The 144,179-nt window shown below is 45.3% G+C and overlaps 1 protein-coding gene across 1 annotated transcript; it reads right to left on the bottom strand.

Moving 5' to 3' along the window:
• Positions 1–62,554: 62,554 nt before the first annotated feature.
• smim14 (small integral membrane protein 14) lies at positions 62,555–121,664 on the bottom strand. Its single transcript, XM_070870395.1, has 5 exons — positions 121,514–121,664; positions 114,633–114,735; positions 85,085–85,133; positions 73,329–73,477; positions 62,555–66,776 (listed from the first exon to the last, which is right to left on the bottom strand). The coding sequence occupies exons 2-5, from the start codon at positions 114,705–114,707 to the stop codon at positions 66,738–66,740; spliced, it is 312 nt and encodes a 103-aa protein (XP_070726496.1). The 5' UTR covers positions 114,708–114,735; positions 121,514–121,664; the 3' UTR covers positions 62,555–66,737.
• Positions 121,665–144,179: the final 22,515 nt, after the last annotated feature.

The following is a 144,179-nucleotide window of genomic DNA, read 5'->3' as shown; positions in this document are numbered from 1 at the left end:
TCGGTCACAAAACTGGACTTGACGTCGGCCGAAATGACGCACAAGTTGGTCGAGACGTCGAAGAGACTTACGTGCATTAACACGCACAAAGGACTGTTTATTTACCAGGGGTGGCCTTTCAGAATTTGCTCGGCTGCAGCAATATTCCAGAGAAATATGGAGAGTCTACTGAAGTCCGTTTCCAGAACCGTCTGTTCCAAGATGATATCCTGATCACCGGTCGTGACTCCAAGGAACATCTGAACAACCTGGAAGAGGTTCTACTGCGTTTGGACAGAGTGGGACTCACTGAAATGCTCGAATTGCGTCTTCATGGCACCGGAGGTCGAATTCCTCGGGAGGAAAATCGCCGCTGATGGCATCAGACCTACTGACGTGAAAACCAAGGCCATCAAGAATGCACCCAAGCCGCAGAATGTGACGGAGCAGCTTTCGTTCCTGGGTCTACTCAACTACTTTGGTAACTTGCTATTGAGAAAAGGCAACAACTGGGCGTGGGACGCAGAGGGATGGAGTACAAAAACAGGGAGGTCCTGCTGCAACTGTATAGGGTATTGGTGAGGCCGCACCTGGAGTACTGCGTGCAGTTTTGGTCACCTTTGTTAAGGAAGGATATATTAGCTTTGGAGGGGGTACAGAGACGATTCACTAGGCTGATTCCAGAGATGAGGGGGTTACCTTATGATGACAGATTGAGTAGACTGGGTCTTTACTCGTTGGAGTTCAGAAGGATGAGGGGTGATCTTATAGAAACATTTAAAATAATGAAAGGGGTAGACAAGATAGAGGCAGAGAGGTTGTTTCCACTGGTCGGGGAGACTAGAACTAGGGGGCACAGCTTCAAAATACGGGGGAGCTAATTTAGAACCGAGTTGAGAAGGAATTTCTTCTCCCAGAGGGTTGTGAATCTGTGGAATTCTCTGCCCACGGAAGCAGTTGAGGCTAGCTTATTGAATGTATTCAAATCACAGATAGATAGATTTTTAACCAATAAGGGAATTAAGGGTTACGGGGAGCGGGCGGGTAAGTGGAGCTGAGTCCACGGCCAGATCAGCCATGATCTTGTTGAATGGCGGAGCAGGCTCGAGGAGCTAGATGGCCTACTCCAGTTCCTAATTCTTATGTTCTTATGTTATTGCAAGACAGAGCTTTCGAGAAAGCTACCAATCTGCTTTTCTCGAACAAGCTGCTGGTACATTATGACCCATGTAAACGTTTAGTTTTGGCCTGTCATATGGAATTGGTTGCATACTCCAACAAGCCAATGAGTCAGGGAAACTTCAACCTGTCGTGTATGCATCCAAAGGTTTGTCGAAAGCAGAAAGAGCCTACAGCATGATAGAAAAAGAAGCTTTAGTGTGTGTGGACGGTGTTAAAAAGATGCTTCAATACCTGTCGGTCTGAGGTTCGAATTAGAGACTGGTCACAAGCCGTTCATTTCATTGTTTTCCAAGAGCAAAGATATCAATACCAATGCTTCATCACACATCCAAAGGTGGGCAGTAACATTATCTGCCTATGATTACATCATTCGCCATAGACCTGGCACAGAGAATTGTGCTGATGCTTTGAGTCAGTTGCCATTGCCCACACTGGAGGTGGAAACGCCACAACCGGCGGAGCTAATGTTAATCATGGATGCTTTTGAGAGTGAAGGAACCCCTGTCATGGCTCAACAAGTTAAGACCTGGACCAGCCAGGACTCGATTTTATCGGTGGTAAAGGGTTGCATCCTCAAAGGGAATTGGTCTGCCATACCTAAACAAATGTGCAAAGAGGCCAAACCATACATTCGTCACAAGGACGAACTGTCCATTCAAGCAGATTGCATATTGTGGGGCAATCGCGTTGTAATGCCCAAGCAAGGGAGAGAGAAGTTCGGATGTGAGTTACACAGCACACATCCTGGTATAGTGATGATGAAGGCCATCGCCAGATCCCATGTATGGTGGCCAGGAATTGATTCTGAGCTGGAAGCATGCATGCATCAGTGCAACACTTGCATGCAGCTCAGCAAAGCACCAGCGGAATCGCCACTGAGTCTGTGGTTGTGACCATCCAAACCTTGGTCCAGGATCCATGTTGATTTTGCAGGTCCCTTCCTGGGCAAGATGTTTTTAGTGGTGGTGGATGCTTAGTCGAAGTGGATAGAATGCATAATTATGTCATCCAGCACGTCCACGGCAACCATAGAGAATCTCAATGTCATGTTCGCGACACATGGTCTGCCTGACATAGTGGTGAGCGACAATGGATCGTGCTTCACCAGTCAGGAGTTTGTAAAACTCAATGGCATAAAACATGTAAAGTCAGCACCGTTCAAGCCTGCATCCAACTGGCAAGCTGAATATGCATACAAATTACCAAGCAAAGCATGAAGAGAGTAACCCAAGGGTCACTGCATACTACTGAGTTACAGGACAAGATCCCACACACTCACAGGGGTATCGCCTGCTGAACTCATGATGAAAAGAGGTCTTAAGACCAAGCTATCTCTGGTACACCTGGATTGAAATAATCATGTTGAATACAGAAGACAAAGTCAACAAGGGTACCATAATTGCACAACTATGTCACACGAGATTTCTGTTAATGATCCTGTATATGTGTTGAATTATGATCTGTGTCCCAAATGGATCGGTGGTACAGACATTAGCCAAGGAGGGCAACAGAGTATTCGTTATTAAGCTCAAGGATGGGCAAACTTGCAGGAAACACATGGATCAGAAAAAGCTGAGGCGCACAGACGAGCCAGAACAGTCAGACGAAGAAACCATCGACTACCAATCAACCTACCAGCAGTCTTCAGAGGACTCAAGGGTCATCAGTGAACCCGGAATTTCCATCACGGACCTGTTCAATAAAAATGGACTTGCAATTCCTGACATGGCCACTGCCACTCCCAACAAGTCAGTCATCCAGCCATCAGCCACAACAGACTCCGCACAATCACCCATGGCTGGAATCGAACTGAGACGGTCAACCCGGGAGCACAAAGCACCGGAACATCGCATACACACATAGAAACATAGAAAATAGGTGCAGGAGTAGGCCATTCGGCCCTTCGAGCCTGCACCGCCATTCAATGAGTTCATGGCTGAACATGCAACTTCAGTACCCCATTCCTGCTTTCTCTCCATACCACTTGATCCTCCTAGTAGTAAGGACTACATCTAACTCCTTTTTGAATATATTTAGTGAATTGGCCTCAACAACTTTCTGTGGTAGAGAATTCCACAGGTTTACCACTCTCTGGGTGAAGAAGTTTCTCCTCATCTCAGTCCTAAATGGCTTACCCCTTTATCCTTAGACTGTGACCCCTGGTTCTGGACTTCCCCAACATTGGGAACATTCTTCCTGTATCTAACCTGTCTAAACCTGTCAGAATTTTAAATGTTTCTATGAGATCCCCTCTCATTCTTCTGAACTCCAGTGAATACAAGCCCAGTTGATCCAATCTTTCTTGATATGTCAGTCCCGCCATCCCGGGAATCAGTCTGGTGAACCTTTGCTGCACTCTCTCAATAGCAAGAATGTCCTTCCTCAAGTTAGGAGACCAAAACTGTACATAATACTCCAGGTGTGGCCTCACCAAGGCCCTGTACAACAGTAGTAACACCTCCCTGCCCTTGTACTCAAATCCCCTCGCTATGAAGGCCAACATGCCATTTGCTTTCTTAATCGCCTCCTGTATCTGCATGCCAACCTTCAATGACTGATGTACCATGACACCCAGGTCTCATTGCACCTCCCCTTTTCCTAATCTATCACCATTCAGATAATAGTCTGTCTCTCTGTTTTTACCACCAAAGTGGATAACCTCACATTTATCCACATTATACTTCATCTGCCATGCATTTGTCCACTCACCTAAGCTATCCAAGTCATTCTGCAGCCTCATAGCATCCTCCTCGCAGCTCACACTACAACCCAACTTAGTGTCATCCGCAAATTTGGAGATACTACATTTAATCCCCTCGTCTAAATCATTAATGTACAATGTAAACAGCTGGGGCCCCAGCACAGAACCTTGCGGTTCCCCACTAGTCACTGCCTGCCATTCTGAAAAGTACCCATTTACTCCTACTCTTTGCTTCCTGTCTGCCAACCAGTTCTCAATCCATGTCAGCACACTACCCCCAATCCCATGTGCTTTAACTTTGCACATTAATCTCTTGTGTGGGACCTTGTCGAAAGCCTTCTGAAAGTCCAAATACACCACACCAACTAGTTCCCCTTGTCCACTCTACTGGAAACATCCTCAAAAAATTCCAGAAGATTTGTCAAGCATGATTTCCCTTTCACAAATCCATGCTGACTTGGATCTATTATGTCACCTCTTTCCAAATGCGCTGCTATGACATCCTTAATAATTGATTCCATCATTTTACCCACTACCGATGTCAGGTAATTCCCTGTTTTCTCTCTCCCTCCTTTTTTAAAAAGTGGGGTTACATTGGCTACCCTCCACTCCATAGGAACTGATCCAGAGTCTATGGAATGTTGGAAAATGACTGTCAATGCATCCGCTATTTCCAAGGCCACCTCCTTAATTACTCTGGGATGCAGACCATCAGGCCCTGGGGATTTATCGGCCTTCAATCCCATCAATTTCCCCAACACAATTTCCCAACTAATAAGGATTTCCCTCAGTTCCTCCTTCTTACTAGACCCTCTGACCCCTTTTATAAGTGGGAAAGCGGGTTGTGTCGAGGACACAGAGAGGCTGCAAAGAGATTTGGATAGGTTAAGCGAATGGGTGAAGGTTTGGCAGATGGAATACAATGTCGGAAAGTGTGAGGTCATCCACCTTGGGAAAAAAAACAATAAAAGGGAATATTATTTGAATGGGGAGAAATTACAACATGCTGAGATGCAGAGGGACCTGGGGGTCCTTGTGCATGAATCCCAAAAAGTTAGTTTGCAGGTGCAGCAGGTAATCAGGAAGGCGAATGGAATGTTGGCCTTCATTGCGAGAGGGATGGAGTACAAAAGCAGGGAGGTCCTGCTGCAACTGTATAGGGTATTGGTAAGGCCGCACCTGGAGTACTGCGTGCAATTTTGGTCACCTTACTTAAGGAAGGATATACTGGCTTTGGAGGGGGTACAGAGACAATTCACTAGGCTGATTCCGGAGATGAGGGGGTTACCTTATGATGATAGATTGAGTAGACTGGGTCTTTACTCGTTGGAGTTCAGAAGGATGAGGGGTGATCTTATAGAAACATTTAAAATAATGAAAGGGATAGACAAGATAGAGGCAGAGAGGTTGTTTCCACTGGTAGGGGAGACTAGAACTAGGGGGCACAGCCTCAAAATACGGGGGAGCCAATTTAAAACCGAGTTGAGAAGGAATTTCTTCTCCCAGAGGGTTATGAATCTGTGGAATTCTCTGCCCAAGGAAGCAGTTGAGGCTAGCTCATTGAATGTATTCAAGTCACAGGTAGATAGATTTTTAACCAATAAGGGAATTAAGGGTTACGGGTAGAGGGCGGGTAAGTGGAGCTGAGTCCACGGCCAGATCAGCCATGATCTTATTGAATGGCGGAGCAAGCTCGAGGGGCTAGATGGCCTACTCCTGTTCCTAATTCTTATGTTCTTATGTTCTTATATCCGGAAGGTTGTTTGTGTCCTCCTTAGTGAATACCGAACCAAAGTACTTGTTCAATTGGTCTGCCATTTCTTTGTTCCCCGTTATGACTTCCCCTGATTCTGACTGCAGGGGACCTACGTTTGTCTTTAATAACCTTTTTCTCTTTACATATCTATAGAAGCTTTTGCAATCCATTTTAATGTTCCCTGCAAGCTTCCTCTCGTACTCTATTTTTCCTGCCCTAATCAAACCCTTTGTCCTCCTCTGCTGAGTTCTAAATTTCTCCCAGTCCCCGGGTTCGCTGCTATTTCTGGCCAATTAGTATGCCACTTCCTTGGCTTTAATACTATCCCTGACTTCCCTTGATAGACACGGTTGAGCCATCTTCCCTTTTTTATTTTTATGCCAGACAGGGATGTACAATTGTTGTAGTTCATCCATGCGGCCTCTAAATGTCTGCCATTGCCTATCCACTGTCAACCCCTTAAGTATCATTCGCCAATCTATCCAAACCCATTCATGCCTCATATCTTCAAAGTTACCCTTCTTTAAGTTGTGGACCATGGTCTCTGAATTAGCTGTTTCATTCTCCATCCTAATGTAGAATTCCACCATATTATGGTCACTCTTCCCCAAGGGGCCTCGCACATCGCGATTGCTAATTAATCCTCTCTCATTACACAACACCCAGTCTAAGATGGCCTCCCCCCTAGTTGGTTCCTCGACATATTGGTCCAGAAAACCATCCCTTATGCATTCCAGGAAATCCTCCTCCACTGTATTGTTTCCAGTTTGGTTAGCCCAATCTATATGCATATTAAAGTCACCCATGATAACTGCTGCACCTTTATTGCATGCACCCCTAATTTCCTGTTTGATGCCCTCCCCAACATCACTACTTCTGTTTGGTGGTTTGTACACAACTCCCACGAGCGTTTTCTGCCCTTTGGTATTCCGTAGCTCCACCCATACGGATTAAACATCATCCAAGCTAATGTCTTTCCTTACAATTGCATTAGTTTCCTCTTTAACCAGCAACGCCACCCCGCCTCCTTTTCCTTTCTGTCTATCCTTCCTAAATGTTGAATAACCTTGGATGGTGAGTCAACCTGTGAAAGACTGTGATAAGATCTCAGAGGAGGGTATTGTCATGTATGTACATTCTGTTTGTAGCCACCAGATGGCATCATTGTTGGTACTGCTCAGGTATAAAAGGCTAGCCATTTTGAGAGTCAGGCACTTTGGGCCTAAATAAAGCAGAGCCAAGGTTGTACCTTGCTTAGTTAAACAGTACTCAGTTTGAACTTTTATTGCATACATAACAGCAAAGAGCCAGATGCTTGCCAGCTTCAGCCTGCAGAGGCTGAGGAGCATTCAGAGGATGAGGGAGAAGGCAATCAGCCAGCTGCCAATGGAGGGGCCCAGCACAGACCTGGGGGAAGAGTGTACTGACATCAGTTTTCCTTCATGGAGCTAACCAATGAGCAATGTCTGAGAAGGCTCCGATTCAGAAAGGACGTCCTGAGGGAGCTGTGCAATCTCCTGTGGCCAGATCTGCAGCCTCAGACAAGGCTGAGGACAGCTCTGAGCATTGAAACAAAAGTCACCAGTGCACTAAACGTTTACGCAACCGGCTCTTTCCAGTCTGCAACTGCAGACATTTCTAATATCTCGCAGTTCTCTGTCCATCGCTCTATCTATCAAGTCACTGAAGCTCTGTACAGGAGAAGAGTGCAATACATTTTGTTCCCGATGACCAGGAAGAAGCAGGTGGAGCGGCAGGCCGGATTTGTCCGGATTGCGAAGTTTCCCAGGGTGCAGGGGGGCAGCGACTGCACACACATCGGACTGAGGGCACCACGAACCCATGCTGACATGTTTATGATCAGAAAGGCATTCCTGAATGTCCAGCTGGGTTGTGACCACCAGCGCAGGATCATGGCAGTCGATGCCCGGTATCCAGGCAACCCCAGGACTGCTGGCAAACATGCGTACAACGACTCTCGTTCTGCCACCAGGTGCATAATTGAGCACTGCATCGGAATCCTCAAACCGAGGTTCTGTTGCCTGTGTTATATATGCAAACCTTGCCACTGGGGGGCACACCTGTGGGGACCTATGGATTACCTGTGCACTCTGGAGCAAGCAGGTATAAAAGGCGACCACACTGTTGCCTCACTTTGGAGTTATATTAAAGAGACCAAGGTCACAATGGTTTGAGCTTACAACAAAGTCTCGTGGAGTTATTCTGAACTTAACAGCCTGGACCGCTCTGATGGAATACTGCAGTACTCACCTGAATGGGTCTCCACCTTCGTGGTCGTCTGCTGCTTGCTGCACAACCTGGCTGTCATGAGGGGCCAGCCATTGGAGGTCGATCCAGCAGTAGCACATCAGGAGGAGCCGCAGCAGCAGGAGGAGGAGGAGGACGAAGACCAGGACGCGCGTCGCCAGCCGCCCAGGAGGCGTCGTCGCCATGCTAACCCTGCAAGGGAAATGCAGACCCGTCTCCTTACTGCTCGTTTCAGATGATCTAATGTCCACATGACCCTTCAGCTTCATCTTCCCATGGCCATCCCAATACGTCCCTTCATACATCATTGCCCACCATCAAATTATACACCTGCCCAGATATAGGAAAACAAAATAAAGATTTATTGCATAATAAACAACGGTGCAAAAAACAAACACAAGATTATTTTTTACCCTTGTGCATTTCCTTATAACCCCTCTTACGCATCATCTTCATAGGTAATCCCTCAAAATCAAGGAAGACTTGCTTCCACTCTAAAAGTGAGTTCTAAGGTGACGGTACAGTCCAATACAGGAATTACAGACTCTGTCACAGTTGGGACAGACAGTCATTGAGAGAAAGGGTGGATGGGACAGGTTTGCCGCACACTCCTTCTGCTGCCTGAGCTTGGTTTCTGCATGCTCTCTCTCGGCAATGAGACTCGAGGTACTCAGCGCCCTCCTGGATGCTCTTCCTCCATTTAGGGTGGTCTTGGGCCAGGGATTCCCAGGTGCCTGTGGAGATGTTGCACTTTATCAAGGAGGTTTTGAAGGTGTCCTTGAAATGTTTCCTCTGCCCACCTGGGGCTCGTTTGCCATGTAGGAGTTCTGAGTAGAGCGTTTGCTTTGGGAGTCAGTGTCGGTCAGGTGGACGATGTGGCCCGCCCAACGGAGCTTACCTATCTTACGCGTACCTATCCTACTACTACGCTGCAGTGTCTCCCCTGTGGCTGCCTCATGAGTCTGGGAAGGCTGCTGTGTTTCCTGTGCGGAAACTACAGATATCTTTCTAGGACACCCTCAACCAGGTCTGGCCCTGGAAGGGCCGGCTGGAGACTGGTCAGCACCCTCCTTGGAGGTTTCAGTCAGCCTTGGCTCGGGCAACTCCATCGTTGGAGACAATGGTGGAGGGACATAACTAAAGAAATAAAGGATGGTATCCAATTAAAAACAAAGGCATACAAAGCGGCCAAAACTAATGGGAGGACAGAAGATTGGGAAGCTTTTAAAAGCCAGCAAAGAATGACTAAAAAAATGATTACAAAAGGGAACATAGACTATGAAAGTAAACTAACATGAAATATAAAAACAGATAGCAAGAGTTTCTATAAGTATATAAAAAGAAAAAGAGTGGCTAAAGTAAATGTTGGTCCCTTAGAGGACAAGACCGGGGAATTAGTAATGGGAAACATGGAGATGGCAGAAACTCTGAACAAATATTTTGTAACAGTCTTTACGGTAGAGGGCACTAACAATAATCCAACAGTGGATAGTAAAGGGGCTATAGGAGGTGAGGAACTTAGCACAATCATAATCAGTAAGGAGGTGGTACTCAGTAAGTTAATGGGACTAAAGGCACATAAATCTCCTAGACTTAATGGCTTGCATCCTAGGGTCTTGAGAAGTAGCGGCAGGGATAGTGGATGCATTGATTGTAATTTACCCAAATTCCCTGGATTCTGGGGAGGTCCCAGCAGATTGAAAAACTGCAAATGTAACACCCCTATTTAAACAAGGAGACAGACAAAAAGCAGGAAACTATAGACCAGTTAGCCTAACATCTGTGGTTGGGAAAATGTTGGAGTCCATTACTAAAGAAGCAGTAGCAGGACATTTGGAACAGCAAAATTCAGTCGGGCAGAGTCAGCATGGATTTATGAAGGGGAAGTCATGTTTGACAAATTTGCTGGAATTCTTTGAGGATGTAATGAACAGGGTGCATAAAGGGGAAGTGGTATATTTGGACTTCCAGAAGGCATTTGACAAGGTGCCACATAAAAGGTTACTGCACAAGATAAAAGTTCACGGGGTTGGGGGTAATATATTAGCATGAATAGAGGATTGGCTAACTAACAGAAAACAAAGAGTCAGGATAAATGGTTCATTCTCTGGTTGGCAATCAGTAACTAGTGGGGTGCCGCAGGTATCAGTGCTGGGATCCTAACTATTTACAATCTATATTAACGACTTGGAAGAAAGGACCGAGTGTAACGTAGCCAAGTTTGCTGACAATACAAAGATGGGAGGAAAAACAATGTGAGGAGGACACGAAAAATCTGCAAAAGGACATAGACAGGCGAAGTGAATGGGCAAAAATTTGGCAGATGGAGTATAATATTGGAAAGTGTGAGGTAATGCACTTTGGCAGAAAAAAAATCAAAGAGCAAGTTATTATTTAAATGGAGAAAGATTGTAAAGGACCTGGGGGTACTTGTGCATGAAACACAAAAGAATTGTATGCAGGTACAGCAAGTGATCAGGAAGGCCAATGGTTTCTTGGCCTTTATTGCAAAGGGGATTGAGTATAAAAGCTGGGAAGTCTTGCTACAGTTGTACAGGGTATTGGTGAGGCCACACCTGGAATACTGCATGCAGTTTTGGTTTCCATATTTACGAAAGGATATATTTGCTTTGGAGGCAGTTCAAAAAAGGTTCACTAGGTTGATTCCGGAGATGAAGGGGTTGACTTATGAGGAAAGGTTGAGTAGGTTGGGCTTCTACTCATTGGAATTCAGAAGAATGAGAGGTGATCTTATCGAAATGTATAAGATTATAAGGGGGCTTGACAAGGTGGATGCAGAGACGATGTTTCCACTGATAGGGGAGACTATAACTAGAGGGCATGATCTTAGAATAAGGGGCCGCCCATTTAAAACCGAGATGAGGAGAAATTTCTTCTCTCAGAGGATTGTTCATCTTCGCTGCCTCAGAGAGCTGTGGAAGCTGGGACATTGAATAAATTTAATACAGAAATAGACAGTTTCTTGAACAATAAAGGGATAAGGGGTTATGGGGAGTGGGCGGGGAAGTGGACCTGAGTCCATGATCGGATCAGCCATGGTCGTATTAAATGGCGGAGCAGGCTCAAGGGGCTGTATGGCCTACTCCTGCTCCTATTTCTTATGTCCTTATGTTCTTATGACATGTCTGGGGTCAGGAATGCTGTGATCCTGAGAGATTCTGGTACGAGGAGCCTGTGTCACTCCCCGGGGGCAGCACATTACCACCACCACCAATCTGAGGGATCTCAGGTCGGTGCTGTGGTGCCACATCAGAAGGTCCCCCGTGGCCCGTGGTGGACCTGGCTGCAAAGGCAACACTAAGGTGTTGGGTGGCATCGAGCTGAGACTGCTTGAGGGCAGCCAGCGTCTCAAAGCCACCAGAGATGACAGCAGTTTGACGCACCGCGGCCTGTTGCCCAGAGTGCATAAGAGCATTCTGAGCTTCCAGGGCCGCAGCCATCCTCTCCAAACCAGCACTGATAAGCTTGTTCCCTTGTACCTGTGCTGTAATGGCAGCTGCCACATCACCAAAGAGCTGCAGCATCACAGCTGGATCCACACACGGTCTCTCTGGGAGTCCACCATCGCCTGAACACTGGCAATGATGAGCTCCATGGAATGCGCAGAGCTGTCGACAATGCGGGAGGCGGACTCCTCCACACTCCTCAACACTTCCGACAGCCTGTCCGGCGCCCTTGCCTCTACCCCCAACATCTGGGAATGCATGGCCTCCACCATTCTTTCATAAGCCCCAACATCGATGGTGTTATGTCCTTGGATGCTCTGATAATGACTCCACGAGGCAATGTGTTGTACTTGAACTGTAGTGACCTTAGTCCTTTATTGATAACTCCAGAGTGAGGCTCACACCTGGTGGCCTGCCTTTTATACTAGGCCAGGCACACCTGTACAGCTAACCTACAAGTCTCCCACTGCTGTGCCCTCTGGTGGCACACCTTGTGATAGTACCAACAGTAGCCATGTAGGATACATGACATCACTCTCCCCCCAGCCTTTAATGCAAATCGCCTCTGCATTGACTGTGCTCTGGGCTTAGCTCTACCTGGTTGGCAGGTCGTTTCAATCTAGGGTGAATGGTTGGTGCTTCATTGGCAGTAGAGTGCTGGTGGTTGCTGTTTGTGTGTGTCCCTAACCACTCCATTCTCCGCCGCACCCCATCCCCCCACATATAGATTATGCCGGAGGCTCATTGCATTCATGTACATTCAAGTTCAGAAAAACAAGGTTGCATTACATTTGTGGTTCAGTTGTGAGACAAGTACGTTGGACTGGTGAGATACATTATCGATACGTACTGGCGATCGGTAACCAGTGCGTAAGGACAAGCTAGTTCCAGAACGGCTGGGTGGTGTCCCTGCAGTCTGGTGGCGGCGCGGTGCCCAGTGCTGGCAGTGGGAACCCAGTTGCCTCAAGTTGCCTGCTCTTGGGGCTGTTTGCGTTGCTCCTACCATCGGGCAGATTCAGAGATGCCTGTGACCTACCTGTCCTTTCTTTGCGCTCTGGGTCACTGCTGCTCCCTGAGGAGCTGTCGTCTATCAGTGCACAGGGAACTGCTGACTCACTAGCCTGGACATTGTTTGGTTTGGGATCCTGGCTGGTCCCGGTCCCCTTTGGGAGGACTGTTGCGGGTGACCCTTCGTTTCTGGATATGGCCTTGGTGGCGATGGGGTCTGGGGGCTGCGCCTTAGCACAGTTTGCTCTTTCAGGCTCATGGCGGTTGGTGCCATCGGGTACCTGAGAGGTGGAGCCAATTAGGGACAGGGTATCGATACTGGTGTCGTCGCCCTCCTGAGATTGCTTGCTCTGCAGCTCGTGTGTGTTGGCTGCTTGTGGCCACACTCCATGGTGCATAACTCTGGTCCCAGGGACGCAGGCTACAGCGTTGGGTAGCTTGCTGGACCTGTGTGCTCCCGATGGGTGTTTACCCACTGCATTGGCTGTGTGCAGTTGAAATCCTACATCGCACAACGTTTCATTACTTATTGTGAATACCCTGTAGCTCCGACTGCAATCGCACGACTTTTCCTTGCTTGTTGCATGTACACAATTCTGATCGTCAGTTACACATTTTACATGATCACGCGACTTGTCCTTGCTTATTGCATGTACACAACTCCGATCATCACTTACACATTTTATCTCCAACTCACAGTTGCTATTACATTGCTTGAGTGTGTGAAACTGTCCCTTTAAGTGTGGTGGGTTGCAAGCCTCCTTTAAGAGAGCTTTGCTTTCTTTACCCCAATCCTCTTCTCCGTTTGGTGCCACGTGTTGCTCCATCAGCGCTGCACCTCGTGGTCTGGCCGCGGCCATCTTTTTCTTCCGCGCATCACCTCGTGGTTCAGGCGCCATCTTTCCTCCATTCACGATGTCGACTGCGGTGATCCTCTTCTCCCCAGGTTTTGCCTCCGAAGTTGGGAAGTTGCCTCTGGATCCAAGTTTCTTTCTCCGGAGTCCTGCCACTGGAGCCTGGAAGGTGCGCTCGGGTCGTCCCAGTTGGATCATCTCTACACAGTCGTGCCTCAGGTGCTGTGCTGGTCAGCTCTCTGGTGCCGGGTCCACCCTCAAGTGAGGGCTTGCTTTGCCTCTGAGCGCTGAGGATGTCGATCGCTGGAGGGGGGAAGTCTTTCCCACTTCTAATGGATCTTCTCCATCCACCTTCTTCCGAGTAGCGTTGGTCCATCACCTGCAACAATCCACAGAGGTAACTTGTGCACCGCGCCATCATGGAGTACTTTAACATCCGCACTACCAATGCCTGAACCGGGATCAACTAGGGTTGTTCAGCTTGATTGTCCAATAGCCTCTCAAAGGCTTCTTGATTCATTACTGATTGGCTCACCCCCATGTCCACTTCCATGAAGACTGGAACGCCATTTATCTCTGTCATGTATCTTACATTATTATATATAACTGTATCCCAACATGCTATACATGACTGTAATAAGATATGACCTGTAACCACCAGCATACCTTACCACCGGGGGTGCACTTGCAAGAGACAGGTATATAAGCACAGGTCTCAGGCAAGTGCAGCATTCCAGAGCTGTGAAATAAAAGGTGCAGGTCCAGAGTGACCTTGACTTCACTACATGCCTCGTGTGAATCTGTACTGAGGGGACAGGACTTTACAGTGGCGACGGGTTACGGGATTACAGAATCCACAGAATGGCGAACAACGGATCAGATGAAAAGTACAATGCGGGAGACAATTGGGAGGACTTTATAGAAAGGCTCCAGCAAAGCTTTGTAACCAAAGACTGGTTAGGCGACGATACGGCAGACAAGAGAAGAGCCCATCTCTTGACCAGCTGTGGCTCGAAAACATATGCTTTAATGAAGGATCTGTTGGCACCTGAGAAACCAGCAAGCAAGTCGTTTGAAGCATTGAGCACACTGGTAAGAGACCACCTGAAGCCAGTAAGCAGCCTACACATGGCCAGACACAGGTTCTACAACTACAGACGCTGTGTGGGCCAGAGCATACCCGACTTCGTGGCGGAACTTCGGAGGTTGGCTAGTTTATGTGAGTTCTCCGATGAACTGAGGAGAGAAATGCTGAGAGACTTTTTCATTGAAGGAATAGGCCACACAGGCATATTCCGAAAGCTCATAGAGACCAAGAACCTGACCTTAGAGGCAGCAGCACTTGGTAGGGGAAGAAGAAACGAGGTTGATTTACAATGCAGGTACGACAACTAACGAAATAATGGAACAAGGAGTTCACAACATTGGAAAAGCTGCTACCCCACACACAGACAAAACCGGCAGAACAGGCTTTCGACAGCAAGCAGTGGCAACAGAAGCCATCAAGGGCCACAGGAACGGCCGTTCACACCTCATCAACCCAAAATGAGAGCAATCAACTACAAACTGAGAGAAGCTCAAGAGAGATCAGCCAGACGCAGCTCATTCTTTGTAAGCAGTTTGTGCTGGAGGTGTGAGGGTGGGCACTCGTCAAGCGAATGTCGATTTCAGCAGGCTGTTTGCAGGAACTGTGAATATACAGGGCATTTGGCCCGCATGTGCAAAAAAATGGCAGCTTGGCTGGTATACGAATCGGATGGCTCAGAAAGCGGACCAGAAGATGGTGGGGACAGTTGTATTTCAAGACAACATACTTATCACGGGCAGGGACACTGACTCCCATCTCCGTAATTTGGAGGAAGTACTAAAGCGGTTGGATCGGGGAGGCCTACGAGTCAAGAAATCCAAGTGCCTGTTTCTCGCACCCGAGGTTGAATTTTTGGGCAGAAGGATTGCCGCTGATGGAATCCGCCCAACAGAGTCCAAAACAGAAGCAATTCGTCTGGCACCCAGGCCCCAGAATGTCTCAGAACTGCGCGCCTTTCTCGGGCTACTCAATTACTTTGGGAACTTTATGCAGAACTTAAGCATGCTGCTGGAGCCTCTCCACGTGCTACTCAGGAAGGGGTGCGATTGGTTTTGGGGGGACGCCCAGGAACGCGCCTTCAATAAGGCACGCAACCTTCTATGTTCCAACAGTGTTTTGACTTTCTTTGACCCAGGTAAAAAGCTAGTTCTCACATGCGATGCGTCAGCGTATGGGGTCGGGTGCGTTTTGCAACATGTCAATAGTTCGGGCAAATTACAACCCATAGCTTATGCCTCCAGGTCACTTTCGCGGGCGGAGCTCGGGTATGGAATGGTAGAGAAGGAGGCGCTCGCGTGCGTGTACGGTGTCAAAAAGATGCACCAATACCTTTTCGGGGCCTAGTTCACGTTAGAAACCGACCACAAGCCCCTCACATCCCTCCTATCCGAGAGCAAGGCAATAAACACCAACGCCTCGGCGCGAATTCAACGGTGGGCACTCATGCTGGTGCCCTACGACTATACCATAAGGCACAGACCAGGCACAGACAACTGTGCCGACACGCTCAGCAGGCTACCCCTGGCAACCCACAGAAGGGTCTGACGAACAGGACTGTGAGATAGTCATGGCAATCAATGCCTTTGAGTCCACAGGTTCGCCCATGACGGCTCGCCAAATCAGAGCCTGGACGGCCAGCAACCCCACGTTATCCTTAGTAAAAAGATGTGTCCTAACCGGTGACTGGGCAGAGGCTCGCGATGCCTCACCGAGGAATTAAAACCCTTTCACAGGCGCATGCATGAGCTATCACTACAAGCAGACTGCCTGATGAGGGGCAGCCGAGTAGTCATGCCTCTGCGAGGCAGAGAGACATTTGTCCAGGAGCTCCACCGCGAGCACCCGGGGATCGTTCTCATGAAGGCCATAGCCAGATCCCACGTCTGGTGGCCTGGTATTGACGCGGACTTGGCGCTCTGCGTCCGAAGGTGCACCATTTGTGCCCAACTCAGCAATGCCCCCAGGGAGGCTCCACTGAGCCCCTGGCCCTGGCCTACCAAACCGTGGTCGCGGGTGCACGTAGACTATGCGGGCCCATTCATGGGCAAAATGTTCCTCATAGTTGCAGATGCATTTTCAAAGTGGATCGAATGCACCATTTTAAACTCGAGCACAACCTCCACCACTGTGGAGAGCCTCGCAACCATGTTTGCAACGCACGGAATCCATGACATATTAGTCAGTGACAATGGTCCGTGCTTCACCAGCGCAGAATTCCAAGACTTTATAATTGACCATGGCATAAATCAAGTCAAGACGGCACCGTTCAAGCCGGCCTCCAAGAGAGAGCAGTGCAAATCATTAAACAAGGAATGCTTAAAATCCAAGGTCCCACGCTGCAGGGTCGCCTGTTGCGACTGCTGCTGGCATACAGATCTCGTCCGCACTCACTGACTGGGATCCCCCCCGCGCAACTGTTGATGAAAAGGACTTTAAAAACAAGGCTCTCATTAATCCTCCCAGACATGCACGAAATCGTTGAGGCAAAGCGCCGTAAGCTGACTGAGTACCATGACAGAAATTCGAGGGGGAGATGGAATGAGATAGGGGACAAAGTGTTTGTACTAAACTATGGCAGGGGTCCCAAATGGCTTGCAGGGACAGTAACGGGCAAGGAAGGAAACAGGCTACTGGTAGTACAAATGGACAATGGCAAAACCTGCCGGAGGCATGTAGACCAAGTCAAAAGCAGATTTACCAACAACACTGCGGAACCAGAGGCAGACTACAATGTGGAACTCGCACCACACCTGGTGGACAGACAGAGGGAACAACCTGAGGAAAGGGCAATGTCAACAGACAGCCCAGGCGAGTCAACAACAATCACACCAATCGAAACAGACAGCCCAGGCGAGATACCAGCAACCACACCCAAAGAAAAACAGACACCAAGGCAAACAACTGAACCACAACTCAGACGCTCCACGCGAGAGCGAAGACCACCTGAGAGACTGAACTTATAAAGACAATAAGACATTGGGGGAGGGTGATGTCATGTATCTTACATTATTATATATAACTGTATCCTAACATGTTGTACATGACTGTAATAAGATATGACCTGTAACCACCAGCATACCTTACCACCGGGGGTGCACTTGCAAGAGACAGGTATATAAGGACAGGTCTCAGGCAAGTGCAGCATTCCAGAGCTGTGAAATAAAAGGTGCAAGTCCAGAGTGACCTTGACTTCATTACATGCCTCGTGTGAATCTGTACTGAGGGGACAGCAATCTTGACTTCCATCCTCAACGGGGAACACTCAGTGCTGCAGGTAAACATGCTATATACTTCGTCGTGGGGCTGATCTGCCTCTCTGTCTATCGTTTCATAATCCGCGCTGGATTCATGGCCATCTGCAGACTCTTCATCGACACAGTGAGTCATATTTCTCTTACACATTCGATGGAGGTGGTCCTTTATGCTGCAGCCTTTGCATACATAGTCTTTAAAGCGACACTGGTGAGCCCTGTGATTCCCTCCACAACGCCAGCATGGAGCTACTCGATTAGCCCCCCTCGGTGGACTCTGAGTTAATGGGCTCGGGGGCCTGATCACTCTTCCCTGAGAAGGTTTGCTTTCTACAGTCCAGCCTCTGAAAGGCGCCACTCTGTGCACAGTATTTGCCGGGTTGGAGTTGAGGGTGAGTCATCTGCCTAGAGCCACAGGCCGAGGTTATGAATGCCTGGCTCACAGAGATGGCCTTCTGCAGTGTGACTGCAGTGGTATCCGCCGACAGTAGCTTATGAAGAAAGCCCTCAACGCCAATTCCAATAACAAAGGTATTCCGCAGTGCTTCGGTGAGGTGGTCGCCGAAATCGCACGGTGCCGCCAGTCTCCTGAGGTCTGCAGCGTATTTCGTGATTTCCTGGCCTTCGGGCCGTCGGTGCATGTAGAACCGGTGTCCGACTGTGAGGATGCTCTCCTTGGGCTTAAGTTGCTCATGGATCAGTGTTACGAGCTCCTCGTACGTCTTGGTTATTGTCTTCGCTGGTGCCAGCAAGTCCCTGACGTGGCCATAGACGGTTGTCCAACAACTGGTTAGCAGGATAGAACATATATAAGAACATAAGAATTAGGAACAGGAGTAGGCCATCTAGCTCCTCAAGCCTGCTCCGCCATTCAAAAAGATCATGGCTGATCTGGCCGTGGACTCAGCTCCACTTACCCGCCCGCTCCCCATAACCCTGAATTCCCTTATTGGTTAAAAATCTATCTATCTGTGATTTGAATACATTCAATGAGCTAGTTTAACTCCTCCCCAACAGCACTAGCAAACATTGGTTCCGGTCCTGCCCAGGTGCAGACCGTCCGGTTTGTACTGGTCCCACCTACCCCAGAACCGGTTCCAATGCCCCAGGAATTTGAATCCCTCCCTGCTGCACCACTGCTCAAGCCACATATTCATTTACGCTATCCTGCGATTCCTACTCTAAGTAGCACGTGGCACTGGTAGCAATCCCGAGATTACTACTTTTGAGGTCCTACTTTTTAATTTAGCTCCTGCGCTTTCCAGCCAGTGTGGCCAGGTTGTCTCCCACCAGGTTGTTTGCTGTGAAGAAGTGGTTAAGCCTCTCCACAAAGGCATCCCAATCATCACCATCGGCGAACTGCTGCAATGTACCAAGGGTAGCCATTTTCGCGTGAAAAACTGTAATCTCGTCGCCAATTGGTATGTCCTTGGATGCTCTAATAATGACTCCACGAGGCAATGTGTCGTACTTGAACTGTAGTGACCTTAGTGCTTTATTGATAACTCCAGAGTGAGGATCACACCTGGTGGCCTGCCTTTTATACTGGGCCAGGCACACCTGTACAGGTAACCTACAAGTCTCCCACTGCTGTGCCCTCTGGTGGCACACCTTGTGATAGTACAAACAGTAGGATACATAGAAACATAAAAATAGGTGCACGAGTGGGCCATTCAGCCCTTCGAGCCTGCACCACCATTCAATATGACCATGGCTAATCATGCAACTTTAGTACCCCATTACTGCTTTCTCTCCATACCCCTTGATCCCTTTAGCCGTAAGGGCCACATCTAACTCCCTTTTGAATATATCTAGCGAACTGGCATGAACAACATTCTGTGGTATATAATTCCACAAGTTCACAATTCTCTGAGTGAAGAAGTTTCTCCTCATCTGGGTTTTAAATGGCTTACACCTTATCCTGAGACTGTGACCCCTGGTTCTGGACTTCCCCAACATCAAAAACATTCTTCCTGCATCTAACCTGTCCAATCCCCTCAGAATTTTATATGTTTCTATGAGATCCCCTCTCATTCTTCTAAATTCCAGTGAATATAAGCCTAGTCGATCCAGTCTTTCTTCATATGTCAGTCCTGCCATCCCGGGAATCAGTCTGGTGAACCTTTGCTGCATTCCCTCAATAGCAAGAATATCCTTCCTCAGATTAGGAGACCAAAAATGTACACAATATTCAAGGTGTGGCCTCACCAAGGCACTGTACAACTGCAGTAAGATCTCCCTGCTCCTATACTCAAATCCTCTCGCTATGAAGGCTAACATGCCATTTGCCTTCTTCACCGTCTGCTGTACCTGCATGCCAACTTTCAATGACTGATGTATCATGACACCCAGGTCTCGTTGCACCTCCCCTTTTAATAATCTGTCACCATTCAGATAATATTCTGCCTTCCAGTTTTTGCCACCAAAGTGGATAATCTCACATTTATCTACATTATACTGCATCTGCCATGCATTTGCCCACTCACCTAACCTGTCCAAGTCACTCTGCAGCCTCTTAGCATCCTCCTCACAGCTCACACTGCCACCCAGCTTAGTGTCATCTGCAAATTTGGAGATATTACATTCAATTCCTTCATCTAAATCATTAATGTATATTGTAAATAGCTGGGGTCCCATCACTGAACCTTGCGGTACCCCACTAGTCACTGCCTGCCATTCTGAAAAGGACCCGTTTATTCCTACTTTTTGCTTCCTGTCTGCCAACCAGTTCTCTATCCACGTCAATACATTACCCCCAATACCATGTGCTTTACTTTTGCACACTAATCTCTTGTATGGGACCTTGTCAAAAGCCTTTTGAAAGTCCAAATACACCACATCCACTGGTTCTCCCTTGTCCATTCTACTAGTTACGTCCTCAAAAAATTCTAGAAGATTTGTCAAGCATGATTTCCCTTTCATAAATCCATGATGACTTGGACCGATCTTGTCACTGCTTTCCAAATGCGCTGCTATTACATCTTTAATAATTGATTCCAACATTTTCCCCACTACTGATATCAGGCTAACCGGTCTATAATTCCCTGTTTTCTGTCTCCCTCCTTTGTTAAAAAGTGGGGTTACATTAACTACCTTCCAATCTATAGGAACTGATCCAGGGTCTATAGAATGTTGGAAAATGACCACCAATGCATCCACTATTTCCAGGGTCACTTCCTTAAGTACTCTGGGATGCAGACTATCAGGCCCTGGGGATTTATCGGCCTCAATCCCATCAATTTCCCTAACACAATTTCCTGACTAATAAGGATTTCCTTCAGCTCCTCCTTCTTGCTAGACCCTCGGTCCCCTAGTATTTCCAGAAGGTTATTTGTGAAGACAAAACCAAAGTATTTGTTCAGTTGGTCTGCTATTTCTTTGTTCCCCATTATAAATTCACCTGAATCTGACTGCAAGGGACCTACGTTCGTCTTCACTAATCTTTTTCTCTTCACATATCTATAGAAGCTTTTGCAGTCAGTTTTTATGCTCCCTGCAAGCTTCCTCTCATACTCTATTTCCCCCCTCCTAATTAAACCCTTTGTCCTCCTCTGCTGAATTCTAAATTTCTCCCAGTCCTCAGGTTTCCTGCTTTTTCTGGCCAATTTATATGCTTCTTCCTTGGATTTAACACTATCCCTAATTTCCCTTGTTAGCCACGGTTTAGCCACCTTCCCCTTTTTATTTTTACGCTAGACAGGGATGTACAATTGTTGAAGTTCATCCAAGTGATCTTCAAATGTCTGCCATTGCCTATCCACCATCAACCCTTTAAGTATCATTCACTAATCTATCCTAGCCAATTCACGTCTCATACCATCGAAGTTACCTTTGTTTAAGTTCAGGACCCTAGTCTCTGAATTAATTGTGTCACTCTCCATCTTAATAAAGAATTGTACCATATTATGGTCACTCTTCCCCAAGGGACCTCGCACAACATGATTGCTAATTAATCCTCTCTCATTACACAACACCCAGTCTAGGATGGCCTGCTCTCTAGTTGGTTCCTCGACATATTGGTCTAGAAAAGCATCCCTTATACACTCCAGGAAATCCTCCTCCACTGTATTGCTTCCAGTTTGGTTAGCCCAATCTATATGTAGATTAAAGTCACCCATGATAACAGCGGTACCTTTATTGCACGCATCCCTAATTTCCTGTTTGATGCCATCCCCAACCTCACTACTACTGTTTGGTGATCTGTACACAACTCCCACTAGCGTTTTCTGCCCTTTGGTGTTCCACAGCTCTACCCATACAGAATCCACATCATCCAAGTTAATGTCCTTCCTTCCTATTGAGTTAATCTCCTCTTTAACCAGCAACGCTACACCACCTCCTTTGGGCTCGTCTGAGTCCTCCTCAGCAGAACTCCCGTGGGGACTCAGCCTCCAGAGAAATGGCACCTGAGGTTGCTTTGCTCTGTAACCATGCTGCAGCCCGCCCCGCTAGGGCCCAGTGCAACAGTCAGTGCAGGTCCCTCTGCTATCTCTACTAGATCCGACCGCGCAATCCCAGTATCTGAGCTGATGCGTGTGAGTGGAAGCAGTGACGCGGTGCTGCCAGCAGTGTCCCCCTCCTCCTCTGCCTCATCTGAGTTGGCGCCAATGGATGGAGGGCCTCCAGGGTCTCATCTAGGCTCGAGGACCCAATGTCCTCTGGGGTGTCAGGATCCCCATGGCTTTCAGTGTCCTCAAAGCTGTCGTCCAGGCCTTGACTCCCACTCTCAATGTCATCTTCTCCCTGGCCTCAGCTGCCACTGCTTTCAAGGCTGTCCTCCTGCATTGCCCTCCCACTCGCAGCACCGCTAGGACCCTATCTTTGGCTGTCACTCGACCTCTCAACTGCAAGCATAAATGACACAAGGGCTGCTGTGAGCGGGAGGTAGGGTGTTTACGCATGAAGACTGCAACTAGCACACTTTTAGAAGGAAAGGCACAGTAGGTGCTGGTGCTTTCAGGGAGAGACAGCATTAAAGGAGGGCCTCACTTACCCACGCTGCCTGCAAGGGGATCAGCATCGCCAGTACCGTTAGCCACAGGGAAGGCAGCATGTCTGCCCATAGTGCCTCTATCCTTTCCTCCAAAGGTGTGAGGAGTTGAAGCTGGGGCTCGCCACCACCAGTCCTCCTTTGCTCCCTTTGGTTGTGCACAACCTTGGCCTGCAAAACAAAGCATGCTTGCTGAGTAGCAGTGTCATGAGGCCTCAGAAATGAGTGAACAAGTGTGTGTCCCTGACATGCAGCTGTAACTGTGACATGAAAGGTGGCCTCCATTGTGAGAACACACACACACAAACATATATATATATATATATATATACATACATACAGGCCTCAACAGTGAAATGCTGCTTCAGTGACTATATAGTGAAGGTGGAAATAAGAGAAGGATGAAGGACAGGCTCGCTGATGGAAAGTCAGCAGTTGGTGCAACAGGTACTCACTTTCATCAGATGGATGACGTCGTTCATCCTTTTTCGGCATTGAGTGGTAGTCCGGTCATGAATGGAGGTACCTGACACCTCCCCAGGCTATCTGTCTCCAGGCATTGGTGAAGACCTTGCAAGTTGGTCTGTCTCTGTCGAGGTACAGCACTCGCCTCCTTCCCTCCACAGCCTGCATCAGTGTCTCCAGTTGTGTATCCGTCACCATGCTGCAGACGAACCCTATTTTTATTTTTTGAGTGCCCTGTTACCATGTCCTTAATAATAGATTCTAGCATTTTCCCTACTACTGATGTCAGGCTAACTGGTCTGTAGATCCCTGTTTTTTTTCTCCCTTCTTTCTTAAATAGCGGGGTTACATTAGCTACCTTCCAATCCATGGGAACCGTTCTCGAATCTATGGAATTTTGGAAGATGACAACCAACGCATCCACTATCTCTATTGCCACCTCTTTTGAAACCCTCGGATGTAGGCCATCAGATCCAGGGGATTTATCGGCTTTCAATCGTCTCATTAATTTCTCCAGTACTATTTTTTTACTATTACTAATTTCTTTCACTTCCTCACTCTTGCTAGGCCCTTGATTCGCCACTATTTCCGGGAGGTTTTTTGTGTCTTCTTCTGTGAAGGCAGCACAAAGTATGTGTTTAATTTCTCTGTCATTTCCTCATTTCCTCATTATAATTTCTTCTGTCTCAGTCTGTAAAGGAACCACATTTACTTTTGCTAATTTTTTCCTTTTTACATATCTATAGACGCTCTCTAGAGTCTGTTTTTATGTCTCTCGCTAGTTTATTCTCATATTCTATTTTCCCTTTCTTTATCAAATTCTTGGTCCTCCTTTGCTGAATTCTAAAATCTTCCCAATGCTAAGGCTTACTAATCTTTTTGGCAACATTATAAGCCTCTTTCTTTGATCTAATATAACTCCATCAACATATCTTTCTATTCTTTTCTCCCTCATGTGTTTATCTAGTTACCTCAAATGTATCTATGTTAGTCACCTGAACTACTCCCTGTGGTAGCGAGTTCCACATTCTAACCACTCTCTGGGTAAAGAAGTTTGTGGTCAGCTTCCAGACATACACGAATTACATCTTTCCACTACCTTGCTTGATTTCCCCCCCACAGGCATCGATACTGTCGGACAACTTCTCTGAAATTCAGTCTTGAACCAGTCTCAATGTATTCCAGCTTAACAAGAGGGAGGCCGAAGCCATCATCTTTGGACCTGCAACAGACTTGGCATCCTGAGTTGAGCTTTAGACATTATATCCTCTCCATCCTTAAGACTGTTGTTGCCTCAATAGTCACTGGTGCCAAACATTCCATGTCGTATAACCCTCTGTGTGGGGACAAAAAATCTTCCCCATTCTAATGATTTTTTTCCAGAGTGGAATGTTTAACACAAGTGGCTATTGAGGCAACAACAACTTCCATTTAAATAGTGTCTTTCATTTAAAAAAAAATTGCAAGGCACTTCACAGATAGGTGTTAGAAAACAGATGCTGAGCTGGGAAAGTGGAAGTTACGAAGGATGACCAAAAGCTTGATGAAAGAGAGGTTTTCAGGAGAAGAGGGGTTGAGAAATAATCCATTGTTTCATGAACTGAATCACTGGCATGTCTCTGGAATAAAACATTCTATGATGCTAAAGATGGTGCCTCTTCACCCATTGATTAGCAGATTATTGAATCTTTATTATTTGCTTTAATTCAGCTTTAAGTAACAATTGTATATATCTCTCCATCCCCAACACATTCATTCTGGGTCTGTATGCTGTGGAGGATTATGTATTCTCTAGGTTATGTTCTTTGATGTGTGGACTCCTTGGAGTATTGTCAGAAGGTGTCTTCTGCAATGGATTTGGTACTTGGGGAATAGCTGTGTAGTAGGAAGAGGAAATGATCTTGGTTCTCTTTCATTCCATTTCCTTGTAGGCAAGAAGACTATATAATTACATCCCAGTTTTGGAGCCGTGCTATATGTGTATAACCCCCTGATGGCAGATGGCATATCTAACTCAATGCCCATGTTGTTGTATTTAAAATGGCCTTGTTTAACGAAAGATAAAAATGTGTAATTGCATTTGTGTCCATCAGAGGGAGATAGTCACAGATGGAATACTACCCTTTGATAAATTCTCGCTTGCATTTTCTTTGAGCACTAAAGATTAAGATTTCCCACATGATTTGCTGTTGCTGTCAGGGAAGATACCAAGCAGAGCTCAGTGCTATCTTCTGAGTCTCAGCCGTTGCTCAGTGGGTAGCACTCTTGCTGCTGAGTCAGAAGATTGTGGATTCAAGGCCCACTCCAGAGACTTGAGCACATAATCTAGGCTGACAGTCCAGTGCAGTGCTCGGGGTGTGCTGTATTGTTGCTGTTATGTTTAGAATAACTCCACAAGACTGAGTACTGTAAGTTTAAACTGATAGGTCCTTGGTCTCTTTAATAAAACTCCAGAGTGCCAAAGCAGCATGGCAGACAACCTATTATGCTCGCTTGCATGAGGTGTGCAGATGACCCTTGGGCCTCCAACAGGTGCGCCCTCTGGTGGCAAGTCTTACATAGTTATAATGTTTACATACATAACATCACTCCTCCCCCCCTGACCCAAAGTCTTTGATACAAGTTATGTACAAGTTGAGGTGGTCCGGGGCCCTTTGCTCCCTGGTTGAATGCCTGAATTTGAACCCTGGCATGGGTGAGTTGGTCGGGCCATTGCTGCACTGCAGCACGGCTGGTCTGACTGGACTGTTTATGCAAGGAGTATCCGCAATAAGGTGGATGAATTAACTGTGCAAATAGATGTTAACAAATATGATGTGATTGGGATTACGGAGACGTGGCTCCAGGATGATCAGGGCTGGGAACTCAACATCCAGGGGTATTCAACATTCAGGAAGGATAGAATAAAAGGAAAAGGAGGTGGGGTAGCATTGCTGGTTAAAGAGGAGATTAATGCAATAGTTAGAATGGACATTAGCTTGGATGATGTGGAATCTATATGGGTAGAGCTGCAGAACACAAAAGGGCAAAAAACGTTAGTGGGAGTTGTGTACAGACCTCCAAATAGTAGTAGTGATGTTGGGGAGGGCATCAAACAGGAAATTAGGGGTGCATGCAATAAGGGTGCAGCAGTTATAATGGGTGACTTTAATATGCACACAGATTGGGCTAACCAAACTGGAAGCAATACGGTGGAGGAGGATTTCCTGGAATGCATAAGGGATGGTTTTCTAGACCAATATGTCGAGGAACCAACCAGGGGGGAGGCCATCTTAGGCTGGGTGCTGTGAAATGAGAGAGGATTAATTAGCAATCCCGTTGTGCGAGGCCCCTTGGGGAAGAGTGACCATAATATGGTGGAATTCTGCATTAGGATGGAGAATGAAACAGTTAATTCAGAGACCATGGTCCAGAACTTAAAGAAGGGTAACTTTGAAGGTATGAGGCGTGAATTGGCTAGGATTGATTGGCGAATGATACTTAAGGGGTTGACTGTGGATGGGCAATGGCAGACATTTAGAGACCGCATGGATGAACTAGAACAATTGTACATTCCTGTCTGTCGTAAAAATAAAAAAGGGAAGGTGGCTCAACCGTGGCTATCAAGGGAAATCAGGGATAGTATTAAAGCCAAGGAAGTGGCATACAAATTGGCCAGAAATAGCAGTGAACCCGGAGACTGGGACAAATTTAGAACTCAGCAGAGGAGGACAAAGGGTTTGATTAGGGCAGGGAAAATGGAGTATGAGAAGAAGCTTGCAGAGAACATTAAGACGGATTGCAAAAGTTTCTATAGATATGTAAAGAGAAAAAGTTATTAAAGACAAACGTAGGTCCCCTGCAGTCAGAATCAGGGGAAGTCATAATGGGGAACAAAGAAATGGTGGACCAATTGAACAAGTACTTTGGTTCGGTATTCACGAAGGAGGACACTAACAACCTTCCGGATATAAGAGGGGTCAGAGGGTCTAGTAAGGAGGAGGAGCTGAGGGAAATCCTTATTAGTCGGGAAATTAATGGGATTGAAGGCTGATAAATCCCCAGGGCCTGATGGACTGCATCCCAGAGTACTTAAGGAGGTGGCCTTGGAAATAGCGGATGCATTGACAGTCATTTTCCAACATTCCATTGACTCTGGATCAGTTCCTATCGAGTGGAGGGTAGCCAATGTAACCCCACTTTTTAAAAAAGGAGGGAGAGAGAAAACAGGGAATTATAGACCGGTCAGCCTGATATCGGTAGTGGGTAAAATGATGGAATCAATTATTAAGGATGTCCTAGCAGCGCATTTGGAAAGAGGTGACATGATAGGTCCAAGTCAGCATGGATTTGTGAAAGGGAAGTCATGCTTGACAAATCTTCTAGAATTTTTTGAGGATGTTTCCAGTAGAGTGGACAAGGGAGAACCAGTTGATGTGGTATATTTGGACTTTCAGAAGGCTTTCGACAAGGTCCCACACAAGAGATTAATGTGCAAAGTTAAAGCACATGGGATTGGGGGTAGTGTGCTGATGTGGATTGAGAACTGGTTGGCAGACAGGAAGCAAAGAGTAGGAGTAAATGGGTACTTTTCAGAATGGCAGGCGGTGACTAGTGGGGTACCGCAAGGTTCTGTGCTGAGGCCCCAGCTGTTTACACTGTACATTAATGATTTAGACGAGGGGATTAAATGTAATATCTCCAAATTTGCGGATGACACTAAGTTAGGTGACAGTGTGAGCTGCGAGGAGGATGCTATGAGGCTGCAGAGCGACTTGGATAGCTTAGGTGAGTGGGCAAATGCATGGCAGATGAAGTATAATGTGGATAAATGTGAGGTTATCCACTTTGGTGGTAAAAACAGAGAGACAGACTATTATCTGAATGGTGACAGATTCGGAAAAGGGGAGGTGCAACGAGACCTGGGTGTCATGGTACATCAGTCATTGAAGGTTGGCATGCAAGTACAGCAGGCGGTTAAGAAAGCAAATGGCATGTTGGCCTTCATAGCGAGGGGATTTGAGTACAGGGGCAGGGAGGTGTTGCTACAGTTGTACAGGGCATTGGTGAGGCCACACCTGGAGTATTGTGTACAGTTTTGGTCTCCTAACCTAAGGAAGGACATTCTTGCTATTGAGGGAGTGCAGCGAAGGTTCACCAGACTGATTCCCGGGATGGCGGGACTGACCTATCAAGAAAGACTGGATCAACTGGGCTTGTATTCACTGGAATTCAGAAGAATGAGAGGGGACCTCATAGAAACGTTTAAAATTCTGATGGGTTTAGACAGGTTAGATGCAGGAAGAATGTTCCCAATGTTGGGGAAGTCCAGAACCAGGGGACACAGTCTAAGGATAAGGGGTAAGCCATTTAAGACCGAGATGAGGAGGAACTTCTTCACCCAGAGAGTGGTGAACCTGTGGAATTCTCTACCACAGAAAGTTGTTGAGGCCAATTCACTAAATCTATTCAAAAAGGAGTTAGATGTAGTCCTTACTACTAAGGGGATCAAGAGGTATGGTGAGAAAGCAGGAATGGGGTACTGAAGTTGCATGTTCAGCCATGAACTCATTGAATGGCGGTGCAGGCTAGAAGGGCCAAATGGCCTACTCCTGCACCTATTTTCTATGTTTCTATGTTGGGCATGGTGGGTTCATCCTCTTGATTGACGGCAAGATCGATTGCTGCTTGGGTGTATGTTGGTGAATCGATGATGGTGATCTCCTTTTCAAGTTGTTCCTGGATGTCAGTGAATCGCAGTTTGGTCTGATCCAAATGCTTTCTGCACGTTTGTCCATTACATAGTTTGACAATAAACACTCTATTCCTCTCCTTGGCCAAGACAGTGCCAGCAACCCATTTGGGACCATGACCGTAATTAAGGACAAACGCAGGGTCGTTAACATCAATGTTACGCGATACAGCCGCGCGATCGTGGTTCATGTTTTGCCGGGTTTCCACATGATCATTAAGATCTGGATGGACTAAGAAGAGCCTGGTTTTGAGTGCTCTCTTCATTAACAATTCCGCTGGGGGAACCCCGGTAAGCGAGTGGGGTCTGCAGGGAGCCGTCCGTCACGCATTTCAAGCACTGCTTGATAGTTTGGACTGCCCGTTCCATTTGACCGTTGGATGCGGTCTTAAACGGGGCAGACCTGACATGCTTAAAGCTATTGTGGGCCATAAACTCGTTAAAATCCGAGCTGGTGAAACACGGGTTCATTGTCACTGACAAGGACGTCGGACAAGCCATGGGTGGCGAACATGGCCCGGAGGCTTTCAATGGTGGCAGTGGACGTGCAGGATGACATAATTACACATTCAATCTATTTAGAATAAGCGTCCACTACTACTAAGAACATCATTCCTAGAATGGGGCCAGCGAAATCTATGTGGATGCTGGACCACGGTTTGGACCATGGTTTGGAGGGCCATGACCACAGGCTCAATGGAGCCTCCCCTGGTGCATTGCTCAACTGTGTGCAAGTGTTACATTGGTGTACGCATGATTCCAAATCCGAGTCAATGCCGGGCCACCAAACGTGCGACCTGGCAATAGCTTTTATCATGACAATACCTGGGTGGGTAGCTCGCGTATAAATGTTTCCCTGCCTTTTTTTTGAAAAACCACGTGATTACCCCATAAGAGACAATCCGACTGGATGGACATTTCATCTTTACGTCGGTGAAACGGCTTAATTTCATCTTGCATTTCCCCGGGAACAGCCGACCAGCTCCCATTGAGGACGCAACTTTTTACTAGTGATAGCACAGGGTCCAAGCTAGTCCAGATCCTGATCTGGCGAGCCGTGACGGATGACCCCTCGCTCTTAAAAACATCCATGACCAGAAGCAAGTCTGTGGGTTGCGCCATTTCCACCCCGGTGGTGGGCAATGGTAGCCGACTGAGGGCATCAGCACAATTCCCCGTGCCTGGTCTGTGGCGGATAACATTGAAACATAGAAGCACAGAAATTAGGTGCAGGAGCAGGCCATTCGGCCCTTCGAGCCTGCACCGCCATTCAATAAGGTCATCGCTGATCATTCAACCTCAGTATCCATTTCCTGCTTTCTCTCCATACCCCTTGATCCCTTGATCATAAGCGGACAATGTTAGTGCCCATCTTTGGCTGCGGGACGAAGCATTGGTGTCTATATGTTTGCTTTCTGAAAACAGCGAAATGAACGGTTTGTGGTCGGTTTCAAGCTCGAACCAGAGTCCAAATAGATATTGGTGCATTTTCTTAACCCCGTATACGCATGCTAATGCTTCTTTCTCAACCATACTGTAGGCTCTTTCAGCCTTAGATAGACTTCTAGACGCATATGCAATTGGTTGCAGTTTGCCCAATACATTGGTTTGCTGTAACACACACCCGACCCTGTATGAAGATGCATCACAAGCTAGCACCAAACGTTTATATTGTGTTCCTAACACAGATGAGGCTGCATACAGGGAGGTTAAAGTAACAGTGACCTCATTCTTTAATAAGACACTCCAGAATGAGGAACAGGCCTTAGGGGATGCTGGGATCCCTTTGGACTTCAGGGGATGAGCTCCCTGGGAGCGGAACATGGGTGTGCATGCTTTGAAGATACACAACATCACTCCCCCGCCAAAGTCAAAGTGAAAACTATTTACAAAGTGAGGCGGTCAGGAGCCTTTCTTTCCCTGGTGGACCGCCTCGGTACAAATGTCTGTTCTGGTGTGTTGGCTGTGTCCTCGCTGGGCTGACGTGTTGTTGGTCCTGCAGGACTGCTAGGTGAGCCTGGCCTTGCTGGGCTGTTGGGCGCGATGGGTTCAATTTCCTGGACCGGCACGGTGTCGTTGATCCTTTGGGTGTGTGTTGTGGGCTCGAAAAAGGTGGTGTCTGCTGTGGGTTGTTCAGGGCAGTCTGTGAACCGCAGCCTCGTTTGGTCCAGGTGCTTTCTGCAAATTTGTCCATTGTCTAGTTTGACTACAAACACCCTACTCCCTTCTTTAGCTATCACCGTGCCCACGATCCACTTGGGACCATGTCCATAGTTTAGCACATACACAGGGTCATTCAGATCAATTTCCCGTGACACAGTGGCGCGACCATCGTTTACATTTTGTTGCTGCCGCCTGCTCTCTACCTGATCATGCAGGTTGGTGTGAACCAGCGAGAATCTGGTTTTAAGTGTCCTTTTCATGAGTAGCTCAGCCGGGGGCACCCCTGTGAGCGAGTGCGGCAGCTGAGCAGTACTCGGGACAAGCGGGTTTGGAGTGAGCCTTCTGTGACTCATTTAAGGCTCTGTTTGATGGTTTGTACTGCCCGCTCTGCCTGCCCATTGGAGGCTGGTTTAAAAGGGGCCGAGGCGACATGTTTGATCCCATTGCGGGTCATGAATTCTTTAAATTTGGCACTGGTGAAACATCGCCTGTTGTCACTGATCAGTATGTCAGGCAGGCCGTGGGTGGCAAACATGGCCCTCAGGCTTTTAATGCTGGCGGTGGCGGTGCTTCCCGACATTATTTCACATTCAATCCATTTTGAAAAAGCATCCACCACCACCAGGAACATTTTACCGAGAAACAGGCCCGCACAGTCGACATGGTCTGGAGGGCCAGGACTACAAACTTAGTGGTGCCTCTCTGGGCGCGTTGCTCAACTGAGCACATACGCTGCATTGCCATACACAGGACTCTAAGTCAGAGTCGATACCGGGACACCACACGTGGGATCTGGCTATCGCTTTCATCATTACTATACCTGGGTGTGTGCTGTGGAGATCCAAGATGAACGTCTCCCTGCCCTTTTTGGGTAGCACTACGCAGTTCCCCCACAATAGTCAGTCTGCCTGAATGGACAGCTTGTCCTTTCGCCGCTGGAACGGCTTGATTGGCTCTTACATTTCAACGGGGATGCTGGCCCAGCTCCCATGCAGTACACAGTTTTTTACTAGAGACAGCAGAGGATCTTGGCTGGTCCAAGTCCTAATCTGGCGGACCGTGACAGGTGATTTATCATTTTCAAACACTTGCTGCACAATTTCCACCCCCGTGGTGGGCAATGGTAGCCGACTGAGAGCATCCGCACAGTTCTCGGTGCCTGGCCTGTGGCGGATGATATAGTTATACGCTGATAGCGCGAGTGCCCACCTTTGTATGCGGGCTGAGGCATTAGTATTTATCCCCTTGTTTTCAGTGAATAGGGATGTGAGGGGCTTGTGATCGGTTTCCAGCTCAAATTTGAGGCCAGACAGGTACTGATGCATTTTCTTTACCCCGAACACACACGCTAATACCTCTTTCTCAATCATGCTGTAGGCCCTCTCGACCTTAGACAAGCTCCTGGAAGCATAGGCGACAGGTTGCAACTTCCCCGCAACGTTAGCTTGTTGTAATACACACCCAACTCCATACGACGATGCATCACATGCTAGCACAAGTCTTTTACACGGGTTATACAATACAAGCAGCTTGTTGGAGCATAAAATGTTTCTGGCTTTCTCAAAAGCAATTACTTGATTTTTTTTTTCCCATACCCAGTTCCCACCTTTGCCCACAACACATGTAGGGGCTCTAAGAGGGTGCTTAACCCCGGTAGGAAGTTACCAAAATAGTTGAAGAGTCCGAGGAACGACCGCAGTTCTGTGACGTTCTGTGGCCTGGGCGCGTTTCTGGTAGCCTCTGTCTTGGCGTCTATGGGCCGAATGCCGTCTGCCGCGATCTTTCTCCCCAAAACCTCCATTTCTGTTGCCATGAAGACACATTTCGACCTCTTCGGCCGCAGCCCTACGCGATCCAGTCGCTGGAGGACCTCCTCCAGGTTTTGTCGGTGCTCGGCAGTGTCCCAACCCATGACCAATATGTCGTCCTGAAAGACCACCGTGTGTGGTACCGATTTGAGTAGGCTCTCCATGTTTCTCTGGAAGATCGCTGCAGCTGACCGAATTCCAAACGGGCATCTGTTGTAGATGAACAACATCTACAACAGATCCCTTGTGCGTGTTGATGCAAGTGAGGCCCTTCTAAAACTCCTCCAGCTCCTGCATCATGTAGGCCGAGGTCAGGTTGAGCTTGGTGAACGTCTTGTCTCCTGCCAGCGTCGCAAATAGGTCGTCTGCCTTAGGTAGCGGGCATTGGTCCTGTAGCGAGAAACGATTAATAGTTACTTTATAATCACCGCAAATCCTGACCGTGCCATCACTTTTGAGTACTGGAACAGTCGGGCTGGCCCACTCGCTGAATTCCACTGGGGAGATGATGCCCTCGCGTTGCAGCCTGTCCAGCTCGATTTCCACTCTCTCCCTCGTCATGTGAGGTACCGCTCGCGCCTTGTGGTGAATGGGTCGTGCCTCTGGGACCAAGCGGATTCGCACCTTCGCCCCGGAAAAATTTCCAATGCCTGGCTCAAAAAGGGAAGGAAATTTGTTAAGAACCTGTGTACATGAGGCCTCATCGACATGTGATAGCGCTCGGATGTCATCCCAGTTCCAGCGGATTTTGCCCAGGTAGCTCCTTCCAAGCAGTGAGGGGCCATCGCCCGGGATAATCCAGAGTGGCAGTTCATGCACCGTGCCCTCGTAGGTGACCTTGACCATGGTGCTGCCTCGGACAGTGATAAGCTCTTTGGTGTACTTTCTCAGTTTCATGTGGATGGGGCTCAGGGCTGGTCTGAGTGCCTTGTTGCATCACAGTCTCTCAAACATCTTTTTACTCATGATGGATTGGCTAGCGCCAGTGTCCAGTTCCATGGCTACGGGTAAGCCATTCAATTTTACGTTTAGCATTATAGGTGGCCATTTTGTCGAAAATGTGTGCACCCCGTGTACTTCAGCATCTGAGGCTCGAAATTGCTTTGATCCACCATGGACTGAACTTCCCCTGCCACGTGGTGGTTAGCAGGTTTTGCAGAGCTTGCAGCTCGTTTGCAAGCTCGTTGGAGGTGCCCCATTGTTCCACAGCTCTTGCAAACATACCCTTTAAAGTGGCATGAATAGGCTGAATGGAAGCCTCCACAATGCCAACAAGGTGTGAATTGCCTTGCATTCATCCTTTGTTGGGGACTCTGAGTCATCTGGGTCACCTGAGGCCTGCTGGCAGTTGCAGACTCGTGGTTTCTGCCCTGTACATTTCTGCTCGCAAACACAGGTCGAGTTAATTTTTGAACATTGCTAGCACTTGTGTGCTGAGAGATTTGTTTGGTGCTATCATTGGTGGACATAAATGCCTGTGCTATCGCAATGGCCTTACTGAGGGTCAGTGTCTCTACAGTCAAAAGTTTTCATCGGATGGTCTCGTGGCCAATGCCCAGTAAAAAAAAGTCTCTGAGCATTTGCTCCAGGTAGCCATCAAACTCACATTGCCCTGCAAGTCGCCTTAGCTCGATGACGTAGCTCGCCACTTCCTGGCCTTCAGAGCGCTGGCACGTGTAGAACCGATACCTCGCCATCAGCACACTCTCCCTCGGGTTAAGATGCTCCCGAACCAGTGTACACAGCTCCTCATACGACTTATCTGTGGGTTTCACCAGAGCCAGAAGATTCTTCATGAGGCTGTAGGTCGGTGCCCCGCAGACCGTGAGGAGGACCGCTCTCCTTTTTGCAGCGCTTCCTTCTCCGTCCAGCTCGTTGGCTACAAAGTACTGGTCTAGCCGTTCGACATAGGCTTCCCAGTCCTCACCCTCCGAGAACATCTCCAGGATGCCCACAGTTTGCTGCACCTTTGCATTAGATTTGTGTACTCATCGCCAGTTATTGTGTTCCTAACACAGATGAGGCTACACACAGGGAGGTTAAAGTAACAGTGACCTCAGTCTTTAATAAGACACTCCAGAGTGAGGAACAGGTCTTAGGGGCCGGCTTATATACAGTGCTCCCAAGGGATGCTGGGATCCCTTGGGACTTCAGGGGATAAGCTCCCTGGTGGCAGAACATGGGCGTGCATGCTTTACAGATACACAACAGTTTACACAGGTCATACAGCACAAGTAACTTATTAGAACAAAGTAGGTTCCTGGCCTTCTCAAAGGCTGTTTCTTGAGATTTACCCCAAACCCAGTCATCACCGTTACGTATCCACATGTGCAACGGTTCCAGCAAAGTGCTTAACCTGGGTAGAAAGTTACCTAAATAGTTGAGGAGTCCCAAGAACGAACGCAGCTCCATCACATTTTATGGTCTGGGTGCATTCTTGATGGCCTCTGTCTTTGAGTCCGTGGGTCTGATGCCATCTGCCGCAATCTTTCTCCTCAAAAATTCGACTTCTGGCACCAGGAAAACACACTTGCAGCATTTCAGCCTGAGTTTCACTCTGTATAGTCGACTTAGAAACTCTTCCAGGTAGTGCAGGTGTTCGATGGTATCACGACCAGTGATCCGGATGTTGTCTTGAAACACAACTGTGCGCGGATCCGATTTCATCAAACTCTCCATGTTCCTCTGGAAAATGGCAGCAGCCAAGCGAATCCCAAAAGGGCATCTGTGGTATATAAACAATCCTTTGTACATGTTGATGCACATCAATCTTTTCGAAGATTCAGCCAGCTCCTGTGTCATGTAAGTGGAGGTTAGATCCAATTTGGTGAACGACTTCCCCCCTGCTAACGTTGCGAACAGGTCATCCGCCTTGGGTAGTGGATACTGGTCTTGTAACGAGACTCGGTTGATTGTTACCTTGTAGTCTCCGCAGATTCTGACCGTGCCATCGCTTTTCAACACTGGAACAATTGGGCTGGCCCACTCGTTGAATTCAACTGGCGATGAAATCTGTCCAGTTCGATCTCGAGTTTCTCCCTCATCATATATGGAACCACTCGAGCTTTGTGATGAACAGGCCGTGCATCAGGGACTAGATGGATCTGCATCTTGGCACCTGTGTAATTGCCGATGGCTAGTTCAAATAGCGATGGAAATTTGCTCAGCACTTGAGTGCACGAGGCTACCGAAGATAGTGCTTTGATGTCATCCCAGTTCCATCGAATCTTTCCTAGCCAGCTTCTGCCGAACAGCGCCTGGTACAATCCACAGTAATAAGTCATGCACAGTTCCAGTGTGTGATACCTTCACTGCCGCACTGCCAATGACTGGTATGAGCTCTTTGGTGTAAGTGCGCAGCTTTGTATAAATCGGGCTCAGTTTGGGCCTTTGTGCTTTGTTGCCCCAGTTTCTCAAAAGCCTTCTGGCTCATAATTGACTGACCTGTCCCCGTGTCCAATGCGAAGGAAACTGGAATGCCATTTAATTTGACTTTCAGCATTACAGCAGGGCTCTTGGTGGTGAAGGTGTGTACCCCGTACACTTCTTGCTTGGTCTCGGGTTGAGTTGCCTCTCTTACTCGTTCTGCATGATCCACTTCAGATCGACCATCTTCTGCTGATTCTGCCACGTGGTGAGTCGCAGCACGTTTGCACATTCGCTGGAGGTGCCCCATTGTTTTGCAGCCTTTGCACACGTAGTGCTTGAATCGACATTGACGGGCTCTATGATTACCCCCACAGCATCAACATGATGTTAATGGATTCGCATTCACGCCCCACGGCGGACTCTGAGTCATCCTAGGTCTTGTAGCTGCAGACATGCAGGCCCTGCCATGTACAGTTTTGCCTGTTAAGGGCGTTATTTTATGCACAGAACTTGCCAGTGAACTTCAATGCTAAGAAAATATTAGTTTAGTATTATTGTTTGTGGACATGAAAGCCTGGGCTATTGTGATGGCCTTGTTCAGGTCTGGGGATTCAGCAGTCAGCAGCTTGCAAAGAATTACCTCGTGGACGATTCCAAGCATGAAAAAGTCCCGCAGCATTTCCCCCAAATATCCAGCAAAATCACAAGGTCCCGCAAGGCGTCTTAGGTCGGCGACGTAACTCGCCACGTCCTGGCCCTCGGAGCGGTGGTGCGTATAGAAGCGATACCTGGCCATTCAGATGCTCTCCTTCGGCTTGAGGTGTTCCCGAACCAGCGTACACAACTCTGCATATGTCTTTTCCATTGGTTTCGTCGGTGCTAGCAGGTGCTTGATGAGGCCGTATGTTGTAGACCCACAAATGGTGTGGCGAATCGCCCTGCGCTTGACCGCTTTATTATCCGCATCCAGCTCATTGGCCACGAAGTACTGGTTGAGACATTCAACAAAGGCTTCCCAATCATCACCCTCTACAAATCACTCAAGAATACTAATGGCAGCCATAACCACGTGAAAGTTCATGATCTGTTACTCGTCGCCAATTGTTATGTTTAGAATAACTCCACAAGACTGAGTACTGTAAGTTTAAACTGATGTGACCTTAGTCTCTTTAATAAAACTCCAGAGTGTCAAAACAGCATGGCAGACAACCTTTTATACTTGCTTGCATGAGGTGCGCAGGTGACCCTTGGGCCTCCAACAGATGCGCCCTCTGGTGGCAAGTCTTACACAGTTATAATGTTTACATACATAACAGTTGCACTGACCGGAGATGCCGGCTTTTGGATGAGCCATTAAACCGAGACTCATTTTGCGTCTTTAAGGTGGACGTAAAAGATCCCATGCCACTATTTCGAAGTAAAGCAGGAGAGTTCTCCCTGGTGTCTTGGCCAATAATTATCCCTCAATCAAAATCATTAAAGCAGATTATCTGGTCTTTATTGCAATGCTGTTTTTGGGAGCTTGCTGTGCATTTCCTACATTACTTCAGTGGGTATACTTCAAAAAGTACTTAATAGGCTGTAAAACACTTTGGGACATCCAGAGGTTGTGAAAGACGCGATATAAATGCAGGTCTTTCTTTTCTTTCCCAATGGTGAGGACTAAGGAAATCAGAAAAATCCAACCTTCCTGAAATATGCATGCTTGGGGAGGAGGTTGAAAGCAGACAATTGGTAAGTGGATAGGGTAAAATTATTGTTTTATTTAGTGTACATGTGGACGGCTAAAAGATCAGCAACCTTGGTTTTCTCACCCACCTCCAAACTATACTGTTTCTAACTGGCCAACAGAAGAATGAGAGGTGATCTTATCGAAACATATAAGATAATGAGGGGGTTCGACAAGGTGGATGCAGAGAGGATATTTCCACTCATAGGGGAAATTATAACTAGGGGACTTAGTCTTAGAATAAGGAGCTGCCCATTTAAAACTGAGATGAGGAGGAATTTCTTCTCTCGGAGGGTTGTAAATCTGTGGAATTCTCTACCCCAGAGAGCTGTGGCGGCTGGGTCATTGAATCTATTCAAGGTGGAGATAGAAACATAGAAACATAGAAAATAGGTGCAGGAGTAAGACATTCGGCCCTTCGAGCCTGCACCGCCATTCAATGAGTTCATGGCTGAACATGCAACTTCAGTACCCCATTCCTGCTTTCTCGCCAACACCTTGATCTCCCGAGTAGTAAGGACTACATCTAACTCCTTTTTGAGTATATTTAGTGAATTGGCTTCAACAACTTTCTGTGGTACAGAATTCCACACGTTCACCACTCTCTGGGTGAAGAAGTTTCTCCTCATCTCGGTCCTAAATGGCTTACCCCTTATCCTTAGACTGTGACCCCTGGTTCTGGACTTCCCCAACATTGGGAACATTCTTCCTGAATCTAACCTGTCTAAACCTGTCAGTATTTTAAACGTTTCTATGAGATCCCCTCTCATTCTTCTGAACTCCAGTGAATACAAGCCCAGTTGATCCAGTCTTTCTTGATATGTCAGTCCCACCATCCCGGGAATCAGTCTGGTGAACCTCAATAGCAAGAATGTCCTTCCTCAAGTTAGGAGACCAAAACTGTACACAATACTCCAGGTGTGGCCTCACCAAGGCCCTGTACAACTGTAATAACACCTCCCTGCCACTGTACTTAAATCCCCTCGCTATGAAGGCCAACATGCCATTTGCTTTCTTAACCGCCTGCTGGACCTGCATGCCAACTTTCAATGACTGATGTACCATGACACCCAGGTCTCATTGCATCTCCCCTTTTCCTAATCTGTCACCATTCAGATAATAGTCTGTCTCTCTGTTTTTACAACCAAAGTGGATAACCTCACATTTATCCACATTATACTTCAGCTGCCATGCATTTGCCCACTCACCTAACCTATCCAAGTCACTCTGCAGCTTCATAGCATCCTCCTCGCAGCTCACACTGCCACCCAACTTAGTGTCATCCGCAAATTTGGAGATACTACATTTAATCCCCTCGTCTAAATCATTAATGTACAATGTAAACAGCTGGGGCCCCAGCACAGAACCTTGCGGTACCCCACTAGTCACTGCCTGCCATTCTGAAAAGTACCCATTTACTCCTACTCTTTGCTTCCTGTCTGCCAACCAGTTCTCAATCCACATCAGCACACTACCCCCAATCCCATGTGCTTTAACTTTGCACATTAATCTCTTGTGTGGGACCTTGTCGAAAGCCTTCTAAAAGTCCAAATACACCACATCAACTGGTTCCCCCTTGTCCACTCTACTGGAAACATCCTCAAAAAATTCCAGAAGATTTGTCAAGCATGATTTCCCTTTCACAAATCCATGCTGACTTGGACCTATCATGTCACCTCTTTCCAAATGCGTTACTATGACATCCTTAATAATTGATTCCATCATTTTACCCACTAACGATGTCAGGCTGACCGGTCTATAATTCCCTGTTTTCTCTCTCCCTCCTTTTTTAAAAAGTGGGGTTACATTGGCTACCCTCCACTCCATAGGAACTGATCCAGAGTCTATGGAATGTTGGAAAATGACTGTCAATGCATCCGCTATTTCCAAGGCCACCTCCTTAAGTACTCTGGAATGCAGTCCATCAGGCCCTGGGGATTTATCGATCTTCAATCCCATCAATTTCCCCAACACAATTTCCTGACTAATAAGGATTTCCCTCAGTTCCTCCTCCTTACTAGACCCTCTGACCCCTTTTATATCCAGAAGGTTGTTTGTGTCCTCCTTAGTGAATACCAAACCAAAGTATTTGTTCAATTGGTCTGCCATTTCTTTGTTCCCCGTTATGACTTCCCCTGATTCTGACTGCAGGAGACCTACGTTTGTCTTTACTAACCTTTTTCTCTTTACATATCTATAGAAGCTTTTGCAATCCGCCTTAATGTTCCCTGCAAGCTTCTTCTCGTACTCCATTTTCCCTGCCCTAATCAAACCCTTTGTCCTCCTCTGCTGAGTTCTAAATTTCTCCCAGTCCCCGGGTTCGCTGCTATTTCTGACCAATTTGTATGCCACTTCCTTGGCTTTAATATTATCCCTGATTTCCCTTGATAGCCACGGTTGAGCCACCTTCCCTTTTTTATTGTTACGCCAGACAAGGATGTACAATTGTTGTAGTTCATCCATGCGGTCTCTAAATGTCTGCCATTGCCCATCCACTGTCAACCCCTTAAGTATCATTCGCCAATCTATCCTAGCCCATTCATGCCTCATACCTTCAAAGTTACCCTTCTTTAAGTTCTGGACCATGGTCTCTGAATTAACTGTTTTATGCTCCATCCATGTAGAATTCCACCATATTATGGTCACTCTTCCCCAAGGAGCCTCGCACAACGAGATTGCTAATTAATCCTCTCTCATTACACAACACCCAGTCTAAGATGGCCTCCCCCCTAGTTGGTTCCTCGACATATTACTCTAGAAAACCATCCCTTATGCACTCCAGGAAATCCTCCTCCACTGTATTGCTTCCAGTTTGGTTAGCCCAATCTATATGCATATTAAAGTCACCCATGATAACTGCTGCACCTTTATTGCATGCACCCCTAATTTCATGTTTGATGCCCTCCCCAACATCACTACTACTGTTTGGAGGTCTGTACACAACTCCCACTAGCGTTTTCTGCCCTTTGGTATTCCATAGCTCCACCCATACCGATTCCACATCATCCAAGCTAATGTCTTTCCTTACAATTGCATTAATTTCCTCTTTAACCAGCAACGCCATTCCGCCTCCTTTTCCTTTCTGTCTATCTTTCCTAAATGTTGAATACCCTTGGATGTTGAGTTCCCAGCCTTGGTCATCCTGGAGCCATGTCTCCGTGATGCCAACCACATCGTATCTGTTAACTGCTATCTGCACAGTTAATTCATCCAACTTATTCCGAATACTCCTCGCATTGAGGCACAAAGCCTTCAGGCTTGCCTTTTTAACACACTTTGACCCTTTAGAATTTTGCTGCAAAGTGGCCCTTTTTGTTTTATGCTTTGGGTTTCTCTGCCCTCCACTTTTACTCATCTCCTTTCTGTCTTTTGCTTCTGTCTCCATTTTGTTTCCCTCTGTCTCCCTGCATTGGTTCCCATTCCCCTGCCACATTAGTTTAACTCCTCCCCAACAGCACTAGCAAACACTCCCCCTCGGACATTGGTTCCGGTCCTGCCTAGGTGCAGACCTTCCGGCTTGTACTGGTCCCACCTCCCCCAGAACCGGTTCCAATGCCCCAGGAATTTGAATCCCTCCCTTCTGCACCACTGCTCAAGCCACGTATTCATCTGAGCTATCCTGCGATTCCTATTCTGACTAGCATGCGGCACTGGTAGCAATCCCAAGATTACTACTTTTGAGGTCCTACTTTTTAATTTAGCTCCTAGCTCCTTAAATTCATCTCATAGGACCTCATCCCGTTTTTTACCGATATCATTGGTACCAATGTGCACCACGACAACTGGCTGTTCACCCTCCCTTTTCAGAATGTCCTGCACCCGCTCCGAGTCATCCTTGACCCTTGCACCAGGGAGGCAACATACCATCCTGGAGTTTCGGTTGCGGCCGCAGAAATGCCTATCTATTCCCCTTACAATTGAATCCCCTATCACTATCGCTCTCCCACTCTTTTTCCTGCCTTCCTGTGCCGCAGAGCCAGCCACGGTGCCATGAACTTGGCTGCTGCTGCCCTCCCCTGATGAGTCATCCCCCTCAACAGTACTCAAAGTGGTGCATCTGTTTTGCAGGGGGATGCCCGCAGGGGACCCCTGCACTACCTTCCTTGCACTGCTCTTCCTGCTGGTCTTCCATTCCCTATCTGGCTGTGGACCCTTTACCTGCGGTAAGACCAACTTGCTACACGTGCTAATCATGTCATTCTCAGCATCGTGGATGCTCCAGAGTGAATCCACCCTCAGCTCCAATTCTGCAACGCGGTCCGTCAGGAGCTGGAGGCGGATACACTTCCCGCAGATGTAGTTGTCAAGGACACCGGAAGTGTCCCTGAGTTCCCACATGGTACAGGAGGAGCATATCACGTGACCAAGCTCTCCTGCCATGACTTAACCCTTAGATACACTTAATTTGGCGACAACAATGTTAACAGGTTACTTACTGATATAAAAAGAAAAAGAAAAGCTACTCACCTATCACCAGCCAATCACTTACCCCTTTGGCTGTGACGTCACCTTTTGATTTCTTTCTACTTCTTTTTTCCTTTCTCTCCCCGCTGAAGCTGCACAAGCTGGGCCTTTATAGGCCTCACCAACACTGCTCCCGCCTCTCACCGACTGCCGCCGCCTCAGGAACACCCGCTGGGCCTTTATAGGCCTCACCAACACTGCTCCTGGCTCTCACCGACTGCCGCCGCCTCAGGAACACCCGCTGGGCCTTTATAGGCCTCACCAACACTGCTCCTGGCTCTCACCGACTGCCGCCGTCTCTCGATCTCCCACTGGGCCTTTATAGGCCTCACCAACACTGCTCCCGGCTCTCGCTGACAGATGTTTGAGTGATAAGGGAGTAAAGGGGCGGTGTCTGGGGTGCTACGCCTGCAGGATCGGCAGTGTTAGCGCTGACACGTTTCAACGACCCTCCCCTTCTGTTAAAGGGGAGGGATACTGCGAACTCTGCCGGCCCTTTGATGGCCTCCACTGGGTTATCAAGGCTGCGTAGTGCCGTGGCCGCAGCTCGGTACCTAAATGGAGTGCCGGGCTGCATGATTGTGGCCCAAACCATGCAACATCGATGTAGCACCGGTGAGTCGGCTAAAGAAACAAAATGTCAGAACGCGCATCGCACCTCCCCTTTAACCTCCGCCCCCGGTGCGAAGGTCGGCCCGGTTCGCAACCCGCGAGGCTGGCGCGGGCATCGCCTGTGGCAGCCTCGCAGTGCACTGGCCAATTTCCGGGGCATCGTGCTACCGTGTTCGCGTCTTCGTTAACTCGCGTGGCCCCCGGAGGCTCAGAAGAGGGGAATTCCGGCCCCCAAAAGTTTGAAAAGGTTGCAATAACAACATCTTGTATGTATATAGTGCCTTGTATGTCCTAAGGCACTTCGCGAGAGTATTTTAAGACAAAACTTTAACACCATCAAATGGTAACATCGCCTGGCTCCACCCCTGCCTCAGCTCATCTGCTGCTGAAACCCTCATCAAAGCCTTTGTGACCTTTAGGCTTGACTATTCCAATGCACTCATGACCAGCCTCCTACATTGCACCCTCTGTAAACTTGAACTCATCCAAAACTCTGCTGCCTGGATCCTAACTAGCACTAAGTCCCATTCACCCATCACCCCTATGCTCGCTGACCTACATCGGTTCCTACTCCAGCAATGCCTTCCTTTTTAAAATTCTCATCCTTGTTTTCAAGGCCCCTCTGTAACCTCCTCTAGCAATACAACCCTCCAAGATCTCTGCGCTCCTCCAATTCTGGCCTCTTGTGCATCCCAGATTTTCATCGCACCACCATTGGTGGTTGTGCCTTCAGCTGCCTAGATCCTAAGCTCTGGAACTTCCTTCCTAAACCTCTCCAATTCTCGACCTCTCTCTCTTCCTTTAAGAAGCTCCTTGAAACCTACATCTCCTGTCCTGAAATCTTCTTCTGCAGCTCAGTGTCAAATTTTGTTTGATAAAGCTCTTGTGAAGCACCTTGGGACATTTTACTACATTAAAGGTGCTATATAAATGCAAGTTGTTGCAACTTTTTTTTAAATGGCCTGTCACTTTTATATGTTTGGGGTGTGAGGAGGGAGGGGCATGGGGAAAAAACTTTGCAACAAAGACATTTCCTTTAACCACTCAGCTAGACTCCTTGCCATCCTTAAGAAAATGTTTTTTACACTATCAACACAGCTTGACTGAACAATTGAATATTGTTTAATTGTCAGTTACTGCCATTACTGCAAATGCACCCACAGCAGAATTTGCTTCTAATAACCTGGTATTCTTCATTGACTGAAGCTAGGAAATTCTCTGCTTTATAATATGTTTTAAAAATAATCAGTTTCTTTTTTCCTTCACTAATTTTCTCTTTACCCTACTCTCCTGAAAAGATTGACTCCTTTCTGGGGATCAAACATGTCCCCTTCTTTAAGGTTAATTTACTCATTCCCTTAACTATGTTTTCAGGAAAACCAAAAATAACATCTTGTGGTGGGGCCACCATAGTCAAGCCCAATCTTGACATCAACCAATGTTCACACGCATGCACCTCCATGGGGTCACTGGAACCTTGGGTGATCTTCCTCTCCTTACCGCAGCAGCACTGAGACCAATTGTGGTGTTTCCACCACTACCCAGGCTGAGAGCAGCTAACTCAACACAGACTGGGGTTCGAAGCCAAAATTAACTTACTGTGGCTCTCTTGTACATGGAAATCTCTAGTGTATCTGAACATATTTGCATGTGCAGATGGTAGAAGTGTCAAATAGTGACCAATATTTATTCCATAGTATACTATTGAATATTATCTTTGAAACCAATAAGGTTTTTCAATTTCAGGCTTGTGCTGAAATAACTTGTCTCATACGCTATGATGTTCGGGGCAGCACTATTGGCCTTCATGTCTCTGGATTAAGGAAGGAAAAATCAGCCAGAAATCCTACTCCTGATTGCAACTGCTACTGAAAGCATGTGTGTAGATGCCAGGTGAGGAGATGACATGATCATGCTGACATTCACTGTTCAAACACAAAGTGGATAGTCTAGGGGCTATAGGGGGGGAGGAACTTAACACAATCACTAAGGAGGTGGTACTCAGTAAGATAATAGGACTAAAGGCAGATAAATCCCCTGGACCTGATGGCTTGCATCCTAGGGTCTTAAGAGAAGTAGTGTCAGGGATAGATGCATTGGTTGTAATTTACTAAAATTCCCTGGATTCTGGGGAGGTCCCAGCAGATTGGAAAACTGCAAAAGTAACGCCCTTATTTAAAAAAGGAGGCAGACAAAAAGCAGGAAACTATAGACCAGGTAGCCTAACATCTGTGGTTGGGAAAATGTTGGATTCCATTATTAAAGAAGCAGTAGCAGGACATATGGAAAAGCAAAATTCGGTCAGGCAGAGTCAGCATAGATTTATGAAGCGGAAGTCATGTTTGACAAATCTGCTGGAGTTCTTTGAGGATGTAACGAACAGGGTGGATGAAGGGGAACCAATGGATGTGGTGTATTTGGACTTCCAGAAGGCATTTGATAAGGTGCCACATAAAAGGTTACTGCACAAGATAAAAGTTCACGGGGTTGGCGGTAATATATTAGCATGGATAGAGGATTGGCTAACTAACAGAAAACAGAGAGTCGGGATAAATGGTTCATGCTCTGGTTGGCAACCAATAATTCGCGGGGTGCCGCAGGGATCGGTGCTGGGACCCCAACTATTTACAATCTATATAAATGACTGGAAGAAGGGACTGAGTGTAACATAACCAAGTTTGCTGATGATACAAAGATGGGAGGAAAAGCAATGTGTGAGGAGGACACAAAAAATCTGCAAAAGGACATAGACACGCTAATTGAGTGGGTAAAAATTTGGCAGATGGAGTATAATATTGGAAAGTGTAAGGTCATGCACTTTGGCAGAAAAAAATCAAAGAGCAAGTTATTATTTAAATGGAGAAAGATTGCAAAGTGCCGCAGTACAGCAGGACCTGGGGATACTTGTGCATGAAACACAAAAGGGTTGTATGCAGGTACAGCAAGTGTTCAGGAAGGCCAATGGGATCTTGCTACAGCTGCGTAAGGTATTGTAGATGCTTACAAAAGGATATACTTGCTTTGGAGGCAGTTTAGAGAAGGTTCACTAGGTTGATTCTGGGGATGAGGGGGTTGACTTATGAGGAAAGGTTGAGTAGGTTGGGCCACTACTCATTGGAATTCAGAAGAATGAGAGGTGACCTTATCGAAATGTATAAGATTATGAGGGGGCTTGACAAGGTGGATGCAGAGAGGATATTTCCACTGATGGGGGAGACTAGAATTAGAGGACATGATCTTAGAATAAGGGGCTGCCCAATTGAAACTGAGATGAGGCGAAATTTCTTCTCTCAGAGGGTTGTAAATCTGTGGAATTCCCTGCCTCAGAGAACTGTGGAAGCTGGGACATTGAATAAATTTAAGACAGAAATAGACAGTTTCTTAAACAATAAGGGCATAAGGTGTTATGGGGAGCGGGCGGGGAAGTGGAGCTGAGTCCGTGATCGGATGAGCCATGATCTTATTAAGTGGCGGAGCAGGCTCGAGGGGCCGTATGGCCTACTCCTGCTCCTATTTCTTATGTTCTTAAACAGTGGTCAATTGTATAAGGAAACTAGGGGGAGCGTGTGGAACCAAATCTCAGCAAAGAATCAGCTGTGGCTCAGTGGGAACACACTTGTCTCTGAGTCAGAAGGTTGTGGGTTCGTCCCACTCCAAGGACTTGAGCACATAAAGCTAGGCTGACACTCCAGTGCAGTGCTGAGGGAGTGCTGAACTGTCGGAAGTACCATCTTTTTGGATGAGATGTTAAGCTAAGGCTCCGTCTGCTCTCTCACGTGGATGTAAAAGATGCCACGGTTAATTTCCTATTTCGAAGAATAGCTGGGGAGTTATCCCTGGTGTGCTAGCCAATATTTATCTTTCAATCAACATAACAAAACAGATTATCTGGTCATTGTCACATTGCTGTTTGTGGAAGCTTGCTGTGTGCAAATTGGCTGCCCCGTTTCCCTCAGTGACTACACTCCAAAAGTACTTCAGTGGCTGTAAAACGCTTTGAGATGTCTGGTGATTGCGATCAGCTTGGGGCTGGGAGATAGTCATTTTTAACAAAACCAAGCTTTAGATTTCTAAACAAATATTCACATTTCCACCATTTTCTAAACAGAAATGTTATGTTCTACAAATGTTTTATGGTTTCTTGAGGACAGAATGCAGCTAACAACATATTTTATTCATTCCCAGGATTTGGGTGTCACTGGCAAGGGTGGTATTTATTGTCAGTTGTGAGTTGCCTTGAGAAGATGGTGTTGGGCCACCTTCTTGAACTGCTGCAATCCATGTAGTGTAATGGTTTTAGAGAAATGAGTGGCTTGTTAAATCACATCAGAGGGCAGTTGAGAATCAACAGCACATAGTAATGTAGCAAACAATGGCTCATAGAGGTAGCCAAGTCATAGCAGATCCTGTATGAGATACTACATCAAGATTAAACAAGTTTAGGAATAATGTATCACCCAATGTTACATCGTAACTCACAGTCAAAATCAATCAACTTATTGTAAATCACATATGTGAGTCACTCCATTTGAGGCAAAATGCCAGACCGACAATGTGAAGAAAATTAGTTTGTAGGAATTGTATTTTGTAAAGGATGCGTCTATTTGAACTAACTGAAATGCAGCCGTTTCTCTGATTGATTCTCCAGACCTATGTTGATTGGTCCCTTGGAGGATAAACTACACCCTGATGTTCCTCTGGAATATGTAACTGAAACCGCCCAGCCCAAGTTCTGAGTGAATTTTCAATTTGTAAGCCACAGAGGATAGATCTCCTCAAAAGCCACCAAGTTTCAGCTGAAGTCCATTACCCCAATGTAAGTGCATCCCTCTGCCAGCTGAAGACTCTTACCCCAGGACATGTGCTGCCTCCCACAGCCGAAGTCCATTACCCCAACATAAGTGCATCTCTCCGCCAGCTGAAGACCCTTACCCAAGCGCAAGACCTTATATCGCCCCCACTCCCCCCACCCATAGATGGGACATTGTGTGTGGATTGTTAACACATTTATTGGGTATGAAGTGAATAGTGACTTCTAGATTTCATCCACCCCAACGATGTCACTTGTAACACACACACCGAGCTTGCACGCACCAGGAGGTAGGAAGAATGTGATCCATCTTCTCAGAGTTCCCTCTCTCCCCTCCCCCACCTATGATTCTTTCCCCCCAAGCTCTCTCTTCCCGTCCCCCGCAAGCTCGCTCTCTCCACTTCTCACTCTCCCCGGCGCTGCGGGAGGCTCGGGGCCCGGGGAGGCTCAGCGGATGCGTTCGGCTGCTCATGCCTACTGCTGGATGGATCGGAGGCAACATGGTGTTGGATGCTTGCACAGAAAAGGGTTAGTAGGAATTGCGCTGGGGTGGGGGCGGAGTCGGTGATATTTGTCCTAACTCTCTCGTCTGCACAGAAGGGAGATGTAAAGTCCTGACCCTGCAGTACAGACTTACACGAGGCACATGCTGAAGTCAAGGTCACTCTGGACCTGCACCTTTATTTCACAGCTCTTGAGTGCCACACATGCCTGAGACCTGCCTTTATATACCTGTGTGGAACAGGTATGCAGTGTCTCCTGCAAGTGCACCCTTGGTGGTAAAGTATGCTTGTGGTTACAGGTCATATCTAGTTACAGTCATGTATAGTATGGTAAGATACAGTTATATACAGTAGTGTGAGATACATGACATCACCCTCCCCCAAGGTCTTATTGTCTTTATAGATTCAGTCTCTCAGGTGGTCTACGCATGGAGCGTCTTAGTTGTGGTTCAGTTGTTTGCCTTGGTGCCTGTTTTTCTTTTGGTGTGATTGCTGGTATCTCGCTTGGGCTGTCTGTTGAGACTGCCCTTTCCTCAGGTTGTTCCCTCTGTCTGTCCACCAGGTGTGGTGTGAGTTCCACATTGTAGTCTGCCTCTGGTTCAGCAGTGTTGTTGGTGAATCTACTTTTTACTTGGTCTACATGCCTCCGGCAGGTTTGGCCATTGTCCATTTGTACAACCAGTAGCCTGTTTCCTTCCTTGCCTGTTACTGTCCCTGCAAGCCATTTGGGACTCCTGCCATAGTTTAGCACAAACACTTAGTCCCCTATGTCATTCCACCTCCCCCTCGAATTTCAGTCATGGTACTAGTTTAGCTTCCGGCGCTTTGCCTCAACAATTTCATGCATGTCTGGGAGGATTAACGAGAGCCTAGTCTTTAAGGTCCGTTTCATCAATAGTTGTGCAGGGGGAACCCCAGTCAACGAATGCGGACGAGATCTGTATGCCAGCAGCAGTCGCGACAGGCAGCTCTGCAGCGTGGGACCTTGGATTTTTACCTTGCCTTGATTAATGATTTGCACTGCTTGCTCCACCTGGGCATTGGAGGCCGGCTTGAACGGTGCAGTCTTAACGTGATTTATGCCGTGGTCAACTATAAAATCTTGAAATTCTGCGCTGGTGAAGCACGGACCACTATCACTGACAATATGTCAGGAATTCCATGCGTTGCAAACATGGTTCTAAGGCTCTCTACTGTGGTGGAGGTGGTGCTCGAGTTTAAAATGGTGCACTCGATCCACTTTGAAAATGCATCGACGACTACAAGGAACATTCTGCCCACGACCACGGTTTGGTGGGCCAGGGACTTAGGGGGGCCTCCCTGGGGGCATTACTGAGTTGGGCACCAAAAGTGCACCGCCGGACGCAGAGCTCCAAGTCTGCGTCAATGCCAGGCCACCAGACGTGGGATCTGGCTATGGCCTTCATAAGGACGATCCCCGGGTGCTCACGGTGGAGCTCCCGGACAAACGCCTCTCTGCCTCGCAAGGGCATAACTACTCGGCTGCCCCACATCAGGCAGTCTGCCTGTAGTGATAGTTCATGCATGCGCCTATGGAAAGGTTTGATCTCTTTAGGGCAGGCATCGTGAGCCTCCGGCCAGTCACTAGTTAAAACACATCTTTTGACGAAGGATAACGTGGGGTCGCTGGTTGTCCAGGCTCTGATTTGGCGAGCGGTCATGGGCGAACCTCTGGATTCAAAGGCATTGATTGCCATGACCATTTCACAGTCCTGTTCGTCGGACCCTTCCGTGGTTGCCAGGGGTAGTCTGCTAAGCGCGTCGGCACAGTTGTCTGTGCCTGGTCTGTGCCTTATTGTGTAGTTGTAAGACGCCAGCATGAGTGTCCACCACTGAATGTGCGCCGAGGCGTTGGCGTTTATTGTCTTGCACTCGGATAGCAGGGACGTGAGGGGTTTGTGGTCGGTTTCTAATGCGAACTTGGCCCTGAAAAGGTATTGGTGCATCTTTTTGGCATCATAAACGCACGCGAGCGCCTCCTTCTCAACCATACCATACCCGCGCTCCGCCCGCGAAAGTGACCTGGAGGCATAAGCAATGGGTTGTAATTTACCCGCATCATTGACATGCTGTAAAACGCACCCGACCCCGTACGCGGATGCATCACATGTGAGAACTAGCTTTTTACCTGGGTCAAAAAAGGCTAAAACACTGTTGGAACATAGAAGGTTGCGTGCCTTATTGAAGGCGCGTTCTTGGGCGTCCCCCCAAAACCAATCGCACCCCTTTCTGAGTAGCACGTGGAGAGGCTCCAGCAGCGTGCTCAAGTTCTGCATATATTCCCAAAGCAATTGAGTAGCCCGAGAAAGGCGCGCAGTTCTGAGACATTCCGGGGCCTGGGTGCCAGACGAATTGCTTCGGTTTTGGATTCTGTTGGACGGATTCCATCAGCGGCAATCCTTCTGCCCAAAAATTCAACCTCGGGCGTGAGAAACAGACACTTGGATTTCTTAACTCTTAGGCCTACCCGATCTAATCGACTTAGTACTTCCTCTAAATTGCGGAGATGGGAGTCGGTGTCCCTGCCCGTGATGAGTATGTCATCTTGAAACACAACCGTCCCCGGGATGGACTTGAGCAGACTCTCCATGTTGCACTGGAATATAGCAGCTGCTGACCTGATGCCGAATGAGCATCGATTGTACATAAAAAGGCCTCGATGTGTGTTGATGGTGGTGAGTAGCTTAGAATCTTCAGTCAGTTCTTGCGTCATATACGCAGATGTGAGATCTAGTTTCGAGAAAAGTTTTCCTCCAGCCAATGTGGCAAATAGGTCCTCCGCTCTGGGCAGTGGGTATTGGTCCTGTAGGGAGACTCTGTTTATGGTAGACTTGTAATCCCCACAGATTCGTACGGATCCATCAGGCTTCATGACAGGGACGATGGGACTTGCCCAGTCGCTAAATTCCACGGGTTCCTTCCCGCAGAAGCCGGTCCAGTTCGTGTTCAATCTTTTCTCTCATCATATAAGGCACAGCTCTAGCCTTGTGATGGACCGGTCTGGCATCCTGTGTGATGTAGATTTTAACTTTAGCCCCTTTGAAGGTGCCCACACCTGGCTGAAAGAGATGTTCAAAACGACTTAGAACTGTTGAGCAGGAGGTCTGTTCCTCTGACGACATGGCGTGAACATCATCCCATTTCCAGTTTAGTTTTGCCAGCTAGCTTCTCCCCAACGGTGCTGGGAGATCTCCAGGGACAATCCACAGGGGAAGTCGGTTCACCGTCCCTTTGTGTGTGACTGAGAGCATGGCGCTGCCAAGGACTGGGACGATTTTTTTGGTATAAGTCCTTAGTTTGGTTTCGATCCTTGTGAGTTTTGGTCTGTTGCTTTTGTGCGGCCACAACTGTTCAAATTGTTGGATGCTCATGAGAGATTGACTAGCTCCCGTGTCCAGTTCCATGTTGACGGGTATCCCGTTGAGTAGGACCCTCATCATAATTGGAGGCGTCTTGTTGTAAGAACAGTGGACATTGATCGTGTTGACCCATTGTACCTCGGTGTCCCGAGCACTGTCCCCACCGTCTTCTGGTCCGCTTTCCGACCCTTCCGATTCGTATACCAGCTGAGCTGCTGTTTTACTGCACATGCGAGCCAGATGCCCTGTATAGTTGCAGTTTCTGCAAACAGCATGCTGAAATCGACAACCTCTTGTTGAGTGCCTTCCCCCACATCTCCAGCACAGACCACTTCCATTGTTTCCGAAGGATGAGCTGCGTCTGGCTGATCTCTCTTGAGCTTCTGTCAGTCTGTAGTTGATTGCTCGCATTGTGGGTTGATGAGGTGCGAACGGCCGTTCATGTGGCCCTTGATGGCTTCTGGCGCCACTGCCTGCTATTGAAGGCCTGCTCTCCTGCCTTTGTCTGCGTGTGTGGGTAGCGGCTTGTTTCACGCTGTGAACCCCTTGTTCCGATGTTTCGTTAGTTGTCATACCCGCAGTATCGATCAACCTCGTTTCTTCTTCTCCTGCCAAGAATGACTGTGCGACCAGTGCTGCTGCCTCTAGGGTCAAGTTCTTGGTCTCTATAAGCTTTCGGAATAGGCCTGCGTGGCCTATTCCTTCAATAAAAAAGTCTCTCAGTACTTCTCTCCTTAGTTCATTGGAAAACTCACATAAACTAGCAAGCCTCCGAAGTTCCGCCACAAAGTCGGGTATGCTCTGGCCCACACAGCGTCTGTAGTTGTAGAACCTGTGTCTGGTCACATGTAGGCTGCTCGCTGGCTTCAGGTGGTCTCTCACCAGTGTGCTCAACTCCTCAAACGACTTGCTTGCTGGTTTCTCGGGTGCCAGCAGGTCCTTCATTAAGGCATATGTTTTCGAGCCACAGCTGGTCAAGAGATGGGCTCTTCTCTTGTCTGCCTTATCGTCGCCCAACCAGTCTTTGGTTACAAAGCTTTGCTGGAGCCTTTCTATAAAGTCCTCCCAATTATCTCCAGCATTGTATTTCTCATTTGAGCCGTTGATAGCCATTCTGTGGATTCTGTGATCCTGTAACTCGTCGCCACTGTAAAGTCCTGACCCTGCAGTACAGACTTACACGAGGCACATGCTGAAGTCAAGGTCACTCTGGACCTACACCTTTATTTCACAGCTCTCAAGTGCCACACTTGCCTAAGACCTGCCTTTATATACCTGTGTGGAACAGGTATGCAGTGTCTCCTGCAAGTGCACCCCTGGTGGTAAAGTATGCTTGTGGTTACAGGTTATATCTAGTTACAGTCATGTATAGTATGATAAGATCGCAGTTTTTACAGTAGTGTGAGATACATGACAGGAGATTTAGTACAAATAGTTACTGCATTTTGTAAAATAGGTCCATATAAAGTTTAAGATAAAAGGTAATCTTTTCTAATTCAGTAGTGTCCCTCAAAAAATTAAATTAAAATTATACCGATGGTTGATATAAGGAGAGGTGGGAATTTATTTGAGACTTTCAGGCTAACAACAGTAGAGTTTCATCTAATATTGGACTCCTGTCTATCCTGATAGGATCCACAGGAAAAACCAATAGACTGGCTTAGCTACAGTGGACAATAGCATTCAGCTGGGATTCACTTTTCCCAGCTCAGGCTGCATCAGAGTGGTCTCCAGGCCATCCCAAAGTGCAGGCACACATTGAAATCAGTGGGTGGGTACAGATCATCTCCATAACCAATCCATCAGAGGGACCCAAAATGATCATTTCCATTGACCATCAAGTTCTGCTTCCAATCCCCAATCCAATTTTTGAATACATTTAGTTATTAATTCTGTGACCCTTATTTTTTTTTTAAACTTTCACATGTAACTTTATCAAATATCCAGTAGTATTGGACCCTGGAGTGCTTATGGCATAGTGTGGACAAGTTGCAATTTGTGAAGAGTGGAGTTTGGGAGACCAGGAAGGAGAAGTAATAAAGTCTGAAGGTGAAAAAGGAATGGATAAAGGTCGCAACATCATTTGGGGTGGGATAGAGAACCAGGTGAAAAGGTACATGTTTTATAAAACTGAAAGTATGAAGGCTTTACCTCAAGAATGTCATTGAGGAACAGCACAGATTAGGACAAGGATCCCAGCTCTTTTAATTATAAGTCTAAAAGTGAACTTTGCTTACATTGTCTGTTAATTTTTTGTTGTAATGTTGTGGAATTTTCCATTATATAAATAATCCAAGATGATTTTAGTGGAGCCAAGTTTCCACTGCACTGTTCTTTTTGTTACCTTTTCCTTGTAGGTTCCTGTTGCTTTTAGACATAGCCACATTCCTCCTTGTTTTGAACGATGACACTGCCATCAATCACTCTGTAATCAGTCAATAGGATTTTTGTTTTTATAGGGTGCAAGTAATCCATTGTCGAGTGCAGCCTGAGAACTGATATAAATTAGCCAATCAGTTTTGCTGTTTTTAAATTCAGTCGAGAGTGAAATTCAAACCCAGGCCTTCTGGTTAGAATTCAAAAAGATGCTTTTGCACTTACCCTGGTTTTGGGAGACAGATGCCAAACCTACTTCTGTGCCTCATTCTCCAGCATTTATAGTGACCAATGCCTTTATTGTCCTGCAGGTCTGTTGGAGGCCAAATTAGAAAATGGATAACAAATCTCCTATATGTGTCGACAAGACTGACTCTCCATTTATCAAATCAGCCACCTGTAATGTGCCCACAGCATAGAGTCGTCACTGGACAGTGTACTCATCCTCTTGTATTGAGGCTTCCTCCATGTAAAAGAAAATTGCATGTTGGTCAATACCTCCTGAGAAATGCCATAATTCCATATCACTATGTAAGCACACTGATGCATTGAAGGCCAAGGATCAAGGTTGGAGCACCAGCAGCAGATCTGGAGACCAGAAAAAATTAGGGCTCTGCTGTTATTCATTGAAGGTAAGCCAACAAGTTTATATTCTCAGTGCTTTGACTATACAAGACCGGCTCCTCAGAGACTTGCCGTAGTACAATAGCATCACAACGTTCCACCACTATACATGTACTAGCTTTAGCCCTGCTCATGTTTTTGTGCATAATAATGCAAATAACTATATTTGAATAAATTCAGCAGGGATCAACAAGGGGAACATATCATTCTCTCTGACCGACCATACACTATAAATTCTGGGGAGAGAGGGTGAACAGCCAGAGGTCGTGGTCCATATCGGGACCAAAGCCATAAGTAGAAAGAGGGATGAGGTCCTGCAGGCAGAGTTTAGGGAGCTAGGAGAGAGATTAAAAAGCAGGACCTCAAAAGGTAGTAACCTCCAGATTACTCCTGGTGCCACGAGCTAGTAAGTACAGAAATAGGAGGATAGAGCAGATGAATACATGGCTGGAGAGATGGTGCAGGTGGGAGGGCTTTCGTTTCCTGAGGCCAGGACCAATATCCTCGCGGGGAAGAGGGGTTGCTAGTGCTGTTGGGGAGAGTTTAAACTAGCTTGGCAGGGGGATGGGAACCTGAAAATAGATTCAGTAGGAAGGAGAGCAAAGCTGGAATTAGAAAGCAAAAATAAAGTAAGTGAGTTTGAAGGAGGAAACAAGCAGGAAAAATGGTTAAAAAAACAAATTTAAAGGCACTTTGTCTAAATGCACGTAGCATTTAGAAACATAGAAACATAGAAAATAGGTGCAGGAGTAGGCCATTCAGCCCTTCTAGCCTGCACCGCCATTCAATGAGTTCATGGCTGAACATGCAACTTCAGTACCCCCTTCCTGCTTTCTCGCCATACCCCTTGATCTGCCTAGTAGTAAGGATTTCATCTAACTCCCTTTTGAATAGATTTAGTGAATTGGCCTCAACTACTTTTTGTGGTAGAGAATTCCACAGCTTCACCACTCTCTGGGTGAAGAAGTTTCTCCTCATCTCGGTCCTAAATGGCTTACCCCTTATCCTTAGACTGTGACCCCTGGTTCTGGACTTCCCCAACATTGGGAACATTCGTCCTGCATCTAACCTGTCTAAACCCATCAGAATTTTAAACGTTTCTATGAGGTCCCCTCTCATTCTTCTGAACTCCAGTGAATACAAGCCCAGTTGATCCAGTCTTTCTTGATAGGTCAGTCCCACCATCCCGGGAATCAGTCTGGTGAATCTTCGCTGCACTCCCTCAATAGCAAGAATGTCCTTCCTCAAGTTAGGAGACCAAAACTGTACACAATACTCCAGGTGTGGCCTCACCAAGGCCCTGTACAACTGTAGCAACACCTCCCTGCCCCTGTACTCAAATCCCCTCGCTATGAAGGCCAACATGCCATTTGCTTTCTTAACCGCCTGCTGTACCTGCATGCCAACCTTCAATGACTGATGTACCATGACACCCAGGTCTCTTTGCACCTCCCCTTTTCCTAATCTGTCACCATTCAGATAATAGTCTGTCTCTCTGTTTTTACCACCAAAGTGGATAACCTCACATTTATCCACATTATACTTCATCTGCCATGCATTTGCCCACTCACCTAACCTATCCAAGTCACTCTGCAGCCTCATAGCATCCTCCTCGCAGCTCACACTGCCACCCAACTTAGTGTCATCTGCAAATTTGGAGATACTACATTTAATCCCCTCGTCTAAATCATTAATGTACAATGTAAACAGCTGGGGCCCCAGCACAGAACCTTGTGGTACCCCACTAGTCACTGCCTGCCATTCTGAAAAGTACCCATTTACTCCTACTCTTTGCTTCCTGTCTGACAACCAGTTCTCAGTCCACGTCAGCACACTACCCCCAATCCCATGTGCTTTAACTTTGCACATTAATCTCTTGTGTGGGACCTTGTTGAAAGCCTTCTGAAAGTCCAAATATACCACATCAACTGGTTCTCCCTTGTCCACTCTACTGGAAACATCCTCAAAAAATTCCAGAAGATTTGTCAAGCATGATTTCCCTTTCACAAATCCATGCTGACTTGGACCTATCATGTCACCTCTTTCCAAATGCACTGCTATGACATCCTTAATAATTGATTCCATCATTTTACCCACTACTGAGGTCAGGCTGACCGGTCTATAATTTCCTGTTTTCTCTCTCCCTCCTTTTTTAAAAAGTGGGGTTACATTGGCTACCCGCCACTCGATAGGAACTGATCCAGAGTCAATAGAATGTTGGAAAATGACTGTCAATGCATCCACTATTTCCAAGGCCACCTCCTTAAGTACTCTGGGATGCAGTCCATCAGGCCCTGGGGATTTATCGGCCTTCAATTCCATCAATTTCCCCAACACAATTTCCCGACTAATAAGGATTTCCCTCAGTTCCTCCTTCTTACTAGAACCTCTGACCCCTTTTATATCCGGAAGGTTGTTTGTGTCCTCCTTAGTGAATACCAAACCAAAGTACTTGTTCAATTGGTCTGCCATTTCTTTGTTCCCCGTTATGACTTCCCCTGATTCTGACTGCAGGGGACCTACGTTTGTCTTTACTAACCTTTTTCTCTTTACATACCTATAGAAACTTTTGCAATCCGCCTTAATGTTCCCTGCAAGCTTCTTCTCGTACTCCATTTTCCCTGCCCTAATCAAACCCTTTGTCCTCCTGCTGAGTTCTAAATTTCTCCCAGTCCCCAGGTTCACTGCTATTTCTGGCCAATTTGTATGCCACTTCCTTGGCTTTAATACTATCCCTGATTTCCCTTGATAGCCATGGTTGAGCCACCTTCCCTTTTTTATTTTTACGCCAGACAGGAATGTACAATTGTTGTAGTTCATCCATGCGGTCTCTAAATGTCTGCCATTGCCCATCCACTGTCAACCCCTTAAGTATCATTCGCCAATCTATCCTAGCCAATTCACGCCTCATACCTTCAAAGTTACCCTTCTTTAAGTTCTGGACCATGGTCTCTGAATTAACTGTTTCATTCTCCATCCTAATGCAGAATTCCACCATATTATGGTCACTCTTCCCCAAGGGGCCTCGCACATCGCGAAATCCTCCTCCACCATATTGCTTCCAGTTTGGCTAGCCCAATCTATGTGCATATTAAAGTCACCCATGATAACTGCTGCACCTTTATTGCATGCACCCCTAATTTCCTGTTTGATGCCCTCCCCAACATCACTACTACTGTTTGGAGGTCTGTACACAACTCCCACTAACGTTTTTTGCCCTTTGGTGTTCTGCAGCTCTACCCATATAGATTCCACATCATCCAAGCTAATGTCTTTCCTAACTATTGCATTAATCTCCTCTTTAACCAGCAATGCTACCCCACCTCCTTTTCCTTTTATTCTATCCTTCCTGAATGTTGAATACCCCTGGATGTTGAGTTCTCAGTCCTGATCATCCTGGAGCCACGTCTCCGTAATCCCAATCACATCATATTTGTTAACATCTATTTGCAGAGTTAATTCGTCCACCTTATTGATGATACTCCTTGCATTAAGACACAAAGCCTTCAGGCTTGTTTTTTTAACAGCCTTTGTCCTTTTAGAATTTTGCTGTACAGTGGCCCTTTTTGTTCTTTGCCTTGGGTTTCTCTGCCCTCCGCTTTTACTCATCTCCTTTCGGTCTTTTGCTTTTGCCTCCTTTTTGTTTCCCTCTGTCTCCCTGCATTGGTTCCCATCCCCCTGCCATATTAGTTTAACGCCTCCCCAACAGCACTAACAAACACTCCCCCTAGGACATTGGTTCCGGTCCTGCCCAGGTGCAGACCGTCCGGTTTGTACTGGTCCCACCTCCCCCAGAACCGGTTCCAATGCCCCAGGAATTTGAATCACTCCCTGCTGCACCACTGCTCAAGCCACGTATTCATCTGCGCTATCCTGCGATTCCTACTCTGACTAGCACGTGGCACTGGTAGCAATCCCGAGATTACTACTTTTGAGGTCCTACTTTTTAAATTTAGCTCCTAGCTCCTTAAATTCGTCTCGTAGGACCTCATCCCTTTTTTTAACCTATGTCGTTGGTACCAATGTGCACCACGACAACTGGCTGTTGTAACAAAATAGATGAGTTGACGGCACAAATAGATACAAATGGGTATGATCTGATAGCCATTACAGAGACGTGGTTCAAAGGTGACCAGGACTGGGAATTAAATATTCTGGGGTATTTGACAGACAGAAAGGAAAAGGAGGTTGGGTAACTCTATTGGGAGCAGCATTGAAGCACTGACCACCCTTGATCAGCTCCGTTGGACAGGTCACATTGTTCGCATGCCAGACACGAGATTCACAAAGCAAGCGCTCTACTCGGAACTCCTTCACGGCAAGCGAGCCAAAGGTGGGCAGAGGAAATGTTACAAGGACACCCTCAAAGCCTCCCTGATAAAGCTCAGCATCCCCACTAACACCTGGGAGTCCCTGGCCAAAGACCGCCCTAAGTGAAGGAAGTGCATCCGGGAGGGCGCTGAGCACCTCGAGTCTCATCGCCGAGAGCATGCAGAAATCAAGCGCAGGCAGCGGAATGAACGTGTGGCAAACCAGTCCCACCCACCCCTTCCTTCAACAACTATCTGCCCCACCTGTGACAGAGACCATGGTTCTCCTATTGGACTGTTCAGCCACCTAAGAACTCATTTTAAAAGTGGAATCAAGTCTTCCTCGATTCCGAGGGACTGCCTATGATGATTGATAAAGGATGGAATCACTGCAATAGTGAGAAACGATATTGGCTCAAAAGACCAGGATGTTGAAACAGTTTGGATGGAGATAAGGAATAATAAGGGGAACAAGTCACTGGTGGTACCTCCCCAGAATCTAGGGAATTTTGGCAAATTACAACCAATGCATCCACTATCCCTGCCGCTACTTCTCTTAAGATCCTAGGACTGAGATGAGGAGAAACTTCTTCACTCAGAGAGTTGTTAACCTGTGGAATTCCCTGTCGCAGAGAGTTGTTGATGCCAGTTCATTGGATATATTCAAGAGGGAGTTAGATATGGCCCTTACGGCTAAGGGGATCAAGGGGTATGGAGAGAAAGCAGGAAAGGAGTACTGAGGGAATGATCAGCCATGATCTTATTGAATGGTGGTGCAGGCTCCAAGGGCCAAATGGCCTACTCCTGCACCTATTTTCTATGTTTCTTTTCTGTGATGCAAGCCATCAGATCCAGGGTATTTATCTGCCTTTAGTCCCATTATCTTACTGAGTACCACCTCCTTACTGATTGTGATTGTGTTAAGTTCCTCCCCCCTATAGCCCCTTGACAATCCACTGTTGGGATATTGTTTGTGTCCTCTACTGTAAAGACTGATACAAAATATTTGTTCAAAGTTTCTACCATCTCCATGTTCCCCATTACTAATTCGCTGGTCTCGTCCTCCAACGGACCAACATTTACATTAGCCACTCTTTTCCTTTTTATATCCCTATAGAAACTCTTGCTATCTGTTATATTTCGTGCTAGTTTGCTTTCATAGTCTATCTTCCCTTTCTTAAATCATTTCTTTTAGTCATTCTTTGCTGGCTTTTAAAAGCTTCCCAATCTTCTGTCCTCCCACTTTTTTTTGGCCACTTTGTATGCCCTTGTTTTTAATTGGATACAGTCCTTTACTTCTTTAGTTAGCCACGGATGGCTATCTTTTCTTTTACACCCTTTTCTCCTCACTGGAATATATTTTTCTTGAGAGTTGTGAAATATCTCCTTAAATGTGTGCCACTGTTCATCAACCGTCCTACACTTTAATCTATTTTCCCAGTTGACTTTAGCCAACTCTGCCCTCATAGTCTCCTTTTATTTAAGCTTTGTATGCTGGTTTGAGATCCAACTTTCTCAACCTCCATCTGAATTTGAAATTCAACCGTGCTATGATCACTCATTCCAAGGGGATCCTTTACTCGGAGATTGTTTATTAATCCGGTCTCATTACACAGGACCAGATCTAAGATAGCCTGCCCCGTGGTCGTGAAAGGCACTATATAAATGCAAGTTTTTCTTTCTGATTTTATGACAAAGCAGCTGAAGATGGTTGGACCAAGGATTGTACCCTGAGGAACTCCTGCAGAATTGTGCTAAGGCTGCAATGATTGGCTTCCAACATCCACAACCATCTTCCTTTGCATCAAGTATTACTTCAGTCATTGGAGGATTTTCACTGCAACCTCAGTTTTCCTTGCCTGTCCCATTTACCATGGTGGTAATAACACACTACATCACGTAGAGTATCTGCGCTGTGAAAACAAGACTTTGTCTTTACAGGATTGTGCGGGTCACTTCTACCAATACTATCATGGACTGATGTGTCTATGATAAGTAGGTTGGTGAGGCAAAGGTCAAATAAGCTACTTCATCATGTCAGTTCTCTCAAAATCTGATGCAGGCCTAGTCTAGCAGCAACATCTTTCAAGACTTGGCCAGTGATGGTACTACACATTTAGAATACATTCTATGTCCTTGTTTCCCTCTGAGCTTCCTCCAAGTGATGTTCAACATGGAGTACTGATTTGTCAGTTGGGGGGGGGGGGGGGAAGGGGGAGGTGGAGGGGAATAGGTGATTTTCTTGGCATTGTTTGACCTGAAGCCATGAAACTCCATGGGTTCTGGAGTCAATGTTGAGGACTCACATCTGACAGTACAAATGCTACCTCTGGTGGGTCTGCAAAGCAATGGAACAAGGGTGATGATGGAGGCTAGGATATTGGCCGATAGATACAATTCTGTGAGTACGACTAGGTCAGCTCTCCCACCAGTGTCCAGATGTTAACAAGTGGGATTTTGCTAGCCCACTTCAGAGGACAGTAAGCACATAATGTGGAACTGGATTCAAGTGTAGTGCAGACCAGGCACAGGTGACAAGTTCCAAGTTTCCTTTCCTGAAGGACATTAGTAAATCAGTCGGGTTTTTATGACAACTGTCATGATTATTTTTTCTTAACCAGATTTAATTCAATTTCACATGGTAGGATTTGAATTCAATCTCTGGGTTGCTAGTCTAGTACCATAACTACTAAACTACTAGACCCTGTCTTTTATCTGGGCTGCAAGTTGGCATGAGAGATTCTGCAACAGGAAATTGCAACGGTGAAGGTGGGGTGGAGGGACAAGGAGATAGGAACAGGATTACACCATTCAGCCCCTTGAGTTTGTTCTGCCATTCAATTAGATCATGGCTGATCTGTATCTTAATTAAAAAGAAAAATTGCTGGGCTCCAGGGAGGATCCAGTATTCATAGTAAAGTAGTAGGCACACCTTAATTGTGCTCTAGGTGTTTTCTTTCAATTGACTGGCATCTAAAGCTGCTTTTATCATTGCAAGAAAGCTCAGGAAGCACTGCACTCACTTGAAATTACACAATTTAATTTAAAGAATAACTAGTTATACAAAAGGTATTAAGTATGGATCCTCTTTTTAAAATGAGTGAATCTTTGAGTAAAATGGGTAGCTTTATTTGAAAATTTTAAACACTGGTAATAGTAAGAATATTTTTATGCATCTTTCACATGATTTTAGTTGCAATGGGAGACTGAATAAACCTCATGAAAATTTTCAAACAAAACATACTACAGAATGCCGGAACCACAAATATAATCATGGTTGGCCAAAAGAAAAACAAGTGTGGTCCAATGCCAATTTATACTGAATTCTATAATTGCCTAAAGCTAGATGTCACAATGAGCCATAACATGTTACCAAGCTGTTGTAATGCTCTTTTGAATTTAAAAATGTGCAAATGAAAATTATGTAGTCTGTTAAAATGTTTAACTTTCACTGTTCCTGAAGTCAGAATTGTCTAGATTCTATTTATATCGATAAAATAGCTGAAATTTCATTGGAAAGAATGAAAGGGCTCCTATGTAGTGGGAAAGATTAGCTTAATGGTCATTGACTGTATTGTGATTGTGCCATACAACTGTGAAATACATGTAATGGTTGAGTTCCTCCGGCTTTCATTCACTGTGTAAAAAAAAAACATTTCATTCCATGTTTCTAACCATATAACCATTTAATATTGAACAAAAAGTGCATAGTAGAAGCCATCTTCCCAGTAACAATTCTTTAAAGTTTTTAAAAGCCTTGAATGGCACAAATTACAGTACATAAGCAGAAGTCTAGGGTCAACCATTTCATGTAAACATTAACATGACTACAAATTTCTTTTGGCATGTTTAGAAATCTAATATATATCATTTCAACAAGTTGTTGTTATTGTAAATCATTTCAGCAATAAAAGAGCAGTGCCTCCTGTAATGTGTAATGTGATAGCAGTAAGATGCAATATTAGTTATATTGTTAATAGCCTACAACCTTTATTTTACAGCAAGTTTCCCCAAAGGTAGGATTGCCCCTTTTCCCTTTCTTGGCCCTCTACATCTTACATGGCTGAGAAAGTGGGCAGTCAGCTCCCCCTGCTCCTGTTCTGAAACTAGGTATTATGAAATGAACAAGAATAGCCTGCCTTTCCAATTTTTACCTTCTTCCTTGTATAACACCTGGCCTGTGCTTGGTTCCTGGCTCTTCACAGCTATGCAGGAGAGATCAAAAAATATTCTGAAAACTAAATACACTTTTTTTTTTTGCTTTTTAAAAACATTGCAACTACTACTCAATTTGGGTGGGATGACATAACTACCCTTCACATGTTCCCACTTAGTTCCAGTCCAACATGGATTTCCAGATAGCACACAGCATGGAGCCAGGTGGAAGCGAATCAATCACAGACCTTAACCATGGAACACATCGGAGATCAGTGGAACTAGTTGAATTAACATCATCTTCCATTAAATTAAAAGTTGCAATAAAAACTGAACCAAAACAAGATATTAGAAACAAAATATCCTTGAGGTGCAAAGGAGATATCGTTCTCCATATTAAATAAAATTGGCATTCTGCTCAAGTAAAATGAAAGAAACATTTTCCCCAGAATTTAATAGAAAATCATATTAAAAATAATCTAGTGAGTTGCTTGATAACCGCATGCTATTTTAACTAATGGAGAAAAACCTTTATACAAACTGAGGAGAATTAATTATTTCACTAGCATAAACGTACACTGCACAATTGTGATTCAGAAGTGCCTCTCGGACAACAAAATGATCAAACTTCAGATTGGATTTGTTATTTGAAGGGCAGGCCGTTGGAGAAGTAATTTTAAAATAAACTTAACTCCAAATATTTCTAAAAACAGGAAGTAGCATTAATTTGGTGGGACTGGTTGAATTTATGGCACCAAAAAAAAACAGAATTATAAATGATTAGTACAGTGTTTTCTTAAAATATTCTGATAAATCAAAATGGTTATTAATTTTCAGAAAATGTTGGCTTCCATTCCTATTTGGGTAAATTGGAGTATGTTAGACTTAAATAGGAACAAAATTATAAATTATAATAAATGGAAATGGAGAATGAAACTGGGCACAATATAGCTATTCAAGCCAGAAATCAGATCGGTGTTCAAATTCTTCAATTGAAACAATTATGGATTACAATTCCATATCAAAAAATGTTCCAAATATATATTAATCCCATTTTATTCCCAGATTTCCTTTAACTGGAAAATTTGTTCCTCAACTAGCAAGAGATACATTTGTTCTGGTAAAAAGTGGCCAATGTCAGTGAATTCTCCCCCCATCCCAAATCTAAAAATCCACAAGTCACTGCACCATGGATATAATGTTAGTCCTTCCTTGGGCAAGTCATGAATTTTGCCTTTAATCCAGAATCTACTGGTTTACCAACTTAGTAACTAAATGTCAGGAAACCAGAAAATGACATGTTTAATGTAGTAAATGGACCTGAACTCCTCATAGTATGGTACACGAACTGCCACTAACTGAGGATTTTAGTACCTCTTGGTTACATGTCAAATAATGATTGGTTGTAAACCCAGTAATGGCTGCAGGTTATCTCCTACATAGATGTGAACACGAACTTTTTTCAGTAGGCTTTGTACTACATTTTTGCCCCAATGTATTTCCACACATATCTCGCCTTTCTACCTCATTCATATAGTATATAAAATACTGTTATAATATTTGAAAACTTAAAAAAAAAATATGTTGGGACTTCAAACGAGGGAAACAATAATAATTCTACATATTTTCCCAAATATGGCAATGTCATATGAAGTCAGCATCATTCGAACATAAACTGAATGGGTAACTTTAATGAATAACAGACATTTTCATTTTTCTCCAAATTTTATCCTCTCTCATCAAGGCTCTTTTCCATCACTGGGGACATGGTTCCACTGGTGGCAGTCACCCTTCAGTACCTTGTCCAAGTAGTCATTAGCCATGTACTAGGGAGTGTTTGTAGGCTATTCAACCAAAGAGAGCATCACAGCTGAGTTCAATGTTCATACACGTGAAATTCCAGCAGCAATTGCTAGATAGAGACTTTCCCTTTCTTTACCCTTGGGGGTTATAACCAATTGTAGCATCCCCCCCGCCACCCCCGCCCCAACTGCTACCCTGGCTGAAATCAGTTACTGCAGCACAGACCAAGGATTGAACCTGGGACTTCAGTATGGCTCTGTCGAAGTCATTGGTACAACTACCTACCAGAGATGTAAAAAGTCAAGTCAAATTTTAAACCCCCACGTATGAAGTAGTTCAATAAAAAAACTAACAGGAATCATTCAAAATAGATGAGAATTATGCTGAACTAAGGCAATATGTAACTCACACAGTCTTACAGGCTAGCACAAAAAAAGGTTGATTTTATAGTTCAAGTTGAAATTAAATTCAAGGAAAAGTTTCTTATTTTTCCCTCCCCATTTCCTAGTCTTATTGGGCCACCTGCTTCCAGGCCTTCACCCATGCTGCATTACGTTATCTGGTAGGAATGTACAAGTGGAGTTCAGATTATTGTCTCCTGATTTCCTCCACCTCTCCTGTTGCAAATATGAGTTAAGAGTGTTACTGCTCCATACCATCACATTGGTGTTTCAGCCAGAAACATCTGCACTCCTAAAGTTAAAAGAAGCTTCTCATATGTCCACAATTATGTAAATAATGAACAAAGACATTTCAATCACCTGTGTGCCTTTTAAAGCCTAACTCAGGCAGTGCTTTCTTCACTGGAGAGATCATTTTTTTCATTTAATAAAATCCCACCTATCAGATACATGGCAACAATCCTTTCATACAACACAATCGTTATTTCTACACAATCACTTTCAATCTGGCGTCTGATCAATTCACATGACTTGGCCAAGATGCTAGGGGATAAACTTCATGGCAGTGGTCATCTTCCCTTGGAAGTAGGGTTAAGATAAGCCACCTTTGCCTTCCAGTTGAACATTACTAATTGGCAGCAAGTACAGAACAGTATTGGCACTGGAATTGTAGAGAAGTATGTAGTGCATCCTCATGATTGAAGGATGCTAATGTACATTAAAAAAGTAATACATTTGAAATATAGATTGGCACCAGTATGCATTATACTGACCTCAGAATACCAGAACGTTTAAATGAAACATACTGATAAACTAAAAGGTGTTTGGAATGTACTGCATTGCACAGAAAAGAAATAAAATGTTCTAAAAGTCTGCAAATATAACTGTTACAAAAAGGATCACAGAATAGCTACTTCAAACAAGTTATGGATAAAATCTACTGGCATCAAGAAGTTAAAGGAGCAACCAAGACAACGTTTTAATTAATAACACTCAACCCACTTCTCCCCCTGTCCCATCACCACCTGGTAACTAGCACAAATAAAAGTTAACATTATAACCTTATTAGGGTAACATACCCCTGATTTGGCTTGTCCTGCTAGCATTACATAATGTTCCTGTGCCAAGTACACAGATGTGACCGTGAACCTATCCCACTATCCCTGCACGATACAAGGAAAGCATCCATCTGCAGTGTCCTCAGCTGGCTGAAATCAGTAGTCCTGTAGGAGCACTCATCTAGCTTTCACAGTTGTTTTTGTAAAAGGAAATGCTTTCACTAGTTTTAAATATATATGCGTTTGATTTTGTAATTGGTACAATTAACTGTCCAATTGTTAAAAGATCAATATTCCCTATATAGTACAAGAAAATCTTGGTAAAATATATATCGGTAAACTAAGAGTTTTGAGAGTTATTCAGGCCACAGTCATTGGTTTATTGGTTTGGTCAGTTGGTTTCTTGGCTGGTAACTGCAAGATATCCACAGATCTAATCCACTGGAGGAGCAGGGGGTTCCTGTCTTGGATTCTGGAAAATAAATTGAATGGCATTATTTACAAATCATTAGCAATATTAGTATATTGTGAAAGCATTCACATAAACCATCAGAGTTCAAGTAGTTTCACAAATACACAAGAAGAGGAAGCAAGACCTTGCATTGTGCGAGTGGAATAAACAAAATCACTATGACCTGTTGGAAATTCTCTTCATATTACACTAGAACAATGCAGAGTAAATAAATAGAGAAAATATTGGCTTGGATTCTGCAGTTGTAATGACGGTGAAACGGTCAGCATTTGCAGTCATTATCCTGTGAAACTGACAGCAACTTCTGGCGTCCGCACACGCGCAGATAAACGTGAACATCCAGAAGTTGCTGTAAGTGATTCCCTGCTTCTCCACAGGGCGCGCTGCTGAAGTCCCCGCAGACAGCAATCTTTGAGAAATCACTGAACTGACGAGAACTTCCCCTTTTACATTGTAATATTGCTGATAAAACCCCCAGAAAAAGCCATGTTCAATGAAGTGTAACTGGGTTTTTAATGGCGTACTCGGTCATAATTACTGCTGAACAACCTCTCTGGCCTTGAAAAACTAATTTTGTTTGCGGAATGTCAAGTGTTTCCATTATGATTAAAAAAAAATTAAATATTTAAATTTATAAGTCTGTTTAGGATATTTCAGCTTCTACCTTAATCCCTTGTGTATGTCCCAATCTTTATTTCGCTCTCTAAAATTTATAAAAAGTGAAGGATAATCAGTGCATTTTACTTCCTGGTTTGCTGTCTGAAATTTCTTCAATGTAATTGGTTGCTTAGCCGGCTTGATGACATCACTGTTGCTGAATGCCAGAGATCCTTAGACATAGAATCAAATTAACGTTGGGAAAGATGAAATCAAAGCCACAGAGTTCGCTAGATCTTTGTGGGAAGCTTTCTTCGAGGTCAGTGATGAGCAATGTTCCCGTAAAATTTTTTTTGGGGTGTGCGTTCCCTTTAATGGCTGCACGGCCCATTAAAAATTTCACGCGTGCGCAAAATCTCTCATTGAAAAGCCAGTGACCGGCCTGCATGGGACCTTCAGACAGCTGCACAGTCGTGCAACTTAGTGGAATCGCTGGCGGCGAGCGTCATCACATCATCGCTGACCACAAAATCTGGGCCATTGTCAAGTGCTCCAAGATACCATTGTACAGTTTTGACTTTTGAAGTGACACAAATAGTTTTTCTGACATCTAATTAATTGCAACAAATCAGGCTGTAGCAGTAATGAAATAAAGAAACAAGACAGACTTACAGGTCATTACAATCTTCGAACAGTATTATGTGTAATATCATGGACTAAAATGCACTGTACAATGTGCTGCATTCTGGCTGTGGTGGCCATCTGAAAGCAGCGCTGGCCCAATTTAAATGTGCAAAGAAGGATCCTGCACCTGTAGAACTGTCTGACCAAATTTGGGCATAAATGCATCAGAGCTATGACAGGTTTTTTTGTTTCTCCAATGAAGAATCACAAAGTTTTTAAAACCTGCCTGAAAGTTAAGCCAGGAGCAGCAGGAGTGCTCCACTTGTCCCCACATTAAAACTGCAGGCCACTGCCGGCCCTCGTTCACCCCTTCTGATCCTCTTTTCTCCCCCCCATCCCAGGCATACCGTGGGCCCTCAGCCTACATGCCAGGTGGTCAATTTTGCTTCTGCCCACAAACGGTGAACTGCCTCTTGGAGGTCCTGTCATGATACAAGAGGACTAACATGGTCCTCTCACCCATCAGTTTAGGTGCGGAAGTTGTTTTTGCTTCAGCTTGCTTCACGCTTGAAAACAGACACAAGCAAATACCCAGGCCTATTTTTCAAAATAAATCTCAATCAGCGTGGGGAGGCCTATAAAGGCCCAACGTCGGCGGGAGGCGGCAGTCCGAGCAACGTCGGAGAGGCGAGCGTGGGGAGGCCTATAAAGGCCCAACATCGGCGGGAGGCGGCAGTCCGAGCAGCGTCGGAGAGGCGAGCGTGGGGAGGCCTATAAAGACCCACGTCGGCAGGAGGTGGCAGTCCGAGCAACGTCGGAGAGGCGAGCGTGGGGAGGCCTATAAAGACCCAACGTCGGCGGGAGGCGGCAGTCCGAGCAACGTCGGAGAGGCGAGTGTGGGGAGGCCTATAAAGACCCAACGTCGGCAGGAGGCGGCAGTCCGAGCAACGTCGGAGAGGCCAGCTGGTGCAGCTGCAGCAGGGAGGCAAAAAAGTAGTAGAAAGAAATCGAAAGGTGACGTCACAACCAAGGGGGTAAATGATTGGTAAGTAGTTTTTCTTTTTCTTTATCAGTAAGTAACCTTTAGCATTGTTGTTGCCAATTTAAGTTTATCTAAGGGTTCATTCATGGCAGGACAGCTCGGACATGTGTTATGCTCCTCCTGTACTATGTGGGAAGTCAGGGATGCTTCCGGTGTCCCTGACGACTACGTGTGCGGGAAGTGCATCCGCCTGCAGCTCCTGATGGACCGCATAGCGGCACTGGAGCTGAGGCTAGATGAATTCTGGAGCATCCACGATGCTGAGAATGACGTGAATAGCACGTTTCGTGAGTTGGTCTTACCGCAGGTAAAGGGTGCACAGCCAGATAGGGAATGGATGACCAACAGGAAGAGCAGTGCAAGGAAGGTAGTGCTCGGGTCCCCTGCGGTCATCCTCTTGCAAAACAGATACACCGCTTTGGGTACTGTTGAGGGGGATGACTCATCAGGGGAGGGCAGCAGCAGCCAAGTTCATGGCACCGTAGCTGGCTCTGCTGCACAGGAGGGCAGAAAAATGAGTGGGAGAGCGATAGTGATAGGGGATTCAATTGTAAGGGGAATAGATAGACGTTTCTGCGGCCGGAACCGAGACTCCAGGATGGTATGTTACCTCCCTGGTGCAAGGGTCAAGGATGTCTCGGTGCGGGTGCAGGACATTCTGAAAAGGGAGGGTGAACAGCCAGTTGTCGTGGTGCATATAGGTACCAACGATATAGGTAAAAAAAACAGGATGAGGTCCTACAAGACGAATTTAGGGAGCTAGGAGCTAAATTAAAAAGTAGGACCTCAAAAGTAGTAATCTCAGAATTGTTACCAGTGCCACATGCTAGTCAGAGTAGGAATCGTAGGATAGTTCAGATGAATACGTGGCTTGAGGAGTGGTGCACAAGGGAGGGATTCAAATTACTGGGACATTGGAACCGGTTCTGGGGGAGGTGAGACCAGTACAAACCAGACGGTCTGCATGTGGGCAGGACCGGAACCAATGTCCTAGGGGGAGTGTTTGCTGGTGCTGTTGGGGAGGAGTTAAAACTAATATGGCAGGGGGATGGGAACCTATGCAGGGAGACAGGGGGAAGTAGAATGGGGGCAGAAGCAAAAGATAGAAAGAAGAAAAGTAAAAGTGGAGGGCAGAGAAACCCAAGGCAAAAAGCAAAAAAGGCCACATTACAGCAAAATTCTAAAGGGGCAAAGTGTGTTAGAAAGACAAGCCTGAAGGCTCTGTGCCTCAACGCGAGGAGTATTCGGAATAAGGTGGACGAATTAACTGCGCAGATAGCAGTTAGCGGGTATGATGTAATTGGCATCACGGAGACTTGGTTCCAGGGTGACCGAGGCTGGGAACTCAACAGCCAGGGGTATTCAACATTTAGGAAGGATAGACAAAAAGGAAAAGGAGGTAGGGGCATTGCTGGTTAAAGAAGAAATTAATGCAATAGTAAGAAAGGACATTAGCTTGGATGATGTGGAATCAGTATGGGTGGAGCTACGGAATACCAAGGGACAGAAAACGCTAGTGGGAGTTGTGTACAGACCACCAAACAGTAGTAGTAAGGTTGGGGACAGCATCAAACAAGAAATTAGAGATGCAAACAATAAAGGTACAGCAGTTATCACGGGTGACTTTAATCTATATATTGATTGGGCTAACCAAACTGGTAGCAATGCAGTGGAGGAGGATTTCCTGGAGTGTATTATGGATGACTTGAGAGACCATTATGTCGAGGAACCAACTAGGGAGCTGGCCATCCTAGACTGTGTGATGTGTAATGAGAAATGACTAATTAGCAATCTTGTTGTGCGAGGCCCCTTGGGGAAGAGTGACCATGGTAGAATTCTTTATTAAGATGGAGAGTGACACAGTTAATTCAGAAACTAGGGTCCTGAACTTAAGGAAAGGTAACTTCGATGGTTTGAGGCGTGAGTTGGCCAGAATAGACTGGCAAATGATACTTAAGGGTGATGGTGGATAGGCAATGGCAAACATTTAAAGATCACATGGATGAACTTCAGCAATTGTCTGGAGTAAAAATAAAACGGGGAAGGTGGCTCAACCGTGGCTAACAAGGGAAATTAAGGATATGTTAAATCCAAGGAAGAGGCATATAAATTGGCCAGAAAAAGCAACAAACCTGAGGACTGGTAGAATTCAGCAGAGGAGGACAAAGGGTTTAATTAAGAGAGCGAAAATAGAGTACGAAGCTTGCCGGGAACATAAAAACTGACTGCAAAAGCTTCTATAGATATGTGAAAAGAAAAAGATTAGTGAGGACAAACGTAGATCCCTTGCAGTCAGATTCAGGTGAATTTATAATGGGGAACAAAGAAATGGCGGACCAGTTAAACAAATACTTTTTCTGTTTTCACGAAGGAAGACACAAATAACCTTCCGGAAATACTAGGGAACCGAGGGTCTAGTGAGCAGGAGGAACTGAAGGATATCCTTATAAAGCGGGAAATTGTGTTAGGGAAATTGATGGGATTGAAGGCCGATAAATCCCCGGGGCCTGATAGTCTGCATCCCAGAGTACTTAAGGAAGTGGCCCTAGAAATAGTGGATGTATTGGTGATCATTTTCCAACAGTCTATCGAATCTGGATTATTTCCTATGGACTGGAGGGTAGCTAATGTAACATCACTTATTAAAAATGGCGGGAGAGAGAAAGCGGGTAATTATAGACCGGTTAGCCGGACATCAGTAGTGGGGAAAATGTTGGAATCAATTATTAAGGATGAAATAGCAGCGCATTTGGAAAGCAGTGACAGGATCGGTCCAAGTCAGCATGGATTTATGAAGGGGAAATCATGCTTGACAAATCGTCTGCAATTTTTTGAGGATGTAACTAGTAGAGTGGACAAGGGAGAACCAGTGGATGTGGTGTATTTGGACTTTTAAAAGGCTTTTGTCAAGGTCCCACACAAGAGATTGTTGTGCAAAATCAATGCACATGGTATTGGGGGTAATATACTGACGTGGATAGAGAACTGGTTGGCAGACAGGAAGCAGAGAGTCAGGATAAACGGATCCTTTTCAGAATGGCAGGCAGTGACTAGTGGAGTGCCGCGGGGCTCAGTGCTGGGACCCCAGCTCTTTACAATATACATCAATGATTTGGAAGGAGGAATTGAGTGTAATATCTCCAAGTTTGCAGATGACACTAAACTGGGTGGCGGTGAGAGCTGTGAGGGGGATGCTCGGAGGCTGCAGGGTGACTTGGACAGGTTGGGTGAGTGGGCAAATGCATGGCAGAAGCAGTATAATGTGGATAAATGTGAGGTTATCTACTTTGGGGGCAAAAACGCAAAGACAGAATATTATCTGAATAGGGGATTAGGAAAATGGGAGGTGCAACGAGACCTGGGTGTCATGGTTCATCAGTCATTGAAAATTGGCATACAGGTACAGCAGGCGGTGAAGGCGGCAAATGGTATGCTGGCCTTCATAGCTAGGGAATTTGAATATAGGAGCAGGGAGGTCTTACTGCAGTTGTACAGGGCCTTGGTGAGGCTTCACCTGGAATATTGTGTTCAGTTTTGGTCTCCTAATCTGAGGAAGGACGTTCTTGCTATTGAGGGAGTGCAGCGAAGGGTCACCAGACTGATTCGCGGGATGGCAGGACTGACATATGAGGAGAGACTGGATCAACTGGGCCTTTATACATTGGAGTTTAGAAGGATGAGGGATCTCATAGAAACATATAAGATTCTGACGGGACGGGACAGGTTAGATGCAAGTAGAATGTTACCGACGTTAGGGAAGTCCAGAACCAGGGGACACAGCCTTAGGATAAGGGGTAGGCCATTTAGGACTGAGATGAGGAGAAACTTCTTCACTCAGAGAGTTGTTAAACTGTGGAATTCCCTGCCGCAGAGAGTTGTTGATGCCAGTTCATTGGATCTATTCAAGAGGGAGTTAGATATGGCCCTTGCGGCTAAGGGGATCAAGGGGTATGGAGAGAAAGCAGGAAAGGGGTACTGAGGGAATGATGAACCATGATCTTATTGAATGGTCTGCTCCTGCACCTATTTTCTATGTTTCTACGTAATCAACATAGGATCAACATCATATGTAGGACAAGTTTTTCAGTCCGATTAAAAAACATAGCATTGGAATAACTTAAAGACAGATATTAAAACATCGGATACATCTAGAAAAATAATCTAATATCACACATCTGATGCAGTTGTGAATTTAGTCAACTAAGTGATACAAAAGGCATGAATATTGTAACTATGTTTTTGTAGAACAAAGAAAAATTACTTTGTGCAAGTAACCTGGACCAACTTACATTCTGTGGCCCGTGCGATTTTCCGCCTGTTGGATATCCTCTCAGACTAGCAGGTCTCATCAGGAATAACACCAGGGCAATGATCATCCAAGCCATCATAATCATAGACAATGTTATTCCACTATCATTGGAGGGGTTTGGTCCAGGCACTGGAGAGAAAGGACACATCATCAAATTACCACACTGCTAGACATACTGGGGGTCATTTTAAACTAACCTGTCAGTCGGGAAATTGACGGGATCAGGTGCAGCGCTGGTTTTTCACCTCACCTGATATTACTATCCATTGATTGAAAGAATAATACTGGGCGGGGTGAAATCAGCATTCCACCCGATCCTGTGGGTTTCCCATCCAGCGAATTAGCTTAAAATTACCCCTACTGTTTTTAAAGCATATGGTGATTCTCTAGGGGCGCATAGAAACATAGAAAGTAGGTGCAGGAGTAGGCAGAGAATTGTGAACCTGTGGAATTCTCCTAGTGAGGAAGTTTCATCTCAGTGTGAGTGGGCAAATGTGTGGCAGATGCAGTATAATGCGGATAAGTGTGAAGTTATCCACTTTGGTTGCAAAAACAGGAAGGCAGATTATTATCTGAATGGTGACAGATTAGTAAAAGGGGAGGTGCAACGAGACCTGGGTGTCATGATACATCAGTCATTGAAGATAGGCATGCAGGAACAGAAGGCAGTAAAGAAAGCAAATGGCATGCTGGCCTTCATAGCGACAGGATTTGAGTATAGGAGCAGGGAGGTCTTACTGCAATTGTACAGGGCCTTGGTGAGACAACACATTGAGTGTTGTGTGCAGTTTTCGTCTCCTAATCTGAGGAAGGACACTCTTGCTAATGAGGGAGTGCAGCAAAAGGTTCACCAGACTGATTCCTGGGATGGCAGGACTGACATATGAAGAAAGACTGGATCGACTAGGCTTATATTCACTGGAATTTAGAAGAATGAGAGGGGATCTCATAGAAACATATAAAATTCTGACGGGATTGGACAGGTTGGATGCAGGAAGAACGTCCCCGATGTTGGGGAAGTCCAAAACCAGGTGGGATAGTCTAAGGATAAGGGGTAAGCCATTTAGGACCGAGATGAGGAGAAACTCCTTCACTCAGAGAATTGTGAACCTGTGGAATTCTTTACCACAAAGGTGTTGAGGCCCATTTGTTAGATATATTCAAAGGGGAGTTAGATCTGGCCCTTACGGCTAAAGGGATCAAGGGGTATGGAGAGAAAGCAGGAATGGGGTACTGAAGTTGCATGATCAGCCATGATCATGTTGAATGATGGTGCAGGCTCGAAGGGCCGAATGGCCTACTCCTGCACCTACTTTTTATGTTTCATAAATCCATGCTAACTTGGACCGATCCTGTCACTGCTTTCCAAATGCGCTGCTATTACATCTTTAATAATTGATTCCAACATTTTCCCTACTACCAATGTCAGGCTAACCGGTCTATAATTCCGTGTTTTCTCTCTCCCTCCTTTTTGATGCCAAGTAGACAGTTTCCAGGCTTTTGTTGTTTATAAAAATAATGGAGGCACTCCATAGGCAAAAATTTACTTTAGTCTTTAAATCCCATCATGCCAAGTGTGAAATGCATTTATGGTTTTGTTTATGCAATGCAAGTAGGAACAGTAAGAATGTGTAGCAGCCAGTGTATTCTACACAGAATTGGTGACATTTGGGAATTCATTTAGCAAAATTTCCCACAGATATTTCCCCACACAGCTTACTGACCAACAAAACCAACATATTTAACAGAATTTTTTTTAGAACTATGAAAGTAAATGCCAAACTAAAAGAGCAACTCCACAAGCTATTGCGTCTACTTATTCAGTGAATAATTAGACGAAGGAAAAGTGTAGCACTAGATTAGATATATGGGGTTAAAACCATTTTTAGGAAAGATCTCCCATGTAGGTTTCCCCTCAAAGTTGTGGTTTTCAATCTGTAGGAAGTCTGTTTTGCATAATAGGCTAGCCAATGAGCAATAAAGCCTCCAAGCAAACTGTAATTAGGAGACCTGAAATTACACTCGGAATACAAAGCCTGGTTATCATTCCACAAATTACTAATACTGCAGATAACCTCAGTGCGAGCCTGGAAGGAGGGTCAATTGGACAAACCGTAGCAAGTCCATTCTTGTGTTTGAAGTTGTCAGCATGTCTTCCTGAAACAAATGGCATAGCTGTGCAACTACCTCTTCATTAAACCTGAGCCTACGGTAACAGTGTTCCTCAGTCAGTACCAGGTAGCTATGTCTGGGCCTGTAGATACAATGGGTAATGGGTACGAATAAAATGACTCTAGTGCCAAGTGACATCTCTAACATGACTGTTCTTATGCCACAATTGCTGCTGACAGAATATCGAATGTGCTAGGCTTCAATGACAAAGTAGCTTGATTAGTAACCAATGGTAAAAAAAAACAATTCCTGACATAAAGCAGCACATTGTGAACCACATCCAAAATTTGCAATGAAATATTAATAGAACGGCACAGAGAATATTTTAAAATAGCAAACTTGCATTTATATATTGTCTTTCACATCCTAAAGATGTCCCATAGCGCTTTACAGCCGATGGAAGTACTTTTCAAATAGTAGTCACTATTTGTTGGAAATGTGGCAATCAATTTGCACACACAGTTTCACAAACAACAGTGGGGTAAAAAAGATAAAATAGCCTAAACAATGAGAAAGAGAGAAAAAGAAAGAGAAAAAGAGACAGAGTACTTTTGAAGCAACTAATGTAGGGAAAAGTAGCAGTCAATTTGCACACAGCAAGGTCCCACAAACAGCCATGCGATAATGACCAGATAATCTATTTTAGTGATGTTAGTTGAGGGATAAATGTTGGTCATTACACCAGGATAACTCCCTGCTCTTCTTCGAAGTAGTGCCACCTGAGAGGGCAGACGAGGCCTCAATTTAACATCTCATCTGAAAGATGTCAACTCCAACAGTGCAGCACTCCCTCAGCACTGCACTGGAGTGTTAGCCTAGATCTCGTGCCCAAATCTCTGGAGTGGGACTTGAACCCACAACTTTCTGACTCAGAGGTGAGTGCTACCACTAAACCATGGCTGGCACTTAACCACTGCACTCTTAATTTACAGTGCTTCACTGTGTAGATTATATTGAAAACAGATCATCTCTAAAGACCTCTCAATTCTGCTTCAGAAATATTAATAGTTCTTGCACGTCTCCTTATTTAAACCAAAAATGCAGTACATGAGCCACCTATCTCCAATTCTTCCAAATACAACAATTATCATTACAAAGAAGAAGCAAGAAGCAAGAACCAAGATGATCTTTTAACACTTATTTCAGTGAGTGTGATGTATATATACTGCAGTATTGAAGGCTCCCTCCCTAAATACTTTTAATGACCTGATTTGTGCGCAAAATAATTACGCAGTTGGTGCAAGAAACTGCATCTCCCACTGGGAAGCCCACTATGCACAGCCCCTAAAATTGCTACCACAACTACAGAATTGCTGCTGGTATATATCATTACAACTGCAGCAATTTCCAAACTATCATTTACAAGTGAATCAAATCTGCGGAAATCCTCAAATGTGAAGAAACCCATGAAATTCCGTATTAGTACATGCCTGGTTTCTAATTTGCTTTGAGTAGAGAAAACGTTTGTTACTTGATAAATTCACTGGGATGCCCAACTGTAGCTAACAAGAGAAGTTAAAGATAGTATTAAATTAAAGGAAGAGGCTTACAATTTTGCTAAAATATAGCAAAATTGTAAGCCTGAGGATTGGGAGGATTTTAGAATTCAGCAAAAGAGGATCAAGAAATTGATGAAGGAAGGAATAATATAATGAGAGTAAACTAGCGAGAGACATAGAAACAGACTCTAAAAGCTTCTATAGGTATGTAAAAAGTAAAAGATTAGCAAAGTAAATATGGGTCCCTTACAGGCTGAGACAGGAGAAATTATAATGGGGAATAAAGAAATGGCAGAGAAATTAAACAAATACTTCGTGCCTGTCTTCATGGAAGAAGACGCAAAAAATTTCCTGGAAATAGTAGAGAACCAAGGGTTTAGCGAGAATGAGGAACTGAAAGAAATTAGTATTGGTAAAAATAATGCTACTGGAGAAGTTAATGGGACTGAAAGCCGATAAATCCCCTAGACCTGATGGCCTACATCCTAGGGTTTTGAAAGAGGTGGATATAGAGATATTGGTTGAATTGGTTGTCATCTTCCAAAATTCCATAGATTCTAGAATCGTTCCTACGATTGGAAGGTAGCAAATGTAACCCCACTATTTAAGAAAGGAAGGAGAGAAAAAATGGGGAACTACAGACCAGTTAATCTGACATCAGTAGTAGGGGAAAAGCTAGAATCTATTGTTAAGGACATGGTAACAGGGCACTTAGAAAATAATAATTCTTAGGCAGTCCCTCAGAGTCAAGGATGACTTATACAATGGTATTGGGCAGAGTTAACATGGATTTATGAAAGGGAAATCATGTTTGACAAATCTGTTAAGAGTTTTTTGAGGTTGTAACTAATAAAATAGATAAGGAGGAACCAGTGGATGTGGTGTATTTGGATTTTCAGAAGGCATTCGATAAGGTGCCACACAAGAGGTTAGTATACAGAATTAGGACTCATGGGATTGGGGGCAATATACTAGCATGGATTGGGAATTGGTTAACGGACAGAAAACAGAGAGTAGGAATAAACGGGTCATTTTCGGGTTGGCAGACTGTAAGTAGTGGGGTACCACAAGGATCAGTGCTTGGGCCTCAGCTATACACAATCTATATCAATGATTTGGATGAGGGGCCAAATGTAATATATCCAAGTTTGCTGATGATATAAAGCTAGGTGGGAATGCAAGTTGTGAGGAGCTTCAAAGGGATATAGGCACGCTAAATGAGTGGGCAAGAATATGGCAAATGGAATCTAATGTGGAGAAATGTGAAGTTATCCACTTTGGTAAGTAAAATAGAAAAGCGGAGTATTTTTTTTTAAATGGGGAGAAATTGGGAAATGTTGGTGTTCAGGAGGGACCTGGTTGTCCCCGTGCACGAATCACAAAGTTAACATGCAGGTACACCAAGCAATTAATAAAGCAAATGGTATGTTGGCCTTTATTACAAGAGGATTTGAGTATAAGAGTAAAGATGTCTTACTGCAATTATCTAGGACCTTGGTGAGACCACACCTGGAGTATTGTGCACGGTTTTAGTCTCCTTCCTTAGGAAGGATTACATGCCACAGAGGGAGGCTCAGTCATTGAGTATATTGAAGACAGATGGATAGATTTTTGGATATTCAGGAATCAAGGAATATGGGGATAGTGCAGGAAAGCGGAGTTGAAGTAGAAGATCAGCCATGATCTTATTGAATGGCGGAGCAGGCTCAAGGGGCCGAATGACCTACTCCTGCTCCTATTTCTTATGTTCTTATGCAATGCAATGCCATCAATGAAGGTTTTGATTATTTTAGAAATATGGTCGGATGGTTGGTGTGGGAAATGGAAAAATGCCTTACTTGTGCGATGGTTAGGGGAGAGGGAATGATGAGCACTTGTTTCATGGGGAAGTGGGCAGGGCACACTTGATGCTAATTGAGTCATGTTTTTGAAACACAAAACATTTCTCACACAAACTTGCAGACTCGCATCAGACATTAACAATAGATTTTGTTGTCGTCAGGTGTCAAAGACAAATGAGTCAACGGACAGTCAAGAAACTACTGTTTACGCCGTAGCTACCCAAGTAATAGAAATAATTAATATCATGACTGCCTGACTGTTGGGGGAAAATCTCCTGATAGTCAGATTTACCGATTTGGACTTCAAGGAATAGACAGAAATATAACTGCTCTCCCAGCTCTACATTAGTTAATTCCCTGCCTGCCGATAAGGCATACCAAAAAGTGCTCCATGGAATCGTCACCATGAAACGATTATACAGATTTTGTTTGAGTAATTCAAATATTGTGTTGTAGTTTCTGCCTCTGCGTTCTGAAACCCTCATCCATGCCTTTTGTTACCTCTGGACTTGATTAAAATAAATAAATTTCGGGCTCATGGGATTAGGGGTAATATACTAGCATGGATAGAGGATTGGTTAACGGTCAGAAAACAGAGAGTAGGAATAAACGGGTCATTTTCAAATTGGCAAATTGTAACTAGTGGGGTACCACAAGGATCAGTGCTTCGGCCTCAGCTATTCACAATCTATATCAATGATTTGGATGAGGGGACCAAATGTAATATATCCAAGTTTGCTGATACAAAGCTAGGTGGGAATGTAAGTTGTGAGGAGGATGCAAATAAGCTTCAAGAGGATATAGACAGGCGAAGTGAGTGGGGACGAACATGGCAGATGGAATATAATGTGAATATGCACTTTGGTAGGAAAAATAGAAAAGCAGAGTAGTTTTTAAACTGGGGAGAAATTGAGAAATGTTGATGTTCGGAGGGACCCGAGTGTCCTTGTACACAAATCACTGAAAATTAACATGCAGGTACAGCAAGCAATTAGGAAAACAAATGGTATGTTGGCCTTTATTACAAGAGAATCTGAGTACAAGGGTAAATATGTCTTCCTGCAATTATATAGGGCCCTGGTGAGACCAAACCTGGAGTATTGTGTACAGTTTTGGTCTCCTTATTCAAGGAAGGATACACTTGCCATAGAGGGCGGGCAACAAAGGTTCACCAGACTGATTCCTGGGATGGGGGGGGGATTGTCCTATGAGGAGAGATTGAGTAGACTAGGCTTATATTCTCTAGAGTTTAGAAGAATGAGAGGTGATCTCATTGAAACATACAAAAATCTTACAGGGTAGATGCAGGGAGAATGTTTTCCCTGGCTGGGGAGGCTAGAACCAAGGGTCAATCTCAGCATTAAGGGGTCGGCCATTTAGGACTGAGATGAAGAGAAATTTCTTCACTCAGAGGATGGTGAATCTTTGGAATTTTCTACACTAGAGGACCGTGGAGGCTCAGTCGTTAAGTATGTGCAACACAAAGATCAATAGATTTTTGGATATTAAGGAAATCAAAGGATATGGGGATAGGGCAGGAAGATGGAGTTGAGGTAGAAGATCAGCCATGATCTTATTGAATGGCAGAGCAGACTCGAGGGGCCAAATGGCCCACTCCGGCTCCTATTTCTTATGTTCTTCTGTTCTATTCCAATGCTCTTCTGGTTGGCCTTCCATCATCCACCCTCCATAAACTTGATCTCATCCAAAACTCTCATGTCCATATTCTAACTCGCACCAAGTATTGTTCATCTATCCCCCGTGTTCCCTGACCTACATGGCTCACAGTCCAACAACACCCCAATTTTAAAATTCTCATCCTTGTGTTCAAATCCCTCCATGGCCTTTCCCTTCCAGCCCTATAAGTCCTCAGAGATCTCTGCACTCCTCCAATTTTGGTCTCTTGCGCATTCCCTATTTTAATCGCTCTACCATTGGCGGCTGTGCTTTCAGCTGCTTAGACCCTAAGCTCTGGAATTCCCTCCCTAAACCTCTCAGCCTCTCTCCTCCTTTAAGATGCTCCTTAAAACTTACCTCTTTAACCAAACTTTTGGTATTTTGTTTGTTAACATTCCTGTGAAATTCCTTGAGATGTTTTACTATGTTAAAGGTACCATATAAATGCAAATAGCTGTTTTGCAATTATCTCACTTGTTCAGAATTTTACTATTAGTTTAGCCTAATCATTATGGTCTGACAGTTTAAAGTGGACAGGAAAAATAGAAAAGCAAATTATAATTTAAATGGAGAAAAATTGCAAAGTGTACAGAGGGACCTGGGGGTCCTTGTGCATGAAACACAAAAAGTTAGTATACAGGTACAGCAAGTAATCAGGAAGGCAAATTAAGTGCTGGCCTTTATTGCAAGGGAAATAGAGTATAAAAGCAGAGAAGTCCTGCTACAACTGTACAGGATATTGATGAGGCCGCACCTAGAGTACTGCGTACAGTTTTGGTCTCCTTATTTAAGGAAGGATATACTTGCATTGGAGGCTGTTCAGAGAAGGTTCACTTGGTTGATTCCAGAGATGAGGGGGTTGACTTATGAAGATAGGTTGGGCCTATACTCACTGAAGTTCAGAAGAATGATAATCTTATCGAAACATATAAGATAATGAGTGGGCTCGACAAGGTGGATGCAGCGAAGATACTTCCACTCATGGGGGAAACCAAAACTAGGGGACATAGGACCCAAATTTCCACAACCCCTTTGTCCGGCGCACTTACCCGGGGTGTGCTGACTTTCTGCTCCTAAAATGGCACCGAAAATGTAGCTCCTTATTCTCCCCGCTCCGTGGACCGTCCTAGGGCTTGACGTGGCTTGGCAATCACAGTGGGCGGAGCTACAGCCCTGCACCAAAAACAGTGCCGGCAGCTGTGTGCATGCGCAGTAGAGTCTGCACGCAAACGCAGTAGCTCCTCGCCTTCCCAGCGCGTCCCGATGCTTGCCGTCCCATCCCTGGTCGAAGGGACGCCTCGCTGTTCGCCGCCCCTATCCCGGGCCGAGTGGCCTGCCGCACAGGCCGGCCGCCTTCCCTGCCTCAACCACGTCCATGATCAGACACCGAGGCATCCAATCTCCCCCTGACCTCCAACCCCGAGACCTCTGATTCCTCCCACAAGACCTCTGTTCCCCCCTCCCCGAGGCCTGTGATCCTCCCCTCTGGCCAACAATCACCTTCCCGGCCTCCCCCCTCCAGTCCCGATGTTCCTCTGCCTCTTGAGTCCCAACCCCTGCCCCTCCCCACTGATGCTCCTTCGGCCCTCGATGCTTCTCTGGCTCCCGAGTCCCAACCACCCCTCCCCGATGCTCCTTCAGCCCCCGACGCTTCTCCAGCTCCTGAGTTCCGACCTCTGCCCCTGCTGGAAAAGTGTTCACATTTGGGGATGTTGGATGAGAAAAAAATTAGCTGTGACACCTTCCTCAGTAAAATAGCCCCCTAAACCTAACTACCTAAATTCACATCTGATGATCTTGGGGAGTTCAAGACTCAAACCACTCTGAGGGCTACAAGAAAGAGGTTGGTGCGGGGAGACTTTTGATCCTGGGGAGGAGGAGAGTTTCTTTAAATGATTCAGAAAAAGAACAAGCTGCTCAAATTAGAAAAGCTGTCCCTTGACTGTCTGCTGATAAGAAAAGTAAGAAAGGCAGTCAACACCATCAAAATTTAACCTCTGATATAAATGATATTAAAAAGTGCATATTTTATGAAGCTTTATATAATGGAATGTGTAAATTATGCAAAAGTTACAATACAAAATCTGTATTAGTTGTTGTAAAGGTGTTTAGTGCTTTGCAAGGTCCTCTCACTTCCCTTTCCCCCCCCCCCCCCCCCTTATCTCTGGCTACCTGCGCTGATTTCTTAGCTTACTGCAAGGTTTTCCTGTGCGGACATAAGTGGCAACATACGCTGGCCTAAGTTAGTTTGGAGTAACTTTTAACTGTCTAAATTTGCTTAAATGGCCAAAACAGGCGTAAGTGGCTGTTAACACCTGCTTTTGGAAAAAAAAACTAAACTAAAAAAGAACCTAACAAACTCACTGGAGCAAATTAAATGGGCAGAATTGCGATTTTTAAGATACTCCAAAAAAATCTAGTCGCTCCAAAAAAAAGAGCAAATCCTGGGCAAACTTGGATCCATAGTCTCAGAATAAGGGGCCGCCCATTTCAAACAGAGATGAGGAGGAATTTCTTCTCTGAGGGTGGTAAATATATGAAATTCTCTGCCTCAGAGAGCTGTGGAATCTGGGTCATTGAATATATTTAAGGTGGAGATCGACAGACTTTTAAAAAGAGAGAGAGAAAATGGGGAATTATAGACCGGTTAGCCTGACATCGGTAATGGAGAAAATGTTGGAATCAATTATTAAAGATGAAATAGCAGTGCATTTGGAAAGCAGTGACAGGATCAGTCCAAGCTAGCATGGATTTATGAAAAGGAAATCATGCTTGACAAATCTAGAATTTTTTAAGAATGTAACTAGTAGAGTGGGCAAGGGAGAACCAGTGGATGTGGTGTATTTGGACTTTCAAAAGGCTTTTGACAAGGTCCCACACAAGAGATTGGTGTGCAAAATTAAAGCACATGGTATTGGGGGTAATATATTGACATGGATAGAGAACTGGTTGGCAGACAGGAAGCAGAGAGTCGGGATAAATGGGTTATTTTCAGAATGGCAGGCAGTGACTAGTGGGGTACCTCAGGGCTCAGTGCTGGGACCCCAGCTATTTACAATATACATCAATGATTTAGATGAAGGAATTGAGTGCAATATCTCCAAGTTTGCAGATGACACTAAGCTGGGTGGCGGTGTGAGCTGTGAGGAGGTAGCTAAGAGGCTGCAGGGTGAGTGGACGGGTTAGGTGAGCGGGCAAATGCATGGCAGATACAGTATAATGTGGATAAATGTGAGGTTATCCACTTTGGTGGCAAAAACGTGAAGGCAGAATATTATCTGAATGGCGGCAGATTAGGAAAAGGGGAGGTGCAACGAGACCTGGGTGTCATGGTACATCAGTCATTGAAAGTTGGCATGCAGGTACAGCAAGCGGTGAAGGCGGCAAATGGTATGTTGGCCTTCATAGCTAGGGGATTTGCATTTAGGAGCAGGGAGGTCTTACTGCAGTTGTACAGGGCCTTGGTGAGGCCTCACCTGGAATATTGTGTTCAGTTTTGGTCTCCTAATCTGAGGAAGGACATTCTTGTTATTGAAGGAGTGCAGCGAAGGTTCACCAGACTGATTCCCGGGATGGTAGGACTGACATATGAGGAGAGACTGGATCGACTGGGCCTGTATTTACTGGAGTTCAGAAGAATGAGAGGAGATCTTATAGAAACATAGAAAGTTCTGACGGGACTGGACAGGTTAGATGCAGGAAGAATGTTCCCGATTTTGGGGAAGTCCAGAACCAGAGGAGAAACTTCTTCACTCAGAGTTGTGAACCTGTGGAATTCTTTACCGCAGAGAGTTGTCTATGCCAGTTCATTAGATATACTCAAGAGGGAGTTAGATATGGCCCTTATGGCTAAAGGGATCAAGGGATATGGAGAGAAAGCAGGAAAGAGGTACTGAGGTGAATGATCAGCCATTATCTTATTGAATGGTGGTGCAGGCTCGAAGGGCCGAATGGCCTACTCCTGCACCTATTTTCTATGTTTCTATAAGGGAATAAAGAGTATGGGGAGCTGGTGGGGAAGTGGAGCTGAGTCCATGATCAGAGCAGCCTACTCCTGCTCCAAGTTCTTATGTTCTAATGAAACGTGATTAGAGAGCCCAAGTAATTTCCAGTGCACGATAGTGTGGAAAAGAATAACACTATCCCATTCACATTATACATTGATTGCAAGTTTCAATTCATAGATGTGGGTCTCTTATGGAAACTACCTTTTTGCTTCGAAGGCAAGTAAAAGTAATTGGAAGAACTACCAGGTAATACAGGTAGTAATCTCTTTATACCATTAGGTTACAAATTAAAAGGCATGGTCAGCAAGAAGACAAGTTTATTTCTGCATACTGGTGGTGGGAAAGGGAAGACATCATATTGGTTCTAAGTTCCAAATTACTAACTACTAACCTGCAGCCAGGCAAACTTTGAAGTTTGTTCACATGAATAACTGAAGGTCCATGACCTTTTATACCTGCAACCAAAATTTGGTTGATGCATACCAGTATTTCACAATACAGTATTACTGATCGATCAATTTAAACTAAAGCAGAACTTACGTTCTTGCAGACACTCATTGTCTGTGCAGTAAGATTGTGACTGTCGCAGCTGAAATACAAGAGAAAGGGAAAAAAAGATGAGGATTATAGTTTTGTAAAGCATAAATTATTTTAAAAGAGATTTTTATGACATGATTATTTGCTCTCATTTCTATTGCAGGGAGATCTTGTATCTAGTAACCTTTTGCAACCTTATCCAAAAACAAATCATAGTTCAAAGCAATGCTTCCTGTAATTGGAACAAGGGTTCCTGCGATTTCACAATTTCATCAGGGGTCTTCTGGAGATGCATTTCTCCCACAGAATTTGACTGAAGAAAAAAAGAAGACACTGCACGTGCTAGTCAGGTTGCACCATCATCCCTATTCACCAAGCAGCTGATCCAAAAATCCACACTGGTGAAGGCTCAGATTGCAAAGTTGAAAAACTGCTATTTCTGGTATTTACACCATTTTTGGGAACATTGGCAGCAACAGTGAAACACAAAATAGTGAGAAAATCTCCCCACTCCCCCACCCAATATAGAAAATGAATAAGAGAAGCCCATTTCTCTACCCCCTCCTCCTGCAAAAGAAATTTGAGCTAGTGTAAATAGCAGATAAAATCAAATAAGTACTCAATTCAGTCCCATACACTCCTTATTGGCTGCTTATTGCTGAGCGATACATTACAAGTGCAGGTCAAAAAGCATGTAGACCAACACGACTGCTCTCATCTGTACCAAGGACAGAGACCTACTGAAGGTGGTGGATGATGGGTCCAGTCTAACACTTAACAGAATGGGGCTGTATCAGCTCTAAGTGCGATTACATAAACCAATGCTATCATTATGCTTACCTACCACTGGCCCATACAGATGAGGAAGGTGTCAGATAAGCTGGTCTTAGCTAGAGAAGCAGTTCAGGTGCTAAAACTGGCTTCAATGCCCATGGATTAAGAGGGAGGGAATTATTTAGGATTCTCACTCCTGATCACAATTCAATGGCTCTGGCTTAAAAGTAAAGTGTGTGGATAGAAACATAGGGGCCAAGTTTCGGCCTGAGTTGCTCCTGTTTTTTTGGAGCAACTGGCTTAGAATGGAGTATCTTAGAAATTGCAATTCTCAGCATTTAGTTTGCTCCAGTTCTAGTCAGTCAGTTAGAACAGTTTCAGTTTGGAACAGATTTTTTTTTCAAAAGGGGGCGTGTCCGGCCACTTACGCCCGTTTTGAACGTTTAGGCAGTGAAAACTTACTCCAAACTAACTTAGAATGGAGTAAGTGTAGAGTTTTGTACGCTCAGAAAAACCTTGTCTACACTTAGAAAATCAGGCGTAGGTTACAAATCAGGCATATGGAATGGGGAGGGGGGGGGGTTTAAAGGGAAGTTTACAAACATTAAACACTTCAGTTTTACAAATAAAGAGCCATCATCAATAATAAATGATAAACACATCAATAAATCAACCAATAAATCAGTGTCTCTATCTCTCTGTCTGTGTGTGTGTCTCTCACTCTCTGTCTGTCAGTGTCTGTGTTTCTAATAGCGAGGGGAGGGGGGGGAGAAGGGGAGGGGGGGGGGAGAAGGGGAGGGGGGGGAGAAGGGGAGGGGGGGGGAGAAGGGGAGGGGGGGGAGAAGGGGAGGGGGGGGAGAAGGGGAGGGGGGGAGAAGGGGAGGGGGGGAGAAGGGGAGGGGGGGAGAAGGGGAGGGGGGGAGAAGGGGAGGGGGGGAGAAGGGGAGGGGGGGAGAAGGGGAGGGGGGGGAGAAGGGGAGGGGGGGAGAAGGGGAGGGGGGGAGAAGGGGAGGGGGGGGAGAAGGGGAGGGGGGGGAGAAGGGGAGGGGGGGAGAAGGGGAGGGGGGGAGAAGGGGATGGGGAGAAGGGATGGGGAGAAGGGGAGAAGGGGAGAAGGGAGGGGGAGAAGGGGAGAAGGGAGGGGGAGAAGGGAGAGGGAGGCTGAACGGGCCGGGCCCAAGACTTCGGGCGGCGTCCGGGGGTGGGGGGGCGAACGCAAGTCGGGTCCGGGGGCGGCAGGGGTCGGGGAGCGCGTGGTGGGGGGGGGGGAAGGGGAGCACGAGTCGGGTTGGGTCAGGGGGCGGAAGCGGGGGTCGGTCCGGTCCGGGGGGGTGGGGTCGCGTCCGGGGGAGCACGGGTCGGGTCTGGTCGGGTCAGGTCCGGGGGCGGGGGGGGGGGGGGGGGGTCAGGGGTCGGGTGCGGTCCAGGGGTGGGGGGCAGCGGGAATCGGGTCCGGTCTGGGGGCAGGGGGAAGCGTGGAAGGGTCCGGGGGCAAGGGGGGGGGGGGGGGTGGAGATCAGGTCCAGGGGCCGGGGAGCGTGGGTCAGGTCCAGGGGCGGGTCAGGTCCGGGGGAGTCGGGTCCGGTCCGGGGGCGGGGAGCGGAAGCGGGTCCCGGTCCGGGGGCGGGGAGCGGAAGTCGAGTCTATCATTCCCTGTTTCCTTTCTCCCTCCTTTTTTAAAAAGTGGTGTTACATTAGCTACCCTCCAGTCCATCGGAACTGATCCAGAGTCGATTGACTGTTGGAAAATGATCACCAATGCATCCACTATTTGTAGGGCCACTTCCTTAAGTACTCTGGGATGTAGACTATCAGGCCCTGGGGATTTATCGGTCTTCAATCCCATCAATTTCCCGAACACAATTTCCTGCCTAATAATTATATCCTTCAGTTCCTCCTTCTCACTAGATCCTCGGTCCCCTCGTACATCCGGAAGGTTATTTGTGTCTTTCTTCGTGAAGACAGAACCAAAGTATTTGTTCAATTGGTCTGCCATAGCTTTGTTCCCCATTTTCAATTCATCCAAATCCGACAGCAAGGGACCTACGTTTGTCTTCACTAATCTTTTTCTTACACATATCTGTAGAAGCTTTTGCAGTAAGTTTTTAGGTTGCTGGCAAGCTTCCTCTCGTACTCTATTTTCCCCCTCTTAATTAAACCCTTTGTCCTCTTCTGCTGAATTCTAAATTTCTCCCAATCCTCAGGTTTGCTGCTTTTTCTGGCTAATTTATATGCCTCTTCCTTGGATTTAACACTATCCTTAATTTCCCTTGTTAGCCACGGTTGAGCCACCTTCCCCGTTTTATTTTTACTCCAGACAGGGATGTACAATTGTTGAAGTTCACCCATATGCTCGTTAAAGGTTTGCCATTGCCTATCCACCGTCAACCCTGTAAGTATCATTTGCCAGTCTAATCTAGCCAATTCACGCCTCATACCATCAAAGTTACCTTTCCTTAAGTTCAGGACCCTAGTTTCTGAATTAACTGTGTCACTCTCCATGTTAAAAGAATTCTACCATGTTATGGTCACTCTTCCCCAAGGGGCCTCGCACAACAAGATTGCTAATTAGTCCCTTCTCATTACACATCACCCAGTCTAGGATGGCCAGCTCTCTGGTTGGTTCCTCGACATATTGGTCTAGAAAACCATCCCTAATACACTCCAGGAAATCCTCCTCCACCGCATTGCTACCAGTTAGGTTAGCCCAATCAATATGTAGATTAAAGTCGCCCATGATTACTGCCGTACCTTTATTACACACATCCCTTATTTCTTGTTTAATGCTGTCCCCAACCTCACTACTATTATTTGGTGGCCTGTAAACAACTCCCACTGCCCTTTGGTATTCCGTAGCTCCACCCATACCGATTCCACATCATCCAAGCTAATGTCTTTCCTTACAATTGCATTAATTTCCTCTTTAACCAGCAATGCCACCCCACCTCCTTTTCCTTTCTGTCTATCCTTCCTAAATGCTGAATACCCTTGGATGTTGAGTTCCCAGCCTTGGTCACCCTGGAGCCATGTCTCCGTGATGCCAATCACATCATATCCGTTAACTGTTATCTGTGCAGTTAATTCATCCACCTTATTCCGAATACTCGTCGCCTTGAGGAACAGAGCCTTCATGCTGGTCTTTTTAACACACTTTGCCCCTTTAGAATTTTGCTGTAATGTGGCCCTTTTTATTTTTTGCCTTGGGTTTCTCTGCCCTCCACTTTTACTATTCTCCTCTCTATCTTTTGCTTCTGCCTCCATTTTGTTTTCCTCTGTCTCCCTGCATTGGTTCCCATTCCTCTGCCACATTAGTTTAACTCCTCCCCAACAGCACTAGCAAACACTCCCCCTAGGGCATTGGTTCCAGTCCTACCCAGGTGCAGACCGTCCGGTTTGTACTGGTCCCACCTCCCCCAGAACCGGTTCCAATGCCCCAGGAATTTGAATCCCTCCCTTCTACACCACTGCTCAAGCCACGTATTCATCGGAGCTATCCTGCTATTCCTACTCTGACCAGCACGTGGCACTGGTAGCAATCCTGAGATTACTACTTTTGAGGTCCTACTTTTTAAATTTAGCTCCTAGTTCCCTAAATTCGTCTCGTAGGACCTCATCCCGTTTTTTACCTATATCGTTGGTACCTATATGCGCCATGACAACTGGCTGTTCACCCTCCCTTTTCAGAATGTCCTGCACCCGCTCCGAGACATCCTTGATCCTTGCACCAGGGAGGCAACATACCATCCTGGAGTCTCGGTTGTGGCCGCAGAAACGCCCATCTATTCCCCTTACAGTTGAATCCCCTATCACTATCGCTCTCCCACTCTTTTTCCTGCCCTCCTGTGCAGCAGATTCAGCCACGGTGCCATGAACTTGGCTGCTGCTGCTCTCCCCTGATGAGTCATCCCTCTCAACAGTACTCAAAGCAGTGTATCTGTTTTGCAGGGGGATGACCGCAGGGGATCCCTGCATTACCTTCCTTGCACTGCTCTTCCTGTTGGTCATCCATTCCCTATCTGGCTGTGGACCCTTTACCTGCGGTAAGACCAACTTGCTAAACATGCTATTCACATCATTCTCAGCATCATGGATGCTCCAGAGTGAATCCACCCGCAGCTCCAGTGCCGCAATGCGGTCTGTCAGGATCTGCAGGCGGATACACTTCCCGCACAGGGACACCAGAAGCATCCCCGAGTTCCCACATAGTACAGGAGGAGCATAACACGTGTCAGAGCTCTCCTGCCATGACTTAACCCTTAGATTAATCTGATTGGGCAACAACAATGTTAAAATGTTACTTACTGATAAAGAAAAGAAAAAGCAAAACTACTCACCAATCACCAGCCAATCACTTACCCCCTTGGCTATGATGTCACTTTCGATTTTTTTTTGCCTCCCTCCTGCAGCTGCACCGGTAGGCCTCACCAACGAACTGCCACCCTCACGAACTCCCTGGACTCCTCGCTCACGGACCTTTATAGGCCTCTGGCTCCTCGATCTCCCGCCTCACCAATGAACTCCTGCCTCCACGAACTCCCCGCTCATGGGCCTTTATAGGCCTCTGGCTCCTCGATCACCCGCCTTGTTGGCTGTGGTTGGGCTGTGATGCTCTCCATGCTTGAAGACTTTGTTGACAATGTTTAACCTCATAAGGGCCACTTGGTCAAGGTATCAAAGGGTAGCCAATGCCTGCAGAACCATATCCAAGCAAGACTCAGGGCCTTCAGAGCGGGACACGCACAAGTGTGTTAGCGCACGCACACGCACGATAGGTCACAGGCTCCATGTATTTGCCAAATGTGTATTAAAACCACATATGTACATCATTCCCCATGACAATCAGAAACAGCAGGGAAGAAACATGGAAAATAGGTGCAGGAGTAGGCCATTTGGCCCTTCGAGCCTGTACCACCATTCAATATGATCATGGCTGATCATTTTTGCAACTTCAGTACCCCATTACTGCTTTCTTTCCATACCCCTTGATTCCTTTAGCCGTAAGGACCACATCTAACTCTCTTTTGAATATACATAACGAACTGGCCTCAACAACTTTCTGTGGTAGAGAATTCCACAGGTTCACAATTCTCTGAGTGAAGGAATTTCTCCTCATCTCGGTCCTAAATGGTTTACCCCTTACCCTTAGACTATGACCCCTGGTTCTGGACTTCCCCAACATCGGGAACATTCTTCCTGCATCTAACCTGTCCAATCCCATCAGAATTTTATATCTTTCTCTGAGATCCCCTCTCATTCTTCTAAATTCCAGTGAATATAAGCAGAGTCGATCCAGTTTTTCTTCAAATGTCAGTCCTGCCATCTCGGGAATCAGTCTGGTGAACCTTCGCTGCACTCCCTCAATAGCAAGAACATCCTTCCTCAGGCTAGGAGACCAAAACTGTACACAATATTCAAGGTGTGGTCTCACCAAGGTCTTGCACAACTGTCATACCACCTCCCTGCTCCTATACTCAAATCCTCTCGCTATGAAGGCCAACATGCCATTTGCCTTCTTCATCGCCTACTGTACCTGCATGCCAACTTTCAATGACTGATTTACCATGACACCCAGGTCTCGTTGCACCTACCCTTTTCCTAATCTGTCACCATTTAGATAATATTCTGCCTTCCTGTTTTTGCCACCAAAGTGGATAACCTCACATTTATCTACATTTTACTGCATCTGCCATGCACTTGCCCACACACTTAACCTGTCCAAGTCACTCTGCAGCCTCTTAGCATCCTCCTCACAGCTCACACTGCCACCCAGCTTTGTGTCATCTGCAAACTTGGAGATATTACATTCAATTCCTTCATCTAAATCATTAATGTATATTGTAAAGAGCTGGGGTCCCAGCACTGAACCTTGCGGTACCCCACTTGTCACTGCCTGCCATTCTGAAAAAGACCCATTTATTACTACTCTTTGCTTCCTGTCTGCCAACCAGTTCTCTATCCACCCCCAATACCATATGCTTTAATTTTGCACACTAATCTCTTGTGTGGGACTTTGTCAAAAGCCTTTTGAAAATCCAAATACACCACATCCACTGGTTCTCCCTTGTCCACTCTACGAGTTACATCCTCAAAAAATTCTAGAAGATTTGTCAAGCATAATTTCCCTTTCATAAATCCATGCTGACTTGGACCGATCCTGTCACTGCTTTCCAAATGCGCTGCTATTTCATCTTTAATAATTGATTCCAACATTTTCCCCATTACCGATGTCAGGCTAACCGGTCTATAATTCCGTTTTCGCTCTCCCTCCTTTTTTAAAAAGTGCGGTTACATTAGCTACCATCCAATCCATAAGAACTGATCCAGAGTCTATAGAATGTTGGAAAATGATCACCAATGCATCCACTATTTCTTGGGCCACTTCTTTAAGTACTCTGGGATGCAACTATCAAGCCCTGGAGATTTATCGGCCTTCAGTCCCATCAATTTCCCGAACACAATTTCCTGACTAATAAAGGATCTCCTTCAGTTCCTCCTTCTCGCTCAACCCTCGGTCTCCTAGTATTTTCAGAAGGTTATTTGTGTCTTCCTTAGCCATTATCCCATCCCAGGGCTCCCAACATATAGGGGTGGGGAATGGAATGTCCCTCCTGTTGAGCCTTACCAAAAGCTAGTTTTAAAAGGAGACAGCATGATAGTAGGCTTGAATGTCTATGGATGTTATTTATATGGACTTTCAGAAGACATTTGATAAAGTCCCACATGAGACTGTTAACTAAGGTAATTGAGGGCAAATTATTGACCTGATTAGGAAATTGGCTGAGCGGCAGGAGACAGGCAGTAGGGATAATGGGTAGGTACTCAAAATGGCAGGAGGTGCCTAGTGGAGTCCCACATGGATCTGGGTTGGGGTGTCAACTATTCACAGTATTTATTAATGACTTAGATGATGGCTTAGAAAGTCATATATCCAAATTTGCCGATTACACAAAGGTAGATGGAACTGTAGGCAGTGTAGATGGAAACATAAAATTACAAAGGGATATTGACAGATTAAGTGAATGGCAAATGGATTTCAATGTAGACAAATGTGAGGTCATCCACTTTGGACCTAAAAAGGATAGAACAGGGTAATTTCTAAGTGATGCAAGGCTAAAAATAGTGGAGGTTCAAAGCGACTTGGTCCCAATACATAGATCACTAAAATGTCATGAACAGGTACAGAAAATAATCAAAGAGGCTAATGGGATGCTGGCCTTTATATCTAGAGGACTAGAATACAAGGAGGTAGAAGTTACTCTGCAGCTATACAAAGCACTGGTTAGACCACACCTGGAGTACTGTGAGCAGTTCTGGGCACCACACCTTAGGAAGGATATATTGGCCTTGGAGGTAGTGCAGCGCAGGTTTACCAGAATGATACCCGTACTTCAAGGGTAAGTTACGAGAAGAGATTACACAAATTAAGTTTGTATTCCCTAGAATTTAGATGGTTGAGGGGTGATCAAAGTTTTCAAGCTATTAAGGGGAACAGATAGGGTAGATAGAGAGAAACTATTTCTGCTGGTTGGGGATTTAGGATTAGGGGGCATAGTCTAAAAATTAAATCCAGATCTTTCAGGAGTGAAATTAGGAAACACATACACACAAAGGGTGGTAGAAATTTGGATCCCTCTTCTGCAAATGGCAATTAATGCTAGATAAATTGTTAATTTTAAATTGGGGATTCATAGCTTTCTGTTAACCAAAGGTATTAAGGGATATGAGCCAAATGCAGGTATATGGGGTTAGACCGCAGATCAGCCTTGATCTCATTGAATGGTGGAGCAGGCTCGAGGGGCTGAATGGCCTACTTCTGTTCCTATGATTAGCAGTTCTTTTGGCAGACCCCAGTCAAGGGGAAAGGTCAGGAACCAAGAGGTGAACAAAGCCACAAGTGGGCAGTCAGACAAAAATGTACTACAAGGAGGATAATAAACAGGGGTTTTCAAGGATAGGATGTTCTGTCCTGGGCTGTAAGACACAATACAGAGAAGTTATTCTATTTAAGTAAAACGACCCACTGAAATTGGATAGGCTAGTTCTTCATATTGATTATTTTTATATAATTGCCTGAAGATAAGTTTTACTGATCAAACGAAGTGAATCCGATCATAACTTTTGCTCTGTATGTATGTCCCTTACTGTGAAATAAAGCAGCCTGATGATTCTACCAAGCATCACCTCACCTAGCAGTAACTCAATCTGCCAGAGAAATTGACAAAATACACATGCAAAACTCATGAGTATTTGGTCCGAATCACAAGGGAATATTATTGTTACATCCCCAGGTTATACTATTGTACGGGTAGATATAGGGCAGTACAAGTCAACTTTCATAAAAGTAAGATGCTCAAACTACTTGAGGGAGTGAATGACTCCACTGAATCTGAAAAGTATGTAGATTACACCCAAATTCTTAAGACAAATTTAATCTTTTTTTTTGTTGAATAAGTGATCAATTGGATAAAATTTTAAAGATTTTTCAGAATGCATTTGAAAAAGTGTCTCACAAGGGCTGGTTAGAAAAGAATCAAGCATACATTATCATCATAGGCAGTCCCTCGGAATCGAGGAAGACTTGCTTCCACTCCTGAAGTGAGTTCTTTGGTGGCTGAACAGTCCAATACGAGAGCCACAGACTCCGTCACAGGTAGGACAGATATTCGCCGAAGGAAGGGGTGTTTGGGACTGGTTTGCCGCACGCTCCATTGTTGCCTGTGCTTGACCCCTTCACGCTCTCAGCGTTGAGATTCGAAGTGCTCAAAGCCCTCCCGGATGCACTTTCTCCACCTAGGGCGGTCTTCGGCCAAGGACTCCCAGGTGTCAGTGGGGTTGTCGCACTTTATCAGGGAGGCTTTGAGGGTGTCCTTGTAACGTTTCTGCTGCCCACCTTTGGCTCGTTTGCCATGAAGGAGCTCCGCAGAGAGCATTTGTTTAGGGAGTCTCGTGTTTGGTATGCAAACTATGTGGCCTGAACCAGCAAAGCTGATCAAGCATACAGTATAAAAAGAAATGTAGCAGCATGGATAGAAAGTTGGTTAATGTACAAGAAACAAAGAATTAGAGAGAAAGGTTGGAAGTGATGTATCTCAAATGCTGCGTCCGCTTTTGTTCTTGGTATATATAAAAAAATGATTTGGACTTGAATACAGTATCCTGTCTCAGATACTCAGCCCTCCCAAATTCCTATCCCAATCCTTCATTACTCCGACCTTCCTACTCTCCTGCCACCATCCCAGGTTTAACTCCCTCTTAGATAATAAGCCTACAGCTTCCCTCTGTGCCTCTCTTGGCATCCACCGAAGGGCCCACCGTGGCACTGATTCTGTTGCTAAAAATGTTTTTAAATAACTTTTAAACTACGTCCGTCTCTCTGCTGAGTTGGTACTACCGGTTTTTCAGCTTTGTTTGCTTCTGGCTAGCAGCTGCTGTTTCTCTACTGTCCTGTGACTTGTTCTACTGGTTTTTCAGCTTTGCTAGTCGCTGGCTTGTGATTTTACATTTTCTCCACCACTTTTGATCCACGGTGACCTTCAACTTGCATCAATTTCATCATCATCTTTCTGCACTGCAACTGATTCTCATTCCTACGGCAATAACCTTCATCCTCCAGTTCTCTACTCTTCAAATGACTTCTGGATTTCACTCAGCAGCTACACCCATCTCCGAACTTGGACAACAGTTCGGCGATGCTCCATGCCGACTCCATCCCACGTCAACTTTATCCCTCCATGGGACCTCTGACTTTAACTCTGGTCTCTCTACTATTGTCTCCAACCTGCTCCCTGCTACTATCAGGAAATATGTATCCTATTAATTACTACATAATCAGGCCTATGTCCATTTTCCGTGTGCATTTTGGCTGCCGCTCCGGACCTGAACTGTTCATTTCTATTTCCATTTTTTTCTCCCCCCTTTTCCTTTGCTCGCTATCCCTCCCTGACCACTCTTTCCTGTCATCATGCTTCCTTCCATATCTCCTTTGTTGGATACTCTGCCTCCCAAATCCCTACCCCAACCCTTCATTACTCTTCGACCTTCCTAGGCTCCTGCCGCTGTCTCAGGCTTGACTCCCTTAGATAAGCCTACAGCTTCCTTTTGTACCGCTCTTGGCATCCTCCAACAGGCTCACCATGGCACTCGTCGCTTCCTGCTCATGAGCAGCAATCCCAATTGTCCCATCCTACACTTTCAGTGACCTTCCCACCCAGTGCTCCCAATGGGGGCTAATCTTGCCAATCTCCTTCTAGTCCAACTCACCCCGCACAGCACTGACCATGTGGATGCTGGCAGTGGGTCAGCCATCACCGACCCTTTCCGCATCTCCTTTCAGAATGTCTGTTCACTTGCGAACAAGGCCCTTGCAATCCATGAGCTTATCGTGGATGATTGCATCGACATCATGGCCCTGACGGAAATTTGGCTGAGAGGTAATAACACCTTACCCTTAAATGAAGCGTCCCCGCCTGGCTATACCTTCCACCACTGGTGGTGGTGTGGCTCTCACCACCAAATCACACCTTGGTCTGTCCCCCTACTCCTCCGGCACTTACTCCTCCTTTGAGCATCTCTCCTTATTCCACCCCTCTCACCTCTCATTTAAAATTCTCGTTCTCTACCACCCAAAGTACCACAAAAATTTTATCACCGAGATACCTTCACTGCTTTCCTTCCTCAGCCTCTGCACTGAGCGACTTCTCATCCTCTGTGATTTCAATATCCATCTAAATTCATCATGCTCTCTCTCCTCAGAGTTCACCACCCTCCGATCCTCCCTTAATCTCTCTCTCCATATAAACTCCCCAGCCCATATTCACAGTCACCCCCTTAATCTTGCCATCTCTCGTGGCCTCGCTACTCCAATCATGTCAATTGCAGATAAGGCCACCTCTGACCATTCCTTGTATTGTTCTCCACCCATATTCCCCCTTCACGCACCCCTACTTCCTTCTGTGTCTGCCTCTGAAACAACTCTCTTACAACTGCACCTACGAAATCCCAACTGTCTAGCCATTGGCCCTCCATTCACCACAACATTTTTACAGCTACCGATCTGCTCAGCCATACCCTCACCACCACTTTTGATGCCCTAGTCCCTATTAAAACAATTACCTATGGAACATAGGAATATGAGTAGGCCATTCTGCCCCTCGATTCTGCTCCGTCATTCTATGTGATCATGACTGATCTGTATCCCAACTCCATCCACCCGCCTTGGTTCCATATCCCTTAATATCCTTAGCCAGCAAAAATCTATCAATTTCAGATTAAAATTAATTGAGCTAGCATCAACTGCTTTTTGTGGGACAGATTTCCATACTTCTGCCACCCTTCGAGTCGCAATGCAAAGAGTGTGAAGAGGCCAAGCGCAGGCAGCGGAATGAGCTCGCGGCAAACCAGCCACACCGATCCCTTCCCTCGACGAATGTCTGTCCCACCTGTAAAAGGGTCTGTGGCTTTCGTATTGGACTGTTCAGCCATCAAAGAACTCACTTAGGGAGTAGAAGCAAGTCTGCCTCGATTCCGAGAGACTGCCTATGATGATGATGACCCTTTGTGTGAAGAAGTGTTTCGTAACTTGGCTCTGATTTTCCCAGATCTCCCCACCAACAGAAAAAAAAATTCTCTATCTACCCTATCAATTCCTTTCAAAATCCTAAAAACCTCAATTAAATCTTCCCTTAACTTTCTATATGCCAGAAAATACAAGCCTAGTTTATGTAATCTCTCCTCGTAGTATAACCCTTGGGGCCCTGGTAACATTCTGGTTAATCTGCGATGCATTGCTTCCATGGCGAATATATCCTTTGAGGTGCGGGGCCCAGAACTGTACTCAGTACTCCAGATCAACGCTCTTCCCCCCCCCCGCCCCCCCAAGGTGTGTGGGCGCGCATCAATCTGGAGGTCCTGTGCAAGCCGCACACCAGCTGTTGCCAGTGGAAAAGAAACCACACAGCAAATGTAAAGGGACCGCGCTCAAAAATAAAATTTAGAGGGAACATTGCTCCAGATGTGGACTAAGCAGGGTTTGTATAGCTGTAGCAAAACCTCCGCCTTTATATTCTAGCCCTCGAGTTGTAAAGGTTAACATTCTATTAGCCATTGTGATTATTTTTTGTACCTGACCACTACATTTCAGTGATCTGTGCACATGGACCCCTAAATCTCTTTGGACCTCCACAGTTCCTAGCCTTTCATAGAAACATAGAAACATAGAAAATAGGTGCAGGAGCAGGCCATTCAGCCCTTCTAGCCTGCACCGCCATTCAATGAGTTCATGGCTGAACATGAAACTTCAGTACCCCCTTCCTGCTTTCTCGCCATAACCCTTGATCCCCCGAGTAGTAAGGACTTCATCTAACTCCCTTTTGAATATATTTAGTGAATTGGCCTCAACTACTTTCTGTGGTAGAGAATTCCACAGGTTCACCACTCTCTGGGTGAAGAAGTTTCTCCTCATCTCGGTCCTAAATGGCTTACCCCTTATCCTCAGACTGTGACCCCTGGTTCTGGACTTCCCCAACATTGGGAACATTCTTTCTGCATCTAACCTGTCTAAACCCGTCAGAATTTTAAACGTTTCTATGAGGTCCCCTCTCATTCTTCTGAACTCCAGTGAATACAATCCCAATTGATCCAATCTTTCTTGATAGGTCAGTCCCGCCATCCCGGGAATCAGTCTGGTGAACCTTCGCTGCACTCCCTCAATAGCAAGAATGTCCTTCCTCAAGTTAGGAGACCAAAACTGTACACAATACTCCAGGTGTGGCCTCACCAAGGCCCTGTACAACTGTAGCAACACCTCCCTGCCCCTGTATTCAAATCCCCTCGCTATGAAGGCCAACATGCCATTTGCTTTCTTAACCGCCTGCTGTACCTGCATGCCAACCTTCAATGACTGATGTACCATGACACCCAGGTCTCGTTGCACCTTCCCTTTTCCTAATCTGTCACCATTCAGATAATAGTCTGTCTCTCTGTTTTTACCACCAAAGTGGATAACCTCACAATTATCCACATTATACTTCATCTGCCATGCATTTGCCCACTCACCTAACCTATCCAAGTCACTCTGCAGCCTAATAGCATCCTCCTCGCAGCTCACACTGCCACCCAACTTAGTATCATCCGCAAATTTGGAGATACTGCATTTAATCCCCTCGTCTAAATCATTAATGTACAATGTAAACAGCTGGGGCCCCAGCACAGAACCTTGCGGCACTCCACTAGTCACTGCCTGCCATTCTGAAAAGTACCCGTTTACTCCTACTCTTTGCTTCCTGTCTGACAACCAGTTCTCAATCCACGTCAGCACACTACCCCCAATCCCATGTGCTTTAACTTTGCACATTAATCTCTTGTGTGGGACCTTGTCGAAAGCCTTCTGAAAGTCCAAATATACCACATCAACTGGTTCTCCCTTGTCCACTTTACTGGAAACATCCTCAAAAAATTCCAGAAGATTTGTCAAGCATGATTTCCCTTTCACAAATCCATGCTGACTTGGACCTATCATGTCACCATTTTCCAGATGCACTACTATGACATCCTTAATAATTGATTCCATCACTTTACCCACTACTGAGGTCAGGCTGACCGGTCTATAATTCCCTGTTTTCTCTCTCCCTCCTTTTTTAAAAAGTGGGGTTACATTGGCTACCCTCCACTCCATAGGAACTGATCCAGAGTCAATGGAATGTTGGAAAATGACTGTCAATGCATTTAAAAATATACTCAGATCTATCCTTTTTGACCCAAAATGAATGACCTCAAACTCACCTTCTTTGAAGTCAGCATGGATTTATGAAGGGGAAATCATGCTTGATAAATCTTCTGGAATTTTTTGAGGATGTAACTAGTAGAGTGGACAAGGGAGAACCAGTGGATGTGGTGTATTTGGACTTTCAAAAGGCCTTGGACAAGGTCCCACACAAGAGATTGGTGTGCAAAATTAAAGCACATGGTATTGGGGGTAATATACTGATGTGGATAGAGAACTGGTTGGCAGACAGGAAGCAGAGAGTCGGGATAAACGGGTCCTTTTCAGAATGGCAGACAGTGACTAGTGGAGTGCCGCAGGGTTCAGTGCTGGGACCCCAGCTCTTTACAATATACATCAATGATTTAGATGAAGGAATTGAGTGTAATATCTCCAAGTTTGCAGATGACACTAAGCTGGGTGGCGGTGTGAGCTGTGAGGAGGCTAAGAGGCTGCAGGGGGTCTTGAACAGGTTAGGCGAGTGGGCAAATGCATGGCAGATGCAGTATAATGTGGATAAATGTGAAGTTATCCACTTTGGGGGCAAAAACACAAAGAGTGAATATTATCTGAATGGTGGCAGATTAGGAAATGGGGAGATGCAACAAGACCTAGGTGTCATGGTTCATCAGTCATTGAAAGTTGGCATACAGGTACAGCAGGTGGTAAAGGCGGCAAATGGTATGTTGGCCTTCATAGCTAGGGGATTTGAGTATAGGAGCAGGGAGGTCTTACTGCAGTTGTAACAGGGCCTTGGTGAGGCCTCACCTGGAATGTTGTGTTCAGTTTTGGTCTCCTAATCTGAGGAAGGATGTTCTTGCTATTGAGGGAGTGCAGCGAAGGTTCACCAGACTGATTCCCGGGATGGCTGAACTGACATATGAGGGGAGACTGGATCGACTGGGCCTGTATTCACTGGAGTTTAGAAGGATGAGAGGGGATCTCATAGAAACATATAAAATTCTGACAGGACTGGACAGGTTAGATGCATGAAAAATGTTCCCAATGTTGGGGAAGTCGAGAACCAGAGGACACAGTCTAAGGATAAGGGGTAAGCCATTTAGACCGAGTTGAGGAGAAACTTCTTCACTCAGAGTTGTTAACCTGTGGAATTCCCTACTGCAGAGAGTCGTTGATGCCCGTTCATTGGATATATTCAAGAGGGAGTTAGACCCTTACGACTAAAGAGATCAAGGGGTATGAGAGAAAGCAGGAAAGGGGCACTGAGGTGAATGATCAGCCATGATCTTATTGAATGGTGGTGCAGGCCCGAAGGGCCTACTCCTGCACCTATTTTCTATGTTTCTGTGAAATCCATCTGTCACAGTTTTGCCCACTCACTTAATTTTATTTGTAATTTTATGCTCCCTTCTACACTTACTATGCCACCAATCTTTGTGTCGTCGGCTAACTTAAATATATGGCTCTCTATGGAGTTATTTATGCCATTAATAAATTTAGTGAATAATCGAGGCTTCAGCACTGATCATTGTGAGACACCACTAGTCACTTCCTTCCAATTCGGTCTTCTACCGCCTAACCAATCTTCTAACGAGGTCAATAATTTGCCTTTAATTCCATAAGTTTTAATTTTAGTTAACAGTCTCTTATGTGGATCCTATTGAATGCCTTCCGGAAATCCATGTAAATCACATCCATCGACATTCCTCTGTCTACTACTTTAGTTATTTCCTCAAAAGATTTAATTATTTTTGTTAGACATGACCTATCCTTTACGAATCCATGTTGGTTATCTCACTAATCAGCTCAAATTTCTCCAAGTCCTCAGTCACTCTCTCCTTAATTATAGATTCTAATATTTTCCCCACACAGATGTTAGACTACAATTTCCTAATTTTTCTCTAACCTTTCATAATTCTTGGAGTTACATCTGCAATTTTCTAATCTAAATGGACAACTCCTGAATGAGCATGCTTGGAAGATTATGGCTAAAGCATCTGCAATTTCCTTACCTACTTCCTTTAAAACCCAGGAGTGGTAATCATCAGGTCCTGGGAATTTGTCAGTCAAGTGTAATTTTTTCTAATACTGTTCTCTCGCTTATGTTAACTTTAGCGAGTTCCAGTCCTTGATTCATTTTTAGTTTCCCTGGAATGCCAGATATATTATCCTCTTCCTGTATTGTGATGTAAAGTAATTATTCAACAAGTCTGCCATTTCCTTAAATTAATTTACAATATTACCTGCATCTGTTTTTAAAGGGCCCACGTTACCCTTAATGTAGCATCAGCACGACCCGCATATTGAAAGAAACCATAGCAATATGTTTGATTGCCAGAGACTTTGGTTACTACAAAATAATTATGAAAATTACAGGCCAAAGTAGTAAATGTAAATGGTGGCATAACTAAAAAAGGATAGCTAGAGAACAGAGAACATGTTTTGGATTGGTAAGATGTAGCTCATATCCCTATCTTGTTTTTCATATACATGGACATAATAGAAATATGAAAATTTCCTGATGATCTAAAGTTAGTGGGGATGAATGTAGGAAAGAAGACATTGACAAGTTAGTAAAATGGGCAGATATTTGGCAAATGAGGTTCAATGTAGATACATGTAGAGAGATACATTTTGGGAACCGTAAAGAATGGAAATATAACAAACAGTATAATTCCCAATAGTGGAATAAGAGAGATATTCAGGGGTACAGATAAATAGCTCTTTAAAAGATACAATCATAAAAGCCATCACAGGGAAAATTGATATTCTAGCTTTTATATATAGAGGCACTGAATTGAAAACAAGGGCCCAGATATTCCTGTCAAAGAAACGGTGAGGCTAATGGCGCTTGCCGTTATTTATACGGAAATGATACAACAACTTAAGGCAAGGGGCAGTTGCACTCAAACATCTAAAAGCTGCTTTCTGGGTTAAACTCGAATATCTAAAAGCTGCTGTTTCAGTTGCGCCACTCCGCCATAAGCTTCGCGAAAACTCTATCTCCCTGTCTGCCTCATCATTGAAATACACTGAATAGCATGAAGTTTCTGTATTTGCGCCGTAGATATGAACTAAATTCGCCACAGAAAGTTAAGTCTTGTCCATTCCAGTCTAAGTACCCTTTTAATTACACCAATCAACCTCTCTGGCGCCAAAAATTAACTATTACAAGTATGGCGTCTCATTCCTTCAGATTTTAATTGTTGTTGGAGATTTGTCTTACCTTTCCTTTTTGTCTCTTTTTTTCTCTCTCTTATTCCAATCTTTCTTTCCCTCCTTATTTCTCTTTCTGTACCTAATTGGACATTGAATTCACCCACTCTAATTTACATTTCTTTCTCCATCCTTGAACTATTCTTTGAGATACACAGTTGCTTGCCCTGTTCACTCAGGTCCCAGGGATGCCCAGTTTCCCTCACTGCGATGTTATCAGCTCGCACAAAAATGTTAAAAAACCTAAATGTCTCAGGGCAAGTCTGTTAGATGCCATGCTACTGCAAAATTTGAGCCAATGAGTTAATGAATCTCGATACAGTTTTGGACATTACATTTGGAAAGGATATTGGAACAAAAAAGGTGCAACACTAGGATCATACCAGGAATGAGAGGATTATTGATACACAAAAAGGGCTGCATTCACTAAACCAGAAATGATGATGGGCGGATCACACAAGAGTATAGAAAATTATGAAAGAGTTTGAAAAACTAAATATTGAATGATTATTTCCACTGGTTGGCAAGTCAGTAACAAGAGGGCATAAACTCATGGTGAGAATAGAAGCATACAGGTGTCATGTATGCACCTGTGAGGATGCTCAAAGGTTTGTTGAGCGCCAAGCCCCGAAACCTCCCTCGGGAGCCGGCACCTCACAACTTGAGCTTCCTCTGGGAAATCCCCTCTGTGCCTTTCAGTTCTGCACAGATGGGGTTCCTGTACGGGCTGCCCCTGCACACTCTCCACGTTGCCATCTTCGTCTGTTGTCCAGACACGCCATGGCGCACCATCTTGCCGTCCGGAAGAGGCGGGGGTCCCCAATGGAGTGCTCTCTACGCCGGAGTCCTCCCTCTATTTATTGGGGACTTGGCCTGGAGGGTATTGCAAGGAGCAGTCCTGTGCAATAAGTTTTTAAGTTGGTTCACGGGTGCCCAGGCCGCCTGTAATTTCTGCGGTCTAGAGGAGACCGTGTTCGACGTTTTTATTAAATGTGCGAGGTTGCAGCCCCTGTTCCATTATTTGAAGGGACTGCTCCTCAAATTCTGGTTGCACTTCAGTCCCACACTCCTGATCTTTGGGCACCCTGTGCGGAGGGGAGCGGGCAGGTCGGAAGGCCTCCTCTTATGTCTGCTCCTGGGCATTGCCAAAGGGGCCATCACCCGTTCCAGGCAGTGGGCAGTCGAGAGGGTTGTTCAGTCCGACTGCCTGCCTCTCTTCCGCGGTTACATCCGGGCCAGGGTGTCCCTGGAGATGGAGCACGCGGTGTCCACCGATACGCTCGCGGCCTCCCGCGAGAGGTGGGCGCCAGAGAGATTGGAGTGCATCACCACCCCGGCAACCAAATTTTATGTGATCATTTAAGTTTAAAGTTACATTTGTTTAATTTGCCGGTTTTAGTGCCCCCCCCAACCCCCTTTTGGCCAGGGGGCACTTGTATAATGTGAGTGTTGGTGCCCTTAAAAAAAAAAAGGCACTGGAAAAAAATTATTTTGGTGTGAGACCAAGGGGGCATTTGTTTAAAGTGCACAACTAAAATAGTTGAACTGGTAATGTGTGGTGTGAATTGCTAATAAACCAACTAGTTCTTAATAGCAATGCATTGCTATGAATTCATAAGCAAAGAATCCATGAAACAAATACATTACAATAGGGAGAGGTTGAAGAGTTTTTCACCCAAATAATTGTTATAATATGATTTTACAAGTAGCTATTGAGGCAGAGTGAATCACATTTAAAGTGGGAATTTGATATATTAAAAAACAGCATTGGGGGAAAAGCAATGAAATGGAATTACAGTAGATGCCCAAGCTAGCACTGGCACACCATCAAATAGCCTCCTTCTGTACCAAGACTTTGATTCTCAATCATACAAATTACTGGCTATCCCACAACCTACTGCCTTTGGCAAACTTGCAATGTAAAAGTGCTGTATGACTAACAACACAGATGGCTCCCTTTTGAAACAAGAAAGTCTGAACTGTTGAGGATATTCATACCAAAATAAGTTCTGCTAATTATATTGATCTTTAACATTCACCTGATAAATGTACTAGCATGCATGTATAAATTCGATGAATTCTGCAAGCATGAAAGCTTAAAAATCAATAGGAATTTGATTATTTTATTCACTCTCCCATTTAGTTTTTTTCTTAAAAAAGGCAGTTCTTACAATTCTGTTCCCTCTGTAAATACAGTACCCCATATACAGTCTAGATCAACACAAATACAGTACTCTGTATACAGTCTAGATCAACACAAAGCTTCAGTATCATAGCTGGATTGCCCATTTTGTTTCCTTCTTAAAATCAGCCAGCTTTTGCAATGCAATAACCTGTGCATTTGATGGATCGAGTAAAACAAAATGGGTGCAAGAGTAATTTCCCTACCAAATTAATGTTGGGCTCGCAGTCAAAAAAGGATTTGCCTTCAAAACAGGATCTACATTATATTTCCAGGCTAATTCTTAACTCTTAAATGGTTTGAACCATTTAAGGTTGACTTCTGTTTCTCCTCGACACCCCACCAAAGTGCACTGAACTGAATCTGCCCACTCCACAACCTGTTTCCAACATGGAAACGGACCAGGCGTACCTAAAAATGAGGTGCCAACCTGGGGAAGCTGTAACACAGGACTCCATTGTCATCATCATTGATAATCCAGGTCGCTGATTGGAGCGTGGGCAGGTACAGCAGGAGCGGCGAGTGATCGTGGAGTGAAGTGATCGGGGCCCAGGAGAGGAGTGACAACAGGACTACATGCATGCTCAGGTATTGCCCAGGTATGTCCTGTTCACGAAAAGCAGGACAAATCCAATCCAGCCAATTACCGATCAGTCTAATGTCAATCATCAGCAAAGTGATGGAAGGTGTCGTCAACAGTGCTATCAAGCGGCACTTACTCGCCAATAACCTGCTCACCGATCCGCCAGAACCACTTGGCTCCAGACCTCATTACAGACTTGCTCTAAACATGGACAAAAGAGCTGAATTCCAGAGGCGAGGTGAGAGTGACTGCCCTTGACATCAAGGCAGCATTTGACCGAGTGTGGCATCAAGGAACCCTAGTAAAACTGAAGTCAATGAGAATCTGGGGGAAAACTTTCCACTGGCTAGAGTCATACCTAACACAAAGGAAGATGGCTGTAGTGGTTGGAGGTCAATCATCACAGCCCCAGGATGTCACTGCAGGAGTTCCTCAGGCCCAACCATCTTCAGCCGCTTCAATGACCTTCCTTCCATCATAAGGTCAGAAGTGGGAATGTTCGCTGATGACTGCACAGTGTTCACTGCCATTCACACTCCTCAGATAATGAAGCAGTCCATGCCCACATGCAGCAAGACCTGGACAACATTCAGGCTTAGGCTGATAAATGGCAAGTAACATTCACGCCACACAATTGCCAGGCAATGACTATCTCCAACAAGCGAGAGTCTAACCACTGATTCTTGACATTCACCAAATCCCCCACCATCAACATCCTGGGGGTCACCATTGACCAGAAACTTAACTGGACCATCCACAGAAATACTGTGGCAACAAGAGCAGGTCAGAGGCTGGGTATTCTGCGGTGAGTGTTCCACCTCCTTACTCATCAAAGCTTTTCCACCATCTGCAAGGCACAAGTTAAGAGTGTGATGGAATACTCTCCACTTGTTTGGATGAGTGCAGCTCCAACACTCAAGAAGCTCGACACCATCCAGGACAAAGCAGCCCGTTTGATTGGCACCCATCCACCACCTTAAACATTCACTTCCTCCCTCCACCACCGGTGTACCGTGGCTGCAGTGTGCACCATCTACAAGATACACTGCAGCAACTCGCCCAGGGTTCTTCGGCAGCACATCCCAAACCCACAACCTCTACCAGCTAGAAGGACAAGGGCAGCAGGCACATGGGAACACCATCACCTCCACGTATGTACCCCTCGAAGTCATACACCATCCTGACTTGGAATTATATTGCCGTTCCTTCATTGTCGCTGGGTCAAAATCCTGGAACTCCCTCCCTAACAGCACTGTGGGAATACCTTCACCACATACAGCGGTTCAAGGCGGCGGCTCACCACCACCTTCTCAAAGGCAATTAGGGATGGGCAATAAAGCTGGCCTCGCCCGCGAAGCCCATATCCCATGAGCGAATATAAAAAAATGGGAAAGTAGCAAGTTGGATCCAAAATTAGCTCAATGACAGGAAGCAAAGGGTAATGGTCGACAAGTGTGTGTTTGCAGTAGGGTTCCACAGGGCTCAGAACTAAGCCCTTGCATTTTGTGGTACATATCAATGATTTAGACTTCAAGTAGGGGGCGTGATTAAGAAGATTGCAGATGATACAAAAATTGGCTGTGTGGTTGATCGTGAGGAGAAAGGTTGTAGACTGCACCAAGATATCAATAGACTGGTCAGGTGGGCAGAAAAGTGGCAAATGAAATTCAATCTGGAGAAGTGTGAGGTAATGCTAACAAGGCAAGGAAATACAAATTAAATGTTAGGATACGGAGAAGTGTAGAGGAACAGAGGGACCTTGGAGTGCTTGTCCACAGATCCCTAAAGACACCAGGACAGGTCGATAAGGTGGTTAAGAAGGCAAACGAGATACTTTCCTTTATTAGCTGAGGTATAGAATACAAGAGCAGGGAGGTTATGCTTGAAATGTATAAAACACTGGTTAGGCCACAGCTAGAGCACTGCGTACAGTTCTGGTCAGCACATTACAGGAAAGATGTGATTGCACAAGAGAGGGTACAGAGGAGATTTACGAGGATGTTGCCTGGACTGAAGAATTCTAGCTATGAGGAAAAATTGGATAAGCTGGTGTTGTTTTCTTTGGAGCAGAGGAGGCTAAGAGGAGATTGAATTGAGGTGTATAAAATTGAGGGGCCTATTTAGAGTGGATAGAAAGGACCTATTTCCCTTAGCTGAGAGGGCACTAACCAGGGGGCATAGATTTCAAGTAATTGGTAGAAGGATTAGAGGGGATTTGAGGAGAACTTTTTTCACCCAGAGGGTGGTGGGGTTAGGAACTCACTGACTGAAAGGGTGGTAGAAGCAGAAACCCTCATCACATTTAAAAAGTACTTGGATATGCACTTGAAGTGCTGTAACCTACAAGGCTACGGACCAAGTGCTAGAAAGTGGGACTAGGCTAGATAGTTCTATTCGGCACAGACACAATGAGCCGAATGGCCTCCTTCTGTGCTGTAAATTTCTATGATTCTATGGTTGACAATTCATCAGAAAGCTTAGTCAGATTTATGCTAACTAAGATAAGGGGATTGTGATAGCCAGGCAATGTAACCACAATAATTAAATCTGTGAAAAATATAGGAGACAAAAAAATCTTGAATAACAATTGCCTTTCTCAATTAATTACAGACACTTCCCGAATCAACATAGACATTGATGCAGTTCCAGCATCGGTCTGGAGCACAAGAGTGGAGACTGGGAGAATCTAGTTTCACGTGTAGCGGAAACGTGTTCGCCTTCGAGTCTCTCCCAACCAGAAGCTGCATTAGACAGGAATTAGGAAAGTCACTGGGCTGGGGATAGCAGTACTGTAACTTTTCCTGTAGTTGGCAAGTTCTCCCGTTTGTGTATCTAGCCTAATCCCACTTTCTAGCACTTGGTCAGGAGGTGAGTCACTCACTTCAGAATACCCAGCTTCTGATCAGCTCTTGTAACCACAGTAGTTATGTGGCTGGTCCAGTTAAGTTTCTGGTCAATGGTGACCCCCGCCCCCCCAAGAATGTTGATGGTGGAGATTTGATGATTGTAATGCCACTCAATGTCATGAGGAGACTCTTTCTTGTTGGGAGACAGTCATTGCCTGGCACTTGTGTGGCATGAGTGTTACTTGCCATTTAGCAGCCTAAGCCTGAATGTCATCCAGGTCGTGCTGCATGCGGGCATGGACTGCTTCATTATCTGAGGAGTTGTGAATGGCACTGAACACTGTGCAGTCATCAGCGAACATTCCCACTTCTAACCTTATGATGGAGGGATGGTCATGTAGCCATTGTTGGGCCTGGGACACTGCATTGAGGAACTCGGAACTGAGTGATCCTGCAGAACCCAAGCTGAGCATCAGTGAGCAGGTTATTGGTGAGTAAGTGCCGCTTGATAGCTCTGTCAATGACCCGTTCCATTGAGAGTAGACTGAGGGGCTGGTAATTTGTTGGGTCGGTGACAGTGTTGTAGCTGTACTGGAACAGCTTGGCTAGATTTTAGATTTTCTACTGATGTCAAAAGTAAATACTAATTTACAAGTTTTAGTTCCTCATTTGCCTAGGCTTATGTATATCCTGTTAGGTAAATTCTTTCATCACACAGGTATGATAATTTTATTAACTCTCTCCGCTTGGATTCTTCCTTCTCTTTGTACTCAAAGGCTGTACGGAAGACAGTGTCCAATAACATGTTAGTTACATAACATTTGCATTTTTTTCCTAGTACAAATTTGTTTATGCAGATCTTTTTTGCAACAAATGAAAAAACCTTCATGTTCATGTGGTTCTGGCAGTTGAAAACAAATGACTAAAACCATATATTTTTACTGCAGATTACGCATTATTGAACATTCAACACCAAGTAACACGAAATCTTGACAGGTATGTTTAGATGGTAGTGAGCAGAAGACTTCTCTGCTGCAATGTGGCAGAGATAGGCTGGTTATCCAATCTATACTTAGATACAGCAGACGACTGAAATTGGAAGGGGTGCGAATTTAAGATAAAATCTGGATGTGTTTAAGGAACTGGTTAAAGGAAAGAGAATGGTGTGCTTTTTAGGAAAGTGATATCAAGGGATAGATGAAAAAAGTACTCCTGGAGTGGCTTACTACTAGAAATGTAATGAGGAATTTTAACTCACTCCACCCAGTGGAAAACAGGCAGAACAGGATGAGAGTCAGACAGGAGCCTCATGAATTAATGTAAATTGGGATCCTATAATGACATTAGGTTCCCAATGGAATTTTAAGTTCCTTCTGAGCAGATATCCCGTCAGTAAAGCCTGACAGATGCCCACCAAGGGTCCTGTCAGGTTATGTTTAAAACTTACTTTTGTTTTAAATGCTCCTCCAGAAACTTTGGATCTCTGCCACATTGGGCTCCTACCACCCCCTCGGACCCACAAAACCCTCCTGAACCACCAGAAACATTAAAGTGATTCAATAAATATTTAGATGATGCAATAGGAGAAATGCAAGTTTTTCTTTTACTTTGAATGGATGAGCCAAGATGGTTTGAATGGCTTCCCAAATATATCTCTGATCACTCAGTTTTACGGTAGGTTGAACCTTCCAAATTTAAAAAGTTAGATAATAGTTCTTTCTTCCTCTCTTTCCCCCCCGCCCCCCCCCCCCCCCACACACACACACACACACACACACACTTTTTTCCATGCAGTTCCCCATTTTGTCAGCCCCTTGGCTGCCTATCTCTGCAGCATTACTTAACTGGGGCATTTCAGGTAAAACACATCTCCATAGCGGTCAATAATGCTCCAGTAATAGCTGCCGGTCACTGCTTTGTTTGAAAGAGGTCAAAAGGTTGTTATTTCCTTTGAGCATTCACCTTCCTTCCTCCTCCCAAAAATAGGGAAAGGTCACTTGTAATAAGGTATGGAACCACACAGATGGGCTGAGATTTTAAAAGCTTTTCATAGCTGTAGGATGCAAATTATTCAGGGAGCCCAAGTGTCATGTATGTAACCTTCATGTAACAACACTGCAATACTGTATATACTTGAGAAATGCACACATTGACCATGGGGGGGAACTTGTGTGAGACACTCCTCACCTGGTCATCCAGGTATATAAAGGGAGGTCCCACGCAGGGTCATCACTTCTTGGTCCTGTGAATAAAGGTACAGGTCACAGAGTGACCTTGTCCATAGAATGTGCTCCGTGTGGATTTGTGGTATTGTGTGAGGACTTTACACCAAGGACTAGAGTCTAGAACAGCACAATTATACCACCATTGATCTTGGACTACTAGCACCTTAGATTATTTTCCTGGTCTGTGTGGAGTTTGATCTGAACTGGGGCTACAACTTTGTGCTCCCTATCCTCAGTATCCCTGGGCTAGGGAAAAGAATGAAACAAACAGAATTGGCCATCGCCGCCCACTGTCCAGCCTCACACAAAGAATAACCCTTATATGAGATACCAGAGGGCTGCTGGATTTCATGGAACAGTCAGTACTTTTTGAAAAGGAGATAAATTATGTTCTTTGTTGTCCAACCCTCAGAAACCTCTACTGAATATAGTGAATTTATACAAAAAGTCAGTTAAAGCATCACTACTTACAGAACGACATTCCTTTAAGACTATAAACTGAAGTTGTTTGGTCTAGTTATTCTATTTTAAGAGCACAGGACATATATTATTGTTTGCCTACTATCTGCCTCTTCCTCCGTTATTCTTTGAGATCGGATTCCTAACTTGAGACAACTTTCCATCCTCTTCCTTGGCAAAGTTAGATATAAAAGTAAAGATGAGATGCTCACATTATGAGCAATTTACTGAAAAGAGTTTGGTGTTAATAGGTCGTATGAAAATTATTGCAGACGCATAAATTAAAATTCAACTATCCATAGAAATCAGGGTTTAAAATATTCCTACTCCAGAAACACAATCTGTAGGCCCTTGCAAGTAAATGTACATCCTCTGGGTGCATATTAAACACAAAAATTCAAAAAGCTACCTAGAAACATTAGAAAATAGGTGCAGGGGTAGGACATTCGGCCCTTCGAGCCTTCACCATCATTCAATATGATCATGGCTGATCATGCAACTTCAGTACTCCATTCCTGCTTTCTCTCCATACCTCTTGATCCCTTTAGCCATAAGGGCCACATCGATCTCCCTTTTGAATATATCTAACGAACTGGCTCAACACCTTTCTGTGGTAGAGAATTCCACAGGTTCACAATTCTCTGCGTGAAGAAGTTTCTCCTCATCTCGGTCCTAAATGGTTTACCCCTTATCCTTAGACTGTGACCCCTGGTTCTGGACTTCCCCAACATCGGGAACATTCTTCCTGCATCTAACCTGTCCAATCCCTTCAGAATTTTATATGTTTCTATGAGATCCCCTCTCATTCTTCTAAATTCCAGTGAATATAAGCCTAGTCGATCCAATCTTTCTTCATATGTCAGTCCTGCCATCCCAGGATTCAGTCTGGTGAACCTTCGCTGCACCCCCTCAATAGCAAGCATGTCCTTCCTCAGATTAGGAGACCAAAACTGCACACAATATTCAAGGTGTGGCCTCACCAAGGCCCTGTACAACTGCAGTAAGACCTCCCTGCTCCCACACTCAAATCCTCTCGCTATGAAAGCCAACATGCCATTTGCCTTCTTCACCACCTGCTGTACCTGCATGCTTACTTTCAGTGACTGATGTACCATGACACCCAGGTCTTGTTGCAGTCCAGGTGGCTGGTAACAGCTCTGTTTTGTTTGAAGTCCTTGGTTTAATCACCAGAAATGTGTGTTGTTTGCATCTTCGGTTAGCAACCCCGGGCGCAAACGACTTCTCACCCAGGTTGTGGGGGCATTACCGACTCCAGTGAAAATCCGTGGGATTTAGCGGAGCGCCCCAGGCCGGCGATGACGACATCATCACCGTGCGCAGTGACCTGTTTTCACCCCAGAACAGAAACTCGGTAGCGCCCCACGGGCGATGTCCGCGCCAGCCTCGTGGGTCACAATCCGGGCTTCAGTCTGCTCGCAAGGCGAAAATTAAAGGAGGTGTGGCGCCTACATTTTTTTTTTAAATGGCCAACATACCAGTCACGGCCTTGCCCTCTTCAAATAGCAGAGTCCCTGCTGTGATGTTGCAGCCCGCCATGCCGCTTCTGTGCCAGGCTGCTGCCATGGCACCCTGCTCCCCAGTGGTGGCCCTTTCTCCCCGATGCAGAGTCCACAGAATGCTCTCCCCTTTAATGGAAGGGGAGGGAGGGCCCTGTGCTCCTGCCAGTGCTACATGCCACTCCACGTAGCGCTGGAAAATTCCTGCAGTTAGCGCTCCAGTCCTGCCGCCGAGAGGAAGTGGAGCGTGCAACATTGCGCTCCACTTCCTCTCGGGAAAGTTAGCTGCCGGGGCGGGACCTCTGTGCTCGGCGCAGGAAGTCCTGCCTCGCAGCTGGTACCGACCGCAACTGAATTTTGCCCCCAAAGTGTCTTACTATAAGCAAGTGTTTAAAACGCATTGTTACACTATTAAAGTTCACAAACATGCTTTAGAACAGATTAGATTTTACTAATCCCAGAGTTTACATCTGTACTGTATAATTCAGATATTTTTAAAATATTTATGCGAACAGGTAACGTGGCCACTGGGGAGATATTTCTAAGGAAATCTAAACCAGAAACCTAGAGCCCGAACTTGGTGGCAGCTAAGTTCCGCCCAAGTGCCACACAAAGGACCACCGAGGTACCCGACGGTTCTTTGGGTGGGAGTTTCGTAAAAAAGCCCTTGAAAGACCGCACGGCGGCAAAAAAAGGGATTTACACCATGAATCTAGATGGCAGCGGGTGGGAGCTCCCAATCTCGGCGGCAAACCCAAACCTCACCAAAGTGCCGCCGAGGATTGAGTCGGGTCCAGGGAGGGGGGAGCACACAAAAATAAAAATTTACACAAAAAAACCCACTGGAAGATCTTCAGGGGACCCCATCCACAAAAATCGCTGAAAAAAGTAAATAAAATAAGTTCACTAAACTTTTTTTTGCAGGTCTTCATACTTACCATTGGGGTTAGACCTGCCTTCTCGCAGCGGTCCCTGCCCCTGCTGTTGCCGATTCCTGCCCGGAGGAATCTGCCAGCTCGGCAGGCGGAAGGACACTTGTGCGCTACTGATGTCAGCGAGCGGTTCCCAGTGGTCCTCCCCTCCTGCCGGTGACAGGCTTAGTGGAAACTGGCACCGAGGGGCGATCGGCTAAAAAACTCAGGGACAGCCGGTGTTAAGGCCACCAAGTTCGGGCCCCTGGAGTCCAAATCTCACCCTCTACAAGAATTTGAATATCTCTGCACTCTGTGGGCAAGCTTTCTTCAGAAAAAGGAAAACTAGCAGAACTATTAGTACCTTACAGCAGCACACTTCAAGTTGGTCATGGACAGCAACATTTGTAACAGCCATTGAAAGGTTTGAGGCTTGGGCCTTCTCAATCGGCTAGCTTAACGATAAGTGAAAGAGAATGGAAAACTAAAACCCCAAAAAATTAGCAGGCACCACAACTATTTTAACAATCTATTATCAGATAATGTTTGACGAGAGCATCTTTATATGGATACAATACCTATTTTAATATTTTTGAATTCATTCATTATTGTGAACTTGGCTCAGTTATAGCATATACACCTGCAAGTTAGAAGGTTGTGTGTTCAAACCTCATTCAGGAATTAAGCACAGTCTAGGCAGACACTCCGAGGTACCCTCTTTCATGTGAGGCATTAAACGGAGACCTGTCTGCCTGCTCAGTTGGATACAGGTAAATAAAAAAAGATTTCAAGGTACGATCTGAACAGGTGCAAGGAATTCTCCAAAATCTTGGCCAATATTCATCTCTCGACCCCAAAAAAAAGTTGATCATTTATTTCATTTTCTGTTTGTGGGACCTTTCTCTCAGAAAATTGGCTGCCACATTTACCCACATAACAACAGTAGTTACACTTCAAAAATAATACATTGTGATAAGATGCTATATAAAGGCATTTTTTTCCTTTTTTAAAGCCAGAGAAAATTTGTTTTAAACATTGATTTTTAAGTCTTCCTGCCATTCCCTTAAATTATGGAAGCTCGTTTACATAAAGCTTAATTATAGGATTCAATTTCTTACCAAGTTTATCAGCCTTCTCATAGCATGCGCGTGTGAACAGATGCATTCACAAGGGTCATAACCTCCTTCCGCCATGGCAGGACAAGGTTCTTCCAGCCAGTCTCTAGTAATTAAGGCAATGAAAATAATTACAATATAATCAATAGGATCACAACTCGAGACTAGTCATCTTTAATTTTAAAAACTTTGTGTAGACTATTAATCAGCAAATCTATCAAAGCATGTGAAATACATATGGAAATATAGAATATAGAATATAATCAGACCTTTATAGGTAACTTGTTGTGAAGCAAACTAAGCAGTCTACTTATAGTTTATATTCATCACTTCCATTAGTTAAACGTAATGGAAGTGATCGACGTTAGATGTAAATGTCAATCTGAAATTATGTTGTTTTGCAGATTGCAGTGATGAGAGATGCAGCAGTGCTGTCATCTTCGTAAAATGCATAGGATTACATAAGATATATGACACAGAAACAGGCCATTCGGCCCAACCAGTCCAGGCCGCCGTTTATGCTCCACTTGAGCCTCCTCCCGTCTTTCCTCATCTAAATCTATCAGTATAACCCGCTATTCCTTTCTCCCCCATCTTGCTTGTCTAGCCTCCCCTTAAATGCATCTATACTATCCGCTTCAACCACTCCCTGTGGTAGCGAGTTCCACGTTCTCACCACTCTTAAGGTAAAGAATTTTCTTCTGAATTCCCTATTGAATTTCTTGGTGACTATTTTATATTGATGGCCTCTTGTTATGCTCTTCCCCACAAGTGGAAACATTCTCTCTGTATCTAGTCTATCAAAACCTTTCATAATTTAAAAAATCTCTTTTAGGTCACCCCTCAGCCTTCTTTTTCCAAGAGAAAAGAGACCCAGTCGGTTCATCCTTTCCTGGTATGTATACCCTTGCATTTCTGGAATCATCCTTGTAAATCTTTTCTGCACGCTCTCCAGTGCCTCTATATCCTTTTCATAATATGGCGACCAGACCTCCCTATTCTTCCTACCTCACACTTATCTGTGTTGAACTTAATTTGCCAATTATATGCCCATTATGCAAAAAATATTTAATGGAGATACAATTAGCAAATGGAGATTACTGTTGTTTTTTTAAATGTTCACTTTAAAAATTATTTCCTTGCTGTGTAATTGTACTGTTGATATACTGCAAATAGTTTATTCATACATGTATAGTGCTGAGAACATATTGCACAAGTTTTTAAAAATATAAAAAAGGTGTCGCAGACTGATTTCAAGGAAGTAATCTAATCACCGGGTTCAGATGACCATTGGAATCAATGGAGCTTTATTTTTGCTACTTAAGCCATCTCAACCAGATCACCAGGCTACCCATATGTATTCAAGTGTAAAGATAGATTAGCAGTAATGTGGTTTTACATTTAAGTGTCAGTAACTGTTGGAACACAAAATATGTCTATCGTGTGCAGCTTGGTATATTAAATTCACAAATTAATTATCCAAGTGATTTCATTTTGAAGTCAAGGTATCAGGCATTTTCTAGTGAAGCTGTTACAGCAAAGCTCCCATCTGCAGGTTTCACCATTTCTCTGTACTGTTACAGTCTGAAGGACTTTTGTACCAGAATTGGACAGGTTAAGTTCCACTTTGTATAGTCTGAAGTCACAAAACATTGGCAAGTGCCTGTTAACTTTAAAAAAAAATTATACAATGGCTTACATATAAAACACATTGATCTGCAGGCATCCCACCTCAGATTACATTTCAGCAAAACTACTCACCTCAAGAAATGTTTTTCCCTGCACCAACAAATTGCCACTACTAGTGACACCGATGCCACAGGCCGCCACTATTTTTGCCAGCAGGTGGCTGAACTATCAACTTGTCCACGGTTGAGGCTATCTTTTACATTCCTAACTCTCTCTTTCGCTATTTACATCGAGAAGATCCATGGCCAAAAAATATGAATCGCAATTTTGAATTTTCAACAACTATCTGTGCTCAGATTTCCCTATTTTTCTAAATATATCCCGCAACTTGAATAGGATAAATTCCAGAGCTGAAATACATTATGGAATCACTTCAAGTAGAAACAGTTCTGCAATTTAAACTTGATAAAAAGGAGTCCCAAACCTCCAGCATGTTGGTGTATCACTTCTTACCAGTTGTTGGGTGGGTTGGGTAGAAAGATGTCAACCGAGAAAATTCTCAACTTGGTTACTACAGGGCACTCTGGTTATAAAGCAGCATTGGTAGAACCTTATCTTCTTACAAGGGTGAATGAAATTAAAGAAGATTTTTAAAAATAAAGTTCTGTATATAAAAGTTGAATCATTTCATAAAAGTGCCTTTAGTTATTGAAACACTTCTGGTTTTTATTTACATTTAGTACAATGTAACTTCAATCTCGAGTAGAATTATATAGTTTGCTCTGCAGCACTGTATGCAAATTCATCCAATTTGGTGCAACAAACCCAAAATGTTGACAACATTCAGATTACTTGGATATTCCTTTAGTTCTAATGAAAGGTCATCAACCAGAAATGTTAATGCTGTTTCTCTCTCCACTGATGCTGCCTGACCTGATGAGTGTTTCCAGCATTTTCTGTTTTTAGTTCAGATTTCCAGCATCCGCAATATTTTATTTTTGTTAAGATTACTCATTGTTGACGAGGCAAATTCATAGCAGCTTATTTTATAGGAACTTTGGACAGGTTCGTTTCTGTTGGAGAATGTAACAAGTATATTTATTAAACTGTGTTTTGTGAATGGCTGAGAGCAAATCTATAAATTACACAGTAAAAAGACAAGGAAATAGCAAGTCCTACGGTGTCCAAGGTTTGCAAAAGATTGGAAAGGCTTTCAATTACACTGGTCATTACTTTGCATATGCAAATTACATGTCATTTAGTATTGGAACTGATATTCGCATATCAACCAAATTTCATAAAAGATCATGGGGTGAAATTTGTCTAAGCTAATAGCGCGAAACAGCCTCATATGGGCTGCCCATTCTCTTTGAGCCCATTTCACGCTATTGGTGTGGATCAATTTAACCAGCCCCCATCATCCCCCCCCCCTCCCCCAATAGATCTATGTTCCTCCTCCATTCCAAATGAACAAGCTTGCGTGGGGGAGGAGGGCAAGAGGAATGTTAGTGCTATGGAATATATTTTCCAATTTTTCACTCCGTGTCAGCATTAAGCACTCCTATGTCTGGAAGGATAAAACTCAAACTACACTTCCCCAATGCAACCTCAACTCCAACCTCAGAAGGACCTATACTGCACCCAAATGAAATTTTGATTACTCACAATGTCCATCATGGTTAGTTGTTTACTGGTTTGTACCCCATTAATGATAAGCCATGCATCCCTTCTTTCTGCATCCAAGAAATACCCCATTCAAATATTAGCACTTTTTGGGAGGCATCAACCATTTTTTTTTTAAATGGTGGTAGCTCTTGCCCATGCTCTCCTGCATACGTGAAAGCATTCTAAGTAGCAAATTATATGTAGGTAGGACAAGAGGTGGCAAGTTAAATGGTCCTAAAACTAATAGCTCAGAAATACTGAAGTAATGAAAAGCTTTGAATGTCTATTAATCTTACATTGAATGTGAAATTTGATCCAACACAAATTAAGTGGCTAATATTTGGCCACTGTGATTTAAGCAAAGAAACTGTCCACAGAGCTATAATTTTTTCATTCCAGGCAGTATCCTAGTAAATCTTTTTACAATGTGGTGACCAAAACTGCATACAGCACTCTAACTGTGGTTTAGCCATAACATTGAGACTGGCCTTGTGAGATTCCACTCCAATCCAACAACAGCCAGTACATCTCCAGCAATGCCTTCTCTTCCTACCCCTTGCATTGTCACCTTTGGAATCCACCAAGGATCTATCCTTGTATCCTAAGTATCTTAATTTCCATGCTGCCCCTTGGCAACATCACCCACAAGCATGGCTTCCTTATATATGCTGATGACACTCAGCTTGACTCTTTACCATCTCTCAACCCCACAACCACCTCAATACTAACAGATAGCCAGTCTGACATCAAGTCTTGGATAAATTTCAATTTCATCTAACTCAAAATCAAGAAGACTGAAGTCATCATTTTGGCCCATCATACATTCTACTCCCTTGTCAATTACATTCCCTTCCCCAACCATTCGCTCAGGTTGAACCAGACTGTGGTATCTTTTTTGACCGAGACACAGTAAAAACCTATTGATTACTTCAATCCCCACATGCCATTCATCACCAAGAGCATCTAATTTTATTTCAGGGATGTTGCCCGCTTCTGCCATGTCACAGCACCTCCTCCGCTGAAACCCTTGACCGTGTTTTTGTTAACTCTAGACTCAATTACTCCAATATCTTCCTTGCTGGGATTCCATCCTCCACAAACTCCAACTTATTCAAAATGTAGCTGCCCACATCCTGTCCTGCTTGCCCATGACAATCACCCATGTTAACTTATTTTTATTATTCAAAGGATGTGGGCATCATTGGCAAGGCCAGCATTTATTGCCCATTCCTAATTGCCTTTGAGAAGCTGGTGGTGAGCTGCCACCTTGAACCGCTGCAGTCCATGTGGTGAAGGTACTCCCACAATGCTGTTAGGTTGGGAGTGCCAGGATTTTGACACAGCGACGATGAAGGAATGGTGATATATTTCCAAGTCAGAATGGCGTGTGACTTGGAGGGGAACTTGGAGGTGGTGGTGTTCCCATGTGCCTGCTGCCCTTGTCCTTCTAGGTGGTATAGGTTGTGGGTTTGAGAATTGCTGTCAAAGAAGCCTTGGCGAGTTGCTGCAGTGCATCTTGCAGATGGTACACACTGCAGCTACAGTGCGTTGGTGGTGGAGGGAGTGAATGTTGAAGGTGGTGGATGGGGTGCCAATCAAGCGGGCTACTTTGTCCTGGATGATGTCGACCTTCTTGAATGTTGTTGGAGCTGCACTCATCCATGCATGTGGAGAGTATTCCATCACACTCCTGACTTGCGCCTGATAGGTGGTGAAAAGGCTTTCGGGAGTCAGGAGGGGAGTCACTCGCTGTGATGTCCTGGGGCTGAGATGGCCTCCAACAACTGCAACCATCTTCCTTATATTGGCTCCCTGTCCTCAAATAGATTAAATTTAAATTCTTCATGCTCAACGTCAAGTCCTTACATGGCCTAACCCCATTCTCTCTCTACAACCTCCGCCAGCCTTCACTGTACTCTTTAATGCTGGTCTTTTCTGTTGTCATCTAAACTCCACTTTCTGGGATTCCCTGCCCGAATACCTTGACTTTGCCACTTCTCTCTACTCCATAAAAATCTTTTCAAAACCCATCCTTTGGACCAAGCTTGTGGTCACTGATCCTAGATTTGGCCTTTGTTTTCCTTAGCTATTTCCATTTGTGAAGCATTTTGGGATGTTTTAAGTTAAACCCAAGCCACATCTGCCCTCTCAGGAGAACGTAAAAGATCCTATGGCGTTATTCAAAGAGCAGTATCCTGGCCAACATTTACCCCTCAAGCAACATCACTAAAACAGATTATCTGGTTATTTATCTAATTTTCTGTTCAATGGGAACTTGCCGAGTGCAAATTACCTGCCGTGTTTCCTTACATTACAACAATAACTACACTTAAAAAGTAATCTGTTAGCTGTGAATACTTTGGGACATACAGTGGTCATGAAAGGTAAATTTGTTCTTTTCTGTAAATGTCCTACATAAATGCAAGTTTTTGTCTCAAACACTAGACTTGTTTTGTATTAAAAAAACAGTAAGTTAGAGAAACACGTCTGCTTAGTGCACTGAAGCTTTTCAAAGCAGCTGCACAGTATGTAAATATTTAGTCATCTATTTATAAATCAACTTCTCCATCGGAAGTATAATTTAGCTAGAAATGAATGACTTTCACCAGAGCTATTTCAAATTTACTTTCTAAATCTACTTATGATTTAACAATGTCCTTCAACGATGTTAACTGTAATGTTGCAAACGCTACCTTTATTTTAAACAATTCCACAATTCAATATTTTACCAATCAGAATATGCCCAAACTCACTAATAAGTACAGCAGAAATTAGTTGCTTTGAGACATTAAATACATTCCGAGCTAAATAAACAATTAACTTCCATTCAATTTGAATCTGAATATACTTCAGAGAAGGGAAAGAGAAGCAAAACAAACGAAATGCGGAAATTTAAGATTACAAATTGTCTCTAAACATGGCACTAATGTATTACACTCACTCACTAATAAGCTGGCTTGGAATTTTTAAATTTGTGGAATGATTGGTGCAGATGCAGAATTAACGGCTCGTACCGATACAAAATCTTGAAATTACATGGTAAATTGGATATCTCTCATATTGAATTAGAATGTGTTAAATGGGCACACAGGAAAACTCCCCGAAACAGTAAAAAAAAATCGTTGTGCATTGATAATTTCACCCATTAATAATATAGTACAGTCTCGACCAAGACACGGTCGGATGATCGGTTTTAATAAAGGGAACTGAGAAACCTACAAGACGAGTTTTTTAAAACTTATTTCACCCACTCTTAACAGTGCCAAGTGCGGAGAAAGTAAGAAAAAAAACTTAATGACAAGAAACGAAAACAATCGGTTTTAAATAAATAAAACTAGACATCAACTTCAATTTCTCATAAGTTGCCCAATCACACTCCGTAAACATGAGAACGGTAACGTTGTCGTTAACGGAGACACAATAACAGCCGCATCAAGCGATCGGGATTTGTTTTTAGAGCTCTGACATCGATGCATTCCTTTCCCCGAGTGTTTCCAACGGTGACACTGGAAGTCGCACAGTCCTGTCAAACATATGAAACCGCAGCGCTGCACCGCCTCACAGACGGTCGCAGGCTGGCATTCCCTTACCGGACTGGTGTTCTCAGAATCTCCGTTAAACCTCTCCTTGCCCCTGGGCTCCTTCTCCACTTTGTTGACACAATGATCACCAACGAGCAAAGCGCGTCACGAAAAAGAGGCGGAGCAGGACCCGGATCTGCACCCTCCGCTCACGGGCATGCGCGGCATACAGGCTGACAGCGCGAGCACGCATTCACGCGGAGGCGTTCTGCGGGTCACGAGCTCCGGAAATCAGGGTCGATCGGAGTTTCGCAGAGCAGCAAGGGTGTAATCTCAACTATTATTTTACACTGCAGCCTATGGAACTTGTATTTAATGTGCAGCGCAACCATTTTTTAAACAGCTGAAACAAAGTCATTTCAATATACGTGCAGAGGCCCCGTGACAAGCGCGTTGCAGGGGACGCAGTGCTGGATGGGGAGCTGCGCGCGGGGTTGACACGTGTCTCTTTTCGGTTGGTTCGTGCGCCGCGGTGCCCACAAAGCATATCGGGAGCAGTGACGTGTTGTGGTTGCGCGAGGGTTAATAACGAGTTCAGGAAGTTAAAGCTGAAAAAGGCGTGGGGAATGGTGGACGGGAGTTCATCGAACAACCGGCGGGTTGTGTGTGTGTGTGTGTGTGTGTGTTTGTGCGGTGGGTGGGGGTAACAGGAGCCCAGGGAGAGGGGAGGGTAACTTGAGCCCAGGGGAAGGGGCAAAGGTAATAGGAGATCTGGAGGAGGGGCGGGGGTAACACGAGCCCTAGGAAAGTCTGGGGGTGGGGGTAATAGGAGCCCTAGGAGAGTCTGGGGGTGGGGGTAGCAGGAGCCCAGGGAGAGGGGTAGAATAACACGCAGCCAGGGGGAAGGGTGGGGGTAACATGAGCCCGGGGGAGGGGCAGGGTGTACTGGGGGAGGGTCGAGATAATACGAGCCCTGGGGGAGGGATGAGGTGGGGTAACAAGAGCCCTGGGGGAGGTGGGGTAACAAGAGCCCTGGGAGAGGTGCAGTGTAACGCGCGACCAGGGGGAGGAGCGGGGGTAACAGGAGCCCTGGGAGTGGGGCAGAGTAACACATGCCCAGGGGGAAGGGAGTGGGTAACATGAGCCCACAGGGAGGGGCAGGGTAACATGCGCCCTGGGGTAGTGGCAGGGGGGTAACATGAGCCTAGGAGGCGGGGCAGGGTAACGTGCCCTGGGGGAGGGAGGGGCAGGGTGTAACATGTGCCCAGGGGACGGGGCAAGGTAATATGTGCCCTGCGGGAGGGATACGGTAACTTGAGCCCAGTGGGAGGGGTGGGGTAACATGAGCCCTGGGGGAGATGCAGGGGGGTAACACGAGCCCAGAGGGAGGAGCGGGGGGGGGTAACATGAGCCCAGAGGGAGGGGTAACACGAGCCCAGAGGGAGGGGCGGAGGGGTAACACGAGCCCAGGGGGAGGGCCGAAGGTAACACGAGCCCCGGGGTTCGAGCTGCTGCTGCTTTCAGCACTTAGTGCACTAAGTAACAGGATCGGCCCGAACACAGGCTTCTGCAGATGGTTAGATTTTTCATTGTGTTGAATAATTTCGTCCTGTAGGTTGGGCGGAGCTATGGAAGAAGCAATTTAATGTGGATTTTAGTGAGGTAACAAGCATTTTGGGAGAATAGTCAGAATGGGACTGTACACTCAGGAAAGACTGGAGGGTGTTGAAGAACAGTGAGACCTACAGGTTCAAATACACAATGCCCTGTAAGTGCAACTGCAGGTGGATCAAGCCATAAAAAAGGCCAATGTAATAAGACATAAACTATATATTTGCTAGGCAGTGAGTTCAAGGGAGAAGAAAATGCTAGGGGAGTACCATTATAAAAGTACTTCCTTCCGTGCTTTCATTTATAATCCAGAAAGACTAAATAATTGCATTCATGAGACAAGTAGGATGGTTTTTTTTAACTCTACAAAGCCTGTATGGAGAAAAGCAAGGGAATATTCTAGCAAGAAGATGGGGATTAAAAAATTAGATAGAAACATAGAAAATAGGTGCAGGAGCAGGCCATTCAGCCCTTCTAGCCTGCACCGGCATTCAACGAGTTCATGGCTGAACATGAAACTTCAGTACCCACTTCCTGCTTTCACGCCATACCCCTTGATCCCCCGAGTAGTAAGGACTTCATCTAACTCCCTTTTGAATATATTTAGTGAATTGGCCTCAACTACTTCCTGTGGTAGAGAATTCCACAGGTTCACCACTCTCTGGGTGAAGAAGTTTCTCCTTATCTCGGTCCTAAATGGCTTACCCCTTATCCTTAGACTGTGACCCCTGGTTCTGGACTTCCCCAACATTGGGAACATTCTTCCTGCATCCAACCTGTCCAAACCCGTCAGAATTTTAAACGTTTCTATGAGGTCCCCTCTCACTCTTCTGAACTCCAGTGAATACAAGCCCAGTTGATTCAGTCTTTCTTGATAGGTCAGTCCCACCATCCCGGGAATCAGTCTGGTGAATCTTCGCTGCACTCCCTCAACAGCAAGTATGTCCTTCCTCAAGTTAGGAGACCAAAACTGTACACAATACTCCAGGTGTGGCCTCACCAAGGCCCTGTACAACTGTAGCAACACCTCCCTGCCCCTGTACTCAAATCCCCTCGCTATGAAGGCCAACATGCCATTTGCTTTTTAACCGCCTGCTGTACCTGCATGCCAACCTTCAATGACTGATGTACCATGACACCCAGGTCTCGTTGCACCTTCCCTTTTCCTAATCTGTCACCATTCAGATAATAGTCTGTCTCTCTGTTTTTACCACCAAAGTGGATAACCTCACATTTATCCACATTATACTTCATCTGCCACGCATTTGCCCACTCACCTAATCTATCCAAGTCACTCTGTAGCCTCATAGCATCCTCCTCGCAGCTCACACTGCCACCCAACTTAGTGTCATCCGCAAATTTGGAGATACTACATTTAATCCCCTCGTCTAAATCATTAATGTACAATGTAAACAGCTGGGGCCCCAGCACAGAACCCTGCGGTACCCCACTAGTCACTGCCTGCCATTCCGAAAAGTACCCATTTACTCCTACTCTTTGCTTCCTGTCTGACAACCAGTTCTCAATCCACGTCAGCACACTACCCCCAATCCCATGTGCTTTAACTTTGCACATTAATCTCCTGTGTGGGACCTTGTCGAAAGCCTTCTGAAAGTCCAAATATATGGGGGATGATGTCTCACCCCCACATTGAACTCCATCTGTCACAGTTTTGCCCACTCACTTGGTCAGTCTATGTCCTTTTGTAACTTCCTGTTCCCATCCACTTACAGTGCCTCCTAACTTAATGTCATCTTCAAATGTGGATGTACCACTATTTCTTCATCTTGAGTTATTGATATATATGGTGAAAAGCTGATACACTACTTGCCACATCCTGAAAATCAGGCTCTTTGGCCGGAATCTTCTCAGCCCTGCGAGTGGTGGTTTGGAGGCGGACTCACTGTCAAAATAGCACTGATTGACAGGCACCAAAGTCCGGTCTGAACCGACATCAGTTTTTTAACTGTCGGGTCTGCGTATGGATCACAGACCCAACACCAAGCAGCAGGCCAGTCAAATAGATGCTTAAGAGGTCATTTAAAAGGATTTTACCCAGGCACTTAATATTTTAACAAGTTTTCAACTAGTTTGCTGTCCCTCGGGTTTCACGCCAGGTAAGTGTGTCGGGTTCTCAATGACTCCATTGCTTTGGCTAGTTGACAGCTGCAGAAGTGCTTTAAAAGCTACCATTTCACAGCTGTTCACTTTCCAATGTCAAAAGCTAAAACCTTCAGGATTTGGAAGAAACTTTTGAGCTGTATGCAGTTTGGAAGTGTTTGTAGTAAATTCTATTCACTGACACCTCCATGGAGCAACCTCTCTCACCATTGACAGATCACTTCTCCCATTTCAACCTCACCTGCCGTCTATTCCAGCAGCATCGGTGCCCTTGAAAAAATCTCACCGTGGTCGTCAGAATCCCAACACAATCAGCCCCAACATCACTAAACACACCAGCATCACCACCAACAACATCAACTTTCTTCGCAATCACCTGATGCTGCACAGGGCATCAACACCTGACCAATTGCTGCCTGGGAGGCCAGGAATGGCCTCACCATGGCCACATTTACTTCACTTGACATGGTGCACCCTGGCTGCCACATGATGTGCCAGGTTGGCACCAGCACCATAAAGCATTCCTGCAATACCCAAGCCATTCCTTTCACACTCGTCACCATTGTGCAGGGTACCCTTATGCCTGACGATTGATTACAACTCACTAAGCCACTTCCAAAGGTACACACAAATCTGTCCAAGAACACAAAGTCTTCAATATAAAGATTTCAATGTTTGACAACACAATAGCAGAAACTCTACATGAACATTGGCTAAAAGACCCAAGTGCCTACCCTTGTGTGTTGTTAGTTGGTATGATTGGATAAGGATGAGTGTGAGGGGTGGCTTTTGAGATGGGGAAGTTATAACGTAGATCGGGGGATGGGTGGAGGTGCAAGATCAGTTGGTGTAAGTAAAGATGTGCATGAGTAGGGTAGGAAAGGCAGAGTAATGGGGATGTGATGAGTGGCATAGCAGGATGAGGTTGAGTGTGGCTTTGCAGTAATGTTTTGTGATCTGAGATCATTGAAAGGTTTCTGCCACTGCAGCTAGGTCCTTCTAACAACATCCCTGCTTGTGCCCTCCTGTGCAATGTGCAACCAGGCTGCGTTGGTGTCCTGGGGAGGTCTCTTCCATTGATTGGAAGGGAAGAGAACCTCCCTGCATATTGTGACTCCCTCCAGCCTAGGTGCAGCCATGGTCAGTGTTTGCAGCACTTCAATGTTGTAGATCACTGACAGCACAACTGTCAAAAAAAAGTTGGCCACGGTCCCTTTAAGGAAACCGGCTGATATCAGACCCGCTTCTTGTTAATTGGTCGGGTACCTTGCTGGGCTGAACAAGCCCCATCAATGTAAGATTGTGTTGAGGGCAGGCTGGAGCTGGGTGCGTGTTTCCCACACACCACCAATGCCAGCCACACAGGTCTTGCCACTGTTGGCGAAATCGCGGCCTTTATCTCTACTCTCTGTCTTCTTCCCAATCAATTACCAACCCATGTCACAAGGTTACCTCTAATTCCATGTGTGTGTATTTTTGCCAATAATATTTTGTGTGAAACTTTATTAAATACCTCTTATAAGTAATTCTTTATGGACACTGTTTTCTGCTTCAAAAAAACTGAAGATAGCAAATAATTAAGAAAGCTGGTGAATCAACAAACTGCAGCAAGGAATGGTTGGATGTGGGTTTGTGTCCATAGTTCGTCATGCAAAAAATTCTCAAACTTCACTGGCTATCAGGGAGAGGGTATGGGTCAAGCAGAATATGAGCACTTGTCCACAGCAAAGTAAAGTTGGAGATCCAGACACCACAAGTTACTAGAATGACACTACCAGAGACCTGGGAGTGAGGGGCCAATTTTCCTCTTAGTTGGTATAGATTGTGTGCATGGACCTAAAGATTTATTTTGTCTTAAGCAAAGGTAAACAACTGCTTTCTTTTCATTCAAGTCAACCCCTTTCATTTGTGCTTCCTGAACACCTGTAGAAATTCTGTTGTGGGGCCTCATTTCAATGTGCGCACAGTGAAGAATTGGTTGCAAACTATTGGAGTATGCATAATAAGTAAGTGCTATTTGTAAAATAATTATAGATAATTCTTCAAGTAGAGTCTTTGCTTTGTTCAAAAATTCATTTTTCAATGTGATATTGCAACTTATTGCTGATACTTAAGAGCAGAGCTGTCCTTTACAGAGAAATAGTGCTCGAGTGTAAAAATCCTGCAGCTTCCCAGTTGGGGTATTCATGTTGTCTGTAGAATAGTTTTATTGTAATGATCTTTAATGCATGTAGAGGCATCATATCACTATCACTGCTTTCATTCTGAATCTTTGCACATGATTTGATTGCAAAGCAATAATCTGTTCACACGTTTGGTGTCAGCTGTGGTAGCACTTTTGCCACTGAGCCAGAAGGTTGTGAATTCAATTCCAACTCCAGGGGCTTGAGTACAAAATCTAGGTTGACACTCCTGTACTGAGAGAGCATAGTAATGAGATGTTAAACTAAGACCCCATCTGCCCTCTCAGGTGGATGTAAAAGATCCCTTGACACTATTTTGAAGAAGAATACAGGAATTCTTCCTGGTGACATGGCCAATATTTATCCCTCAGCCAACATCTCTAAAACATTATCTGGTCATTATAACATTGCTGTGAACAATTGGTGGTGCGATGTATATGAGAAAAACATGTAAACTGGCTTTATTTTCTCATCTCAGGCAACACATTTTGTCATGTAACAACAACTTTCATTTGTATAGCACCTTTAACATAGTAAAACATCCTAAGACGTTTCACAGGAGTGTTATCAAACAAAATTTGACAACAAGCCACATTAGGATAGGTGACCAAAAGCTTACTCAAAGTTTTAGGGATCGTCTTCAAGGAGGAGAGAGTGGAAGATAGGTAAAGTGATTTAAAGAGGGAATTCCAGAGGGAATTAGGGCCTAGACAACTGAAGTCACTGCCACTAATAATGGAGTGATGAAAATCAGGGTGCGCAAGGGTCCAGAATTGGAGGAGCGCAGAGATCTTGGAAGGTTGTAGGGCTGGAGAAGGTTACAGAGATAGGGAGGGATAATGCCATGATGAGATTTGAAAACAAGAATGAAAATTTTAAAATCGAGGTGTTGCTGGATCGGGAGCCAATGTAGGTGAGGGATCACAGGGGTGACGGGTGAACTGGACATGGTGTGAGTTAGGATACGGGCAGCAGAGTTTTGGATGAGCTCAAGTTTACGGAGCATGCAAAGTGGGAGGCTGACTAGGAGAGAATTGGAATAGTCTATTCTAGAGGTAACAAAGGCATGAATGAGTGTTTCAGCTTGATAAGCTGAACAAGGGGCAAAGACGAGCTATGTTACAGAGGTGGAAATAGGCGGTGTTGGTAATGGAGAGGATATGGGGTCGGAAGATCAGCTCAGAGTCAAATAGGATGGCATGGTTACAAACAGTCTGTTTCAACTTCAGAAAATAACCAGGGAGAGGGATGAAGTTGGTGTCTAGAGTTTTTGGCAGGGATTATCCTGTTGAAAATTATCCTGTCGAGTACCTCTTGATTAATGTGCTTAGAGATTTTGCTCGCATATTTCTCACAATCCAGTGTGGTATCCACTAGTGAAAGCTCTTGAAACATATTGCATATACTTTCTGATTCCTTTATTGGATCAATGGAAGCACTGATTTGCAGACCTTTATTACCTCGTTATTCTTGTCATTGAGATGTGGAACAAGCTGATCAAGGGTGAATAGTTATGTTCCATAAATAAAGGGTTCCATTGTATATTTCCAAATCTGATTAGCTTCCAAAGTAAATTAAATGCCACAGCTTGACATTTGTCATGTTCCTTTTCAAGAAAAGCTCAATTGTAAGTACTACATTGATGAGGATTAATTTTGCATAAATCAATTGCAGCTAGTGTAGGATCTTGGATATGCTTGGCATTACCTTAACTGCTGTGAGATTGTTGGGTTTAGTTGCTCTTCTTTCAGAGATCATTGCAGACAACAACTTAGTGGAATATTTTTCTACTTTTTGAGACATTCCAATTGCAGCAATACCCAAACATTTTTATAGTGAATCACTGAACAATAGGAGAAGCATTGATCAACCATCAAAGTAATCTTCCCTCAAGAATACCTGTGAGCAGTAATTCTAATAAAAGTAACTACAATGATTGTGTTATGTCCTTGATGCTCTGATAATGACTCCACGAGGCAATGTGTTGTACTTGAACTGTAGTGACCTTAGTCCTTTATTGATAACTCCAGAGTGAGGATCACACCTGGTGGCCTGCCTTTTATACTAGGCCAGGCACACCTGTACAGGTAGCCGACAAGTCTCCCACTGCTGTGCCCTCTGGTGGCACACCTTGTAATAGTACAAACAGTAGCCATGTAGGATACATGACATCACTCTCCCCCAAGCCTTTAGTTCAAATCGCCTCTGTATTGACTATGCTCTGGGCTTAGCTCTATCTGGTTGACCCTTGGTGGATTGTTTCAATCTTGGGTGAGTGGTTGGTGTTTCGTTGGCAGAAGAGTGCTGGTAGTTGCTGTTTGTGTGTGTCCCTGACCACTCCATTATCCCCCCTCCCCCCCCAACATATAGATTATGCCGGAGGCTCATTGCATTCATGTACATTCAAGTCCAGAAAAACAAGTTTGCATTACATTTGTGGTTCAGTTGTGAGACAAGTACGTTAGACTGGTGAGATACATTATCGATGCTTACTGGGGATCGGTAACCGGTGCGTAAGGACAAGCTAGTTCCAGAATTGCTGGATGATGTCCAGGCAGTCTGGTGACGGCGCGTTGCTCAGTGCTGGCAGTGGGAACCTGGTTGGCTCAAGTTGCCTGCTCTTGGGGCTATTGCCGTTGCTCCTAGCATCAGGCAGGGTCACAGATCCTCCCTGTCCTTTCTTTGCGCCCTGGGTCACTGCTGCTCCCTGAGGAGCTGTTGTGTAGCAGTGCACAGGGAACCGCTGACTTGCTAGCCTGGGCGTTGTTTGGTTTGGGATCCTGGCTGGTCCCGGTCCCCTTTGGGAGGACTGTCGCGGGTGACCCTTCGTTCCCAGGTATGCCCTTGGTGGCGATGGGGTCTGGGGGCTGCGCCTTAGCACTGTTTTCTTTTTCAGGCTCGTGGCGGTTGGTGCCATCGGGTGCCTGAGAGACGGAGCCGATCAGGGGCAGGGTATCGATACCGGTGCCGTCGCCCTCCTGAGATGGTTTGCTCTGCAGCTCGTGTGTATTGGCTGCTTGTGGCCACACTCCATGGTGCATAACTCTGGTCCCAGGGACGCAGGCTACAGCGTTGGGTAGCTCGCTGGACCTGTGTGTTCCCGATGGGTGTTTGCCCGCTGCATTGGCTGTGTGCAGTTGAAATCCTACATCGCACAATGTTTCATTACTTATTGTGAATACCCTGTAGCTCTGATCACGATTGCGCGACTTTTCCTTGCTGTTTGCATGTACACAATTCTGATCATCAATCACACATTTTACATGATCGCAATCGCGCGACTTTTCCTTGCTTATTGCATGTACACAACTCTGATCATCAGTTACACATTTTATCTCTAACTCACAGTTCTTATTACATTGCTTGAGTGTGTGGAACTGTCCCTTTAAGTGACTTTGTTCCTCCATCAGCACTGCACCTCGTGGTCTGGCTGCCGCCATCTTTTTCTTCAGCGCATGGTTCGGGCGCCATCTTTCCTCCATCCACGGTGATCCTCTTCTCCCCGGGTTCTGCCTCCGAAGCTGGGAAGTCACCTCTGGATCGGATTTTCTTTCTCTGGAGTCCTGCCACTGGAGCCTGGAGGGTGCACTCGGGTCGTCCCAGCTGGATCATCTCCACGCAGTCGTGCTGGGCGGTCTGTGCCTCAGGTGCTGTGTTGGTCTGCTCTCTGGTGCTGGATCCAACCTCTTGCTTTGCCTCTGAGTGCTTGCTTTGCCTCTGAGTGCAGAGGACGTTGATTGCTGAAGGGTTGAAGTCTTCCCACTTCCAATGGATCTTCTCCATCCACCTTCTTCCAAGTAGAGTTGATCCATCACCTGTAACAATCCACAGAGGTAACTTGTGCACCGCGCCATCATGGAGTACCTTAACATCCTCATTACCAATGACTGGGATAAGTTCATCAGTGTAGGTGCGCAGCTTTGCCTGAACTTGGGCCATTCAGCTTGATTGTCCCATAGCTTCTCAAAGGCTTCTTGATTCATTACTGACGGGCTCGCCCCCGTGTCCACTTCCATGAAGACTGGAACGCCATCTATCTCGACTTCCATCCTCAACGGGGAATACTTGGTGGTGCAGGTAAACATGCTATATACCTTGTCGTGGGGCTGAGCTGCCTCTCTGCCTATCGTTTCATAATCCGCGCTGGATTCATGGCCATCTTCAAACTCTTCATCGATACAGTGAGTCATATTTCTCTTACCATTCGCTGGAAGTGGTACTTTGTGCTGCAGCCTTTGCATACATAGTCTTTAAAACGGCACTGGTGAGCCCTGTGATTCCCTCCACAACGCCAGCATGGAGCTATTCGATTAGCCCCCCCTCGGCGGACTCTGAGTTAAGGGACTCGGGGGCTTGTTTTCTCTTCCCTGAGAAGGTTCGCGTTCTACAGTGCAGCCTCTAAAAGGCGCCACCCTATGCTCAATACTTGCTGGGTTTGAGTCCTGAGGATGAGCCATCTGCCTAGAGCTGCAGGTCAAAATCATGAATGCTGGCTCACAGAGATGGCCTTCTGCAGTGACTGTGATATCCACCGACAGTAGCTTATGAAGAAGGCCCTCATGGCCGATTCCAATGACAAAAATGTCCCGCAGCGCTTCGGTGAGGTGGTTGCCGAAATTACACGGTGCCGCCAGCCTCCTGAGGTCTGCAGCATATTTCGCGATTTCATGGCCTTCGGGCAGTCGGTGGGTGTAGAACTGGTGCCTGGCTGTGAGGATGCTGTCCTTGGGTTTGAGTTGCTCATGGATCAGTGTTACGAGCTCCCCATACGTCTTGGTCGTAGTCTTCGCTGGTGCCAGCAAGTCCCTGACGAGACCATAGACGGGGGCCCACAACTGGTTAGCAGGATAGCTCTACGCTTGCCAGCTAGTGTGGCCGGGTTGTCTTCTGCCAGGTCATTTGCTGTGAAGAAATGGTCGAGCCTCTGCATAAAGGCGTCCCAATCATCACCATCGGCGAACTGCTGCAACGTACCAAGGGTAGCCATTTTCGCGTGAAGGTCCGTAATCTCGCTGCCAATTGTTATGCCCTTGGATGCTCTGATAATGACTCCACGAGGCAATGTGTTGTACTTGAACTGTAGTGACCTTAGTCTTTTATTTGTTAACTCCAGAGTGAGGATCACACCTGGTGGCCTGCCTTTTATACTAGGCCAGGCACACCTGTACAGGTAACCTACAAGTCTCCCACTGCTGTGCCCTCTGGTGGCACACCTTGTGATTGTACAAACAGTAGTCATGTCGGATACATGACAGATTGAATTTGATAGTAGGTTTTAGAGGGAGAATGGAGAGACAGAAACCAATGTAAAAAGGGACATAGACAGACTGAGTGGTTAAAACTATGGCTGATGGATTTCAATGTTGGGAAGTGTGAGGCCATTCACTTTGGATCCTAGATAGACAAATCAAAATGTTTTCTCAATGGTGAGAGACCAGGAGCTGTTGAAAAACAAAAGAACATTGTGTCCATGTTCAAAAATCACTAAAATTGGTGCACAGGTGCAAAAAGTAATCAAAAAGTCCAATGGAATGTTGGTCTTTATCTCAATGGAGTTGAAACACAAAAGTGAGGAAGTGATGCTTCAGTAGCATGGAGCCTTGGTCAGATCTCATCTGGAGTACCGCATTCAGTTTTGGGCACCAAACCTCAAGAAGGATGTATTGACATTGGAGGTGTATAGTGCAGATTCACCAGAATTATACCAGAGCTTAAAGGGTTAAATTATGAGAACAGGTTACATAAAGTTGGCTAAGTAACTGGCTTGTAATTACCCATTTTAGCTTTTTCTTTAAAAAAAAATGGGTACTTCTTTGGCCATTTGGCCAAAGGCATGTATTGACTCTCAATAGAGCCCTGAAATATAATTTCTCAGACCTCTGCAATTTTCTTCCTCAGGATGTAACCCATCAGGCTCTGATGCATTGCCTTCTCATAGCTTAATTAACATATCTATAATTTTCTTTTTATCCATCATAATATTGCACATCTCGCTCTCAACCATCTCAGGATTCACCTCTTCTCCAATAGCCTTGTCTTTAATAAAGTACTTATTAAATACCTTAGCCTCTTTTCTTATTTTCTCATACTTTCCTTGAGTTTTTTCATTATTATTATTCTGATCGTTCTCCTATGATTACAATGTCAGCCATGGCTCAGTGGGTAGTACTCTTGCTTCTGAGTCAGAAGGTTGTGGATTCAAGACCCCCCCCCCCCCCCTCCAGAAGATTGAGCACAAAATCTATCTTGACACTGTCTATCAACATCTATCAGTACTGAGGGAGTGCTGCACTGTCGAAGGTGCTGTCTTTAGGATGAGACATTAAACCGAGGCCTTGTCTGCCCGCTCAGGTGGATGCAAAATATCCCATGGCACTATTTTGAAAAAGAGCAGGGGAGTTAGCCCCAGTGTCCTGACCAATATTTATTCCTCAATCAACATAACTAAAAAAAATTATTTGCCCATCATTATATTGCTGTTTGTAGGACCTTGCTGGACGCAAATTAGCTGCTGCATTTCCTATCTTACCGCAGTGACTACACTTCAAAAAAGTACTTCATTGGCTGTAAAGTGCTTTGGGACATCCTGAGGTCTTTAAAGGTGCTATATAAATGCAAGTCTTTCTTCAATTTAAATTGGTTTCAGAATGATACCAGAGCTAAAAGGGTTAAATTATGAGGACAAATTGCACAGACTAGGCTTGTATTCATTTGAGTGCTAAAAATGAACAGGTGATCTAAATGAGGTGTTTAAGATGATTAAAGGAGTTGTTGCATAAATAGAGAGAAATGTTTTCCTCCAGTGGGAGAGTTCAGAACAAGGGCACATAGAATTACATAGATAATACAGCCCAGAAACAGGCGATTCAGCCCAACTAGTCTGTGCTGGTGTTTATACTCCACACGAATCTCCTCCCATTCCATCTACCTCATCTCAATATTACTACATTACAAAAGTGACTACACTTTAAAAGTATTTCATTGACTATAAAGCACTTTGGGATGTCCTGAGGTTGTAAAAGCAGCTAAATAAATGCAAGTCTTTCAAGTCTTTTTTCAACCTTGTAGCATATCTTTCTATTCTCTTTTCTCTCATATACTTGTCTAGTTGTATTTTGAAAGCATCTGAGCTATTTGCCTCAACCACTTCCTGTGGTAGTGAATTCCACATTCTAACCAATTTCTGAGTAAAGAAATATCTCCTTATTTTCTTATTAGATTTATTAATAACTATCTTATATTTATGGCCTCTAGTTTTGGGTTCTCCCACAAGTAGAAACATTCTCTCTACATCTACCCTGTCCAACCCATTCATAATTATAAAGACCTCAATCAAGTCACCTCTAAGTCTCTTTTCTAAAGAAAAAGCCCCAGACTGTTCACTCTTTCCCGCTAGCTGTAAACTGCCCTTCAAAATCTTTTTTACACTTTCACTAGTGCTTCTATGGCCTTTTTATAGTATGGACACCAGAACTGTGCATAGTACTGTAAGTACTCCAAGACCCAGCTAAGAGAGCCCTATACAGTCAACACCTCACAGCTAACCCTGAGACTCAGAATGCCCACAGCGCTTGGTCTGCTCTCCAGGCCTCCATAACCAGTGCCTGCAGAAGAGACGCTTGGTCACTCAACCAGGAAACACCAGGACTGGTTTGATGAAAATGACCAGGAGATCCAAGAACTAATAGATCGCAAGCGGAGGGCATTTCTGAACCTTGAACAACAACCCAACTCGGGAGCAGCAAGGCAGCATTACAGACAGCTTAAGGCCAAGGTCCAACAAAAAACTCGGGACCTAAAGAACAGGTGGTGGATAGAGAAAGCACAGGAGATACAGCAGCTGGCCGACAGCCATAATGTGCAAGTTTCTTCAGCGCAGTCAAGGCCACCTACGGTCCAAACACCCAAGGCCCCACCCCACTGCTGGGTAAGAACGGGGAAACACTCATCAAGGACACCGAGGCAGTCAGGGCCCGCTGGAAGGAGCACTTTGAAGATCTCCTCAATCGAGACTCTGCCTTTGATTCGAGTGCTCTCGACTCCATCCCACAGCATACGACCCGCCACCACCTCAGTGAAACTCCAGCACTGCACAAGGTATAAAAAGCCATAAGACAGCTTAAGAACAATAAGGCTACGGGCGCAGATGGAATCCCCGCTGAGGCACGGAAGTATGGTGGAGAGGCACTGTTGGTGCAAATACGTGACTTCATCTCTTGTTGTGTATCTGTAAAGCATGCACTCCCATGTTTCACCACCAGGGAGCTCATGCCCTGAAGTCCGAAGGGATCCCATCATCCTTTGGGAGCACTGTATGTAAGCCGGCCCTGAAGGCCTGTTCCTCACTCTGGAGTGTCTTATTAAAGACTGAGGTCACTGTTACTTTAACCTCCCTGTGTGCAGCCTCATCTGTGTTAGGAACACAATAACTGGCGACGAGTATACAAATCCAACGCAAAGATGCAGCAAACTGTGGGCATCCTGGAGAAGCTGTCGGAGGTTGAGGACTGGGAAGCCTATGTCGAATGGCTAGACCAGTACTTTGTAGCCAACGAGCTGGACGGAGAAGGAAGCGCTGCAAAAAGGAGAGCGATCCTCACTGTCTGCGGGGCACCGACCTACAGCCTCATGAAGAATTTTCTGGCTCCAGTGAAACCCACAGATAAGTCGTATGAGGAGCTGTGTACACTGGTTCGGGAGCATCTTAACCCGAGGGAGAGCCTGCTGATGGCGAGGTATCGGTTCTACACGTGCCAGCGATCTGAAGGTCAGGAAGTGGTGAGCTATGTCGCCGAGCTAAGGTGACTTGCAGGACAATGTGAGTTTGATGACCACCTGGAGCAAATGCTCAGAGACTATTTTGTACTGGGCATTGGCTGCGAGACCATTCTACGAAAATTTTTGACTGTAGAGACACCAACCCTCAGTAAGGTCATTGCGATAGCACAGGCGTTTATGTCCACCAGTGATAACACCAACAAATCTCTTAGCACACAAGTGCGAGCAATGTTCATAAATTAACTGGAACTTTGTTTGCGAGCAGAAATGTACAGGGCAGAACCCACGAGTCTACAACTGCCAGCAGGCCTCAGGTGACCCAGATGACTCAGAGTCCCCAACAAAGGATGAATGCAAGGCAATTCACACCTTGTTGGCGTTGTAGAGGCTTCCATTCAGCCTATTCATGCCGCTTCAAAGGGTATGTTTGAAAGAGCTGTGGAACAATGAGGCACCTCCAACGAGCTGCAAGGTCTGCAAAACCTGCTAACCACCACGTGGCAGAGGAAGATTGGTCCATGGTGGATCAAAGCAATTTCGAGCCTCAGAGAGGAGGCAGATGCTGAAATACACGGGGTGCACACATTTTCGACGAAATGTCCACCTATAATGCTAAACTGTTCTTGTGTTCCAATGTTTCTAACCTCTTTAGATATCCATGACATCCTAAAAGTAGTAATAGCTTCCCTCTTTTTTATTCTACTCTACTTATTCTGTACCTTTGCAATGTCTTTTAAAAAAACATATTCCATTGTTGTTCTACAGTCCTATGTGCCAATTCCCCCATCCACCTCATCTTCCTAAAATCTTCCCTAATCCAAACTAGTATTCTAGTTTTTGTGCTGATTTTTCCCGTGCAGTACTGAGGGAATGCTGCACTGTCAGAGGTGCCATTTTTGGGATGAGACGTTAAGCCGAGGCCCAGTCTGCTCTTCCAGATGGACATAAAAGATCCCATGGCACTATTTTGGAAAATAGTAGGGGAGTTCTCCCCGGTGTCCTGACCAATATTTCTCCCTCACTCAACATCACTAAAATAGATTATCTGGATTTTATCACATTGCTGTGTCCAGGAGCTTGCTGTGCGCAAATTGGCTGCTGCGTTTCCTACATTACAACAGTGACTACACTTCAAAAAGTACTTCATTGGCTGCAAAGTGCTTTGGGATGTCCAATGATCGTGAAAGGAGCTATAGAAATGCAAGTCTCTCTCTCTCTCTCTCTCATCTTTACTATTTCTCCTAAATATATTAGGCTGGAATTTGCTGGAGCAGGGCATCTCACAGCATGCCCAGTTAGTTAGACACTTTCCTGCATTCTTCAACTCAAAATATTTTCACTTGGAAATTGCTGGAAGTGCGAGCTCATGATTGCGCAGCAAGGGCAACAGGGCATCTGGGTTCTTGGTGAATGATAAAACTAACTGTGTATATCCTTAACCAATGAGATTTAAGGATTGGGAAATAAACAGCAGAAGGACTGAGAAGGAGGGTGAATTAATATGGGGTGAATTCAATGTCAAATCAGGTACAGAACATTTTTCAGCACATTTCGGCCCTACATATGCCAATATGTTTATTTTCCATTTTTGTCCAGTTTATGCTACAGTTATTAAGTCTATATCTTCCTGTAAAATAATTGCTTCGAGCTCCCACAGTTTAATTCCAATACTCTGCACATTGCAAAACATGCATTTTAGCTTTTTTAAAACCTGTATGCCTTTCTGTCTATTTGGGTCTTTCTTTCAATTTAACATGATTATTTTTTTCCATTAAATTATCTTTTAATGCCATCATGAACAATTTTACTTGAAGGCCTCAGCCTCTCCCAAAATCTTGGGCTTGGAGAATGATATTTTTGCCCAGAGCTGTGCCTCTGTGACCTGAATTTAGATTGTTTCAAGCATGTGCTGGATACATTTCCCAGGATACATCAGTACCATTCAGTCTGTTGTACTGATGGAATATTCCTCTTTAGCTTGTGACTTCTCTATCCATTAGCATCATCTGAAAAACTAATTGCTAACACAAAGCTGTATACAAAGCTGATCCATGTTGCTTAATGATTTATTGGGACCATTTTTCCTCATGTGGTGCAAGTTGTATCTCATTGTAGGCAGTCCCTCGAAATCAAGGAAGACTTACTTCCACTCTAAAAGTGAGTTCTTAGGTGACTGAACAGTCCAATACAGAAATTACAGTCTCTGTCACAGGTGGGACAGACAGTCGTTGAAGAAAAGGGTGGATGGGGAGTCTGGTTTGCCTCACGCTCCATCCGCTGTCTGCACTTGCTTTCTGCATGCTTTCAGCGACGAGACTCGAGGTGCTCAGCACCCTCACGGACGCTCTTCCTCCACTTAGGGTGGTCTTTGGCCAGGAACTCCCGGTGTCAGTGGGGATGTTGCATCAAGGAGGCTTTGAGGGTGTCCTTGTAACGTTTCCTCTGCCCACCTGGGGCTCGCTTGCGGTGTAGGAGTTCCGAGTAGAGCGCTTGCTTTGGGAGTCTTGTGTCAGGCATGCGAACAATGTGGCCCACCAGCGGAGCTGGTCGAGTGTGGTCAATGCTTCGATGCTGGGGATGTTGGCTTGATCGAGGACATTAACGTTGGTGCGTCTGTCCTCCCAGGGGATTTGCAGGACCTTGCGGAGATATCATTGGTGGTATTTCTCCAGTGATTTGAGGTGTCTACTGTATGTGGTCCATGTCTCTGAGCCATACAGAAGGATGGGTATCACTACAGCCCTGTAGACCATAAGCTTGGTGCAGATTTGAGGGCCTGATCTTCGAACACTTTCTTCCTCAGGCGGCTGAAGGCTGCGCTGGCGCACTGGAGGCGGTGTTGAGCCTTTGCTGATAATAGGTCCCGAGGTATGGGAAATGGTCCATGTTATCCAGGGCTGTGCCATGGATCTTGATGACTGGGGGGCAGTGCTGTGTGGCGGGACGAGGTTGGTGGAGGACCTTTGTCTTACGGATGTTTAGTGTAAGGGCCATGCTTTCATATGCCTCAGTGAAAATGTTGACTATGACTTGGAGTTCAGCCTCTGAATGAACATAAGAATTAGGAACAGGAGTAGACCATCTAGCCCCTCGAGCCTGCTCCGCCATTCAACATGATCATGTTTTTTTTTCCAAGGTGGATGACCTCACATTTTCCGACATTGTATTCCATCTGCCAAACCTTAGCCCATTCGCTTAACCTATCTAAATCTCTTTGCAGCCTCTCTTTGTCCTCTACACAACCCGCTTTCCCACTAATCTTTGTGTCATCTGCAAATTTTGTTACACTACTCTCTGTCCCCTCTTCCAGGTCATCTATGTATATTGTAAACCGTTGTGGTCCCAGCACCGATCCCTGTGGCACACCACTAACCACCGATTTCCAACCCGAAAAGGAATGTGCGCAGACACAAGCGTTGTCCGCGTACTGTAGCTCGACGACAGAGGATGGGACGGTCTTGGATCTGGCCTGGAGACGACAAAGGCTGAACAGGTTCCCACTGGTTCTGTAGTTTGGTTCCAGTCCAGCGGGGAGCTTGTTGAGCGTGAAATGGAGCATTGCAGCGAGGAAGATCGAGAACAGAGTTGGCGTGATGATGCAGCCCTGCTGGACTCCGATCCGGACATGGATTAATTGTATCTAAAAGGTTAAGAACTGCTGCTGAATCTGCCTGAATGGCAATTGTCATGCATCCTACATGGTTACTGCTTGTACCATTGCAAGGTGTGCCAACAGAGGGCACTGCAGTGGGAGACTTGTAGACTACCTGTACAGGTGTGCCAGGCCTAGCATAAAAGGCAGGCCACCATGAGTGATCCTCACTCTGGAGTTACATTAAATGGACTAAGGTCACTACAGTTCAAGCACAACACATTGTCTCATGGGGTCATTATTAGAGCATCTAAAGACATAACAATTGGCGACGAGATTACGGACCTTCACGCGAAAATGGCTAACTTTGGAATGTTGCAGCAGTTCGCCAATGGTGATGATTGGGAAGCCTTTGTGGAGAGGCTCGACCATTTCTTCACAGCAAACGACCTGGCAGGCGACAATCCAGCCACACTGGCTGATAAGCGCAGAGCTATCCTGCTAACCAGTTGTGGGCCCACCGTCTATGGCCTCATCAAGGACTTGCTGGCACCAGTGAAGACAATGACCAAGACGTACGAGGAGCTTGTGACGCTGATCCAAGAACAAATCAAGCCCAAAGAGAGCATCCTCATAGACAGACACCGGTTTTATACACACCGACGGCCTGAAGTCCAAGAGATCGCAAAATATGTTGCAGACCTCAGGAGACTGGCGGCACTGTGTGATTTCGGCGACCACCTCACCAAAGCACTGCGGGATATCTTTGTCATCGGAATCAGCCATGAGGGCCTTCTTCATAAGCTACTATCTGCAGAAGGCCATCTCCATGAGCCAAGCATTCATGACCTCGACATGCGGCTCGAGGTGGATGACTCATCCTCAGGACACAAACCCGGCAAGTACTGTGCACAGAATGGCACCTTTTAGAGGCTGGACTGTAGAACGTGAATCTTCTCAGTGGACAGAGAACCAGGCCCCCGAGTCCCTTAACTTAGAGTCCGCCAAGGGGTGCTAATCGAGTAGCACCATGCTAGCGTTGCGGAGGGAATCACAGGGCTCACCAGTGCCATTTTAAAGACTATGTATGTAAAGTCTGCAGCACAAAGGGCCACCTCCAGTGAATGTGTAAAAGAAATATGACTCACTTTGTTGATGAAAAGTCTGCAGGTGGCCATGAATCCAGCGCGGATTATGAAGCAATAGTCAGGCAGCTCAGCCCCACGATGAGATATGTAGCATATTTACCTGCACCACCGAATGTTCTCCATTGAGGATGGAAGTCGAGGTAAATGGTGTTTCAGTCTTCATGGAAGTGGACACGGGGGCGAGCCAGTCAGTAATGAATCAAGAAGCCTTTGAGACGCTATAGGACATTCAGATTGAACGACCCAAGTTGGTTCCGGTTCAGGCAAAGCTGTGCACCTACACCAATGAACTTATCCCAGTCATTGGTAGTGCGGATGTAAAGGTACTCCATGACTCCATTACCCCTGTGGATTGTTGCAGGTGATGGACCAACGCTACTCGGAAGAAGGTGGATGGAGAAGATCCATTGGAGCTGGGAAGATTTCATCCCTCCAGCAATCGACGTCCCCCGCGCTCAGAGGCAAAGCAAACCCCCACCTGAGGTTGGATCCGGCACCAGAGAACAGGCTAGCAGAGCACCCGAGGCACAGACCGCTCAGCACGACTGCGTAGAGATGATCCAGCTGAAACGAGGGTCAGCCAGATAGAGCTAAGCCCAGAACACAGTCAATGCAAAGGCAATTTGCACTAAAGACTTGGGGGAGAGTGATGTCATGTATCCTACATGGTTACTGCTTGTACCATTACAAGGTGTTCCACCAGAGGGCACTGCAGTGGGAGACTTGTAGGTTACCTGTACAGGTGTGCCAGGCCTAGTATAAAAGGCAGGCCACAATGTGTGATCCTCACTCTGGAGTTACATTAAATGGACTAAGGTCACTACAGTTCAAGCACAACACATTGTCTCGTGGAGTCATTATTAGAGCATCTGAAGACATAACAATAATGTATTAATAGCACTTGAATTTCCCTGAAAAGCTCATTTGTGTTACTATTCACAGATTTCAGTACAGACTGGAGCAAGTATTTATTTTAAATGGAATAGGCGTGTATTGAAAAAGAAGACAATGAGATGTCATGTGGATGCATTATGATATTTTCTGCTGATATTACTAGCAGCTGTTTCGAGGTTACAAAGGTCTACATTTGGATTATAATCTAATGCACTGTATTTACACTAATACATGGCATTGTATTTATATTTTAATTTGTTGCATTTTACTTGTATTATAATTTAATGTAATGTACCGCTTTTTATTTTAATGTAATGTGCTGTATTTGTATTTTATATTATTGCATTATATTTGTATTATTATTTAATTCCCTCCATTTGTATTATAATTACATAGCAACTATTTGATTGACTGTTGTAAGGTTCACAATTCATACAGAATCCAATCCCAGGATGATGGCGTCTGCTACAACCTTGGTCATTTCTGGGTATCATAGTACGAGGATGTGGCTTCTCTAGTCTCAACTCACAATCACACGACAAGCCTAGAGCTGCAATCTTCTTCTGAAACGAAACTAAACGAAACAAGAGTGCGCAGTTATTATGTTTCAAGATGTTTTAGGCATTTTTCCACAGGAGAGATTTGAAAAAAAAATTACATCAAATATTTTTGAAACAAATTAAAAGTCACTTAGTTGAAGGATGGATAATATACAAAATGGAAGTTGTTTTGTTGTGTATCTGTAAAGCATGCGCCACCAGCGAGCTCATCCCCTGAAGTCCTAAGGGATCCCAGCATCCCTTGGGAGCACTGTATATAAGCCGGCCCCTAAGGCCTGTTCCTCACTCTGGAGTGTCTTATTAAAGACTGAGGTCACTGTTACTTTAACCTCCCTGTGTGCAGCCTCATCTGTGTTAGGAACACAATAACTGGCGATGAGAATACGAATCCAATGCAAAGATGCAGCAAATTGCCATCCTGGAGTTCTCGGAGGGTGAGAACCGGGAAGCCTATGTCGAACGGCTAGACCAGTACTTTGTAGCCAATGAGTTGGACGGAGAAGGAAGCTCTGCAAAAAGGAGAGCGGTCCTCCTCACAGTCTGTGGGGCACCGACCTACAGCCTCATGAAGAATCTTCTGGTTCCAGTGAAACCCACAGATAAGTCGTATGAGGAGCTGTGTACACTGTTTCGGGAGCATCTTAACCCGAGGGAGAGCGTGCTGATGGCGAGGTATCGGTTCTACACGTGCCAGCGATCTGAAGGTCAGGAAGTGGCGAGCTACGTCGCCGAGCTAAGGCGACTTGCAGAACAATGTGAGTTTGGTGGCTACCTGGAGCAAATGCTCAGAGACTTTTCTGTACGGGGCATTGGCCACGAGACCATCTTACGAAAACTTTTGACTGTAAAGACACGACCCTCAGTAAGGCCATTGTGATAGCACAGACGTTTATGTCCACCAATGATAACACCAAACAAATCTCTCAGCACACAAGTGCTAGCAATGTTCATTGAAGGTTGGCATGCAGGTACAGCAGGCGGTTAAGAAAGCAAATGGCATGTTGGCCTTCATAGCGAGGGGATTTGAGTACAGGGGCAGGGAGGTGTTACTACGGTTGTACAGGGCCTTGGTGAGGCCACACCTGGAGTATTTTGTACAGTTTTGGTCTCCTAACTTGAGGAAGGACATTCTTGCTATTGAGGGAATGCAGCGAAGGTTCACCAGACTGATTCCCGGGATGGCAGGACTGACATATAAAGAAAGACTGGATCAACTGGGCTTGTAATCACTGGAGTTCAGAAGAATGAGAGGGGATCTCATAGAAACGTTTAAAATTCTGACGGGTTTAGACAGGTTAGATGCAGGAAGAATGTTCCCAATGTTGGGGAAGTCCAGAACCAGGGGTCACAGTCTAAGGATAAGGGGTAAGCCATTTAGGACTGAGATGAGGAGAAACTTCTTCACCCAGAGAGTGGTGAACCTGTGGAATTCTCTACCACAGAAAGTTGTTGTGGCCAATTCACTAAATATATTCAAAAAGGAGTTAGATGTAGTCCTTACTACTAGGGGGATCAAGGGGTATGGCAAGAAAGCAGGAATGGGGTACTGAAGTTGCATGTTCAGCCATGAACTCATTGAATGGCGGTGCAGGCCCGAAGGGCCGAATGGCCTACTCCTGCACCTATTTTCTATGTTTCTATGAGTCTTCGAAGGGCCTCACCTGCATCAACACGCACAAAGGACTGTTCATCTACAACAGATGCCCGTTTGGAATTCGGTCGGCTGCAGCGATCTTCCAGAGAAACATGGAGAGCCTACGCAAGTCGGTACCACACACGGTGGTCTTTCAGGACGACATATTGGTCATGGGTCGGGACACTGCCGAGCACCTACAAAACCTGGAGGAG

Source organism: Pristiophorus japonicus, chromosome 2, assembly GCF_044704955.1.
Source record: "Pristiophorus japonicus isolate sPriJap1 chromosome 2, sPriJap1.hap1, whole genome shotgun sequence".
Classification (NCBI taxonomy): Eukaryota; Metazoa; Chordata; class Chondrichthyes; family Pristiophoridae; genus Pristiophorus; species Pristiophorus japonicus.
This window is presented reverse-complemented; position numbering and strand designations above follow the sequence as displayed.

Bases quoted from the DNA above. Each gene is read 5' to 3' on its own strand.
- smim14 (XM_070870395.1), bottom strand. From the start codon at position 114,707: ATGGCGGAAGGAGGTTATGACCCTTGTGAATGCATCTGTTCACACGCG. The intron at 85,134-114,632 runs GTAAGAAATTGA...CTTGTATTTCAG, and splicing joins TGAGAAGGCTGATAAACTTG to CTGCGACAGTCACAATCTTA. The intron at 66,777-73,328 runs GTAAGTTGGTCC...TTTATTTTCCAG, and splicing joins AATCGCACGGGCCACAGAAT to AATCCAAGACAGGAACCCCC.